The 132,336-nt window shown below is 43.3% G+C and overlaps 3 protein-coding genes across 6 annotated transcripts; all 3 read right to left on the bottom strand.

The window, feature by feature from the left end:
- Window positions 1-24,405: 24,405 nt before the first annotated feature.
- LOC147881519 (ATPase complex subunit) lies at window positions 24,406-93,319 on the bottom strand. Of its 4 annotated transcripts, none has more exons than XM_087370037.1 (7): window positions 93,091-93,319; window positions 79,123-79,163; window positions 63,978-64,041; window positions 63,268-63,456; window positions 37,156-37,227; window positions 25,048-25,226; window positions 24,406-24,882 (listed from the first exon to the last, which is right to left on the bottom strand). In XM_087370037.1, the coding sequence occupies exons 1-7, from the start codon at window positions 93,184-93,186 to the stop codon at window positions 24,753-24,755; spliced, it is 771 nt and encodes a 256-aa protein (XP_087226163.1). In that variant the 5' UTR covers window positions 93,187-93,319; the 3' UTR covers window positions 24,406-24,752. The 4 variants fall into 4 exon arrangements, with proteins under 4 accessions (XP_087226163.1, XP_087226165.1, XP_087226166.1 ...); XM_087370039.1 differs by having other exon boundaries at window positions 63,268-63,372; XM_087370040.1 differs by having other exon boundaries at window positions 63,268-63,369.
- Window positions 93,320-107,388: 14,069 nt separating this feature from the next.
- On the bottom strand, window positions 107,389-110,990 carry LOC147881518 (laccase-4-like). The gene is made up of 6 exons (XM_087402324.1): window positions 110,800-110,990; window positions 109,889-110,043; window positions 109,402-109,646; window positions 109,036-109,164; window positions 107,945-108,901; window positions 107,389-107,682 (listed from the first exon to the last, which is right to left on the bottom strand). The coding sequence occupies exons 1-6, from the start codon at window positions 110,905-110,907 to the stop codon at window positions 107,552-107,554; spliced, it is 1,725 nt and encodes a 574-aa protein (XP_087258450.1). The 5' UTR covers window positions 110,908-110,990; the 3' UTR covers window positions 107,389-107,551.
- Window positions 110,991-128,056: 17,066 nt separating this feature from the next.
- Window positions 128,057-131,587, bottom strand: LOC147881517 (pentatricopeptide repeat-containing protein At3g16610-like). Its single transcript, XM_087402144.1, has 2 exons — window positions 128,713-131,587; window positions 128,057-128,408 (listed from the first exon to the last, which is right to left on the bottom strand). Exons 1-2 carry the CDS (start codon window positions 130,960-130,962, stop codon window positions 128,388-128,390), a joined length of 2,271 nt encoding a protein of 756 aa, XP_087258270.1. The 5' UTR covers window positions 130,963-131,587; the 3' UTR covers window positions 128,057-128,387.
- Window positions 131,588-132,336: the final 749 nt, after the last annotated feature.

Raw genomic sequence — 132,336 nt, 5'->3', positions numbered from 1 at the left:
CCATCATACATGACATAACAATTCAAGGGAAAATGATAGAGGGCTATAGTAGGGAAGTGTCACAGCAATGGTTCTCAAGGGTAGGGGAAATAGCTCCATGAGGTCTAGAGCATCGTATTCTCCCTCTATCGCTTGGTGGATTTGCATAGCATATTTCCCCTCTATTTCCCATGGTCCCTTCTATTCTCACAACATAAGGGAAATAGCTATTTGCCCTCTTTTCCCCCCTCCATGACATAAGGCCCTAAGCCATGCTCCTCTGCTGAGATTGTTTATCCTCTTGGCCATCCAAGGGTGTTGGCTCAGATTCTCTTTCCTCACCCACATGGCTTGCTCATATCCTACCATCTCTCCAGTGGCAATATCCCTCTCCTAAGAATGCTATATGATTTTACATGTTTACAACATCTTCAATTCATAATCTACGTTAGCCTTAAATTGCAAATCTGTATCTACAAGATGGCCATTGCGAGGTCATCCCCTTAGGGAAAGTTAGGCTAAACTCTTAGAAGCAATTCTAAACTTACAAGATGGTCATCCCCTAAGGGAAAGTTAGGCTAAAAGCAAGTTTCCATTTCTTTCGCCAACTTGGTCGACTTGCAATTGTTCTTGGAGGTCAAGCCAAGGAGCAAGCAAGGTAGATCAATAATGATAGTGACATGTAGGTAACTTTTCATCCCCTTAGGGAAAGTTAGGCTAAACTCTTAAAAGCAATTCTGAACTTACAAGGTGGTCATCCCTTAAGGGAAAGTTAGGCTAAAATCAAGTTTCCATTTCTTTGGCCAACTTGGTTTTCTTGCAATTGTTATTGGAGGTCAAGCCAAGGAGCAAGCAAGGTAGAGCAATAATGATAGTGTTATGCAATAGGTAACTTTTTCATTGTTTCCCATAGATGCCACGTGTTTTTCCCTAATTGGTTTGTATCTATCGATTGATGTGGCATTTTGCCTACCTATTGGTTTGGTTTTGCCAATGATTATTAATCTCAATAAATTTATATTGCCTAGTTTTGGCTCTAGTAGTTGATCTTTACATATCATGAGATATATCATGCCTAAGACTATGGTAGGTCAGGCGAGTTTGGTGGTGAGGACATGAAAAATATGTACAATGATCTTCCAAACAATGGTGGCATTGTTGGAAACCTTGGAGTCATCGTCAATGGCATTTCTAATGTTTTTACGGGTTATTCACCCCATGTCACCTTGTCTATTGTTGAGGTTAGATTCCAATGCTTTGTCATTTATCTCAAAGCACTTCACAAAGTAGAGCTAATTAAGAGATAGTCTTGTAGAGTAGACCCTTTTGAAGGTATTGCACATGTAAGCTCCTATGTTTTTCTAAAGATAAGCACCAATGCATCTCTGTAGGCCTTTAAGCATCCACAAAGAGCTAGCAAATGTCTACCAATGGTGGTGATGTCTCCCTTATCCTTTGAGTCTCTGTTCTACCTTTCTGCATTCTCATTGTAAATCCACCCAAAATGGATTCCTACCTTCCAATATTATGGGGTCTTACAAGGAACCTATTCTAGCACTAAGGACAATTATTATGCCTGGTTTGGAGTACTTGAACTTTTTTCATTTGGGGGGGGGGGGGGGAGTAACAAGTTTCCATGAATATCTATCACTTTTGTTTCTTAATTTCTACCACGAGTATTGTTTTTTTGGCTCCTTCTGTATACATTTTACATCATCCCATCCTTTCATCATATGGATTTAGTAATTTCTCTAAATTCCCTTCTACTTATAATTTTCTTTCTATTCCAAACTAAAGTCTTTGTCAAGCCTCCTATTTCTAAAGTTTCACGACCTTCATGTTCTCATGTTGAGAGAGGGGCCAAATGCACGATCGGGTGTAGCAAATTGCAGAACCATTTTTGGGGTGCATTAGGATGTATGTAGGTGGGTAGGATTACAAAATTGGCGCAGGAAGGTCACGATGACATGAAATAGCACACATGCTCACCGGCTTTTTCTCGGCATGAAGGGACGTCCCTAGTTCAAATTTTGTAGTAGTCGCCATCACTGTAGCTCCTTTATTGTACCAACACCACTAGCGTCAGAAGATCTATTACGACTGTTAGACATGCCACTGCAATCTGCGACAACCATGTTGATGCCTCCACGTGTATTATGTGGTGGTATGCCACTACAGTATGTGACCACCATGTTGTTGCCTGCACGTGGCACCGCTCATGTATCTTTGAAGCCATGGACATGATTCTTGGTGGACCATGTCAACCACCATGCTTGGTAGACCACCATGTCAACCCTACTACAACCGCCATGCTAGCTGGTAATGTGAACATGTGGTGTTGCACATGGCTAATGTGATGGCTAGTAGGCCCTATGGCCCACAACAAGCACGGGGCTGGGGTTAAGCCAACCTCCATGATGATTGTAACCAGCCAAATATCAACCAGATCCATGCAAAACATTGTTTGAAGCTCTTAATTTAAGGCCAATCCTAAACATATTAATGGCAATCCTAAAGATTTACCGAGTATCCATGTAAATATCAGGATTTTTTGAATAAGACCAAAATTTAGAATTCATACGACCAAAATTCATAGCAAGTTTGTATATATTAATAAGCTTGTATTCATAAGACCTACTGCAATCGCCATGCTGGCTAATGATGTAGGCACAATGGCCCATGTCAACCACCACGAGGTCAAGCACACCATTGCAGTGGCTGTAACTAGCCAACTATCCATGCAAGTCATTTTCTAAATCTCTTAAATTAAGGCCAATCCTAAAGACATTAAGGGCAATCTTAAAATAAATATAAGGATTTTGTAAATAAGACCAATATTCATAAGACCTAAATTCATAACAAGTTTGTATGTATATTAGCAAGATTGTATTCATAAAACCTGCTGCAATCACCATGCTAGCTAGTACGCGACCACCGCGATGGTTAAAATTAAACTATAAGTGTTGTGGCATCATCAAGCCCACCAATGAGATCCGTGCAAAACATTTTTCGAAGCCCTTAAATTAAGAATCCTGAAGATATTAAGGGCAATCCTAAAGCTTAATCAGGATTCATAAAAGTCCAAAATTCATAACAAGTTTGTACATATTAACAAGCGTATATTACAAAAAGGTGGTGTTCTGTCAATACAAGAGCTCAGCTCAGCAAAAAATGCTTTGCTCATTTCTAAGTATGACCTTCAAGTCGATCCATTGCCTGCAAGATAAATTCTATGGTCTGATTGACTTGTGAATGTGGACCATATACACTTAGAAAAAATCTTCATCCCCATGGGACTCAAACGTTGATCTCACATAGACTAAATCGAGTAGATTGCCCGACCAACTAAGGTCTTTGAAACATATCAGCAGCCACTCGCCGGTCGTGGGAGAGAACTGCCACCATTGCTTTGGAGACAACTAGGAACAAGAATGGAATAAGCCTGGGGTGCCAACTCAATATGTAATATGTTACTACCCTCGTCCAAAATCCAGGGTATGGGGGGACCAGGTCCATATATAATATGCATGGATTTCCTTAAAATATTTCAAATATGCGAGGGAAAAATATGAAAATTCATGTCACCCCTCCCACAAAATATAAGATATATACCTTGAAAAATATGCAAGATTTTAAGATTTGTACATATTTTTCATAATATGTGAGGCCCAAGGGGGAGGGTTCTTTTGGATGGGGGGGGTAAAACAAAAAATACACTAAAATATGAAAACCCATCTCCTTTCAAATTAATGTAACTTTTTCATGTGTTACCCAAATTCCAAGGTGTAAAGACATATTTGAAGCTCTTTAAGTGTAGAACACAACCATGTTAATTTGAATAATTTCTACTCATGGCATATTATTAAATTCATCTCATACTCCAGATTTTGATAGGTTTTCTTACTAAAGGGATTGTAGTCGATGAGCAACTGGCTGCATATCTAAGGGCACTACAAGAATTTTTTTCCAACATGGCACTTTGTTTGAAGAAAAAACCCCTGAGCCCCCTTTGAAGCACGTTGCAAATTTTGTTGGCCATTAGTGGTGGTATCAGATGAGTGTCCTATCATGCAAGCTAGGTGGTTGTAGGAGCCCGATGGTTATTAAATTGCTTGCAAGACGGTGGCTAAAAAATAGTGAAATTAAGTCATCCCACTTAATCCTTATTGAACTTCGATGGTGACAAAATATGAAGAGGGGAGAGGAGAAGAGTGGAGATGAGGAGAGAAGGCACAGCTAGAGAGCACACCACAAATGACTAACTGTACACTAGATTCAGTTGAAAATGTAGAGTATATACAAACCCTTTTAGGGTTAGGGTTAGGGCATCTAACCCTATCCTTTATAGCACTCTATTGAGTTAGTGCTATGCACATATCGAATACATGATGTTGAGCATGGTTTCTCAACACCTTCCCTCAAGATCAACATCATGAAGTAGGCCTTCTCTCAAGATGATGATTCTCGGTAATCGAAGAAGGATTGAGCATTGCATTCCATCACACTCCTTTAATGGAAAGGTACTTTCTCTGAGTCAAACCAAGAACTTGTCGGTGCTTCTCAAAAAGCTCTTTGCCAAGTGGTTTGGTAAAGATGTCTGTAACATTCTCTTTGCTATCACAATGCTGCAGTGTGATGTCACCAAGTAACACTCTTTCTCTGATGAAGTGCTCTTTGACATCAATGTGCTTTGTCTTGGAGTGATATACTAGATTCTTGGCCAATGCTTGAGCCGATTAAGTATCACAGCATATTGTTGTTGGCTTTGATTCATCAAAGTAATCTGTTTTTGACAATAGTCTTCTAAGCCATATAGCCTCACATGCACCTATAGTGAGAGTGCTCTATCTTCAGTTGAAGACAAAGAAACAGTTGGCTGTTTATTTGACAACCATGATATAGCACCTTGACCAAGGAGAACCATGAGCTAAAAGTCTAGATGAATGGGATACTCAAGTGCCTAGTTGCACTAGAGGACTATCAAAAAGTGAGCGACAAAAAGCGAGTGAGCCAAAAAAAGCAAGCGATACAAAACAATAAAAGAGTTATAAATCCCCTATTTGAGTAGCAAGAAAATGTAAAATTTTCAAAATTCCATATCTTTTCTCAATGCTAGAAGGTTAAATATGCATATAACTTTAAAGCCACTACCACTAATTTTACATTTCCCATAAGAGAGTTTGTATGTTTCATTGCCAAGTCATCATTATTATCAAAGGCAAACCCTACTGCAATCAAGTTATCTCTTTCCACCATAGTAATTGAGATCATCAATGCAACCTTCCACAAAAGTGGGGCATTTCCAAGGACTCCTTGAGTGGACCAGTCTACATTCCATGCATATATAAATGCTTAGCTTTTCTAACTTTATTTACTCTTGGAACAAAATCCATGTTTGTTTGTTATTACAAAAACATCCCTCCCCAATGACTCACTCTTACATCCCACTAATCCAACCAATGCAACAAATTGACCACACAAATTCATATTTTGGTGCATGAATTTTCACTAGATGGTGCAAAAAGGCATGATAATCATCTAAATCATGCCTTGCCATTTGATTTGATATGTAAGATAACCCCATTTGGACTTGTAAATCAAAAGATATAGGGATGTGAAAATGTATTCTTTAGGGCCAAAATAGGGAGTGCGTTAAGTTGTGGCCCAAAAGATGACATTTTCACAGCCTTGTATCTGCTTGTCAAATCCAAATGGCATAATGTTATATCTCAAATCAAATGACAAGGCACGATTTAGATGATGCATGCCTTTTTGCACCATTTAAAAAAATTGCATGCATCATAATATTATTTTTATGTATTTTTGGCCGAGTTTTTGCACCAAATTTAAAGCAAGGTTTCCCACAATAGTGAGTGAGAAGACATTGTCTATTTTGGAAAACACAAAAGCCAAATATTAACATCCTCTACCTTTTAATTGCACTCGGGGGGGGGGGGGGGGGAGTGGGAGGGAGAAACTCTTCATAAACCCATAAAGCATGTACGAGCAAGCAAGTATTAAAAATTACACCTATTCTTGCATTTTTACATTTTCTAGATGTAATTTGTTAAACCTCTATACAGGCTTACATTTTCAATACTAAAATGGTGACACCCCTTCATAAATCTACATATATAATTTACATTAAGTTGCTAGTTTATAAATCCCCTCATGCACATAAATGGCATGTAAGTCTCCCCATTAAAAAAATACCCCTCAATGCACTAACGTGCTATGTTACGTGTTTATGAGTAACCCTCTTGGCTAATTGCCAAACCCAAATGGGGTCATGTTAACTTTGGACTTCTCAATTTCAAGAAATGTGACACATAACTCCCCTTTTGAATACGTTCTATTTTAAGAAATTATTTTATGGGACACTTAGATTCTTTCTTTTCTTGCTTGATTTTCCTACTGCTTTAACAAATTCTTGCTCCCTCGCTCGCTTTTTCCTGCTCGCTCTATGAACTACCTCGCCGCACTAGAGGCCCAACTAGAGAAGCAATCTAGCCTGGAACTCATTTAAGAAGCTATACACCAATATGTAAGTGACCCCCATTTGCATGTTATTTCCAAGCTAGATAATTTGATTTTGCATGAGGTCAAATCAAATATTAACAAACATGTAGACTTAGCGCTTAAGGAGAAGAAAGTTAGGAAGAAACTTGCACTTAATGTGTGGATTAGAGGATTATCAAAACATTAGAGAACCAAGGATTTTCAAGTTCTTTTGCCTTTTGAGAAATGCCTTGAAAATATAGCACATGCCATGCCCATGATCACTTGGGATACGACAATAGTTGATGCATTCCAACGCACACCATAAAATCATGCCATCATCACATTCAAGACACGAGAGGATAGATTGGAAATCCTTCATTAAACCAAGGCCTTGAATGGCACTGAGATATGGATAGCAGCAAATCTTACCCCTCAACAACTCAAGATGAAGGCCAATGAACTTCAAAAAGTATGAGAAGCTTGACTTGGGCAGTCTATCATGAAGGCATTACTCTTATTAAAGACTTCAAATCTTTCCCCCGAACAGCTTAAGATGAAGGCCAATGAACTTCAGAATGTATGACAAGCTCGAAAGAATGGTAAGTGGGCAGTTTATTGCGAGATAACATTGCTCTTATTAAAGACTTCCAAGTTGACACCACCATAGAGGTAGAGACACTAAGTCTAGAATTGATGTAATAAAGGTAGAGACACTTTGATGTAATACATAAGTCTTCTAAGACACTAGGATGCACTCTTAGTCCATAATTGACATTTTGTTTTGTATGGACTCTCAGTCCTTAACTGATTCTTGTTTCTTTAGTCTCTTAGACCTTTTGGTCTTTCATAGACTATAATATACTCTCTCTCTCTCTCTCTCCCCCCAAAATTTCGTAGGATAAAATGAAAATGTACTAGCGTAATGATTTGTAAGTCAGAAAGGTAGCCAAAGAGAGCATTGGCATTCCAATTGACCTGCATTGTGTCAAGCATGTATATGATGTGGTCCTCTTGTTGCTTGCGTCTACTGTGTAGCCCATAGACATCCTTCTTTTGGAGAAATTCTCATGTTATTTGTGCATACAATGCCATTGCAGCAGCGACGACGATGACTTCGTCACTTAGGCAGTCTCTTATTTTCTTATGATTAGTTGATGCCCACATGCTTCTCACATTGGGCTGCATAGTTTCCACTTGATGGCCAATTGTTGAAATCACATTGGTCCTTCAAATGAATAGCATCTTTGATGTTGTGCTCTTAAGCCGTTTCATTTTTGTTTTAGATGAAAATAACATAGATAGTGTCGCCCTCTTTGCAAATAGCCTCTGATCTAAGCTATGCACCCCTTTCACATCGTTGAGGCCATTCCTCAAATTAGAGTGTATGATCTCTTGGGCATGCAACTCCTGGGGCATTGGGAGAGTGGACACTCAATGAATCCTTGGCTTTTGAGGATATGATCTTGGTAGTTCCCCAAATGTCCTCATGTTGTTGCCTCAAATGCTCCTAGTAGTTTTGAAATCATAGCTTGTGTTCTTCATTTTGATGGCATTGTTGAAATGGTGCATTTGCTCCCTCTTAGGCTAGTTGCTTAGCAAGGAGGCATTTTTCTTGGCGTTGTCTCTCCCTCCGCATTCATTGCAAATGTGTCAAGTTTTGTTGCTATATAGATATTATATCATCAATTTCCATGGCTTTCAACTTCCTCCTTATACCTTGACCAAGTATGTCAACCTTCCTATTACAGCCTTTGTCTAGTTCTCTTGAAACCCATGACAAACTGCATCACTCCATGTGGTTCCTTAGTTTAAACAAAGAAAGAGAATGAAGAAATGAGAAACAATTTATGTTATTAGACACCTAGCTTGTGAAGAGAAATAAGGAATCACTTGAAAGCTTTGTAAAAGGAATCAAAACTTGTACACAGTTCAACTCCCAAGGGAGCCTGGAGAGCCACAGGGGCAAATGCCCTAAGTGAGAGTGCTCTCAACGGAAGCAAGAACGGAAGAGGGAGAGAGAGCGAGAGAGAGAGACAGAGAGCCACACAAGTTTTGGTGGGTGCAGAACCACCCTAATTTTCTTTTTCATTCATTTATATATGTGTTTGAGTATTGTACATAACTGGGGTTAAGGCACAGTGACCTTTAACCCCCACAACCTCCCACTTAAAGGACAATGTGCCTTTAAGGGAGAACAACCAGTGAGCATACTATCCAATGCCCATCAATACACGACAATACTCAAACCGCTGACTAGGTAGACTCTTCGTCAGCATATCTGCAGGGTTATCATCTGTATGAACCTTGACAAGCTCTATGCGCTTGTCCTCAAGTACCTCCCTGATGAAATGGTACCTGACCTCAATGTGTTTGGTCTTTGCATGAAAGACCGGATTCCGTGCTAGCTGAATAGCACTCATGGAATCACTATGCAATGTCGGTACACCTGTATGAATCCCCAAATCTCCCACTAGCCGATCAAGCCATATAGCCTCCTTGCAACCCTCTATGGCTACAACATACTCAGCCTCTGTGGTAGACAAAGCAACGCACTTTTATGCGCGAGACATCCACGACACTGCACCACCTGCAAAGGTGAACACATAACCAGAAGTGGATCTCCTACTATCCACATGCCCTCTGCATAGTCTGAATCTGTGTACCCAAGTACACGCATGTCTCCTTTACCAAAGCAAATGCACATCTCCTTGGTACCCTTCATGTACCTCATGATGCACTTAACTGCCTCCCAATGCCTCTTTCCTGGATTAGCCATATACCGGCTAACAACTCCCACTGCAAATGCAATGTCTGGTCTAGTAGCTATCATAGCATACATAAGACTCCCAACTGCTGATGCATAAGGAACCTTGGCCATCATGGCCCTCTCCTCATCTGATTTGGGACTATCTGTATGACTCAGTTTCACATATGGAGGCAATGGAGTACTCACTGCCTTCCCCCCCTCCATATTGAAACGCTGCAATACTTTTGTAACATACTCTTTTTGTGAAAGCCAAAGGAGTTTCCTACTCCGATCACGCGTGATGCGCATACCAAGAATATGACCTGCAAGTCCCAAATCCTTCATATCAAAGGCCTCATGCAACTTGGCCTTTAATGCATCTAGCTCATAAGTATTCTTGCTAGCCAATAGCATATCATCCACATATAGTGCCAGGATTATCAGGCTACTATCCTTAGCCCTTTTAGTGTAGAGGCAGTGATCAATTTCACTCCTTCTAAAACCCTGGGACCGAATGAAAGCATCAAACTTCTGATACCATTCTCTAGGTGCTTGCTTAAGACCATAGAGACTCTTTTTCAGCTTGCAAACTAAATGCTCTTTGCCCTTTTCTTCAAAGCCTTCCGGCTGCACCATGTAAATTTCCTCATGCAAATCCCCATGCAAGAAAGCTGTCTTGACATCCATTTGCATAAGCTCCATATCCTCTACTGCCACTAGTCCAAGCATGCATCTAAGTGTGGTCATCTTCACAACCGGAGAGAATATCTCATCAAAGTCCACACCCTTCTCTTGCTTGAACCCTTTAGCAACCAAACGGGCCTTGTACCTAGGCACATCATCACCTGTGACCTTCATTTTGTAGACCCATTTACACGGCAATGCTTTCTTTCCATGTGGCAAAGAAACCAAGTCCCAAGTCTTATTCTTCATAAGTGAACTCATCTCTGATTGCATAATAGCATACTCCCACTTGCGTTGATCCTCACGCATCATAGCCTCTCTATAGCAAGAAGGCTCCCCGCAATCAGTAAGCATCACATAGTCTACCCCTGGAACAAACCTATCAGGCGGTCTAGACACTCTAGATGATCTTCTCAATGGCATTTCAGCTTGCTGTCCCACCTGCATATCAGCCACATTTGGCTCATCATTTCCACCAATAGATGATCCATCATCTACCCTTGATTGTATACCTGTGGGAGTACTTGGTTGTACCATTTCTTGCACATTTGGTGCATGGACAGCTTGCTGTCTATCAACATATGCAGGTGGATTCACATCCTGGAAAGTGATTCTCCTCATTTCCACATCCCTCATGGGTGCCTTATGCATCTTCTTCTCATTGAAGACCACATCATGGCTGCGTATGATCTTCTTTCCTTCTGGATCCCAGAGACGATAGCCCATCTCTCCACTTTCACCATAACCTAGAAAGATGCATTTCCTAGACTTAGGATCTAGCTTCTTTCGAAGCTCTTTTGGCACATGTGCATATGCCTCACATCCAAATATACGCAAATGAGAGTAAGAGGGCTTCTTGCCACTCCATGCCTCTTCAGGAATACCACCATCCAAACTCTTACTAGGTGATCTATTGATCACATGCACTGCAGTCTTCATTGCCTCAGCCCAAAAACCACCAGAAAGACTTGCATTGGAAAGCATGCATTGCAACCTTTCTTGAATGGTACGATTCATCTTTTCTGCAACTGGATTTTGCTCTGGAGTACGAGGGGATGTGAGCTCCCTCTTAATCCCACGTGTATCACAGAAATGCTGAAAGTCATGAGAGAGATACTCTCCACCATTGTCAGTCCGTAGGCATTTAAGCGTTCTACCTGACTGATTCTCAACCAAGGCCAGCCATTTCTGAAATACCTGGAACACATCACTCTTCCGAGCTATAGCATAAGCCCACACTTTCCTAGTTGCATCATCAATGAATGTCACATAGTATTCAGCCCCGCCTAATGACCGTGTAGGCATGGGACCACATACGTCTGAATGCACCAAATCAAGCATTTCAAACTCTCTCTTTCCCCTTCTTTTATGGGCTGATTTAGTCTGCTTCCCATAGAGACAGTGCTCACAAAATTCAAAATCAGAGAAACTCAAATGCGGTACATAACCCAAACGGCATAAGAGTTTCATTCCATTCTGGCTCATGTGCCCCAACCTGCAATGCCACAAAGAAGTGCTTGGCTGCTCGGTTATTGCAACAACATGATCAAATACCCCTGATACATGTAAGGGATATAAAGTCCCACACTTGGCACCCCTAGCCAAAAGCATAGAGCCCTTCTGAATTTTCCAACTCTGAAAGCCAAAAGTGGTGTGAAAACCAGCATCATCTAGCTGACCCACTGAAATAAGACTCTTGGTCAGCTTAGGCACATGTCTCACATGTTTCAAAACAAATGCAGACCCATTTGCAAAAGAAAACTTTATGTCACCTGCTCCCACTATGTCACATGCATAGTCATTTCCAAGATGCACACAACCTGTCTTTCCACTATCATAAGTGGAGAACCATTCCCTATGGGGAGTAACATGGAATGAAGCACCAGAATCCAAAATCCAATCCTGGGAATATGCATCATCTGAAGTGGTAAGCAACTCTGCAAATAAAGTAGACATGAAGAGAACATCATTGTCACTATCATGTGTGACTGCATTGATCTCCTCGATCTTCACTTTTCCTTTGTCCTCCCTTGGACTCTCTTCCTTTTGATTTGCACCCCAATTTGCATTCTTTTTCTTATCCTTTTGCTCTCTTTTCAGCTTGTAGCAATCCTTTTTCATATGGCCCTTCTTGCCACAATGGTAACACTCAATGTTCCGTGCCCTGGATTTGCTACGTGACTTCCCTCTTTCTTGGGACTTCCCCCTAAACTGTGATCTGCCCCTTTGCACATTTAAGGCTGCATCCTGCTTGTTGCCATCCATAGACTTCCGTCTAATCTCCTCGGCCAACAAGCTACCCACAACATCATCAAATTTCAGTACTCCACCAGGTGCAGAGTTACTGACAGCTGTACGGAAGGTATCCCATGAGGATGGCAATGAACATAAGAGAAATATTGCCTTAGTCTCCACATCAAAATTCATTTTCTGAGCCTAAAGCTGGCTGAAAATAATATTGAATTCATTCAAATGAGAAGCAATGGAGACCCCTTCCTTCATCTGTAGCTCAAACAACCTCTTCATGAGGTAAACTTTATTAGAGGCAGTTTCCTTCTCATAAGTGGCACACAGTTTCTTCCACAAATCTTCCGTAGTCTGCTCATTTACTACTGTGAAATAAACTGACTCTGCAAGATGAAGTCTAATAGTAGACTTTGCTAATGCATCCAACTCATTCCAATCATCCTCAGACATATTTGCAGGCTTAGCTTCAATACCTGCCAAGGGTTTAATCTGCTTCTTTTGAATAAGCACATCTCTTATTTGTTCTTTCCACAAAGAAAAGTTTGTCCCATCAAACTTTTTAATGCTGAAAAACTCCTTTTCAGGCATGGAAGAGGATGCCATGATGCAAATAAAGCAAAATCCCAAATGCTAGTGCCTGCAAGAGAGAATCACACCAAATACCAGGTGCACCCAAATGTGTATGCCACAATAGAGTGAAATATCACCAAAACTCAAAACTCAAAGCATCTGACTCATGTGCATATACTATGCATCCATATGAGCAAATCTGGCCCAAAAGAAAATGCCAATAAGTGCCAAATGACTCAAGCATAAACACCGTCCACTGGCATATGCATCAATAATATCTCATCCAAGAGAGCATAGCACTATCAGTGCATTACCTGCAATGTGTCAAAGCTGTCCCTCAGCATAAAATAGCATCCATGTGCAAAGCGTCCATAAAAATAGCATCCCACAAGGCAATTTAGGCCTATCAGCGCATCCCAACAAGGACCGCAATGCATCCAAATGGCCTATAAATCATCCACTGCAACCCAATGCACACCACGAATGAGCGCACACTGCTCAAACTGCAACCAGAGTGATCTGCATAAGGTATGCTCAAGAAATCATAGTCCCACGGTAATGAGCGCTACTGAAAATAGGACCTGAGATGCTTCAAAACATGGGCGCCATCGCATAATTGGACTCAGCAAGAAAATCTGCAAATATCTCTCTTCTGCCAGAACTCCAAAATCCCAACCGATGAGTAAGAAATGGGAGTCAATACTTATCCACTGCCATGTGGCATAAATCTAAGGTTTCAAAACCTTAGTATGAAAAATGCATAACAGAGAGACGAAATCGAATACACAGAGATTTATAACTCTGAAAATCCTCCACCGAATCACGCAAGAACTGATAGGTAGGGGTTTTTGGGCGTCCGGAACGCAATGGGACAGACGGTTTTGGAAACCGTGGCCTCAATCACTGGGTCCAACACACGGACTGAAAAACGTTTTTGGAAACAGAGCTATCTGTAAACTCCACCGGAGTGCGAATGATGAGCAACATAGAAGTTTTAGGACCTCCTGAGTCCACCGGAACTGACAGATCTGCAAATGGTTGCTCCAAACTTGAGTTCTAACACCCGGGCAAAAAACGCAGGAACTGACACAGTGAGTCAGAAATCCACTGAAATGATCCCAGATTCAAGAATGAAGGTGTTTTCCAGGCTCCTGAAGTAATGTGGACACCAAAAGCAAGTAATAGTTACCTCTACAAGTCAATACGGAGTCTCTGTCATCGAACGGAACAGGGAAAAGCTCAAAAAACGACTTTTTCTTTGAAAGCTCTTAACAGGCTCTCAAAACCACTTCGCAAAGCCAAAGTGACTTTTCAAAGGTTCTTCCAAGGTCTCTGCACACTCGGATGCCAGTAAAGTCACCCACAAAGCTTCCCACAAAGCTTCTCCTTCCTCCCACAGAGCTGCTGAGCTTCCAAGCATTCACGCACGCTCAGCTAGATCACCCGGGCTCTGATACCAGTTGAGAGTGCTCTCAACGGAAGCAAGAACGGAAGAGGGAGAGAGAGCGAGAGAGAGAGACAGAGAGCCACACAAGTTTTGGTGGGTGCAGAACCACCCTAATCTTCTTTTTCATTCATTTATATATGTGTTTGAGTATTGTACATAACTGGGGTTAAGGCACAGTGACCTTTAACCCCCACACTAAGGTTCAAGAAGCAAGGAAAAGAATAGTAAAAAAGAAACAGGAAGAGAAATAAGCCAAGGTCATGGATGCAAGCAAATCGATTATTGATTTCTTGGAGAATGTTCAAGTGACAGGCTAACAGGGTAGGACACAAGTGACACACGGTGTGTGCACTGTGTGCTTTATTTGGGATTTGCTAGCACGAAAGAAGTAAATTCAGTGAAAATTTTGAATGTAATAGCGAGAGTTGTCAAATTTTGGGAAAAATCAGCGACTGTGTTTTGTCACTTTCGGCTATACACATCGCCAACTTGTGCCCCCAAGCAAGTGCAAAGAGGGCCAAAATGAATGAAAAAAGCAAATGGTAAAATGGCTCGCTAGCAAGTTTGATGCTGTGGATTAAGAAATGGAACCATCTTTGACATGCTTATGGGCCTCGTTGTTGCAAGGTAGACTCTAAAAAGAACCAATCAAAAATGATAAAAATTGTGGGATTTATTCATAGAGCATTGCACACATGAAATCTAGTTTTTTTTAGTGCATCCATTTATGGGTGAACTAAGCTATAAATTTCACAAAATATCAAAGTTTTAAGACCACCATCATGCACTAGCTCTATACGTCTAGAGTACATTTTCAAAAAGATTGCCTTTTTGACTAAATGAGAAACAGTTATTGAGCTTTCCCTCAAAGGCATGTGGACAATTGTAGCTTAGTATAGGAGACCCCCTAAACCATAGTAAAGGTTCTCAATTGGTTGCCTCCTTTGGTTTGTGGGAAGATCAAGTAGTGCACTTTTAAATAACCAATAGCTTCCATATACGTGTAGAACAATTATTTGATGTTTTTGAATTTTTGTGGATATCCTATACAATCCAAGATGCATGCTTCAAGATGCCAATTGTGTACATTTTATATCTCAAATTCAAGTTTAGAATTTATAGATTAGTATTGACACCAAGTTTGTCAGATTCCATTGAGAACTGCATAAGTCATGAATCAAGCAAGCTAGCCATATGTAATATCTTCCCTAAACTTCACAAAAAATGGCTACACCCAACAATCATGCATTGGTCTAGAGAGAGAGAGAGAGAGAGAGAGAGAGAGAGAGAGAGAGAGAGTTGATACTTGAGCCGTGTGCCTATGATCTAGAAACAAGTGCATCCAAGTATATAATGTAGATGAAAGACTAAAGGCCTTGAACTTGGGCTATATGATGAGTGAGAATATGCAAAGAAAGCACCAGGTATTGTGGGTTATGAAGTATGATAGATTATGAGATCCACACATGATGTGTCCATAATTCTATCTGACCTGGACATGTGCGAAATAAAAGGGCAGCATGTACTCCTTTTGTCCCTATCTCATTATGACCACCATGGAGGCACTGCAAGCTTCACATGGCTACATCCCCCAAGACCCACCCTCCACTCAAGGAGATGGGGCCTAGTACAGATCAATATTATGGCACATCAAGCCTAAGGTGAGATTAGTGTTTGTAAGTGTGGTAGTGCTCACTCCTTTATGAAAGTCCAATCTTGGGGATTGATGTGTGCACAAGAATCTCACAAGAATACTCAAAGTTTGATCATTTAGGAGCCTCTTTCTGTTGCCTATGCGATGGCCAATAATTTTCAGCTTCGTTTTCAAAGGAAGTAAATCCAATATCCAATAGAATGTTCAATTAGAACAAGAAATTTGGTGGCTGGCTACATTTAAGGTAACATAGATTTTGTTTTTATAGTAGTATAGTTGAATAGAATTTGAGAGATGTATTGGAAAGTAATATACCATATCCTTTTTAGTCCCTAAAGATTCATATGAAGTTTTGAAGTGGTTATTTGGGCAAATATATATACCTAACGTGACAAATAGACATAACTATGGTGAGCTATGTGATGTTGAGGCTATGAATCCTACCAAGTAGAATGGCATCTAGCTATTACAATATGAAAACTATTAACTATATGTATGGTTTTGCAAATGCAAAGCACCCTCTTCCATTGTGCATGGGAGAAAGAGTAAAAGAAGGAAAATATAAGGATGCAAAGAGTGCATGGGTTGGTAGACTTGGAGACATTGACCGAACCAAGCCACTAGATTGGGACATTGTAGAAAAGATGAGTCTTAGAAACCAACCTTGGCTATTCCGTTAGGGAAGATACACGTGTGTGCTTCATGCTATTGTAAGTATAATTGAGAAGCTTGTTCATTTGTACATTATTGCTAGACAACTCCAATTACGGCACATGGAAATACCGAGTGGAGACCATTCTTGTACTTCAGGACAAATGGAAGTATGTCGATGGATCTACACCTAGACCATTGGCTGATCCAGCTAGCAGTAGCTCTACTCCACCTATTGTCACAATACCCAATAGCAGCGGGATACAGTGGAATCTCCAGCTACAAAAATAGATTTCGCACTTGTAGCAGATCCTGCCATTGCCCGAGCATAGGCAGAATGGGACAAGAAAGACAGGTATACATATCATCTGATTAAGCAGAATGTGCAAGATGTCATGCTAGGAAGCTCAACACAGTGAACACATCAAAAGAAGCATGGGATATGTTCGAAGCTCTCTATGAGTCCAAGAACACTTCCAGGATTCTCACACTAAGAAACCAAATCAACCAGAGTTTTCGCAACAACAGTGAAACCGGTCATGCTTACGTGCTCAAGATCAAAGATTACAACAATTAACTCACAAGAGAGACTATGAATCCCCAGAAATGGATCAAGTCATCCTGAATGGTCTAGGAGAGGGATACGAGAATCTAGTCCAGAGTATTGCCATCCAACGGCAAATTCTAACGTTGGAAAAACTTTAGTCAGTTTGACTTAGTGAAGAACTCACGACTTAGGCCATTCATGCACACAAAGGTCATTCCAATGATTAAGCATTCACAGCTTCAAATAGAAACAGAAGCAAAGGCAAAGGTAGAGTATCATTCCAGCAAAGTGGTAATCATCAGCAACAAAATCAGCATCAAAGTCAGAATTAGCATTGAAACCAGAAGGTAATTCTTTTCACACAAATTCACCACTTAATCAATTGGAAAAGAGCATAATCACACCATGAAAGCGACAGCAAGCTAGGTACAATCTCCCCCCCTAGATGAGTGGCTCATGCTTCCTCATCTAGAGTATTTATGATACTCCATAAAAGCACCAAGGAGCCAAAATTATCCCTCTCATCCAAAAATGAGGGATTTGATTTACATAGCCATCTTAGGGCCCAAAATGAATTATGTCCACAACAAAATATATTGCTCAAACTTGCAATAATAAAACAAATACAAAATTGGCCCATGGCCATATATAATGCGCTGTGTGACACCTCAATCGGTACCCTCACACTAACTCCAATTCTCGCTATGAGTTCCATCATTTGTACTTAAGCCGCCAATTACATTAGTTATTAACAATCGATTGAACGAATCACCGAATCAACCGATCCCAACATAACCGCGCTCAAAGCACAATAATCAAGCACAACACCAATAACACTAGCGACATCAGTATTAACATGGAATCACCCACAATACCGACCATCTAGCATGGCAAAACACAAGCTAGTTAGGCGTCCCCAACTAACCACACAAAGTATCCACTAGGACCCTCGCCGCGTCTGGTGCGCTCCTATGGAGTACTTTATCATCTCACTCGACTAAAAATAATAATGTCCAAAGCAAGATATATCATAAATATAATTTCTATAACATCCCTCTTGCTTGGATTGCAACTGACCTCAGTTGCATGTTTGATTATAGGAATTAAGGAGGTCTGGAAAAGTTCGAAAGAACCACTTAGGCATCCACTGAGCATCGTCTCTTGGATGGTTCTTAAATTTGAGCAAGTATTTAGTATAGACATTTCCTTTTCGGGTTGAGGTCTATTGATGATCAACAATGCATTCGGGTTCTAGAATTTCTTCTTCATCAACAATCAATTGGGTATCTTCATAGATAGGATGAATAGGTAAAGGTCCTTTGAAGGGCTTTAAGAGGCTGATATGGAAAGCATTATGTATTTTCCAATTATCAGGTAATTCAAGCCTATAAGCTAGATCATTCACCTTGAATGGTCCATTAAAATGTGGTGACATCTTGATTATTAGATCAACACTCTTCAATCTTCTTTTCTCAATCGGAAGAAGTACATAATCGCCTTCTCTAAAAGGCATGTTTTTTCGTTTCTTATTAGCTTGTTTTGTGTACTTCTCTTGAGCGATTGCAATGGCTTCTCGAACCTCTGTGAGAATATTTTGATAGTCATGGGTAAATGCATATGCTGCCTCCACTCTATGGGTCAATCGTGTGATAGGAATAGGTAAAACCTTCCCATAGATAATCTCAAAGGGTGCTCTTCCAGTTGCAGAATGAGGAGTATTATTATAAGCAAACTATAAGAGATGAATGTATTTGTCCCAAGTCTTTGGTTGACTTCCCGCATAAGCTTTTATCATATCCAGAATAGTACTGTTGGTAACTTTAGTTTGCCCATTCGATTCTGGATGAAACGCTGATGAGAAATCTAACTTAGTGTCTAGATTATGAAATAATGCAGTCCAGAAATTACTACAAAACTTCGAATCTCGATCAGACGCTATAATCTTTGGCAAGCCATGATGAACAAAGATATGCTTGATGAATAAATGTGCAGCTTGTTGAGCTGTTAAAGTCTTCTTGCATGGGACGAAATAAGCTTGCTTACCAAAGCGATCTATTATTGTCCAAATCATATCATTTTGATTTGCTGTAGTAGGAAAACATGTTATGAAATCCATAGATATTTGTTTCCAAGGTTGCGTAGGAATAGGCAAAGGCATTAGCAATCTTGGGGTCTTTCCTTTGTAACTCTTGATCTTCTGGCAAGTGATGCATTCGGCTACAAACTTAGCCACATCTTTTTTTATAGTAGGCCAATGAAATTCTCTTGCTATCACTTGTAAAGTGGCAGTCACTCCCCTATGTCCCATATATGGTGGTTGGTGCATTTCCTCCATTACAATTTGTCTAAAGAGTCGAGTGATGCATAATTTCTTTTGATAAAAGAGATATCCATCATTGCATGAATAGTCCAACATAGGTTTCCAATTGTTATTCTCTAATTTGTTCCATATATCGGAAAAGTCTGGATCCCCTTGATAAGAATTCTTCATACCTTCGAAAGGCTAGGTCTCTACACCATTGATGTAATTAATACTTGGCTTTCTGCTAAGAGCATCAGCAACTACATTCTCTTTTCCAGGTTGCTACTAGGGAAAGTAGACATCCAACCAGATTGACATATGCTCAGAAAGGCAAAGCAATTTAGGTTGAAATCACCAACTATGCTCTTATGACTACCATCATGGCTATAGATGAGCCAGTGTACTTTGAAGATGCAGTTAACAAGCCACAATGGCAAGCTGCTATGAATAAAGAAATGGATGCTTTGTACAAGAATAATACTTGGGAATTATACAACCTCCCACTAGGAAAGAAGGCCACAACAAACAAATGGGTATACAAAGTGAAGTACAATCCAAATGGAAGCATTCAAGATACAAAACTAGACTAGTTTCAAAAGGATTTGCACAGCAATATGGTCAGGATTATGATGAGATTTATGCTCCGGTAGCAAAGATGGATTCCATACGATTCTTGATATCACTAGCAACACTCAATAGATGGAATGTGTACCAGTTCGATGTCAAGAATGCATTTCTCAATGGTTATCTAGACGAGGAAGTCTACATGCAACAACTAGTAGGTTATGTTGAACCAGAAAAGGAGAATCAAGTTTGCCATCTCAAGAAAAGTCTCTACGGCTTAAAGCAAGCACCCAGAAGTTGGTATAGAAAAATCGACAAGTATTTTGCTGATCTAGGATACATGAAATCCAATGTAGATCATACTCTCTACTACAAAGTTCAAGGGGAAGACATCACTATTACACTTTTATATGTAGATGATCTGATTGTGACCGAAAGCAAGGATAGCTTCATCAAGAAATTGAAACAAGACTTATTTGCAGAGTTCAACATGAAAGATCTTGGACTTATGCACTATTGTCTTGGAATTAAGTTCTGGAGAGATTCAGATGGCACCTTTATGAGTTAGCTGAAATATTAATAGTCTCTTGAAGAAGTTTCATATGGCAGATTGCAAGATTGCAGCCACTTCCATGGAACAGAGTTTGAGACTTACAAAAGATTCAAAAAATCCTACAATCAATGACAGGTACTACAGGCAACTCATCAGATCTCTTATATATCTAACTATCACATGGCCAGATATTTGTTATATAGTAAGTTTACTTGCACAGTTTATGATGACAAATCCAAAATAATCTCACTGGAATGCTGTCAAAAGAGTCTTGAGATACATCAGAGGTACAAGACAGTTTGGAATAGAATACAGAGGAAATCATCCAAAGTTGCATGGATACTATGACAGTGACTATGCCGGAGATCATGAGACCAGGAGATCGATACAAGGATATGCATTTTTCCTTGGTCAAGGTGCTATATCATGGTTGTCAAACAAACAACCAACTGTTTCTTTATCTTTGATTGAAGCAGAATATAAGACACTCACTTCAGGTGCATGTGAGGCAATATGGCTCAGAAGACTATTATAATAAATAGATTACTTTGATGAATCAAAGCCAACGACAATATACTATGATAATCAACCGGCTCAAGCATTGGCCAAGAATCCAATATATCACTCCATGACAAAGCACATTGATGTTAGAGAGCACTTCATCAGAGAAAGAGTGTTACTTGGTGACATCACACTACAGCATTATTGTGATAGCAAAGAGAATGTTGCAGACATCTTTACCAAACCACTCGGTAAAGAGATTTTTGAGAAACAACAACAAGCTCTTGGTTTGACGCAGAGGAAGGACATTCCCATTAAAGGGGTGTGATGGAATGTAATGTTCAGTACTTTTTCAATTTCCCAGAATCATCATCTTGAGGAAAGGCCTACTTCATGATGTTGATCTTGAGGAAAGGTGTTAAGAGACTATGCTCAACATCATGTGATTACATGTGCATAGCACTAATACATATAGAGTGCTATAAAAAGGAAAGGGTTAGATGTTCTAATCCTAACCCTAACCCTAAATGGATTTGTATAACTAAATCTAGTGTACAGTTAGTCATTTGTGGTGTGATCTCTAGCTGTGCCCTCTTTCCTCACATCTCCAGTCTTCTCCTCTCCCCTCTTCATATTTTGTCAATACTTTCACAAAGCTAGTAATCCTAGATTTTGTTCAATTAGAACAAAACCATAGCAAAGTTACAAAGTAAAATAATGTTGATACATAAAAGCCTTACCATTTGTAAGTGCAACCGAAGGAAAGAGCAAACATAGTTGACAACAAACATCATCTAAGAATTGATGCAGTCCTACAACTTCAAAAGCATTTAATGCTTCAATCTTACCATCTAGGCTAGCAAACACCTCGAGGGCCTAAACTTGTCTAGTCAAATAATCCCATGCATTGCACAAGCACAGTGACCCATGGAACTCATGTCTATCAGTATTATCAATAGAACTATACACTCTTCTAAATTCTTAATCATTATGCTTAACAAATGCAACAAATGGCAGAAATCTTTGATAGTCTAAGCCCAAAATAGCAAGGAATGCAATTAGAGAGGAAAAATGTCCCAACACTTCTAAGAAAAACTTCATGTTTTTTGAAGCAAAAACCCAACACTTGAAGACCACATTGACAAGAGAGAATTGAAAAAAGTGCCTATGCAAACATTACTAGAATAAAGCCAACAAGGTGAAAACACAACCATAACAAGTCTACTAGAAGCACAGCATGATTACAAATAGGGGCAATGGCCAAGGAAATGGCAGAGACATCCAAGCAAGAACTTCAAAATTTGTATGAGATTTAGGAAGAGGAACACAAAAAGAATCATGTCCAACGTAGAGGAAATCATGTACGAGCAAATGGAAAAAATTAAAGAATTGAAAAGTTCTTAAAGAACAAAGACAAGCAGATGATACAACTGCAACAAGAACTCGCTACAAGCTGGTAGGATCCTTGCAGCAAATGCCAGATTGGAACAAAGCCACATGAACATAGTTCTACAAATTTTAGATACAATCGGTCAAGTGTATGTATCAACGGAAAAGCATAGTAAAAATCAAATTAAGACTTTAAAAGAGGCTATAAATAATTATATGACAAATACAAAGAAAAGATACAAGAGTACAAAATGAAATGGACACAAACATTTCAATTGAAATCTTATATGCTTAATTAGAATGTAGGAGAAATAGAAATCCGAGTGCAAAAACATCTAATGCAAGAAGTCACAAGGTTGTAAAGTGATGCTATTGCCATCCTAACCCTAGGGATGATCATTTGGAAGGCAAAGTGCTAGTGTGGTGGAAACTACTACATATTAAAATTCTAAACTCATTTAGTAGGCAAAGTGCTCATTGAATTTCTAAATTCATTGCCAACCATAGATTGGGACAAACCCCTAGGAGAAAATACTCTCAGACAACTCTCAAACACATATGCTAAGAGCTAATTGAACACAAAATGAATATTTCCTATTTTGCAGTGCACCAAGGATTCCTACAAATCTAGCAGAATATCTTTATAGAGTATGCATGCCTCATGGGAAACCCTCCCCTAAGAATAGTCAATAGATTGATACCAGGACTCCCCAAGTCACCATCTACATAAGTAGGGTACACTTATGCATTGAAACTAACCATTCCAACACATCAAGACAAGCAAGTGTTTAAGGAATACACTTATGTTACCTAACCTTCCGCATCTTTTTGAGCACAATCGAAATCTCTGTGTATCCCTTGACACCTTTGCCTCCACTCTTGCAAGCCAGCCATTATTCCCTCTCATGTTTCTTTGTTCATGCCTAGGACTGATTACAACTCATCCACAGCTCCTAGTCATACGGTCCCTTAACCCCCACAATCTTCCATCACCTTGAAAATACTGAATCCACAAAGGATTATGAAGATGCCTTCGTCATTTCCCCCCATTAATCAAAATCCTAGAGCCAATCATTGTCTTCCTCTTCATTGACCCATCCACTTTCACTTTTCCACTCTTTAGTTTTCCCAAATTTTCCCCCTCTTGACATATACCTACCATGAGTGATATTGTTTCTAGAACTAGATCCAATGTACCATCAACAAGTGTAGACTAAGATAGTTCATTGAGACACTAGTTGTAATTCTCGATGTATTGATCTCAATAGCTATGCTTATGCTTTGTAATTCACCAAAATGATCCCATAAGGTTAGCAATAAACCAAGGATTGAAGAGAGGCCTAGTTATAGAACATGTATGATCAAGGATTGCAAGGCCAAGAGATGAGCCAGAGAATGTCAATACACCATTGTCACTAAGTGGGTACACCGTGCCCTTCTTTTGAATTTCATGGGAGTGTGCACTTACACAAGAGAGGTTGGACTCCCACGAGAAGCTCAAGAGACGCTCTGCAGATCTAATTCCTCAATCAACCCAATGGCCCTAGACGAGAGATCCTTTATACGGAGGGATGAAGGCTACCACCCAATTGCAAAAGAATTACTTCCACATGGCAAAGGGCAGATGATTTTGCAAGACTATGAAGAAGAGATAGGCTCCCCTAGGAGAAACAAGGAGATACCACGGTGAGGAGGCATTTAGCTTTGAAAGTTTGTTGAGCAATCAGAAAGGAGTAGGCAACATTATGCGAGAGAGAAGCAAGGTTGACTTACAAGTTCACCGCATTAACATATCATTGTGTACCTCACCTAGAGTAGGTCTTGTCCTATGATTTGTTTATACAAACTCTTACTCGATTCTAAAATTAGTCTTGAATGCATTCTTTTGCTCCTTGTTTTGCACCTCCCATCTAGAATGGCAGCAACATTTCCGCAAGTATTCAACCCAGCCCTCAACACCCATTATTGGGAGATTATAAGCCCATAATACCTATAATACACCAGTATCACAAGGCTTAGGTATTACTAGAATTGAAATACACAACACAAGGAACGTATGCCAAACAAACACAGAAATTAATTAATCCCCCATGACTTTCTCCCTGATTGGCCAAACAAGAACTGCTTGGTGATCCATCACATCACTAAAGTGGATTCCTCTTTCACCTTCATTTAAAGGTTTGACGACTTGATATTGCATATTTTCAGCTAAGAGGAAATGGATTGAATTCAGAGGGAACATCTAACTAACTTAAAACAAAGACCACTCTCCAAATTTGTAAACCCCAAAAGGGATGGACCTAATGTTTGCTGAGGACAGAGCACATGACTTCACTGTTTGGATAGGCTTTCCTTGGTCAAACCCCAGGAATACAAATCAATAAAGGGCAAAATCAATTGAGAAGCAGAACTCAAAATCAAGCATCATCCCTTTGCTCATCTAAAAGGTCCAGTGTGCATGAAATCATTGAAGATATTTCCTCATCAGTGGACTGCCCATAAGCTCGCCACCTGATCCTTCCATGCTTATCCAGTAGAAAGATGTATCTGAGTCGAGACAACCAAGTGTTCATAAATTATTTGTGCCTTAACTAGAACAATCTAGATTTTAGAACAACAGCAATGTCAAAGAACACCTTTATCATTGTTTACCTTCGCTCAGACGTAAGTAAGAAATAATTAAAAGAACCACCTTCTCAGCATTATACATACCCCGTCAAAAGGTTTGTAATGTGGATGGCTCTTCGAAAATCATAGGAATCTCCAAAGGCATAAACAGTTTGCCTCATTCCATCATCATTTTGGCCTTCTGTTTTTGAAGACTCCATGGCTCGAAGGAGCAACCTTTTAACTGGCGAAAGGGAAAGAAACCAAGAGTCTACATATGAAACCTACAATATTGAAAAGTAAATTATTAGTTTGGAAATCCTTTGTAAAAAATCAGGCATGCACCTGTCTTGTCCATTTGAATTCCGGTACTGATGGGCAACTGTGAAATAAAAATTTTCCCTTTTTTCCCATGAAAGCACATTGTACTTCATTAGTTACCAGATGAGTACATGAAATTTGGTTGCATTTTTATGAAAGAAAAACTCAAGTAAGAGTCTATGTTGCAACTCTCCAAAGACTATGCTGTGAATAGTCCTTCACAGTAAGATACTAATTTTCCTGCAAAGAAAAAAAGCTTTATAGCAATGCCCTATACATGAATCTGCAGAAGATTTCTTGAGGGAAGGGAAATTGCTGTAATTTTGGTAGTGAGAATAATTCTAATCCAAAAATATCTTAGCTAGCATCAGACAACAAAATAAAATTTGGCTATACTTCAGTGCACAGGCAGGAATTGCAAGTAAAACCACTAGGAATATTCTCTATGTGATTCAGCACAAAGCAGCAAACCTGGTATCAATTGACATCACCATGTTGAACGCCGCTTCAACAACTTTACAAACCTTGTAGGCCTACTACACATACAGAGCTGTCTACTGATCTTGGTCCTTGTATCAAACAGGTTCTACACACCTGAGACCAACTTCCCACGTGTACTAGGGGTTGGCCCTCTGAAGGGAGCACACAACACATCTCAAGATGCATACACTAGGCAGCATGTGGGCACATGTATGCACTTTGATCTTTATGTTGAGAGGCGAAAAAATGACCTATTCTGTTTCTGTACTTTGTGTCGTTAACAACAGCTCCCAGCTAATACCTCACCTCCCACCTCCCAGCTCCATGCACCTCCAGCCCACCTCCCAGCTCTGCTTACATTCTCCTCTCCACTCATAGCCTTGCTCCACTCACCCACTTACCATCTCCTCTCAACTCACCCTATCTGCTCCTCTCGCTTAGCCTCTCCACTCCATCCCATTCTTCCTTGCTCACCGCCCCCCCCCCCCCAAAAAAAAGAAAAAACTTTAGGTCCCTGCTTCCTAGAGTAAATCTCTGGAGGGGGAGGATCCCCTGCCCACTCAGTCACAGGGTTAGAACAATGGGAGGTCAGGAATGGACAACAGCAGCAAGAACAAGGATCTACGAGGAAGAGCTCTGCATCATCAGCTCTATCACTCCTGCTCTCTTTCCAAAGACATATGCTAGGCCGAACTCCTTTCCATAACCAAAGACATGATAGATGTAAGATCTCCCTTGCTAAACATAATCAAAGGCAAATAGAACTGCCATCAAAATGGATTAAACAATACAGAGTCTGACATGCAATGGCCAAGTAGCTAATTTCGAGTATTCTAGCTTTTTCTTCAGCTTAGTCAGTACCCAATCAGACTGTTGGCCATGAGTAATTGTCCAACCTAAGGGATAACCCAGATGATGAACAAACTGAATAGGTTGAACAATTTCCCCCGGCCATAATATGTAATGCCACGCTTTGGAGTGCAAAGGCAGCAACTTAAATTTCTGAAAGTTTACATGAAGACCAGCAGCCAGACCATATAAAGATAAGGCATGCATCAATGAAGATAAATCATGCTAAGTATTCTGTGGAGTAAAAAACGAATCATCAGCATAAGCCTGAGCAATCATAATACTGCTTTCAAGGATCTGTAATCCATGCAACATGTCAGAGGCCACCAGATGATCCATATCTTGAAGCATGGGATGTGTGACAATGGCATATAGAAGCGCACTCAGTAGACAGCCCTGACGGACTGAACAACGAAGAGTCTAGGCTTCAGAAATATCCCCAAATAATATGCAGGCAGCTTTACTATCACTGTAGAGCCAGTAAATAAATGCTGCAATTTGTGACCAAAAACCCAATGCATGCATAATCTGTAAAACAAAATCCCATTGAATTGTGTCAAAAGCCTTGGCAATATCAACCTGCAATAATAAAACATCTCGCTTTGTGTATTTAGCATATTCTATGCCAATATAAGCATTTGCAATGTTATCTGTGATATGGCATCGAGGAACAAAAACATATTGTGCAGGATGAAGGCCATCATGTAGATACCCTTTAATATGGTCAACCAACATTTTGGTGATGATCTTGTAAATGGCAAGCATGAGTGTGATAGGGCTCCAATCAGCCAGGGATTCACATATTTGTTTCTTTGGAAGAAGTTTTACAATCCCTTTTTCCATGAGGCCGGCATTTAATGATTTTCCCAAGAAAAATTAATCATACACAACAAATTTGACTTTAGAGTATCCCAGTATGCAAGAAAGAACTCAACAATGAGACCATCCCATCTTGCAGATTTCCATCTGCCATAGGATTTTATTGCATCAAATAATTCTCTCACAGTGAAAGGGTCTTCTAGCTCCAAAGCCTATGCAGGAGTAACAATGGGAGAAACATACTGTAAGACATGGTTGACACGTACGATCAAGTTCGATGCATACCGTTCGATATTAGTGCGGTACTAAATGAACTAAAAAATCTTAGGCGTATGTCCGATGGTATGTTTGATACCCCAAAAAAAAGACAAAGATTTTAGAGTTTTGGAATAGGTACTTGTACAAGCTTTAAAACTTGTACAAACATGTAATATAGGTGCTTGATGGAGATAAAGAGGGCGAGAGATGAAGATGCTTGATGCAGCTTGAGCCTCGTCACTTGTTGGAGATGAAGAAGGGAGAGTCGAGACTCAAAGTCGGAGGTAGATGCTTAGTGTGAGATCATAGTGAGGAGAGAGGGGGTTTATATGGAACCTTGCCATTTGGGAGGCCCAAAATCAGTTTGGCAGAACCACCACCAATAACAAAACCAATCATCCAAACCAAACGAGCGCCCTGGACGGGAGGGGGAAAAAAAAAAGAGGAAAAAAGTACGGATCGTACAGTACCGTACAGAACAGAACAGAACGTTCCGTACGTTGAACGAGGGCAACCATGCCAGTGTAAGAGTTGTTTCCTTGCTGCAATAACTGCTTATGAAGGGAAATCCGCAATCCCAAACTGTCTAGAAAAATGATCAACACATGCTGTAGCAAGTTGTGTTCTAGAAGAAGTCTAGACCCCATCAGGCATAAGAGCACGACAAATACTTGTAGATTGCCGCTTGGAATGCAGGCTTTTAAAGAATTCTTTAGATGAGCAACCTTTGTTTAGGAAAGCTCTCTGTCTTGCTCTCGTCTCCCATTTAATTATTTTTCTATGATCATTGCTTTGTAGACAGTATCTAGCATGACATAGAGATGTGCTTTCTTCCCTAGACAAAGATAAAAAATGACTTAGCTCAATCAAAGATAGACAAGTATCTCTTCCTGAGCAACAATGTCTCTCAAAGTTTTCATGTAGTTTTTGCCTATTTTGGAAGGACGAATTGCATTCTAGCAACAAAAGCATCCCAAGCATAATCCATATTAATAAGACTATGATGCGAAAGAGGCTGACGAGCATCATAAACCATTGCCTTGTAAGCATCATGCTTAAGTAGTTGTTGTTTACAATCAGCAGCCTTCTTTGAGATAGTCTATCATCCGGCGTTTCACGCAAAGAAATCCTCAGCCATAAAGGAGCATTATCAGAATGCGTGAAAGCATAATCTACCCACATTTTTGTAGTAAGATCGTCATAATGTTGCGGGTTGACCCTATACCAATGAGCCAAGCATGCCTGATAAGAAGAATGTGCATTATGTTGGAATGCATAGCCTGGCAAACATCGTTTGCAACTCCTTCCAGAGATCAGCCAAACTAAGCTGATATAATAGCTGAGACCAATGATCTCTTTCAAAAGCCGGCATATAAGTTTGACCAGATATGTTATCTCCCTGTTGAGGGGCATTATTAAAGTCACCCCTTATAAAAGCATGATGTCACCAGGGATACCGCTGCATATCAGCCAAAATAATACATCTACCACGAGATGATCGTTGAGTATAATCTGAAGCAAATTCAAAAATCTATCCCTGAACAAGACACTGCATAACAATCCATCGACCTTGAATGTCATTGAAGGAGACATTTGGCTGCAGATCATGCTTCACCAAGAACACACTCCCGAAAAAGAATGTTGTCCAGCATAGAAAATGTCATAGCCATGAAAGTGACCATGTTGTCCTGCATACATATGCTGATTGTGCTCTTGCAGAGCCACTATATCAGGCTGTAAATCATTGAGATACACCCAAACTAACTTTCATCTCCTAGCATCACACAAACCATGTACATTAAGCATCAAACATTTGATTTGTGACAGCATATTTACAATATATGTACAGCTGGACAATGAGTAAGTCAAGTCTGCATTTCCACCTCAAGATCAGGATCTCTACCCTGAGGTGACAATAGCTTCTGTTGAAAGGACAGCAAACCCACAATGTCCTCTTCAGGGAAAAGAGAGAGAGAGAGAGAGAGAGACACACACACACACATAGAGAGAGAGAGAGAGAGAGAGAGAGAGAGAGAAAGAAAGAAAGTTGTATTAACGTCTTCATGAGACCTCGCGGGTCTATGAGACAAGATACAAGATATATGTAACCCATACAAGCCACTGTGGGCTGAAGCAAAGGGCACACTAAGGCCCTTGCTGAATGCTAAATGATATGCAAAAAAACCTAGTACCACTGGTACAAAGCATAGTAGGGAAAAGAGGGCAATCAACTACTCAGAACCAGAGAGAGATAAAGAAAGAAAGAAAGATGCACTAACGTCTTCGAGAGGCCTCGCGGGCCTATGAAACAAAGTACAGAATCAAATGTGACACATACTCCTCATACAAGCCAGGGCTGGGGCAAAGGGCACACTAAGACCCTTTGCTGAAAACTATACCAGACTAAAAATCAGAAAACAAACCAGGTAAACTTCTAGAACTCGTGGCAATAGCTAGACTCAGTCTCAGATAAGGACGCTGAAGATATATCCAGGTGCCATGGTGTCTCTCCTGCGGGCTGCAAAGGTGTCTCGTATCTCTGTCTATCTGGCCCTCTCGTGCTGTGGTGGAGAGAGAGAGAGAGAGAGAGAGAGAGAGAGATGAATCCACAAACATGCCCAAACTGATCCTCTAAAACACAACACCTAGTGCAGTTTCAATCTCATGACAGCATAAGCTAGCATAAGCTGACAGTAATTCAGTAGAAAATCGACAAGATTGAGAAAGAAGGAAAGGAGGTAGAAGTGACAGAGAAGATGCTTGAAACTATGGAAGCTAGAATTGGGGATCTGGAGAAAGGGAGGCAATGGACCACCACTCAATTCCAATACACCTCCTACTTTACAGTTGGTTTTTACTGTTAAACATATCATTACTATATAAAGAAACAAAGAAAGAAAGTTATTAAAGTCTTCGGAAGACCGACAGGTCTATAAGGCTATGAGAAACCTGATACCAGCCAGCTGAAAGGATGGAGCTACTAATTGAGCATTTACACCCATACAAAAGAAAAAACTATATCCTACATAATCATATCAAAATAGTAGTCATCTACAACATGATCATCATCAACATGACCATCAGAGCGATTGTCATCAAGATACAAAGTAAAGGTAAAATGTGCTCCAAGGTCACTGTGGTCCCCTCCTCGTCAGGAGCAAGGGAGCGATAGCATGAAATCAAACATAGAGTGCTGCTGGACTCCTATGGATGCAACCCTACGCTGTCTCCTGGTCACGGCTCTATGTCTAACAAGGGCAACAGTCACCCTTGTCGGTCGCACTCCAACTCTGAACATGGATGGAATGTCCCCAAGTGTAATATGTGCATCAATCCTTTGCCTGATCCATGTCACAAGCTCTGGGTCCTGATCATGCCTATGTAGTCCGGCTGGAAGAACTTCGTAATCATGCTCTAAGAAGTGTCCGCCAGGGTATGCTCCTCCTGTCTCCGAGACCGGAGTAGGTGTTGAGTGTAGGAAGCAATGGAAGCCCAAAAATGGAAGCAAGAAGGAGAAAAACGAGATGTTGTAATAGATTGTTGCAAAACTCAAGTGTGGAGGCTCAAGGGAGAGCCAACATAACAAAACCCTAGGGCTAACTAACCTAACTGGACTAAGTGTCCTAACTGACCTAGATGGTACATAAACTAACTGTACCAATAGTCCTAACTAACTATAACTAGGCCTACGAGACACATACCAAGGTATAAGTGGCATCTATGGATAGCCCATGAGATAGCCTACAAACCCCCCTCCATGGTATGGACTGAAGTATCCTGGACATGACTCAGGATACCTAAATATCTAGTGTCATGGTTGCACATGTTCGTCCCATAGAGATATAGCAACCTATGACTATACAGAGTACAACAGATCAAGTTACAAAAGGTACTTGTTTAAAGCTTGCCGAAAAGCCTCAACCTTAGGTCGAGGTAGAGGCTTCGTAAAAAGAGGCTTCGCAAAAACATTTGCCAAGTTGTCTTCAGTGGAAACACAAGACAACTCAATATCACCTGCTGATAATCGCTCTATTACATAGTGATAGTGAACCTCAATGTGCTTTGTGCGAGCATGGAAAACTAGATTTTGTGCAACAGCCAAAGCACTCTGACTATCAATGAAGATGACGATAGGAGCAACCTGACATGCACAAAGATCCGCAAGTAGCTTCCGAAGCCAAACACACTCCACTGTAGCTGTAAAAGCTGCTATGTACTCAGCTTCACAGAGCTAGAAGTAGCAATTGTACTCTGCTTCTTGCTGAACCAAGAGACACATGAAGTACCAAGCATAAAACAGTTGCCACTATGTGACACACGAGTGTGTGAACCACCGGCCAAATCACTATCAATGAATCCATGCATAACAAGTTAAGTATCAGCCCCATAAAGAAGGCCTAAATGCTGAGTGTCTTTGAGATATCTGAAAACACGCTTCACGGCATGCCAATGGTGCATATATCTGCTCAACTGTGAGACAGCATATTGTAGATCACGTCTCGTATGGCATAGGTAAATCAAACAACCAACTACCTGTTGATAGAGAGTGACATCACATGTACCGCTGCCATCCTCAGAAGAGAAGTGAAAACCAGTCTCTAATGGTGTGGATACTGGTTTGCAATCCTCAAACTGAAAACGCTGCAAAAGCTGTCCAATGTACTTGGATTGTGACATCAAAATGCCCCCCTCACTGCTAGCAAATTGGATGCCCAGATAGTAAGTGCAGAAGACCAAGATCAGACATAGCAAATCTCTGCTACAAATCAAGATTCAAATCTGGAATTTGCTGAGCATGTGTCCCAGTCACAAGCATGTCATCCATATACAGGACTAAAATCAACAAATCTGTCCCACGCTTGCGGATGTAAAGGGTAGCCTCTGTAGGGCTATTCTGAAAGCCAAGTGTGAGCAAATGAGTATGAATTCTCGAATACCAAGCCCGAGGTGCCTACTTCAATGCATAGAGGGCCTTTTTCAAGCGGCATACCTTGCTTTCAGAACCTTCAACCTCAAAGCCAGGAGGTTGGGAAACATAGACCTCTTCCTGCAAATGCCCATGAAGGAAAGCTATCTTAATATCAAGCTGATGTACCTGCCAATGAAAGTGGGCAACAAAGGCAATAACAATGCAAATAGTAGTGATCCTAGAAGTGGGAGCAAAAGTCTCCTCAAAGCATAGTTACCGCGGAACGGGAACATTTCGGGAACGTCGGATGCTAGAACGGGAGCGGGAACGGGAACGGGAGCGGATCGGGAACGTCGGGGAACGCCACGTCATATGACATGTCAGCATATGACATAAAATGACAAAACATTTAAAACATCCAAAGTCTTAAACATTAAAAATTTAAACACTCCAGAGTCTAGACTCCAGATTGAAACTGAAAAGAAAGTACATTGCATGAGGATATATAATAGCTGAAAATACAAAACCCGGAAAATACAAATTGAAACTGAAAAGAAAGTACATTGCAGGAGCACACAGGCCAGAACGCCCGGAACGGGTGTTCCGCCCTACGTTCCGGCACGTTTCACCCGTTTCGGGCACGCCTGCAGCTCCGAACCGACGTTCCGGCGTTCTAGGAAGGCGGAACGCCATTCCGCCGTAACTATGCCTCAAAGTCAATGCCATGCTGCTGAGCATAGCCCTTAGTAACAAGACGGGCTTTGTAACGGTCCACTGAACCATCAGCTTTCCGTTTGATTTTGTAAACCCACTTAGTTCCAATGGCATTCTTGCCATGAGGCAAATCACACAACTCCCAAGTGTTATTATGACGGATAGAATCCAATTCAGCTTGCATGGCCTTCATCCAACAATCATTCTAAAAGGCATCTTGATGACATAAGGGCTCTTCATTGCATGCTGTAGCAACCAAAGCATAAGCAACAAAACTAGCATGCTCTTTTTGGACAGCTGCTCTTGTATGGGCTGGCAGCGGAGTGTCTTGTTTGCTGTCTTTTAATGTGTCAAGGAGTCAACGGAGTACCTTTTTGGGCTCCTGAATTTCTGCTCTTTCCTAGTCAAGAGCCCTGTGCAAATGATCCTTGATCAATGAGAGGCATATCAGGCCGAATTTCTGGTTGCACATGTGGCTGCAAATGACTAACAGATGGAGGAGGTACAACCTCAGATGGAACATAATTTCGAGCATCGGATGGAAACAAAGGCATCAAGCTCTCAAATATGTCAAGGGCATCAACAACGGCTGTTTTGGACAGTGATAGTCTTCAATGCCTTTGTAGGACATCTATTCAAGATGTAATTTGCACACATGATCGCATCCAACCACAACTTATTAGGCAAATGTTTGCCTTTCAACATGCATCTGGCCATTTCCATCACTGATCTATTCTTCTGCTCAGCCACAGGATTCTGTTGGGGAGTATAAGGCACAATGCATCGATGATTGATGGCACGGGAAGCCAAAAAAACAGCAAACTCCTTCGACATGCATTCACCCCCCCTGTCTGTATTAAGGAGAGCAATGTGTAGCCCACTCTCATTCTCAGCCAAGGCAATAAAGTGCTTGAAGCATGAAGAAACTTCAGCTTTGGATTTTAGTGCAAAAATCCAAGTGTACCTAGTGAAATCATCAATAAAAGTGAAAAAATAGTAGAACCCCCTAAGAGCTGCAACCCTCATGGGTCCACAAACATCACTATGAACCAAATAAAGCTTGCGTGAAGCACCAACTCTCGCATCCTTGGGAAATGCAGCACGGTGCATCTTACCAAGCAAGCACGGTTCACAAACTTGTTTGGTAGGCATATGCATTTTGGAAAGATCCACAACCATCTCTTCCTTATATAACTTCACCAAGGCTCCAAATTTGAGGTGTCCAAACCGTCTCATCTTTTTAAGAAAATGCAAGTTTGCATTAACCAAGACAAGACCGTTGGCCCTTTGTACTTTGAGATGGTCCCTCTTCATTGTATGGATGTGGGCAAAGCTACTCCACAAGCACTCACAGGAAGAGGAGCTACGTCCCAAGCTAAGAATTTGAATTGCAAGCAATTGCAATTTAGGGGAATCAACTCCATAATCCTCCCACCATGTAACACCCCCAACTCGAAATCCAAAATTGCATGTATTCATAGTATGCACATTGCACTTAGAAGTTAGAAGTTATTACTATGTGTAATGTTAAAAACTGAAAATCGAAATGAGTTAAGATTACCTGTCATCTTGTGCATCTGGCCATCCTTATTGTGACAATTAGCGAGTTGGTCCTTCACTGTCCACCGAGCATCCAGAGCTGACAAATCCTTTGAAGAGTGAGGTTCAAACCACGGACCACCTTTGTATCACTTTGCTCTGCACTTGCCTTGTGTTGGCACTCCGGGTCCAACACAAACGAAGCCGCATGAATGGGAGAGCAATATTAGTTCCACCTACTCACGGCCAACTCTCTCAACCTTTGGGGATGTTCCTCTAACTCTCTGATATTCTCAATCATGCGATCCATCCCCTCGTATACCTTGCCAATAAAAGGCATATCTCCATCAACCATTTGAGCAACTTCGCAATCAGCTTACACAGATCAGCAAGCTGTGATGCATCACCCCAAAAAATCATCACTACCTATACACAAGTCCTAGCAATATATTCCAAGGGCCTACTTAAAAGTGGGCCATTCATCCCACACTCTAGGCTTGCCACAACCTATTTAAGGGCAGGTCTCATTCTTTGAAGCATCAAAAAATCATTGTATGCAAACCCTATCTTTGCATATTTCAAAAGCTACTTCCTTGCAAACTTGCAGTACAAAGAAAGAGAAAAATGTTGGCGTGTGATAAACCCAACCACCTCTCTTTCACTTCCAATAGTATTCTTCACCCAATCCAATTTGCCAATGTCTTGCAATTTTTAGACTGTGCCACACAACTCCACTGATATGAGGATACCTTTGCTCCGATAAGGCCTCTATTGCCTTGTTGATATTTTCACCATCTGCAACAAGCTACACACATTGGATGGACCCACATATTCCACTGCATTTGCGCACTTTCGCACTAAAACATTGGCTGTGTTTTGCTGCATCCACACTCGAAGGGGTGTATGTAGAGTGAAGATCCTCTACAATATGCCAGAATGCCCTCAAGTAAATGACTTCGCAAATCACTCCAACCATCTGCAACTAAAGCCACCCACTTCACACCATTTCTCTTTCAAAGGTTGAATGTCTTCATTAACTACCATCGCCTCATCATCTAGAAGTGTTCCCCTCAATGCATCAAATGCAGGACAGGTATATGTGGACCCAATGCTATAACTTTATATACGATCTCCTTGAAATAAGTAGATCGTGCAACATTGAAACTAATCCCATTTGAGGAAAAAACGGCCAAAGTTGTATCTACCTGTGCCTTCCTTTGCGGGCGCCATGCTGTGTAAAGGCTGCTTTGCCTACGTACAGGTTGGAGAGGTGGATGAGGTGCAGCAAGAACTATAGCTCCAAGAACATGTGCACTCCAAGAAGAAGAAACTGTACTAGTACTAGTAGAGGGAGGACTCCAAAATGCAATAGCCACATGAATAAAGTAGCTCCTCCACGAGTGCATGCCACAGTTTGAGTCTTTGCCCTCTTCGAGCCAAATTCGACCTCTCATTGCATCCTTCCTTTCTCTTCTGCAGAATTTGTGAGCATATCGTAATCCCCTCTCCCTTAATGCCAAGAGGATGGCATGTCACCCTATCAAGGCTCCCAACTCTTTTCAATCCACACCACCTGCGCATCCAATTGTAAGCACCTCCCTTCTCGGTATCATACTTGCCCTGAAAATTGACTTGCCTTCACCAATAATCTAATTGGGTAAGCTCCCTCTCGTGCTCAAAGATCCCAATTCCTGAAGCCATGGTCACACGTAGATGTTTGGACAAAGAGGGAGCAGCGGGTTGTACCTTGCAGCAAAAAGATATGAACCTTGAAGGAGGTTTAGCTGTTTGCTCATCTGTGACTTCATCTAGAGCTAAGCCTCTTCCCTTCTACATGACTGTATCTAGAGCTTCCTAGAGCCTGTTTCTGATATGGACTTCTTCTAGAGCTATTTTGAGCTGATTTCTGCTACACAACATGGTGCATTCCAGGCGTTTTAGCTGCTCCTATGAATTTCAAAGCTATTTAGTTGCCTTTGGATGCATTTCTGTGCATTTTTGTGGAGCAGCTACTGATGTGTAAATCCATAGCAAAGGGATCATGTGAGAACACACGCACAAACCAACTGCTCCATTGCTTTTCTATCAAAGTTAAATTTCTATGGGAAATGCAGACAAATTATCTTATTTGTATGTTTAAAATTAATAACCAAAAAGAGCACAATATTTTTTTTACGTAAGTTTCTACTGCACCATAGCTCATACCTAAGTTTTGATTTTCGATTTTGAGTACTATAAACTCTTTTGCTAAATCTTTTACATAAGGATTTTCCATGTTAAACAAGCTACCTCATAAATTAACATTTCCATTTCAAACCGTTTACCTCATAAATCCGGACACTACTTGAAGCTTTGAAAGAGTTGATAAATGGAGAGATCCAAGACTTGACAAGGCCCTGCATATCCATATTCAATTTCATATGTAAGGAGTCGTTAACAAATTGCATGCATGGATGCACCCTTAATGAAGGCTGTGTGTGTGTGTGTGCATGCGTGCATAAGTGTGTGTGTGTGTGTGTGGGAAATAAAGAAAGAAAGATGTATTAACCTCTTCAAGAGACCTCGCGGGTCTATGAGACAAGGTACAAAATATATGTAACCCATACAAGCCACTGTGGGCTGAAGCAAAGGGTTCACTAAGGCCCTTGCTGAGTGCTAAGTGCTAAAATGCAAAAAGCTAGTACAAAATAGTAGGAAAAGAGCAATAAAGTACCGCTCAGGACCAAAGCTCCAAGTACATGTGCAGGCTCTATATAACCCGGCTCCCTGATGGCCCTCTAATGTGATGCAAAGAGCTCACGTATTTGTGTCTGCCGGGTTGTTTCCCCAGGTGGCGGGCGGCATGCTCTCTTGGATCTCTGTATCCAATGGGCTACATCGAGAGTAATGCCTCGTCTCTGGCGGTCCCCTCTGAGGAGGGCTAAGATAGGTTGGACCTCAATCGTGAGAGAGAGAGTTTATTAAAGTCTACTAAAGACTGATGGGTCTATGAGATTGATAGAAAACCTGAGAGAAATAAAGATGTATTATGTCTTTTGGAGGCCTCACAGGCACAATTACTGAGTAACTTATACTTTCACTTTGTGCACCATTTGGGAGCACGAGCTCTAGGCTCGAGAGCGACTGCCGAAAGGCGGGAGCACTTCTGCTAGGCTTGGACTGCAAGAAGCTTCTACACCCTTTCCGCAAGGGGTATTTGCTGGATGTAATGTTCGAAATAGAGGATAGAATCACTCACACCTCACTTCCGATCTAGCTCATACAACACATAGAGAGATGGAGAGAGAGAGAGCAAAAACTCAGATATATTCCTCCACAATCGTGGGTAGACAAAAGCTCAAAAGCTGAGCGTGTACAATAGCCAATAGAAGCTGCCAAGATGCTGAGCCTACACCTCTCCCTGCGCGCTTGCCTGTGCAAGGCTTTCTGTGTAGGTGATGAGAAATGAGGGGGGATGAGGGCTTTTTATAGGCCCTTGCTTGGGCTGAAGAAAACCGACCAGCAGGGGGTCAGCCCACTGCTTGCAGCACCGACCTCAAGGGTGCCTCCACCGACCAGGTTGGATGGCTTGGGCCAGCCCTATAAATAGGCCCATGTGCCCAACAGATGGGCTGCTGATGCAGACTGTAGGTCTCGCCACTTCCTGCTCCATGAGAAGCGTAGAAGGGCCGCGCCATTCTTCCATTGCTGCGCGGGTTCCAACCAGGTAGGATCTCTCCTCCCCTACCCCCCCATAGTCTCCTGCCCCCTTGTCCCCTCAATACGGGGGCTCACAAGTGGGGCAGTGACTTTTCTAACACCCCCTCTCAATGACACAACTGTGGGCCGATCCCCAAGCATCGAATGAGGTGTTTCATCTGCTCCCTGGAAAGCGCATTCGTGAAGACATCTGAGATGTTGTCGTTGGTTGGGCAATATATCAACTCTATGACTTCTTTGTTGATGACTTCTCGAACAAAGTGGTAGTGGACCTCAATGTGCTTCGTCCGTGCGTGAAACACGGGGTTGTTGGCGATCGCTATGCAACTCTGGTTGTCGCACATAACCACAGTCGCATCTTTTGGGCCACATTCATGTCCTCCAAAGCCACAATGCTTCACATGCCACTGTACAGGCAGCCCTGTACTCCGTCTCTGTAGATGAAAGGGCGACAGTAGGTTGTTTCTTAGTCAGCCATGACACAGCTCCTGATGAGAGTAAGAAACAATATCCAAAGGTCGATCTCCGGGTATCAATGTCACCTACCCAATCACTATCACAGAAACCTCCCAACTCAATGCCTCTCGTATAAGTGATGCCGTAAGGGCAGGTACCCTTCAAGTATCTTAGCACCCTCATACCTGCGTCCCAATGAGCCTTCTTGGGTGTGGCAGAGAACTGATAGAGCAATCCAATTGCGTAGGAAATATCTGGTCGGGTATTGGTGAGGTAAAGCAAACTCCCCACCAAGCGTCAATACAGTGATGATTCAATCGGGTGAGATGGATCACGCACATTCAGCTTCAGAACAGTTTCCATGGGAGTCACTGCTACTTTGCAATTTTCCATCTGAAAGCGTTTGAGCAGTTCCTTGCAATATTTCTCCTGTGAAATAAAGATATTGCTCTTTTCCTGTTTCACCTCAATCCCAAGAAAGTAGTGAAGTATGCCTAAGTCAGTCATCTTGAACTCCTCCATGAGAAGTCTCTTGACCTGAGCAATCTTCTTCGTATGATCCCCAGTAATGATGAGGTCATCCACATATAGAATCAATACCAGCCGCAAATCCCCCTCTGTGTCGAGATGAAGATTTGCCTCTGATGGACTCCGCTGAAGCACGATCTTCTGAAAGAAGACATCTATCCGCTGGTACCAAGCTCTGGGGGCCTATTTCAACGCGTATAAGGCCTTCTTCAGTTTGCAGACTTTTGATGGGGATCCTGGAATCTGAAATCCTAGTGGCTGTGCAACATATACCTCCTCCTCCAGGGTACCATTCAAAAATGCAAACTTGACGTTCATCTGAAAAATAGGCTAACTGTGATGAGCAACCAAGGCAATGACTGTCCGAATAGTCACCATCCTAGCTGTGGGGATGAAGGTCTCGTCAATGTAAACTACTCGGTGCTTTCTATCAATTCAGACAATGGATTTTGCAGAGGCATTTGAATGAGATGATTGCGAGTTGCCAAACACATATACTTGAACTTAAGAGTTTGCAATTAAGCTGGAATTAAGACTTATACAGCTTAAACACAAAGTGACATCATTGGAAAATGCAATATGATTGAGGGGCCAAGACGGGGCCCCCCCCTTATCTAGGCTCACTTTATTCTTGAAAATGGAGATACAAGACCAAGGTGCAATGCACCTTCCAAACTGATGAACTCAGTGAGAACCTAGGACCTAGAAACTACAATGCTTGGAAAAGAAATCGTCAGCAAAGACAGAGGACCTGCTTGTGGGTACGAGGACATTCAGGGGAGCTTACCCTTCATATTGGTAGGGCAGGAGTCGACCTTCATCCATACTCCGGACTTCAGGGAGACAGTGTGGACACCTAGCCATTGTCATACATGGGACCTGTTAACGAGCATCATTCCCTAGAGCTAGGTCTAGGCAGGCCATACAGCAGCAGACCACATCAGCCTTGGCAAGCATTTGGCTAGATATCATTCATACTCTCAAAGGGAAATGAGCTAGACTCCAGGGAGATTCAGATCGTGCTAGGCATAGGAGGGAGGCTTTAATCAGTATACGGGAGGAAGGCCCTTTCCTTCATTTCATAGATGGTGGCATAATATGGCATTATAAACCACCGGAGTGGCTACTTGTTCAGCCCTTTGTATGAGGTAAACCCTCCCTAGAGCAGCCAGCTAGGGGGATATATTGTACACTTCATTGGGGAGTTCTCTTTTCCTTGGTGTCCATGTCACTAAGGAGTTTATTAATAGAATGTTCTTTTCTCTGGGAACGAAAAAACCAATAGTCATAATATCATTCTTGTAGCCTTGTATCACATGTCCTCAAAGATTTTGAGTCAATGTTCCTTAAGATTAAAGATTTCCACGTTCCAATTTCATATATTGAAACATAGGACTGGAGAGTTAAGTGTTTTTCCCCCCCATAAAAGAAACTTGTATTAAGTATGAAAAAAACTCCAAGAGCCCAAAAGTACATCATGCATACATGAGGAAACCGGGTAAGGGTCAAGACCTACTTGACAAAAACGCCTCATAAAAATCTAGGGCTGAGGCTGAAATTGCCACCTCAAACTTGTAGTGACCTCCGAGAAGAAGGGGCAACCTATGAAACGGGCTGTAACATGGAACGGACAGCGTGTAATGCACAGCAAGGCCTTCTTTAAACCTTTGTGCAAGGCATACGCATATGCACCATGAGAGAGAGAGAGAGAGAGAGAGAGAGAGAGAGAAGAAAGAAAGAAAGAAAGAAATTTTATTAAAGGTCCACGGAAGGCCATACATGGCCTATGGGACACAAAATCATCCGAAAGGAAAATACATCATCAACGATGCGCCAACTAGGTGGCCTCATCGTAATACCGCTAAGATGCCAAAAATGGCTACAAAAATCCTAGATACAAAATGAAATGAAATAGAGTACCAAAAATGCCTAGATACAAAATGTAAAATATGAAATATGAGGAACATCGTCTTCCCTAAGGGGTCTGTGATCCAAAGAAATGATGGAAGTCATGGCCATTGACCATGCCTCCTGCCATGAGTGTGAAGATCTGAGCAAGTGTCAAATGAGAGAGAGAGAGAGAGAGAGAGAATGTAGACGACACCAGATTGGGTCCCTGTACCCACTAAGGGCCCCCCTCCCCAACTGGGAAGAAATTTGCTTTATATCTTGGAGAACTGCAAAAGACTACAACTAACACTCCTTCAGAGAGATGGAGAGACAACTCTGAGGATGACCCTTTGATACGGAGAGCTGACACACAAACGCTCGAGAAGCAACCCAAATCTCGACCCAAACCACGCTGCCCACACAAAAGATGTGGACCACTGTGCAAGGCTATTGAAGAGGCTTGTGCTGTCCCCGGGCATGCAGCGGAGCTGCGTGAGTGTGAGAGATGAAGGGAAGACGGAAAGCTGAGAGTACTAGAAGCTAAAAGAGAGCTGAGATGTGAACTGAGAGCTGAGTGATAAGAGCTGAGAAAACTGTAAAAGAACCAGTAGAAAGAACTGCTGAAACAGGAACCCCAAACCTCACCTCCGAGCCGAGCTATGGTGCTGTGTAAACTCCTTCCTGGATCACACTTAGGGACTGCTGAATGTTTGCTGTCTTGCAGGGGACTGTGGAAGGCTGAGGGCTGCACCGGGATGGAGGAAAAGGAGGCTTTTTGCTGGGGGATGGTGGCAGCATAGGGGGCTGTAGGGCTGGTAGGGAGTGAGCCAACCAGCCTTAAACAGGCCGACCAGCCAGTCAGCTGGTTGGCGAGCTGGTTGGGGCTCACTTCTCTAGCCCTAGCTGCCTAGGGAGGGGCACAGGGCAGCCTATAAAGGCAGCCCTTCCCCCAGCCCATCCTCCCTTGATGAGAGGTCATTGTCTCAGCCCTGAACCTACCTAGAACCCTAAGACGGGAACACTAACCTACTGTTCTCTAGTGGGTACTAGTGAACAAGGACTGACTTTCTGACTTGACCTAAGGCTGAGAGACTGACCTACATAGCTCATGCCTGACTATCCCTGGACAAGGGCTCACAATGGGGTCACGGCATACGACCAAAAAATCCTATCATAGGACCTATTTGCACTTTGTCGATGAAACCACTTGTCACCTTGCACCCAAGTGCACGGGTGTATGTGACATTCCCTCCTCAACTTGGAGGTAGGTGCATGGCCTCCCAGTAGTCCGCCAATATCTGCAGGAATTCTTGGAAGAAACTTTCGTCTAACCACACCGCTTCATGGGTTCCTCAATCTCGAAACTTCGTGTAGAATTTGCGGATCCGGCATCCTAACCCATGCTTCCATTTGTGGAGAAGAATCTGCTCCGGCTAAATGACTTCGAGCCTCGTCGATCACCTTGGGCTGCTGCTCATCAGAGATATTGCTAAGTGCTGGCCCATTCTATGGCTTCAACCATGCCACGTGAAAGACATTATGCATCGTCCAACTTTTAGGTAACCGCAACTTCATAGAGACATCGTTAATCTTCTTAATGATGGGGAATGGTCCAAAACTTCTAAAGGACAACTTTGGGCATCAATTGCCCACTTGTTTTAGCCTTTGCTTTATAATCCTCAAATAAACCCAATCACCCTCTTTATAGTACCAAGAGCATATGTACAAGGTAGACAACAAAAAGGAGGACTCCAAGCTCAGGTTTTTCAACTCTTGGCTTGCCCAATCCACAAGGAAGAAGCCTGCAACAATCACCACTTACATCCAACATTAGAGACAAGCACTAGTGCTGTAAATAGTGCTGTAACAACATGAAATAGTGCTGTAAATGAGATTAACTTGACAATACAGGCTCCCTTCGTGACTTGACCCTTTTGTAGATGAAGTCCTTGATGCCTCTGAAGCTACCTTGGGTGAGGAGAGTGTGGAAAAGGGGCTGGAATGAGAACAGCTTAGAAAAACAGCCTGTAGGCTAGAGAGAGAAAGCTTTTATGGAGTGATAGCTGTAGAGAGAGAGTGCCAATGCTGATCCCAAGGGAGGAGATGTAAGAGAGGAGCTGCTGCTGTTCCAGAAGTGCACAGAAAGGCAGATTTCTGCAAGGGAAATGGGCTGGAACAGTAGAGAGAGAAATTCTGCAGTAGAGAGAGAAAGACTGCAGCAGGAGAGAGAAAGGGGCTGTGGCTGCTCCAGGCTAGGTGAAGGAGAGAGGATGCTGCTGCTGTTCCAGAAGAGCTGAGGGGGGGCAGATTTCTGGAGAGGAGCAGCTGGAACTGTAGAGAGAGAATGTGCTGTTGTAGAGAGAGAAAGTGCTGCTGAGGTGAGAGAATGGCCTGGGGAGAAGCTGGCTGCACCCAAGGAGCTGGAGAGGTTCTGCTGCATCATCCAAAAGGAGGGAGAAGAAAAGTGACGAAATTTTCATGTGTGCAATGAAGGCGAGAGGCCTTCTTTTATAGGCTCAGCCCCCCTCCTAGGCCTAGAGTGGAAGGTGGACACTTGTCCCAGATTTTTGGTGGGCTGCAGTCCCAAAGAGGACAGCCCACAACCTGCCCCAAATCTACCAGATTTGGGGCCAAACACTTGGCTTGCATGCCCTGCCACTTGCCATGCATGCTGCCACATGTGTGGGACAGGTGGACTGACCTGCCAGCTCAGATTCCATGTGGCAGTCTGCCACGTGTCAGGTGCCACGTCACTCCCAAAAACCCTAAAATTTCAAAGTTGTCAGAATTTAATTCTGATCGCACCCACGGGTTCCTAACAGCTTAGACTATCTATTGACGTACTCTAAGGTCATAATTGAGCCATACTGAGCTCATTTGTTTGTCGTCTTATCTTGTATCTCCATTACTCTTGGCATGCTGCCAGGCCCACACCCAAAGCTCAGGGAACATTCTCTTGAATGCTTCCTAGGTCGGTATGCAATCTGTGCATTTGATTGGTCCCATGTTTAGGTACTCAGGTGGGGTGTGGTTTCCAGATGTCCCTCTCAAAGAGAGGCCATCACTCTTGTGGGTCACTAATGCCCATAACCCCAAGCAAGGGGGTCCACCCTCAAATGCTAGACCTAGTCCCCATTGTCCGTAACTGAACAGTAGGAAAACATTTCATTTCTTAATAAGCATACTATTGAAAAACAAAAAGAAATAGTACCAAGCAAGTGGATACATGTTGAAGCAGGATGACATTCCCTTCGTCTTTCATTCGGTTGTCCGCAACTGAAATGCTTCCTCATAAGCATCCAGGATTTCAGGACACTCCCGAAATGTAGCTCTGTCCACCCATTGGGCATCGGTGGATGGGAGCCCTCTGAACTTCAAAAGGTACATTTTGCGAGTCGTGCCTCGACGTCCCGTAGTGAAGTTATGCAAAATAATTTGCTCTGGGATCAACAAGATTTCAGTGTCTTCTACTTCAGGTGCATCGTCCAGTGTGGGCTCTTGAGGTGGTTCCCCAATGAAGGGTTTCACCAAGCTTACGTGGAAGACATTGTGGATCTTCCAATGCTCTGGAAGTCTCAATCGGACTGAGACATCATTTATTACCTGCAACACCTGAAAAGGACCATAATATCAAAAGGATAGCTTGAAGTAGATGCGCTTTTTGCCCACTTTGGTTTTTAACCGGGCTTTCTCAAATTTCAATAAGACCCATTGGCCTTCTTTCACTGCAAACGCCCTCCGTCTTTTTATTTGCAGCTGCTCTTTGTTTCTCCTGTGCCTTTTGAATGGCTGCTCGAACTGTGGCATAAGCAGAGTCATAATCCTCCACAAATTGATCAGCGGCAAAGATTTTCTCTTTTGTTTGCATGAGTGGAGTTGGTAAAGATCTACCATATACAATTTCGAAAGGAGCTTTTCCAGTGGAGGAATAAATTGTGTTGTTATAAGCAAACTCCACAAGAGGAAGGAATTTCTCCCAAAAGGTTTGCTGGTCATGCACATAAAATTTCAGCAAATCCAAGAGTGTGCTATTCGTAACTTCAGTTTGGCCATCCGTTTGAGGATGAAAAGCTGAGGAGAAACTTAGAAGAGTTCCAAGGTTCTCAAACAAAGCCTGCCAGAAGTTACTAGTGAACTTTGAGTCTCTATCTGATACTATAGACTTGGGCATGCCGTGGTGTCTAAAGATGTGTCTAATAAATAAATGGGCAGCTTCAGGTGCCTTGAGATTCTTTCTGCAAGGAATGAAGTGGGCTTGCTTGCTGAATCGATCTACTATCACCCAAATCATGTCATGATTTTGATTGGTCCTGGGAATTCCTGTAATGAAGTCCATGGTGATGTGTTCCCATGATCTCTCAGGAATGGGTAGGGGCTGAAGTAAACCCTTGGGTTTTGGTCTCTCATACTTAGCTTTTTGACATGTGAGACAAGCTGAAATGTAGGCAGCAGTGTCCTTTTTCATATTAGGCCAGTAGAAAAATTTATCCATGGCTGAAAAAGTGGCCACAATACCCCTATGACCAGCATAGGGTGGGTTATGGCTTTCCTCCATCACTTTAGATCTAAGCTGCTTTGTGATACATAGTTTGTTCCCCATGAATAAATAGCCATCCCATGATGTGGTAGGCATGATGGATGCCTCCATCGTTCAAATGTGCCCATGGCTGAGCAAAATCAGCATCTCCCTCATAGAATTCTTTGAGGGCTGTTAGCTCATCATGATAGGGAACGGAAATATGGTGAAGCCGTGGTCTACGAGAAAGGGCATCAGCCACTACATTCTCTTGTCCAGGAGTATATTGTATCTGGAAATGAAATGATTGCAGAAAGGTGGACCATTTCATATGTCTCTCTCTGATCAGAGGTTGAGTTAGAAAATATTTAAGACTTTCATGATCAGTTTTTACAAGAAAATCTATCCCTAAAAGATAATGTTTCCAAAGTTTGAGAGCATGAATTACAGCTAAGAGTTCTTTTTCATAAATATCATAATGAAGTTCAGCATCTCTTAGCCGTCGGCTTTCAAAGGCCACAGCATGACCATCCTGGGTAAGAGAAGCCCCAAGGCAATCACCACTGGCATCAGCTGCTACTAGGAATGGTTTCCTTAAGTCAGGAATGATAAGTACAGGAGCTGTAGTCAGGGCATGCTTTAGAGCATTAAAAGAGTCCTTTTCTTTTTGAGTCCATCTGAACTTCAGATTTTTCTTGGTGAGATCATGTAGAGGGGCTGCAAGTTCAGCAAAATGCCAAATAAACCTTCGGTAATATGAGCATAGGCCTAGAAAAGACCTTACCTCATGGGCATTCTTCAAGTCAGGCCACTCTACAATTGTCTCTATCTTGGCTGGGTCCATACGGACACCTTCTCGTGAGATAATGTGACCAAGATAGTGAATCTCAGGAAGAAAGAACTCACTTTTCTTCTCATTGATGTGAAGAGCATTTTCAGCTAAGATTTGAAATACAATCTTTAGATGTTCCTTATGCTCTTCCTCATGCTTGCTGAAAATGAGGATGTCATCAAAGAAGACGGCAGTGAACTGTCTATAGTTCCTGAACAACCGTTCCATCAGTTGATTGAACGTGGCGAGGGCATTAGTAAGGCCAAATGGCATTACCATATAGTCATACAGCCCAAATGTGGTTCGGAAGGCTGTTTTATGAATGTCCTCAGGTACAACTCGTACCTGATGGTAGCCACTCTTAAGATCTATGCGGCTGAAAATTTCAAATCCTCCTAAACGATCAAAGATATCGTCTATACGAGGAATTGGGAAACGATTCTTAACCGTCTGTTTGTTTAAGGCTCTATAGTCTATGCACATCCTGAAGGTTTTATCCTTCTTTTGGACTAGTAAGACAGGAGAGCAAAAAGAAGAACTACTGGGTTGGATCAATCCCTTGTCCAAGAGTTCTTGGACTTGCTTGAAGATTTCATCTTGTTGAGATTGACTAACTCTATATGGGGGTCTATTTGGAGGTGAAGACCCTGGAACTATGTCAATTTTGTGATCCTCTGGTCTCTCAGGAGGGAGGTGACTAGGAAGTTCCTGAGAGAAGCAACTAGAGAATTCCTGAAGGAAATCTAATCTTTCTTTTGTGAGAGGATCTGACTTTTCTTCACTTGGTTGCTTATCGCATACAAACACTAGAAAAGAACATACTCCTTTCTTAAGCAAATTGGGAGATCGTGCATGACCTACCATAGGAATGGTGTTTCCTGAAACTCCCGCTGTAATGCTCACATCTCTACCCTTATGTTGGAGGGTTAGAATATTCTTCACATAATCGATTGGGGGGTTGATCCAAGTACCCCTGGATGTGTACCCGAAGCTTGCCGATGATGGGGTACACCTTCTCTTCTTGGTTCTTGAAGGCTGCAGTTGCCTCCAAGGCTTCTCCTTTATCCTCTGGGGCTATCCCGAGGTTCTGTGCCATCTCATGAGAAATAAAGTTGTGAGTAGCTCCACTATCGAACAAAAACAAAGCGGATTCATCCTTTACCTGACCCCATGTTTTCAACAAACTATGGGTGTCGTTTACAGCTCCCTTTTCTGGAGGTGCTTTCACCTCCACCAGAGTGAAGCACGGTCTTGCATGTGCAGGACGGCAAACCGGATCTTCGCCTTGTCTTCGTACTCGTCCCCCTCAAAGAAATACTCGAGGTCTTGGATCCAGGCCAGCAAGACCTCGGGCTTGTCCTCTCCCTTGTACTTGGTAAACTTGAAGAGCTTATCTCCAAGAGGTACCTTATGCTTTGCATACCCTCGTCTCCGTGGACGTCTCGAAGGAGATGGACTCCGATGACCCCGTCTACCTCGAGGACGGGAAGAAGAGGATGATCTTCCCTCCTTGTTGGAGTTGGTGTTGTCTGCACGGCCTCTTCCTTGGGATTGGGGCCCTATGTCATTAGTTTCTGCTTGGCTGCCAAGAGAGCACTCAACTCATGCAGGTTAGGAGGAGGGTCAGGTCCATTGGTTGCCATGATGACAAGATGACTCAATGAAGGAGAGACTCAACAAGAGAAAGCACAGAGTACAGGACCACTGCCTAAGCTCTGATACCAATGTAAACTACTTGGTGCTTTCTATCAATTCAGACAACGGATTTTGCAGAGGCATTTGAATGAGATGATTGCGAGTTGCCAAACACATATACTTGAACTTAAGAGTTTGCAATTAAGCTGGAATTAAGACTTATACAGCTTAAACACAAAGTGACATCATTGGAAAATGCAATATGATTGAGGGGCCAAGACGGCCCCCCCCCCTTATCCAGGCTCACTTTATTCTTGAACATGGAGATACAAGACCAAGGTGCAATGCACCTTCCAAACTGATGAACTCAGTGAGAACCTAGGACCTAGATACAAGACCAAGAGCATATGTACAAGGTAGACAACAAAATGGAGGACTCCAAGCTCAGGTTTCAACTCTTGGCTTGCCCAATCCACAAGGAAGAAGCCTGCAACAATCACCACTTACATCCAACATTAGAGACAAGCACTAGTGCTGTAACAACATGAAATAGTGCTGTAAATGAGATTAACTTGACAATACAGGCTCCCTTTGTGACTTGACCCTTTTGTAGATGAATTCCTTGATGCCTCTGAAGCTACCTTGGGTGAGGAGAGTGTGGAAAAGGGGCTGGAATGAGAACAGCTTAGAAAAACAGCCTGTAGGCTAGAGAGAGAAAGCTTTTATGGAGTGATAGCTGTAGAGAGAGAGTGCCAATGCTGATCCCAAGGGAGGAGATGTAAGAGAGGAGCTGCTGCTGTTCCAGAAGTGCACAGAAAGGCAGATTTCTGCAAGGGAAATGGGCTGGAACAGTAGAGAGAGAAATTCTGCAGTAGAGAGAGAAAGGGGCTGTGGCTGCTCCAGGCTAGGTGAAGGAGAGAGGATGCTGCTGCTGTTCCAGAAGAGCTGAGAGGGGGCAGATTTCTGGAGAGGAGGGGCTGGAACTGTAGAGAGAGAATGTGCTGTTGTAGAGAGAGAAAGTGCTGCTGAGGTGAGAGAATGGCCTGGGGAGAAGCTGGCTGCACCCAAGGAACTAGAGAGGTTCTGCTGCATCATCCAAAAGGAGGGAGAAGAAAAGTGACGAAATTTTCATGTGTGGAATGAAGGGGAGAGGCCTTCTTTTATAGGCTCAGCCCCCCCCCTAGGCCTAGAGTGGAAGGTGGACACTTGTCACAGATTTTTGGTGGGCTGCAGTCCCAAAGAGGACAGCCCACAACCTGCCCCAAATCTACCAGATTTGGGGCCAAACACTTGGCCTGCATGCCCTGCCACTTGCCATGCATGCTGCCACATGTGTGGGACAGGTGGACTGACCTGCCAGCTCAGATTCCATGTGGCAGTCTGCCACGTGTCAGCTGCCACGTCACTCCCAAAAACCCTAAAATTTCAAAGTTGTCAGAATTTAATTTTGATCGCACCCACGGGTTCCTAACAGCTTAGACTATCTATTGACGTACTCTAAGGTCATAATTGAGCCATACTGAGCTCATTTGTTTATCGTCTTATCTTGTATCTCCATTACTCTTGGCATGCTGCCAGGCCCACACCCAAAGCTCAGGGAACATTCTCTTGAATGCTTCCTAGGTCGGTATGCAATCTGTGCATTTGATTGGTCCCATGTTTGGGTACTCAGGTGGGGTGTGGTTTCCAGATGTCTCTCTCAAAGAGAGGCCATCACTCTTGTGGGTCACTAATGCCCATAACCCCAAGCAAGGGGGTCCACCCTCAAATGCTAGACCTAGTCCCCATTGTCCGTAACTGAACAGTAGGAAAACATTTCATTTCTTAATAAGCATACTATTGAAAAACAAAAAGAAATAGTACCAAGCAAGTGGATACATGTTGAAGCAGGATGACATTCCCTCCATCTTTCATTCGGTTGTCTGCAACTGAAATGCTTCCTCATAAGCATCCAGGACTTCAGGACACTCCTGAAATGTAGCTCTGTCCACCCATTAGGCTTTATGCCCACCAAGTTAGAAAACTTCTCCTACTTGATTGTTTAGGATATTAGCCACGTCATATTTGTTAGGTAGTAGTGATCAACAAGATCTCAGTGTCTTCTACTTCAGGTGCATCGTCCAGTGTGGGCTCTTGAGGTGGTTTCCCAATGAAGGGTTTCACCAAGCTTACGTGGAAGACATTGTGGATCTTCCAATGCTCTGGAAGTCTCAATCGGACAGAGACATCATTTATTACCTGCAACACCTGAAAAGGACCATAATATCGAAAGGATAGCTTGAAGTAGATGCGCTTTTTGCCCACTTTGGTTTTTAACCGGGACCGGGCTGTCTCAAATTTCAATAAGACCCATTGGCCTTCTTTCACCGCAAACGCCCTCCGTCTTTTTATTTGCAGCTGCTCTTTGTTTCTCCTGTGCCTTTTGAATGGCTGCTCGAACTGTGGCATAAGCAGAGTCATAATCCTCCACGAATTGATCAGCGGCAAAGATTTTCTCTTTTGTTTGCATGAGTGGAGTTGGTAAAGATCTACCATATACAATTTCGAAAGGAGCTTTTCCAGTGGAGGAATGAATTGTGTTGTTATAAGCAAACTCCACAAGAGGAAGGAATTTCTCCCAAAAGGTTTGCTGGTCATGCACATAAAATTTCAGCAAATCCAAGAGTGTGCTATTCGTAACTTCACTTTGGCCATCCGTTTGAGGATGAAAAGCTGAGGAGAAACTTAGAAGAGTTCCAAGGTTCTCAAACAAAGCCTGCCAGAAGTTACTAGTGAACTTTGAGTCTCTATCTGATACTATAGACTTGGGCATGCCGTGGTGTCTAAAGATGTGTCTAATAAATAAATGGGCAGCTTCAGGTGCCTTGAGATTCTTTCTGCAAGGAATGAAGTGGGCTTGCTTGCTGAATCGATCTACTATCACCCAAATCATGTCATGATTTTGATTGGTCCTGGGAATTCCTGTAATGAAGTCCATGGTGATGTGTTCCCATGGTCTCTCAGGAATGGGTAGGGGCTGAAGTAAACCCTTGGGTTTTGCTCTCTCATACTTAGCTTTTTGACATGCGAGACAAGCTGAAATGTAGGCAGCAGTGTCCTTTTTCATATTAGGCCAGTAGAAAAATTTATCCATGGCTGAAAAAGTGGCCACAATACCCCTATGACCAGGGGGGGTTATGGCTTTCCTCCATCACTTTAGATCTAAGCTGCTTTGTGATACATAGTTTGTTCTCCATGAATAAATAGCCATCCCATGATGTGGTAGGCATGATGGGTGCCTCCATCGTTCAAATGTGCCCATGGCTGAGCAAAATCAGCATCTCCCTCATAGAATTCTTTGAGGGCTGTTAGCTCATCATGATAGGGAACGGAAATATGGTGAAGCCGTGGTCTACGAGAAAGGGCATCAGCCACTACATTCTCTTGTCCAGGAGTATATTGTATCTGAAAATGAAATGATTGCAGAAAGGTGGACCATTTCATATGTCTCTCTCTGATCAGAGGTTGAGTTAGAAAATATTTAAGACTTTCATGATCAGTTTTTACAAGAAAATCTATCCCTAAAAGATAATGTTTCCAAAGTTTGAGAGCATGAATTACAGCTAAGAGTTCTTTTTCATAGATATCATAATGAAGTTCAGCATCTCTTAGCCGTCGGCTTTCAAAGGCCACAGCATGACCATCCTGGGTAAGAGAAGCCCCCAGGCAATCACCACTGGCATCAGCTGCTACTAGGAATGGTTTCCTTAAGTCAGGAATGATAAGTACAGGAGCTGTAGTCAGGGCATGCTTTAGAGCATTAAAAGAGTCCTTTTCTTTTTGAGTCCATCTGAACTTCAGATTTTTCTTGGTGAGATCATGTAGAGGGGCTGCAAGTTCAGCAAAATGCCAAATAAACCTTCGGTAATATGAGCATAGGCCTAGAAAAGACCTTACCTCATGGGCATTCTTCAAGTCAGGCCACTCTACAATTGTCTCTATCTTGGCTGGGTCCATACGGACACCTTCTCGTGAGATAATGTGACCAAGATAGTGAATCTCAGGAAGAAAGAACTCACTTTTCTTCTCATTGATGTGAAGAGCATTTTCAGCTAAGATTTGAAATACAATCTTTAGATGTTCCTTATGCTCTTCCTCATTCTTGCTGAAAATGAGGATGTCATCAAAGAAGACGGCAGTGAACTGTCTATAGTTCCTGAACAACCGTTCCATCAGTCGATTGAACGTGGCGGGGGCATTAGTAAGGCCAAATGGCATTACCATATATTCATACAGCCCAAATGTGGTTCGGAAGGCTGTTTTATGAATGTCCTCAGGTACAACTCGTACCTGATGGTAGCCACTCTTAAGATCCATGCGGCTGAAAATTTCAAACCTCCTAAATGATCAAAGATATCGTCTATACGAGGAATTGGGAAACGATTCTTAACCGTCTGTTTATTTAAGGCTCTATAGTCTATGCACATCCTGAAGGTTTTATCCTTCTTTTGGACTAGTAAGACAGGAGAGCAAAAAGCAGAACTATTGGGTTGGATCAATCCCTTGTCCAAGAGTTCTTGGACTTGCTTGAAGATTTCATCTTGTTGAGATTGACTAACTCTATATGGGGGTCTATTTGGAGGTGAAGACCCTGGAACTATGTCAATTTTGTGATCCTCTGGTCTCTCAGGAGGGAGGTGACTAGGAAGTTCCTGAGAGAAGCAACTAGAGAATTCCTGAAGGAAATCTAATCTTTCTTTTGTGAGAGGATCTGACTTTTCTTCACTTGGTTGCTTATCGCGTACAAACACTAGAAAAGAACATACTCCTTTCTTAAGCAAATTGTGAGATCGTGCATGACCTACCATAGGAATGGTGTTTCCTGAAACTCCCGCTGTAATGCTCACATCTCTACCCTTATGTTGGAGGGCTAGAATATTCTTCACATAATCGATTGGGGGGTTGACTTGCTTATGCCAGGGCATGCCGAGAATTACATCTGATCCTTGAAGTGGTGCCACCATGAAGGGTAGATGATCCAAGTACCCCTGGATGTGTACCCGAAGCTTGCCGATGATGGGGTACACCTTCTCTTCTTGGTTCTTGAAGGCTGCAGTTGCCTCCAAGGCTTCTCCTTGGCTATCCCGAGGTTCTGTGCCATCTCATGAGAAATAAAGTTGTGAGTAGCTCCACTATCGAACAAAAACAAAGCGGATTCATCCTTTACCTGACCCCATGTTTTCAACAAACTATGGGTGTCGTTTACAGCTTCCTTTTCTGGAGGTGCTTCCACCTCCACCAGAGTGAAGCACGGTCTTGCATGTGCAAGACGGCAAACCGGATCTTCGCCTTGTCTTCGTACTCGTCCCCCTCAAAGAAATACTCGAGGTCTCGGATCCAGGCCAGCAAGACCTCGGGCTTGTCCTCTCCCTTGTACTTGGTAAACTTGAAGAGCTTATCTCCAAGAGGTACCTTATGCTTTGCATACCTTCGTCTCCGTGGACGTCTCGAAGGAGATGGACTCCGATGACGCCGTCTACCTCGAGGAGGGGAAGAAGAGGATGATCTTCCCTCCTTGTTGGAGTTGGTGTTGTCCGCACGGCCTCTTCCTTGGGATTGGGACCCTATGTCATGAGTTTCTGCTTGGCTGCTTTCCAGCACTTGAACCTGTTGAGCAATGTTTGCCAAGAGAGCACTCAACTCATGCAGGTTAGGAGGAGGGTCAGGTCCATTGGTTGCCATGATGACAAGATGACTCAATGAAGGAGAGACTCAACAAGAGAAAGCACAGAGTACAGGACCACTGCCTAAGCTCTGATACCAATGTAAACTACTCGGTGCTTTCTATCAATTCAGACAACGGATTTTGCAGAGGCATTTGAATGAGATGATTGCGAGTTGCCAAACACATATACTTGAACTTAAGAGTTTGCAATTAAGCTGGAATTAAGACTTATACAGCTTAAACACAAAGTGACATCATTGGAAAATGCAATATGATTGAGGGGCCAAGACGGCCCCCCCCCCTTATCCAGGCTCACTTTATTCTTGAAAATGGAGATACAAGACCAAGGTGCAATGCACCTTCCAAACTGATGAACTCAGTGAGAACCTAGGACCTAGATACAAGACCAAGAGCATATGTACAAGGTAGACAACAAAAAGGAGGACTCCAAGCTCAGGTTTCAACTCTTGGCTTGCCCAATCCACAAGGAAGAAGCCTGCAACAATCACCACTTACATCCAACATTAAAGACAAGCACTAGTGCTGTAACAACATGAAATAGTGCTGTAAATGAGATAAACTTGACAATACAGGCTCCCTTCGTGACTTGACCCTTTTGTGGATGAAGTCCTTGATGCCTCTGAAGCTATCTTGGGTGAGGAGAGTGTGGAAAAGGGGCTGGAATGAGAACAGCTTAGAAAAACAGCCTGTAGGCTAGAGAGAGAAAGCTTTTATGGAGTGATAGCTGTAGAGAGAGAGTGCCAATGCTGATCCCAAGGGAGGAGATGTAAGAGAGGAGCTGCTGCTGTTCCAGAAGTGCACAGAAAGGCAGATTTCTGCAAGGGAAATGGGCTGGAACAGTAGAGAGAGAAATTCTGCAGTAGAGAGAGAAAGACTGCAGCAGGAGAGAGAAAGGGGCTGTGGCTGCTCCAGGCTAGGTGAAGGAGAGAGGATGCTGCTGCTGTTCCAGAAGAGCTGAGAGGGGGCAGATTTCTAGAGAGGAGGGGCTGGAACTGTAGAGAGAGAATGTGCTGTTGTAGAGAGAGAAAGTGCTGCTGAGGTGAGAGAATGGCCTGGGGAGAAGCTGGCTGCACCCAAGGAGTTGGAGAGGTTCTGCTGCATCATCCAAAAGGAGGGAGAAGAAAAGTGACGAAATTTTCATGTGTGGAATGAAGGGGAGAGGCCTTCTTTTATAAGCTCAGCCCCCCCCCTAGGCCTAGAGTGGAAGGTGGACACTTGTCCCAGATTTTTGGTGGGCTGCAGTCCCAAAGAGGACAGCCCACAACCTGCCCCAAATCTACCAGATTTGGGGCCAAACACTTGGCCTGCATGCCCTGCCACTTGCCATGCATGCTGCCACATGTGTGGGACAGGTGGACTGACCTGCCAGCTCAGATTCCATGTGGCAGTCTGCCACGTGTCAGCTGCCACGTCACTCCCAAAAACCCTAAAATTTCAAAGTTGTCAGAATTTAATTCTGATCGCACCCACGGGTTCCTAACAGCTTAGACTATCTATTGACGTACTCTAAGGTCATAATTGAGCCATACTGAGCTCATTTGTTTGTCGTCTTATCTTGTATCTCCATTACTCTTAGCATGCTGCCAGGCCCACGCCCAAAGCTCAGGGAACATTCTCTTGAATGGTTCCTAGGTCGGTATGCAATCTGTGCATTTGATTGGTCCCATGTTTGGGTACTCAGGTGGGGTGTGGTTTCCAGATGTCCCTCTCAAAGAGAGGCCATCACTCTTGTGGGTCACTAATGCCCATAACCCCAATCAAGGGGGTCCACCCTCAAATGCTAGACCTAGTCCCCATTGTCCGTAACTGAACACAGTAGGAAAACATTTCATTTCTTAATAAGCATACTATTGAAAAACAAAAAGAAATAGTACCAAGCAAGTGGATACATGTTGAAGCAGGATGACAGTCAAAGTCAAGTCCATCTGACTGTGCATAGCCTTTCACTACCAATCTTGCTTTGTACTTATTCCAAGCTCCCATCTGACTTGAACTTAAGCTTGTACACCCATTGAGTCCCAATGACCTTCCGTTTGGTTGGTTTGGGCACTATATCCCAGGTGTCATTTTTCAAAATGGCGTCAATCTCTACTTGCATGGCTTCCTGCCATTCTGGAATATCCTTCGCTTTCTAGAAGGAACGGGGCTCCGCAAGCTGAGCCACCAAAGCGTAGTTCACGGAGGGAGTCTTCATGTTTCATTGAGACTGCCAAGCTCCGGAATTGCTCTCGGGAATGTCCGTGACCCGTGAGTCTGCTAAAGTCTTTCAAATACCATTGAGGTGGCATCTTCTCTGTTGGTGGTCTTTTGTTGGAGTTGACTTGGGAGCTAGCTCTGGAATGGCATGCTCCTCCTCCTCCTCCTCCTCCTCGTCGAGGTCTTCAGTCAGCTCCACCTCTCGGATGGTGACCTTGGGTGGGGGCAATGCCCGAAGTTCTGAAACCTCTTCTGCAGGCTGTGGCTCGGACTCCTCAAAGATCACATCCTTGTTGATAAGGATCTTTTTCTTTTTCAGGTCAAAAAGGCGATAGGCCTTGGACTCTTCACTATATCTCACAAAGATACAGCTTCGGCTATGGGGATAAGGCTTTGTCCGCTCATCTTCATGCACATGCACAAATGCTTTAGAATCGAAAACCCTTAAATGAGATATTGTGGTCTTGGCTCTGTTGAGAATGTGAATGGCAGTGTTCACGGCTTCACCCCAGTAGGCTTTCGAGAGATTCCTCCCTCGCAACATGGTCAACTTGTCTCTGTGACAGTCCTGTGCTTCCTCTCAGCAACTCCATTCTGCTGAGATGTGGGAGCTGTAGTGAGCTGTCTCTTGATCCCGTGCTTCTTGCAAAATCCATTGAACTCGGTAGAAGTGAACTCTCCCCCTTTGTCGGTGCGGAAAGCTTTAATTATCTCCCTGCTCTCCTTCTCTACCTACGCCTTCCAGTCTTTGAATTTCTCAAAAGCCTAAGATTTCTTGGCAAGGTAGAATACCCACGTCATGCGACTGAAATCATCCACTAATAAAAGAGAATACCACGAACTTGCGAATGAATTTTTCAACATTGGGTCGTAGATGTCGGAGTGAACAAGCTCGAGCGGCTTTTTGTCCCATGATGAGGCCTCCTGTGGGAACTTGTCCCTGTGTTGCTTGCCTTCCATGCAAGCCCTACAAACACGATCATTGCCTGCAATCCAACCACCATCTTTCTCTTCTGCATCTCGGCGAGAGTGCCATAGTGGATGTGACCGAACTGCTCATGCCACAATTTGGATCTACCATGATCCCCGTGCACCAACAAAGCGTCGAGCCGATATAGCCCATGCTCCTCAACACCTTGAGCCACCACCTGTCTGTTTGCCTTGGATGTGACAGTGACTTTGCCGTTGTCAAATAAGACCAACATATTGTGTTTGTCCATCTGACAGACAATTAAAAGGTTCTTGCACAAATTCGGTACATACAGTACTCCGGAAATCAACTTCCCGTTTCTTACAGTCGTCATGAATGGAACACTATCAACACCCTTCACAGGGCATGACCGGTTATCCCCCACAGTGACCTTGGAATCAGGATGTGTACCTTCCATGGTTTTTACCACTCCTTGTTGGACATGTGCTTTGAAGTTCCACTATCCACATACCAACCTTCCTCTCCTTCACTGACTGCATAAGCGGAGCAATAGTCAGTGATGATGAAGAGAGCGCCGACCGTGACGTTTGCCAATTCGGTCTTTGGCTCCTCCTTGGACTTGGACGACTCCTTCAGATCCACCTTCTTCTTGCGGCACTCTTTAGCAGAATGACCAAGCTTCTCACAGTAGAAGCACTTCATCTGCCTCTTTTTCTCTACATTCTCAGTCTTGCTTTTGTTCTTGGAGTCTTTGAACTTACCCTTGCCGGGCTTGTCCCTTGCCACGACAGCCTTCTCGTCCGATTGAGTAAATAGTTTTTCCCGAGCCTCTTCCTGCAATAGTAAAGGGCCAAGCTCCTCGAAGGTGAGAGGCTTGGTCCTCTATCCTGTAGTGACAATAGTCACGAAACTCTTAAAACTGCAAGGTAGCTTGTGTAAAGTCAACAATGCCAGATGACTTGAGTCTACCTTCTGACCAACTACCGCAAGCTGGTCCCTTACCACCTTGACTTTTGTTAGATGGTCATGAATATTGTCAGCCTCAGTCATGTCCAGATTGTACAATTGATGTTGGAGCATCAGAATTCAATATGTGTTGTCTATTTCATACAGATCCTTCAGGATAGCCCACGCCTCTACAGATGTCTCGGCCATCTGGATGTGCGGAAGAACAGAGTCCGCCGTGGTTCCAATAATTAATGCTAGGGAGTGGGCATCTCTCTCTTCCCAATCCTCAAGCTCTTCACCATCTACTAGAATGACAATCTTCCCCTTGCTGTCCAGCAAATCTTCCGGCTTTACCTCCAACCCCCTTGTCAACATCCACAACTTCCGAGCCACTAAATGGCTCCGTATTTTCACCTTCCAGATCGGGTAGTTTGACCTCTCTAGTTTCCCTGACACTCCGAAGTTTGGGATGGTGAATGAGAGGAATTTGGAGGAGGAAGGAAGAGAAGGGGCTGAAGAGGCAACAGTAGAATCTCCATCCTTTCAGTAATAAAGAATAGCAAGCTGTAAACTAAATTTGCAGTGGAGAACTTGACCACACAGCAAACCTGAGTGTTGATTGGAGTTGCCTACTTGCTGAGGTACTCCGATCTAGAGCTGTAAACCTTTCTCTCATACCATGTTGGAAATAGAGGATAGAATCACTCACACCTCACTCCCGATCTAGCTCATACAACACTCAGAGAGACGGAGGAGACATAGCAAAAACTCAGATATATTCCTCCACAATCATGGGCAGACAAAAGCTCAAAAGCTGAGCGTGTACAACAGCCAATAGAAGCTGCCAAAATGCTGAGCTTACTCCTCGCCCTGTGCGTGTGCCTGTGCAAGGCTTTCTGTGCAGGTGATGAGAAATGAGGGGGGGAGGGGGATTTTTATAGGCCCTTGCTTGGGCTGAAGAAAACTGACCAGCAAGGGGTCGGCCCCCTGCTTGCAGCACCGACCTCAAGAGCACCTCCACCGACCAGGTTGGCTAGCTTGGGCCAGCCCTATAAATAGGCCCATGTGCCCAGCACATGGGCTGCTGATGCAGACCGTAGGTCCCGCCACTTCTTGCTCCATGAGTCACGTAGAAGGGCAACGCCATTCTTCCTTTGTTGTGCGGGTGCCAACCAAGTAGGATCTCTGCTCCCCTACCCCCTAATAGTCTCCTGCCCCCTTGTCCCCTCAAAACGGGGACTCACAGGTGGGGCAGTGACTTTTCTAACAGTATAGACCACCATCTTAGTTGTTAGTTTCTAGGCAATGAGCCGTGCGATACGTAAACAGGTGGACTATAGTTGGCAACCTGTTTCAAAAAAAAAAGATCTTGACTAGTCGTGCGTCGTAATCAGATCCAAAGGAATCTAGAGTGCGGGTCCCTCCTCTCAACTGAAATCACCCAATGAGGGATGATCTATATAATACTACCACTCCTCTGGAACCACGTACACCCTCTCCCTCGGCTCCTCTCTATAAGCTGACTCCCAAGTGTATCAGCTGACTATCGACAAGGGATTCTATGGACTCTGATGTGTCTATACAGAAAAAAACTATGTCTCGTCCGGTGTAGAACTCCAAGAAATTCCCAGGCTTTGATCATAAGGTACCATTACAGTTCCAGATGGTGCAAGCAAGGGTCTCGGTATCCTGCGTCTCATAGACCCCACCCCCCTATGTGCAAGGGCGGTCAGATGTCTGATGGGGTGAGAAGTCCATCCCGTACTTCTGCCCAATTCCCCTCCTTGCGGGCTGCATCCCACTGCTGCAAGAGAGCACGTCTGTCCTCTATCTGTAGAGGTGTCAGGTCCTCATCCATGGATATGGAGGGGTGATCTTGTAAGGACGACCTGCAACGCAAAGCTGCCGAGTGTGCCTGAGTGTCTTTGAACCGTATAATGAGAGGCTGCTCTCTGTTGGAATCCCTCCCCACTCGCCATGCTCCCACAATGGCATGATCAGGAATCTTTAGAGTGGTCGCAACAAATGTAGTTGTGTCGTCTATCCGTGTGACCTCTGTCCGTGGGATCCCGCGGACTCTGATGTTGAGAGCCTTAGTGGCCCTCTGGTATTGGTCCACAAGGGTAGCCGAAACGGTTGCTTTTGTAGGTTCCTGCTTCACCACATCTACCCGCAAAGGCCGACTGCATGGTGGCTATCTCGACCTCCACTACTGCTACTGCCCTCATAGGCCTACGAGACAAAGTAAAGCGAAAATAGCATCCCATACAAGCCACCATGGGTTGAAGCAGGCTCGCTAAGTCGCTTGCTAAGTGCTATACTAAGAAACTCAAAAAAGCTAGTAGGAACTCAAAACTCAAAACAAATCCTGAGAGAAAGTAGGAGATGTGATCAACTATAATCCTGGTGCCTCAGTTGTCCTTCGATGGGATATGTGGATATCGTGTATCTGCCTTTGTCAGATCATCTTTTATTGTTGTGGGGAGTGCAACCTCCATGATCTCTGTATCCAATGGGTCATCCCACGACTTTGACAGCCCCCTCTGAGTAGAGCCAAGATGGGCTGGACCTCCATTGTGCAAGCTCTCGTCTGTCTCTGCCTAGTGCATGGTCTATGGCTCTGGCTCCATAGCTCCTTGTCGCCTCTTTCCGCCGCTAATCCACTTAGCCCTTGTATCAACTAGCTCTTCCTCCACTCCACTGTGTCCTGGTGCCAACTAGAATGTGTAGAAGTAGGTGACATGTCGCTCCGGCACCTGTAAGTACGGGCATACCAACAACTCTGATCCCAAAGTGTATAGAGCATCAAGTCTTTACGGTGTTGAGAAGCTGCAATATCATGCACTATCTCAATCTGAAACTAAGGATGAGGTCTTGAGCTGGCCCATGGTGATCCATATTCATGAGAAAGGTGAGTCCATAGGCACCTGAGTGTATGGATGAACCTGTCCTCGCTCAGACGAAGGAAATGCTCTCAGTAGAAGGCCATCTTTGTCATGAGTAGTTGCAAGGGAGATATGCATGTCTAATGGATGCACACCTGCCATAGATCATCCCGGATGATCTCATTAATCTCTTGCTGTGTCAACCACAAGAAAGGGCAATGAGCGATAATTGATATGGCTGTAGATTGTTTAACCCGGAAAACTTCTGGTATGGCACTCTGCTTCAGTTTGCTGTTGACTGTAGCATCAAGCTCCTGGTTCAGGTCTGCTGTAACAATGAAGGGACTGCTAAAAAATCTGCAGGCTGTCATCAAGAGAGGGGTGTAGGGTCTTAACTTGATAGGCCCATCCCTTTGTCTCTAAAATCCAGTCCCTAAAAGCAATCCAAAGCAGAGTAAAGCTCTGCTTTTGGAAAGCTTTCCCAAAAGCTACAAAAGCAAACTTCCTGACTTTTCAAAAAACCTTCAGCCTAGTATGGGCCTGCACTCATCTGAACAGGGAGCAGCTGCAATCAGGCACATCTTCCTGTCAGATGTGCTGTCAATACCCCTTTGGTTCAGATTCTCCAGCCTCTACCAGTGCCTGTCGATTCTCAGTAACCACAATGGATTTTCTTGCAGATCGCACAGCCTAGTTCAGGCCCTCAGCATGCAATTGCACCCTACAATAGCCCCTGACAGTCAACACTGCAGCAAGGTTCTCACCTTGACTTCCTACTGGCCAGCCACAGCAATAATTGTGTGGTTCTTGCATACCTTCTCAGCCATGGCCCGGCCATGAACAGGGTCAGTTCTCACAATAGATTTGACTGCAATTGATTGTCCTTACAGTCCACCCTATGCTGCAATCAACTTAGATCGAGATAGCCTTCAACAATCAATGAACCTACGACCTGTTTAACAAACACCTAATGCATCTGCAAATTTACTACAGCATGTTATCTCCCTGTTTCCTGACAATCAGCACTTCAAACTTGCCCTATTTCATTCACAGACAGTTCAACACCCCCTTGGGTTTTCTCACATAATTTACTGCAAATAGTTCTCTCCATTATGCTTCATGGATCCCAACGATTTCTACCTCATGACACTTCAGCAATCAGCAGACACACATCGCACTACAATTGATTGCATACCTTGCAACAATTCCTCTGTGTTGAGGGATGCTCTGATAACCACTGTAATCTTACTAGGATCTAACCCTAAACACAGTCTGAACATTATCAGCAAAACACCATGGAAATCAGTAGGCGACTCACCTCCCAGCCACCCCCAAGGATGTTGGCTATAGATCAGAATCCCACAAGCCTTTACCCATACCTCTAGCGTCCCATACCACCAGAACTCATTCCCAAGGAACCATCGGGACAATATCTCGTGATCCGCCATAATACCAACACAATAACCTTGGCCACTCTTATAGAGAAGAACATCCTGCTTTATGGAAAGTATATTGGCAAAATATAGCCAACTGGCCCTTTGCTAGTGTTCAAGTTTCTAGTCCCACATTAACCTGCTTCCCTTAATCCCAAGGCCCCCTACCCCTGCTGGATTAAGTCCACTAATCCGAGGATTCGCATCTTGGTACACAACAAGGATCCTATCCCCCCTTGGGAGATGAAATGGACGAGCCCTTCTGAGAGAGAGGGGGGGCTGGTAACGATGAGACGGATGAGCCTCTCGGTACATAACAAGGATCCTATCCCCCCCTTGGGGGATGAGATCGATGATCCCCTCTGAGAGAGAGGGGTGAATGCTATTGATGGCCCATGAAAGGCCAAAGTGATGAACTGCCCTATGGTATCTCAATTTAGGCAAGCATGATGCCATCATCGCCTTGACACTTGTCTGATGGGGCGAAGTGCAATCTCAAACTCACGTGTAGTAAAAGAGGCATCTAATTGGGCCCTCATCTAGGCATATGCTCCCAAACTCTACAATGAGCTCTGTGTCTGGCTGGAGTGGAGGCCTCGACCAAGAAAAGCGAGTAAAAATCACTAGCGACCTGTCTGACTATCAGTGTATCCAGCTGAAGGTGAAATTCTTTAGCACTACCCACAATCAAATCAATATGAGAAGAAGAGAAAGGACCTTTGCCAATTGGGAGAAGGGAAAGCAATCAAACAACATATATACCTGTCCATTGGCCCGGAAAGCCACGCACACCAGTGTGGCATGTATGTGTGTCAAACTTTCAACCTTTTCTTCTGAAGGCTTTTGTCCTGATGGAAGGATAAGCTGCTGTCCATTAACCACCTCGACCATGAGAGTTGGAAACTCAACAGAAGACACAGCAGGAAGCAAACCCTGCCTGGCCACCTCTAGCTGCGTATACAACTAGCATAACCGTGAGATTCCCAGGAAAGTAAAGCATTCAAGAAAACAGCATGTCTTCCTTGTGAGACAATAATTTAGTTTACCTACTTTCTTCCTGTTTTAAACTTATACTGAAAAAACCAAGTGAGATCCCTTTTCTTTCATGCCAAACTACTAATGGTGAAAGACAATGAAAAGGAATCATCAAAGATAAGGCATCACAAGCAATACCAGCTATCATACACATGCTGCAGGCACATAGTTCCATCTGTACACTACTGCATGCAACTTATATAAACAACTTTAATAGAAGAAACAGCCAAGTTTCCCTCCAACATTGATAAGAGCAAACTTGCGTTCATACGACACCACACAAAGGGCTTCACAGGCGACTCTATTGTCAAGTTCAGACTTATGGTATGATACCCCTACCTACATTGTCAGGCCCATAAACCTCGAAATAAATGCTAATAAAGAAGATTGCCAAGAAGAGCCGGTATTCCAAGGTGCTGTGATATTTGCAAGCTAACCTTGCCACCATGCTTTTTCAGGTCACGATAATCATCAAAATAGCCCCGATTAAGCTCATCCTTCCTGCACTAAAAAAACACCAAAGAACCTGTGTTATGAATAGTCTTCAAAAACTCATTTTGTCCTTAAAGCAACAAAAGGCGAGTTTAGCAAGCTAGACAAAGAACGAGTTTCCATTTGTAGGTCACAAAACTCGTAGTCAAAAATTGGATTCAAACTACAATATAAGACAGTAGTTCAGTTAAAGGTTCAGTATAACGCAGGGATCCCTATCATATGAAACCGCAGATCAGCCTCGTTTTTGTGCTTTTTCTCTTTCTTAAGCTTGGTCACTAAGTATGTCCATAAACCAAGGGCACTTCATGTATGCCACTGGCATGTTGAACTCAAGCCAACGTAAGTAAAGACAAATTACTCTGTCAGGAAAAAGCTCTTACATTAGCTGGAGCAGCAATTCCTTTTTGCAAACAAAGTAATATTAACTAGGCCTGTAACCTAAAATTCTAAAAGATATATAGATTATCACTCCACTATACCTTATGAGAACAAGCATACTACAACTTTTTTATAATTTACAACTCTCCAACCTTGGGACATGCTCCATTTAGCATGCCCTCACCCAAGTCCTTTTGCCTACCCATATGAGACAACCACAACCCACAGCTCACATGAATGAACCTAAATGACCTCCATGATAATAAAGACAATATAAAGAAAGATGACACTCACTCTAGCCATAGAGATCCATCAAGTTAGGAAAACTGTACCACACCTAAGATCTGATCCTGGGTACCGAAGTGTATAAAAGAATCCAAAAAAACTGGAGGTGTAAATTGATGGCAAGATGCACTCCCATGCCAAGTATGCTAAATCATGGTCTCACTGTTGGGGATTAGATGTCACCTCTCCACCTATAAGCCCCCATATGAGGAGAACATGGGGGACGATGACATGCAGCAGGGTATGGGCTCAGAGGAAGGACACATGGGGCAGGAGAGAATGCTGCCAAAAGAGCAGATCTGAGAGGATACAAAAGGATTCCATGTGGGGAGACTATTGGTTGTCACATGGGAAACTATCGTAACTGCCTTAGCAGCAAGAACAGCAGCCAGAAGTGCTGCAGAAGATGGCCTGTAGGGCTGCTGAATAGAGCAGCATGTGGGATTGTAATAAGCCATAGTCGGGGGCAGATGCGTGGGGCAGATTGTCGGCCAGCAATAGGCACCTACATAGGGCCTACATTAATATCCTTGTGTCATGCTGGGTTGGCACTGTGTTTTCTCAGGTCCATTGATGCATCCAATGAGTCTCATATAGGTGATTCTATCTATTCTCAAGTTTCATATTAAGAAAGCTTTGGAGGATGTGGGACCTCAAACCGTAGTGCAGGTCATCAATGACAATGCTAGTAAAATTCAACACATGGGTGCACTAATATAGAGCGAGTATAGTCCTGCTTTTTGGCACCCTGCGGTGCAAATAGTTTGGATCTCCTTATTTGAGACATAGGCAAGCTTTCATGGGTAGGCACACTGGTCGATAAGTCATGGGTAGCCACACTGGTCGATAAGGCCCAAACTTAGAGTACGACACCACAGACCCACTAGTGTGTGTCAACACACATGAAGACTAGAGATATGCCCTCTCTACTCTCTGACTTAGGGAGACAGACGACGGGAGTGATAGTGGGGCTTGCCAAGCAGCAAGCTATTTCTTGGTGCCCTTGAGGAGAGCATGGCACGTACCTATTCTCTCTCCTTTTATTTATGGTCTCAAATATCAGTCTTGGATGTGGGTGCCCACCTTAGTAGCTCCACCCCTTAGTTTATCTTATTGCATCCAGTTTTCTTCAGCCTCAGAGACTGTTCTAGGTTGACCCCTTACTTAATCTCATTGCATCTGGTTTTCTTCAGCCTCAGAGACCCTTCAATCTTTCAAAGACTATAATAAACTTTCTTTCTTTCTTTCTTTGTGCATGCATGCGTGTATGTGTGTGGGTCTCTTACAAAAGCAAACAAGACACAAGCTTGGTGAGCTGCCGCCCCATCTGACACACCATCGTTGCCACCTCATAGTGTTAGCCTTACACATGATGTAGAATAGGAGACAAGTTACAACAGCACATCTCCAACATGCTAACAAGCACCAGGGTTCCCAATGGGCAGTAGTTGAGCCTCATCGTAAGCGGCAGGCCTTCCTCACCCACAGAATGGATGAGGTGATCAGTTCATTTCGAGGGGGGGATCCCGCCATTGGTTGGGGGCTTCTATCGGAGAGGAAGCCACCTATACCCACCATAGACCCAGGTGTTTGGCACACTTATGCATGCTCTCTTTATGATCTCCCGATGCAGTCACCACCTGATATGTCCACTATGCCCAAACCCACCACTTGCCACTTGTTCACTGCACAAAATGTGCGGGCTGCACTCAGCCGGCTTCATAACTGGAGAGCACAGGACCATGAGGGGCTACGGGCTGAGCATTTCGATCATGGACAAGAGGTTTTGGCTCCAGTTCTAGCACAGATGTTCAACCATGCCATATGTCACGGCTTCCCACCCTCATGGAGTACCACCACCATAGTACCGATACACAAGGCAGGTGACCCCATGGATACTGGGAACTATCGCACTCTCATGATTGGCCACACCTTGGCCAAGATCTATGGATCAATACTGGAGAGGGAGATCAACAGCCATACATAGGCACCTGGGCAGCGTGCTCTAGGGTAGGCAGGTTTCCGAAGACAACACTCCACTCTAGACCACATCTTCACCTTGAGGACTATCATTGAGGAGGCGAGGTCGAGACGCCAGAAAGTCTATGTTTGTTTTGTAGACTTTCAGAAGGCCTTCGACACTGTCCCACATGATTAGGAGACTACATAATATGCAGATTCCAGAGGTTCTAATCTGGGGAGTGGTGAGCCTATACGAGTCCGTCAGAGGGAGAGTTCGTGTCCCAAGAGGCCTATCAGACAGGGTTGAGAGCATGATCGGAGTAAAGCAGGGATGCCCTCTCTCACCAACTCTCTTCGGGCTCCATATTGATGAGATTACATCTTTCATAGACCGTCTAGGAGGCGAGGGAGCACCACTAGCAGACTTGATGATACAGATTCTACTATACGCGGATGACATAGTCCTCCTGTCATCTTCGGCAGAGGGATTACAGAGACATCTAGATGCCCTAGAGGTGTTCTGTAGAGAGAGAGACCTGATGGTTAACCTTGGGAAGACCAAGGTCATGATCTTCAACACCTCTTGCACAGTGCTTCATTGACATAGCTTTACATACCAGATCAGCCAGTGGAGATTGTGCAGTCCTACACATATTTGGGTGCAGTTTTCACAGGGCCAATTTTCACGATGACCCACGCAGCCAGAGCATGACTCACGCGAGGGCATGGTGCTTTGTCCCGACTAGAGTGACAGTGCTTCCAGGCACACTTCCAGGATCCACCAATGAAGTGTTGGCTTTTCGACACTCGAGTAAGGCCGACTGCCATGTATGCGGCACCTTTTAGGAGGTGTGATATTTCAGCAGCAGAATGGAAGAGATTTGAGCGGCTACAGGTGATTATGGGCTCTAGGATGATTCGGAGTAAGCCCTCGGTCCCCCATCAGATAGTACAGGCATAGTTTGCCATGACCCCTCTCCAAGTTGATGCCATTTTTCAGATAGTGACTTTCCTCCACAGAGTTTGGAACCTACCTCGCGAGAGACTTCCGAGGCTGGCACTAGAGTCCTCCATATGACTAGCAGAGAGTGGGGTAGGTACAGCATGGTTTGCACGCATCACCGCATGGTTTGCCAGTCACGGCATTCAGATGGATCGGCTTCCGCCGTTTCAGTATAGCATGGATGCACCGCTCGAGTAGATCCCACTCGATGAGATTAACCGCATCATACAGTTAGATCTCCTCCAGCTCCACACATCTCGTACTTGGGAGAGGACCAGGAGTTCCTCACCAAGACCCAACTCTATTATGACCAGGAGTTCCCCACCAAGACCCAACTCTACTATGACCAGTTTCTGTATCGAAGGATGGGGTCATCATCAGACCTTAGTATCTCAAGGACAGAGGAGTCTCACACGCATTGAGGATTGCCATCTGATAGATGCGGGTCTTGTCCCATCAGCTGAGGATCGAGGCAGGGAGTGATGCACGCATACCCAGAGAGCAGCGGACTTGCAAGTTGTGCACCATAGGGGCGGTTGAGACAGAGGAGCACTTTCTATGTGTTTGCCCAGCCTACTATGAGATCCGAGGGCGCTACCACTGTCTTTTTCAAGAGGGGCACGGCTTTGGCCCACTCTCACGACTAATCCACTTCCACGACCAGGTCTGTATTGGGCTCTACTTGATGGAGATGCGACGACACAGGAAGACACTACTACGACATATCAGAGAGCAGCAGGATGGGACCACCGCACCACAAGGTACTAAGGTAGACCGAGCACAGAGACAAGTCACAGATTTCTATGCATTTAACTTGGCTCCAGGGGGCACTCTAGGATAGAGGAGAAGCTAGCCGACATGAGAGATATATGGATCGGTGGAGAGAGCCGACATAGCACTGCTAGGCGAGGGACATAGAGATCATACACGGCGCGATAGGCGACCAGAGCACACACGATCGAGGTTCGACCTTTTTCAGCTCTCCTTAGAGGAGATCGACTGAGGCGAGGCGTCACCCTTGACATAGCCCATCAGATCCAGAGATCGAGGAGACCACGCCCTCCACCACCATGGGAGACATCCCAACAGATGCAGATACGTGAGCTCTTTGCATCTCATTAGAGAGCCACCATGGAGCCTGGATACGTGGAGCCGGTTCATGCACTTGGGACTCTAGCTCTGAGCACTTGATATTTTCATGCCACCCTCATCCTATTTTTCTTCTTTTTTGCTATTTTGTACTAGTATAGCATTTTAGTACTCAGCAAGGGCCTTAGTGAGCCCTTTGCCCCGGCCCACAATGGTCTATATGAGTTACATGATTCCGTACATTGTCCCTAATTCCGTACATTGTCCCAGATTCCGTACGGCCTCCTGTAGACATTAATCTCTCTCTCTCTCTCTCTCTCTCTCTCTCTCTCTCTCTCTCCGCCATGCTGTGCTCTCCTCCCCGCCATGTTGCTTCTCCACGCCGCTCTGCTCCCTGCCATACACATCACTCTGCTCCCCGCCATGCTCCCCGTCATGCTGCCTCTGCCTCCGCCTAGCTCCGCCACACTTGTTGGGCTGCTTGCTGCTCGCTGCGCCCACCTCCCCGCCATGCTGCTGCTTGCCTTCACTCTTGCTGTGCCCACCTCCCCGCTCTTGCTGCGTTTGCCCCCCCTTCCCCCACGCTGCTGTCGCAGACGTCATCCAGGCTGCACCTCTCCATAGGAGCCCTCCACCACCGAAGGAGCTTCCAGGCTGCTGCTGCGGGAGCCCCCCCGCTCCCATCTGTTGTAAGACTGACCTGTTGTCGAGATACAAGGGGCAGCTTAGCCCCGGAGCTTCAAGGCAGCCCCGCCATAAGGGGGCCCCGAAAGCAGCTGTGTGCTGCTTATGAAGCAGCCTTGAGCTGCTAGGCATCAAGACTGACTTGGGTGGCCAGCCCCCTCAATACCTCAAGGCCCGCTTACCACCTCTCAAGCCTTCACAATCTGCACTGTCCCTGTACCTGCAAGAAGATTAGCAGCCAGGACCAAGAAAGGCTGGAATATGGGTACAAAGGAGAGCTCACCCGACCAAAAAACAAGAGGAGATAAGGACCGGAAGTATAGCCTCATCTGGACGAAAGCGGAGAAAATAGAAGACCCGAGCGCCAAGGCTTGCATATCAAGACTCAAGGAAATATGTAAGATGCAAGACACAGAAATTGAAGGCCTACGCAAAAAGTTGAGGGATGCTAGAGAAGAGGAACTCTCAAACCTCCGAGACCTTTCTTAACAGCATCCCTCAACTTGTATCTCTGAGACCTTAGGAGCTCTCCCATGCAAACAAGTTTTCACCATGGGGGGTATTCCACACCCATACTGGCAAATTGATATATTTGAAGAAAGTGTGAGCTTTTAATCAAATAAAGCAATTAAATCAAATAAAGATATTGAGAAACAATTAATCATAAATTAAACATAAAACTACTTTGAGAAAAGTACGAGCTGTGGCACTTTCAGCCTCAGCCTTGGTTGTTTTCCACCTCACTTTGAGGGGGTTTTATTTTATCCTCATGATTTCATGATGTTGTATTTCCGCTCAGAGCTTGCTCTAGCGAGTTTCTTTCTTACTTAATAGAAGTCTCTTTTTTGCAAAAAAAAAAGAAAAGAAAAGCAGGAGCTTTGTGGTTAGCATATACTTCAAAACTTAGGAGGACTAGGAAGTTTTCAACTAGTTGTGAACATCACCTAGATGATGAAAAAAACAGTTATTTGATCTCAAAATTTGAGACACTGGGAACCCATGTTGCTGCCCTCCAAAGTGAGAATGACAAACTGAAGGCAAGTGCACATTGGAAAGAAGGGGGAGTTTCAGCCACCTCTTAACGAGGATCTGAACACCATTAAAGAACAACTGCAGCAGCTCGCAAATGCAAAGGGGACGTCAGAGAATGAAAAATTCAAAAAGGAAATGGCAGCTTTGCAAACAACGGTACAAGGGAAACATGCCAAGTTCACACAACAAATCACGAAGGGGAAGGCAGATATGCTTGCATGGAGAGATGTACTAAAGAAAGACACAACACTAAAGAAAAGGGAGATCATTTCTGAAACAATTGAGGTAGAAAAACGATGGGACAGCAAGAGTTTAAATGTACTGGTCAGAGGCCTAACAATAGGTGATAGCCCCATGGTACACTAGCTGAGCATGGTAGCGTTTTTAGCTTTTGCTTTCAGTTTTCAGCTTGTAGTTCTCAGCAAGGGTCTTAGTAAACCCTTTGCTTCATCCCCCAGTGGCTTGCATGAGGTACTTCTTGGATTCGCACTTTGTCTCATAGGCCCGTGAGGCCTCTTGCAGACGTTAATATATCTTTGTTTCTTTCCTCTCTCTCTCTCTCTCTCTCTCTCTCTCTCTCTCTCTCTCTCTCTTCACGGGCCTCTTGCAGACGTTAATATATCTTTCTTTCTTTCCTCTCTCTCTCTCTCTCTCTCTCTCTCTCATACTTGGCCTTCCATATCTCTACCACTATCCCAGCCATAGGGAGATCCCCCCCCCACACCTGCACGCATCCAGATCCACTTTGATCGTGCCCTTGACCCAGTGCACATGAGTCACTTAGCCAAGGGGCTCCCGGCTCTACTTGGACCTCGCCAACACCTCCGACACCCTTGTCACTGTGGTACAGGACGCTGCTACCAGATCATTTCCCATGACCCGCCGACCCATGCAGGTCCGAGATGGGAAGATGCCGCAAAACCCTTGGTTCGATGACAAGTGCAGAGAGGCGAGAGCCCACTTGATATAGGAGTGGGCTCTGGGTCTGACACCACCCAAGATATAGAGGATCTTTCGACGATTGACACATAAGAGGCGGGCCTTCCTCACACATAGAATGGACGAGATTGTCAAATCTTTTCGAGGAGGAGACCCGGCCACTAGTTGGGGGTTTCTATCGGAGGGGAAGCCACCTATTCCCATCACCGACCCAGATGTGTAGCACACGTATGCATGTTCTCTCTATGATGCCCAGATGCAAACACCACCGGATATGTCGTCCATGCCCACGCCCACTACTTGATAGTTGTTCACCACACAGAATGTATGCAGCACTTTGCAGATTACACAATCGGGGAGTGCAGGACCATGAGGGCCTACGGACCAAGCAGTTTGCTCATGGACAGGAGGCCCTAGCTCCGGTCCTAGCACAAATGTTCAACCCAACTGTGTGCCACGGTTTCCCAACTACTTGGAGCACCACCACTAATGTACCGATATACAACGCCGGAGACCCTATGGAGACTCGGAACTACCGTACCCTCATGATCGGTCATACTCTAGCCAAGATTTATGGATCAGTTTTAGAGAGGGAGCTTAGCAGCCATACAGAGGCTCGGGAATAGCAGGAATAGGGCAATCAGGATTTTGGAGACAACACTCTACCCTTGACCACATTTTCACTCTGAGGGCTATCATTGAGGAGGCAAGGTCCAAACACTAGAAGGTCTACACATGCTTTGTAGACTTTCGGAGGCTTTTGACATTGTCCCACGGTCCCGCATGATCAAGAGACTACAGGACTACACATTGCAGACACACTTATATGGGGGGAGATGACCTTGTATGAGTCAGTCAGAGGTAGAGTTCACGCCCCAGATGGTCTATCGGATTGGGTCGGGAGCATGATCGGAGTGAAGCAGGGTTGCCCCCTCTCACCAACCCTCTTTGGGCTTTACATTGATGAGATCACTTCCTTCATAGACCACCTCGGAGGCGAAGGATCACTACTGGCCAATCTCATGATACAGATATTGCTATACACCAATGACATAGTCCTTATCTCATCCTCAGCAGAGGGGTTGCAAAGGCACTTGGAGGCCCTAGAGGTGTTCTACAGAGAGAGAGACCTGATGCTCAACCTTGGGAAGACCAAGGTTATGGTGTTCAACACCTTACATGCAGTGCTCTGGCGACTCAACTTCACTTATCAAGACGAGCCACTGGAGATAGTGCAAGTCCTACACCTATTTAGGAGCAGTCTTCACAGGACCTCTTTTCACTATGACGACGGGGCGAGGTGCTCTAGCCCGATTGGAGAGAGAGTGCTTCCAGGCACACTTTCAAGCTCCATCGACGAATTGTTGGCTCTTCGATACGCTAGTGCGGTCGGCTATCATGTACACAACACCCTTCTTGGGATGTGACCTACCGATAGCAGAGTGGAGGAGATTTGAGCGGCTACACGTGACTATGGGATCTGGGATGATTTGGAGCAAGCCCTCAGTCCCACATGAGATAGTACAGGTAGAGTTCGCCATGACACCACTACAAACTAATGCCATCTTCCAGATAGTGGCATTCATTCACAGAGTCTGAAACTTACCCCAGTGGAGACTACCGAGGCTGGCTTTGGAGTCATCCAGATGACTAGCTGAGAGTGGGGTGGACACATGGTATGCACGTATATCCACATGGTTTGCCAGGAACACGATTCAGATGGACAGGCTCCCTCCCTTTCAGTACAGTATGAATGCACCCCTTGAGTTGATATGAGATTAAGCGTATCATACTGTTAGACCTTTTCTAGCTCCATGCATCTCAGGCTTTGGGGGGAGATCAGGAGCTCCCCACCAAGACCCAGTTCTACCGCGACCATTTCCTGAGAGTCTCGAAGGAGGGATTCATCATTGAGGATAGGGGAGTCTCACACGCACTGAGGATCGCCATTGGGCAGATCCGGGTTTCATCCCATCAGCTGAGGATTGGGACAAGGAGAGCAGCACGTATACCCAGAGAGCAACTGATCTATATGTTATGCACACTAGGAAAGATTGAGACAGGGGAGCACTTTCTTTGGGCCTACCCAGCCTACTATGAGATTCGGGGGCGATACCTGTTTCTTTATCAGGATGGGAGTGGGTTCGGCAGGTCTACATTGGGCTCCATCTACTTGAGATGCGCCGCCATGAGGAGACCTTGCTACGACAGATCATGTTTTGTATTTAATTTTGCTTGAGCTATTGAGCTCTTTATTTCAGCATAGTATAGTACTCAGCAAGGGGCCTTAGCGTGCCCTTTACTCCAACCCTTTGTGGCTTGTATAAAATTTTCCCCTTTTTGTTGCCGCACAGTCCCATAGGCCCGCGAGGCCTCCCGCGGACATTTATCTCTCTCTCATGGTTTCATAGCCACGGTATCCAAATGGATAGGCTCCCCCCCTTTCATTACAGCATGGATGCACAATCCGAGCTCATTCCACATGATAAGATTAACCGTATCATGCATGGGTGTCCACATGGTTTGATAGCCATGGTATCCAGATGGATAGACTCCCCCCCTTTTAGTACAACTTGGATGCACCACCAGAGCTCATTCCACATGATGAGATTAACCATATCATACGGTTAGACCGTCTTCAGCTCCACACATCTCGGGTGGTGGGGGGGGGGGATCAAGAGTTCCCCACCAAGACCCAGGTCTATCATGACCACTTTCTGAGGATATCTGAGCATTGTCTCATCATTAGGCCCTAGTACCTTGAGGATAGGAGAGCCTCACACGCCTTGCGGATTGCTATCGAACAGATATGAGTCTCGTCCCACCGGTTGAGGATTGAGGCAAGGGGAGCGGCAGACATACCTAGAGAGCAGTGGGTCTGTAGACTATGCATGATGGGGGAGGTCAAGACAGACGAGCATTTTCCTAGACTTCCCCATCCCTCCAGATCCCACGAGATGAGATCAACCGCATCATACAGTTGGATTTACTTCAGCTAAAACATCACGGACTTGGAGAGGGGATCCGGAGTTTCCTACCAAGGTCCGATTTTACCGGGACCACTTCCTGAGGGTATTAGATGATGGAATGATCATCAGGCCCCATTATCTGTAGGACAGGCGAGTTACCCATGCACTGAGGATTGCCAGAGGACAAATGCGAGTCTCGTCTCACCAATTGAGGATCGAGGCAGGGAGGGCCGCAAGCACACCTAGAGAGTAGCGGATTTGTAGGTTATGCATATTGGCATTAGTGAAGACAGAGGAGCACTTCTTATGCATTTGCCCTGCTTATTATGAGATCAAAGGACGCTACCACTGCTTGTACTAGGAGGGGCACGGATTCGGACCACTCTCCCTTCTCCCGATTGATCCACTTCAATGATCATGTGTGTGTTGGCCTCTTCCTGATGGAGATGCGGCAGCTCAAGAAGACTCTGCTACGCCAAATCAAACAAAAGAAGGAGACAGACCACGGGACACGGATCGAGCATAGAGACAAGTCACTGATTTTTATGCCTTTGAGTCAGCTCCGAGACACATCAAAGTAGAGGATCGATGTGTAGAGGATGAGGAGATTGCCGACATGACGGCACCTTGGATCAGTGGGAAGAGACGATACAGAGCAGAGGATAGGGCGCCATAGAGGAGGACCAGAGCACGCACGATAGAGGTTCAGCCCATCACCGCTTTATTCAGAGGAGACCGACCGACCGAAGGTGTCACCCTTGATGCTGCCCATCGGATACAAAGATCCGGCGACCACGACCCCCACCATGACAAGAGACAGCTCGACAGCTACAGATACGTGACATCTTTGCTTCCTATCAGAGAGACACCATGACTCTTGGATATGTCCTCGGAGCTTTTGCACTGCCTACTGGAGTCTCATGAGAGCTCCGAGAGTATGCTTTTGAGTTTTTAAAATAATTATTTAGCTTAGCGATCGGCAAGGGCCTTTGCGAGCCCTTTGCTTCAGCCCATTGCGGCTTGTATGAGCTATTCTGTGGATTGTACTTTGTCTCATAGGCCCATGAGGCCTCCGGAAGACGTTTATATAACTCTCTCTCTCTCTCTCTCTCTCTCTCTTTTCTGTGTTTCTCTCTCTCTCTCTCCATTTTACTGCTAGACATTGATCTTGAAAATGCCGGTATGGTGTGGGTTTTAGCTAATGGATGAGCTCCAGTCACATCTTATGGGCCTGCTCTATTAGATCTAGGCAGGATGCATGATCTTATTATTTATAATGGTCTTGATAGATGGCCCTCCTCAGGTGGTTTTCCCTGCTTCCCACATAAAGGAGGCTCTAGAGTTGTTGATAACATCATGGGAGAGGCCTTTGCCTCTCGTATCACTGATTTTACGCGGTCGCACCTTGTCCTCCCGGGGCTGATCACACATACCTCTTCTTTAGTATCTCTACACCCCATCTCATAGTACCTCCCACTCACAGATCACTCACACTCCTTATCATGACATACATTTCGACCGCAGCCTCTCGCCTATATATTCAGCTCGCCTTTACATACTTCTCACATATATTGACTTTATACCCTTACTAGAGGACCGTGCTGCTCTGGTGACCCACTCAATACACGAGGCTGCCCTTCACGCTTTCCCTCACTACTCGCTCCACTCGTCCACCACCACCTAGGACCGTCCCTTGTAAAACGGCTGGTACAATGATGTGTGCAAGGCTTTACGCCGTCAACTTAGATTGGAAACCAAAAACCACCTCCCGAATGAACCAGAGATGCTACCTGAGTACCATCGATTGGTATGTAGGACGAAGCGGGATTTCGTCCGCCGAAATGAGGAGGAACTATTGAATATTATGTTTAGTAACTCTAAGGACTTTTGGTAGAGATTTCTAGAGGGGCGATCCCCTTCACCACTTATTGACACTCAAGTCTGGCATAATTATGCATGCACGCTTTATGATATCCCAAATCAGCCAGCTCCTGACCTCTCACACATACCCCGCCCCACATCCTGCACACGCTTCACTAGGGAGGGTGTGAAGGATGCCGTGATGAAACGTCACAATGGCCAAGCGGAAGATCATGAGGGGCTATGCACTGAATTCATTGCATATGGGATTAATCGCCTAGCCCCGATCTTAGCAAAGCTCTTTAATGAAGCTGTTTGTCTGGGGTTCCCATGCACCTGGACTGTTAACACTATTTTACCCATCTATAAGGTAGGGGATCCCATGAGCACGGAGAACTACAGGACCATTATGATAAGACATGTCATGTCCAAGATTTATTCATCAGTGCTTGATTTTGAGGTCAGTCAATTCGAAGGATGCAAGGACTTAGAGCAGATGGATTTCGACGTGATCATGGGACTATGGATGACATCCTCACACTAAGGTGTATCATTAAGGAGGTGAGAGCATGAAAACAGAGGGTGTTTTGCTGCTTTGTGGATTTCCGCAAAGCCTTTGATACGGTTCCGAGAGCCCACCTCATCAGGCGTACGCAGGACTTGAGTTATGACCAAGAGATCATTTGGGCTGTCATGGCATTTTACGAGAGGGTTTCAAGTAGAGTTCAGATAGGGTCTGGATGGACATATGAGATTTTGAGTACTATTGGGGTCACACAAGGGTATTCTTTATCACCAACTATGTTTGGCCTCCACATTGATGAGCTTGAGACAATTATGCACAGACGGGGGGAGAAGGGATGCTCTCTTGTTGGCACCCTGATTCAGATCTTGTTATACGCAGATGACGTGGCACTATTATCTTCCTCAACAGAGGGTCTCCGGAGACACCTAGATGCACTATAGTCCTTTTGTGATTCCCATGATTTGAAGATCAACCTTGGTAAAACCAAGGTCATGATCTTCAGCACATCCCAAGCCCCTGTGCACTAGGAGCAATTCACTTTTGACAGGTCGCCGGTTGAGACTGTTTCGTATATACATACCTAGGGATTCTCTTCTCTGGACCTATCTTTACTATGAGACTAGCGATGCAGGCCCGACTAAGCAGAGGATACGCTTCGTTGGCCAGACTAGAGAGGCAATGCTTATGTTCACATTTCCAGGACCCGCGGACCAAGGGCTTGCTTTTTGACTCCTTGGTCCGCCTAGTGGGGATGTATGGCAACCGTAGTTGGGGGCTAGATCTGTCAGATATAGAGTGGGTCCGAGTGGAACGCCTACAGATTCTTATGCTATCACGGATGATTCATTGTAAGCCGTTAGTTCCTCCCCCGACCATTCAAGCTGAGTTTGGGTCATCTCCACTACATCTTGATGCAGCATTTCAGGTTATCACCTACCTATATTGGGTTAGGGGAAACGGAGATTGCACTTCTAGATGCAGCAGATTCAGCAACAGATTACTGTGGCTAGCATTGTCCTCCTCTATGGCACTATTAGCAAAGCAGTAGGTGATCAGAGATGCTGGTTTGCACGCATAGTAGAGATGGTTTGAGCGACTGATAGACTTTCCCGCTTCTAGTATAGCATTGACGTGCCTTTTTCCCCTCTCCTGTTCATGAGGTCAATCAGGTCATTCGTGAGGATCTTTTGCAGCTACACACTTCCAGGACCTGGTTGGGACCGAGCGAGCTTCCGGTGAAGCTCAGCTTCTATAGGGATCATTGTTTACATATCATAGCAGAGGGTTTTATCGACCTAGCAGGATATACACAGATCCACCTACCCCACTCACTGAGGATCTCGATTGGGCAGTTTCGAGTCTCTTCACATAGACTTCGCATTGAGAGTGGCAGGGCTAAGGGCTTTCCCAGGGAGAGGCACATATGCACATTATGTGACACACAGAAGATTGAGTCAGAGGAGCATTTCATTTTCAGATGCCCAGTATACAATGAGATTCGAGGGCACTTTTATTGCCTCTTCAGAGACAAATCTAGGATATTGTCCCGCCTTCTCTCTTAATTCATGAGGCAATCAGACACCATGAGCATCTACTTCAATCACGGAGATAGGAGCAGACCTCCTTGATAGACTCTTCTAAGAGCTCGATCACTGATTTCTTCCAACCAGACCATGCGGACTCCCACACCACCAAGCCCCATCATGATCGTGACACAAAGCCAGTGACATGACAACTCAGACAGAGGGTTGATGCACATATTACACTTAAGGATATTCCTTCCCTGTTCAAATTTGGGGCTCCACCGACAGGGGTCACTATAGCCCTTATCAGACGTAGAGCTACGACTAGGAGACGATACAGGACCACGTCTGCGGGCAGCTGCCAGTGGTCTATCTCTGACTTTATGCCCTCACTACCTCATCCCCCTTGATGCTCTGATGATAAGGATGCTAGTGTTGTGTAGATGATCATCATTTTGACAAGACTATATAGCACTCAGCACTTATCATTTTGCATTCTACATTGGAGTGGATGCTCGTTTAGTAGCTCCACCCACACAGCTTGTTTGTATCAGGATTTTTCTCAGTCTCGTAGACTCATCGGTCTTTCGAAGACTTTAATAATCTCTCTCTCTCTCTCTCTCTCTCTCTCCAAGCCCCTTCTAAGGGTTGTGGATTCAACCCTTTTGGGTCTCATAGATAACATTTTACCTTCATTACCCTTAAATGTAATCAATACGATTCTTTCATTAGACTAGAACTTTCAACAAGAAATTGCACACTCCTCTTAGAAACATCATGCAGTCATGAGCATATGTCTCTAAATATTAGCTAGAAAACAAGGGTCACGCATCTTACAGCCTTGAGCGTTCCTTTTCAACAGAATCCTTGCTGAAGATCTGCATCATGATTGAGAATAACAATATCAGAGTCATGATTCAATATTTAGGCATATATTTCAGAAAAATGCTGAACACAATGTGACGACACCTATGAAACACTAGCCTCTGATGTTGATAATGGCCTTCCTTGTCTCATCATTAAAGTCTAATTTTTTTAAGACAGCACAACCCTCACACACAAAATCAACTTGATATTATGAATCCTAAAACCGTAATTGAGAGAAACTTAAGCTTGGTAATAAACAGAAGGCATCCCTATGATCTATAGCTGAATACAAGCAATTTATATCGCAAAATATAGTAATATTTCTTGAGATTTAGCATAATAACTTTGGAATTGTTATACACACTTCCAAGAGACTCTCAGTCTATAATTGATGTTTGGTGTTTACCTTTTTGGTGTATGCTTTGTCCCATAGACCCGTGAGACCACCCTTTCATGGGATCACTCAGCTATCATCACCCGCCATTCAGCTCCATCCCCCTACCTTCGTACCAACCCCTTTCCAAGTTCAGATCCCACAAGGTCCCGGTTTTCCCGGAGCTGATCCACCTGATGCATGGGAATCCCTCTTGATGGAGGTTCATAGTATACATACCCGCGAGGTGGAGTTGGCACGCTTCGCACAGGAGCAGGCCCACTTCACCTAGGAGCAAGCACGTGTCATACAAGAGCAAGCCACTCTCATTCAGGAACTCCGGCAAGACATCACACACCTCAGAGGAGAGGTAGCCACCCTAACACTCGCTTAGGATTGCCATTGGGCAGTTTCATGTTTCATCACACCGACTCCGTATTGAGAGTGGACGAGCGGAGGGGGTACCTAGAGAGAGTCGTACCCGCACACTATGTGACCGACATGAGATTGAGTCAGAGGAGCACTTCGCCTTCCGTTGCCCAGTCTACTACAAGATCCATGGACGATACCACTGCCTCTTCAGAGACGGCTTCGGGCCCCTTTCCATACTTCCATCATACCCAGACCAAACCAAAGGTGCCTTGCCACTTTCATACATGAGGTGCTTCACCATAGAGAGCGTCTTGTCAGATCACAGACAGTGAACACGCAGTGCAATCGAAGCGGACTTGGGATTGATAGCAAAGCAAAGGCAGGATCCACCTTAGCCTCAGCTCAGCCTCAGTCTCTGCTTCTACTTCTACTCCAGCCCCCGCTTCAGCTTCAGTTTCAGTTTCAGCCCCGCTGCATCCTCATCTTCAGCTTCAGCCTTAGTTTCAGCTGCATCCTGTACATCCCCAGCTACAGTTACTGCCAGCTACATACCCATGACATCGGCCTCTTCCCTCTCCCTTGGGATAGGGGGGTTGTCACAGATTTCATCCCTCCCTCTCCCATTACAGCTCTCTCATAGCTTATGACACCTACCTCGGAGGTGTCATACACTGCTCCGCATTACACCTCGACCTTTCTCTCCCCTCTCCCTCTCAATCAGCCTGCACTCCCACACCCAGTTGGGATTGCCTCATCCATGCCACTATCATCTCCATATCTTACCCAGCTCACCCAGTCACCACCCAATATTTGGCCTCATCCTCATACTTTTGTGCCACAACCCTTCCAGTTTCAGCTAGGACACGGACGAGCTGACCCACCAGAGGCCTGGGAGACCTTGCTTATCGAGGTACACAATATCCGTGTGCGCGAGATGGAGCTGACACGCTTCGCACAAGAGCAGGTCCTCTTCACCCAAGAGCAGGTCCGCTTCACCCAGGAGTAGGACTGCATCATACAAGAGCAGGCTTGCACTATTCAGGAGGAGCAAGCTGATCTCATTCAAGGACTCAGACAAGATATCTCGCAGCTCCAGCAAGACATCATAGCCATAAGCACACTCCCAGGGAGCACTCCAATTGTTGAGGCACAAATTGCAAGCATGCAATCATAATTGAGGAGACTTCTAGATGGGTCGACATGGCCAAACGGGGACCTGCAAGGGCAACCGTTTCGGCTACCCTCATGGAGCAATAGTAGAGAGCCAGTAAGGCACTCAACATCAGAGTCTGTGGGATCCTACGCACTGAGGCCACAACGATGATAAATGCAACGGCTTTTGTAGCCACTACTCTGGGTGTAGCTGAGCACAGGATTGAGAGGGCGTGGCCGGTGGGGAGAGACCACAACCGAGAGCAGTCCCTGATCATAGGGTTCCATAAATTCTTCGGATTTATGGCGCAGGTCGATCCTACGAGATCAGCCAGCGATTTCCATGGATGGGGACCTCAACCCCCTACAGGTTGAGAGGCACTCCTTGTTGCAACAGCGGGATCAAGCCCGCAACGATGGGAAGTGGTGTCAGAAATGACCCAACAGAGGGTACACGCACCGGAAGACTTATAGTAATGCCCAGGAGCTCACACAATGTGGTGTGGGTGTGGAATCACAAACTTCTTTACTTATGTGCATACAATAGGTGTGCAGACTCATCAATAGACAATGAACCATCCAGAGAGAGAAACCACCAAAAAATATATATTTCCGTCCACAAATATGGACACAATACAAAATAGACAGATCCAGAGTCCCACCAATGGTGTGGTCCTCTGATCTAAGCACAAGGTCCTTCTCCAATCTGCTGGCTATCTCTAGACTCGAGCCCGCGTGCTCCACCTCGAGCGTAAGTGGACTTTCCGTCTAGATCCCTTCCACCTTGCTGTCTTTGCACCAGCCTAGGTGGGCAGCACCCTCAGCTAAGTCTGCAGCTACTGTATGCCCTCTTCTCCTCCAGTGATGAGGCCCAAGACAAGATCCCTGCTGCTCCTTTCTGATGGGGTTTTTCTGCTGCTCCAAGTGATGTGAAATGAGGCTCAAATGGCCTCTTTATATAGGCCCCAAGGGGGCTGGTAAAAAAACCGACCAGCCTGTTACAGACTGGCCGACCAGACTGGCCGACCAGTCTGTGGCTGGTCCAGCCCGAAAAGGGCACACCCCCCCAGGGCTTTTGGCCCACACTTTCAGGGTCCTCTGGCCCTACTTTCAAGGCAGGTCTCCAGCCTATAAAAGGCCTGCCTCCTGCCCACTGACAGCCACAGTTCCTGCTGCAGATCTGGGCCTGCACATCCTGCCATATCTGCGCCTCTGCCAGGCCCTCTTCCCAGCCACGTGTCCTGCACCGTACACTGCTGATGTCATCGCGCCCTGCCAGGTCAGATCTAGGGCTTGCTGTCCCCGCCTTCTGCTCCTTCCACAGGTTCCGTCCTTTGCAGCCTTCTTCTCTTGTGAGGTGCTGCCCATGTGGCAGCCCCCTCTCTCTTTCTTCTCTGGGCATCTTCTGCCCTAGGTCTCCCTCCCCCACGCTCTCCTCATTTGGGGGCTTACAGATGGGGAGGTGACCTTTCCAACACCCCCTCTCACTGACACATCTCAGCCCAATACCAACACATCGATGAAGATGCTCCAGTAACTTCCTGGTTGTAGTCCTCTGGAACCTTTCGGTGTCGAAATCTTTTCCTGGCTTTTCATCCAGTGGCTCCTGCTCCACCAGGTCCGGTTCCGCGTCCGCACACCATCCTGGTACACAGGTCCATCTTTGGTAGCACCTCCTGGTACCACCTCCTTCAGTCACGTTCCCGCCTTTGAACTCGAGCAATCCAGCCGTCACGATCTTCCAGTTGTCCCCCTCATAATGAGTGAACAACCTGGAGTCTTCCAGGCACCATGCTTTGAGGGTCTGTTTCAACCCGTCCTTCCTTTGGCAAGGTCTGCAACCAATAAATATTTCCAGATAACCTGGACCATGAACTCTCGCTGAGTTCTCAAGCAGGTACTCTTCTCTGGCTTCAGTACTCTTTGTCCATCACCTTCTAGCAATCTGCGTCCGAGATTTGAAGAAGCACCAATACTTCCCCTTCTGCCTTCGAAGAAGGCCAATTCCTTCCAATCTCTTATCACCTGAGACAAATGAAGAGCAGAGTCTCTCCATAGCATGCTATAAAGGCTCAAATGCAGAATATCAAATACATACCAGACTGTTGTACTACCTGAATGTTCGCTCTAAAAGCAAACTCTCATTGAGGCACCCACCAAGCGCTTGTGTAAACCTGTACTGTCCCCTTCTGAACTCCAGCATCCATCTGACCATGAGACCCCAGGGCCTTCCATGGAATCCACCCTCGTGTCAGTGTCAACAGCCACACACCTGGAAGGTACCAAGCGCTCCATGCTGTCCTTCACTTTCACAAAGGCATCTGACTCCTCGTCGACCCACATCTCTATGTCAGACATCTTTACTGTGATTTCTTGATCAACATATCTGACCTCGGTAACACTTGGTGATGTCACCAGGAACAACTCTTCGATTACCACATTGGTTTTGGCCTTTCCCTCTGAATCTGAGTTAGACTCCTGTTTGGTTTTCATATCCGCCTTTTTCTTTCTGCAGTCCTTTGCAAAATGTCCGGGCTTATCACAATAGAAACACTTTTTCTTGTGCTTCCTCTTTGAAGTCCCCTCGTCATCAAAGTTGTCTTTATTGGACTTGCCACCGTTAGGCTTGCCCTTTCCTTTGCTAGCAGAATCCTTTGCCAGCATCGCCTGGTCGTCTTTGTCCTCGTTGTAGAGCTTCTCCCGAGCTTCCTCCTGTAGCAGTAATGGACACAATTCCTCAAACGTCAGAGGTTTGGTCCTCTGTCCAGCTGTCACAGCCGTAACAAAGCTCTTGAAACTCCGAGGCAGTCTCCTCAGTACCATCAAGGCCAGATGGCATGAGTCTGTCTTCTGACCAATTGCCGCCAGCTGATCCCGCACAACTTTCACCTTTGTCAGATGATCATGCACCGTATCTCCATGATGAAGAAGCACAATCCGGGAGGTATTGTCTGTCTCGTACAGATCCTTCAGGGTGGCCCACACCTCTACTGACGTCTCGGCCAGCTCGATATGCGGAAGAACGGGGTCCGCCGTAGTCCCTATGATTATTGCCAGGGCATGGGCATCTCTTTCTTCCCAAGCTTCAAGCTCCTCTCTGTCTACTGCCATGAGTACCTCCCCTTTACTGTCCACCATGTCCTCCGGCTTCGACTCCTCTCCCGTGGTCAGCTTCCACAACTTCCGAGTCACTAAATGACTCCGGATCTTCACTTTCCAGATCGGGTAATTAGTCCCGTCCAGGTTCCCAAACTCTCCAAAATTAGGGATAGTGAAAGAGAGAAAACTGGAGGAGGAGGAAGGGAAAGCAGGGGCTGAAGAGGCCGTAGAGGTCGACATCTCTACTGTTTATACCACACAGCAAAGTCAACCAAACTCGATTTCAGTAAACCAGAACCCTGAACGCACTTGACTGAACCTGAGTCACCCTCCTTCTCGCAAGGGCACAATCCTCCAATCATAGAAGTCAATTCCCTAGAGCTTCTGCCCAACAGAGGGTACACGTAGCGGAAGACTTATAGTAATGCCCAGGAGCTCACACAATGTGGTGTGGGTGTGGAATCACAAACTTCTTTACTTATGTGCATACAATAGGTGTGCAGACTCATCAATAGACAATGAACCATCCAGAGAGAGAAACCACCAAAAAATATATATTTCCGTCCACAAATATGGACACAATACAAAATAGACAGATCCAGAGTCCCACCAATGGTGTGGTCCTCTGATCTAAGCACAAGGCCCTTCTCCAATCTACTGGCTATCTCTAGACTCGAGCCCGCGTGCTCCACCTCGAGCGTAAGTAGACTTTCCGTCTAGATCCCTTCCACCTTGCTGTCTTTGCACCAGCCTAGGTGGGCAGCACCCTCAGCTAAGTCTGCAGCTACTGTATGCCCTCTTCTCCTCCAGTGATGAGGCCCAAGACAAGATCCCTGCTGCTCCTTTCTGATGGGGTTTTTCTGCTGCTCCAAGTGATGTGAAATGAGGCTCAAATGACCTCTTCATATAGGCCCCAAGGGGGCTGGTAAAAAAACCGACCAGCCTGTTACAGACTGGCCGACCAGTCTGGTCCAGCCCTAAAAGGGCACACCCCCCCAGGGCTTTTGGCCCACACTTTCAGGGTCCTCTGGCCCTACTTTCAAGGCAGGTCTCCAGCCTATAAAAGGCCTGCCTCCTGCCCACTGACAGCCACAGTTCCTGCTGAAGATCTGGGCCTGCACATCCTGCCATATCTGCGCCTCTGCCAGACCCTCTTCCCAGCCACGTGTCCTGTGCCATACACTGCTGATGTCATCGCGCCCTGCCAGGTCAGATCTAGGGCTTGCTGTCCCCGCCTTCTGCTCCTTCCACAGGTTCCGTCCTTTGCAGCCTTCTTCTCTTGTGAGGTGCTGCCCATGTGGCAGCCCCCTCTCTCTTTCTTCTCTGGGCATCTTCTGCCCTAGGACTCCCTCCCCCACGCTCTCCTCATTTGGGGGCTTACAAATGGGGAGGTGACCTTTCCAACAAGTGGGCAGTGGTGCGAGATGGACAACTTCTTACAGGCCCTTGTCGGGCATCAGCCCCCCCTCCCACATAGGGAGGCAAGGTCTATGAGACTAAGATCTCCGAAACCCTATCCTGCACCATTTGGAACTGTAATATTACCTTATGGTCGGAACCAAGGAACTTCTCGGAATCTTATATAGGTCACCACATAGTCTTTTACACAGAGACACATCAAAGTCTCCTTCCATTGGTATGCTGAACTGCTAGGGCATCGTCTGGAGCAATGTATCGGTCTTGCAAACTAATACAACAGCGTCCTTGCTGTCCATATTCGTTTCCATCATGTGGGCTACTGCTTTTATTTGAGCAGCTATCCCAACATAACCCTTTTGTAATTGCAGCTGTAATAGCCTAGAAACAACCAGATTTTTGTCCTGGATATTGAGGCATCTTCCACGGCCTTGAAGCATGATTTCGCTGCGTACTGTAGCAAGGAGTGCAAAATCAAGAAAGTGACCATGCATCTGTCTATTCCCTGATCTTGTCTGGGCAGCGAGAGGTTGATCTTGTTTGCTGTCCCTCAATGTGTAAAGAAGCCATATGGCAACTTGCTTTTGTTGTCTATTGACAGCTCTTTCTTCAATCATTGCATCATGAATATTGGAATCATTTTGTGCTGGAAGAGGAACCTGCAAATCAGCATGGGTTGCTGGCTGATCATTGCTTGTTGGAGGGCCTGCAGGAGGCTCATGTTGCTGGTCAAAGTCCCCCCCGAGGTAAGAAGAGGTAACCAAGAGTCAAAGGCATCAAACATGTCAGCTTCTGGCTTAGCTTTGCAGTCCACAAGAGGAGAAGCTGAATGTTCAGCAAAGATTACATCTCTACTGACAATAATCTTCCCAGTATTTGGTATGGTACAACCGATACCCTCTGCTCTCTTGGCTGTAACCAATAAATATGCATTTGATTGCCTTATCATCAAGCTTATGTCTCAGCTGAGATGGTACATGTACACATGCAAGAGACCCAAAAACCCTCATGTGTGAAAGTGAAGGCTTCCTGCCTTTCCATGCTTCATAAGGTGTAACAATCCTCAATGCCCTTGTAGGTGATCTATTCAGCACATAGTTGCCACACATCACTGCATCAAGCCAAAATTTATTGGGCAAGGACTTGGCCTTAAGCATGCATCTAGCCATCTCCATACTGGACCTGTTCTTTCTTTCAGGAATAGGATTATGCTGAGGAGTGTAAGGAGTAGCGCATGAGTGAACAATGCCCTGTGAAGACAAAAATGCATCAAACTCCTTTGACATATACTCTCCCCCCCTATCTGTGTTGAGGGTGACAAGCTTGCTTCCTGATTCATTCTCAACCATATTCAGCCACCTCTGAAAGCATGAGAACACTTCAGATTTGGCTTTTAAGGCATATACCCAGCAATATCTTGTGAAGTCATCAATTAGAGTCATGAAATATTCGTACCCTCCAATGGCATTTGTCCTCATTGGGCCATAGACATCACTGTGCACTAGCTGCAATTTCCTTTGTGAGAATTTTGGACAATCTTTTTGAAAAGGAAACCGATGCATCTTACCCAAAAGACAACCCTCACACACATGTTTGGAAACTGTGTGAATTTGAGGTACATCATTTGCCATGCCCTGTGAATGTAACTTGGGCAAGAGCTCTATAATTTAGATGACCCATTCTCTGATGCCAAAGATGAGTTTCAGCAAGCTGTGAATCTGAAATAGCAAATGCTTCAATAGAAAGTGCAGCTGAGTGACAATCAAGGTGATAAAGCCCCTTTTGCAAAGTGCCAGTGAGAACTATGGCATTGTCATCACAAAGATCATATACTAGGCATCTGTATCCATCAAATATCACTCTAAAACCTGACATGGCAATTGCTGAAATTGAAATCAAGTTGACTTCAATTCCAGGCACAAAAAGAGCATTTGTCAAAGTGACAGGATGGCTTGAAATGGATGTGTGCTGCATATCTCCAATTCCTTTTACAGCATAGGAAGCATTATTAGCACATGTGACAGTCCCCCCTCGAGGTGCATTAGCCAAGGAATGAAACAACTGTTTGCAAGAGGTTATGTGCTTGGAAGCACCACTATCAAAATACCAAGACTGAGCATCATTAGTAGAAAAGAATGCATCAACTTTGGAGGGATCAAAAGAGCAATGGACAGCCCATGCCCAATCATCCTGGAGGGCATGTGCATGTGAGGCATTTGCTGGCTCATGGGATTCAATTGCATGTGAGGCATTTACTGTCAATCCTGCTTTCTTCTTCTCCAAAGCAATGCGCTTCCTGCATTCTGAAATTTCATGCCCTGGCTTGCGACAATAGTTGCATCTTTTCTTCTTGGACTTATCTACTGTATTTTGAGACACATTGGAGGAATTGCCACTGTTAGGCACATATTTAGGCTTGCCCATAGGCTTGGAAACCTTGCCTTTATCTTTCTGCTGTGATGCAAATGCATGATCAGGAATAGTAGCTTGCCTATTAGCACGACTTTGCTCTTCCTGCAAAAGCAAAGTGACTAACTAATCAAATGAGTAGTGATCAGGATTTCCATCGGCTACAAGTCTAAGGGTTGTAACAAAGCCTTGATATGTGTCTGGCATGTTGTGCTAACAAGCTGAGAATTAGGCACCACTTCATCCTGCATGCTGAGTTCCCGCAATTGTCTTCTCAAATATGCAACCCGTGCCTCATTGCGAACCTGATAAAGAGAAGCTAGCTTATCCCAAGCATCCTTAGCTGTCTTGCATGACCAGATGTGTGGAATAATGATTCTCTTGCATGATAAGGCAATACATGAGTGTGCATTTGCATCTCTGGAGTCCCATCTAATCTGATCCTGAGTAGGAGTAGTAGTGACAGGAGTACTAGAGGAAGAAGAGTCAGGAAGATTCCCCCCTGGAGGAGTGCCAACAGTAGGGGCAGCCACTTGAGCATTGCCTGGCCTCAAATCAATACCTGAAACAATATTCCAAAAGTTTCTTGCAACTAGAATATGCTTCGTAAGGTAGGACCACATAGGATAGTTGGTGCCATCCAACTTATCATCTTCACGGAGAACGCCAAACAAATCATTGTTGTTGCCAGCCATTGTAAATAGCACAAGTAAAAGTGCACTGACCAAGTGATGCAAAAATAGCCTCAAGGCTTTCAACTGCAAATGGGACCAAATGAGAGCTGAATCAAAGGAAGATCACTGCAAATAGAAGCTAAGGCAAAAGCCCCTCGATCTGAAAGGGCAAAATGGCTAAAAAGAGGGCAAATGTGGAAAAGCCCAAATTAAGCTGCAACTCTACAAATGTGACCAAATGTCCTGCAATGTCCTGCAATTTCTTGTCATTTTTACTGAAAACCACCAATTTCAGATCAAAGCAGGTAAATGTCACTGCTATTTGAGCAAATGTGGCAAAATAACCTGCAAATCTGAGAATATCCTGCAATCTGAATCAAACTGAGTGGAAAAGCACCTGCAAATGTACCAAAGTCCTAATTGAAGCCCAATGTGAAAAGCCCCAATTTCTAAAGGGCGAATTGCAACAAAAAAGGGCAGATTGAGAAAAAGCCCCAAAAAGTGTTGCAAATTGGCAATCTGACGTCAAAGCACTCCAAAGCCCAAATTTTGGAGATGAAATTGAGCCAACAAAGGGCAAACACTTCAAAAGCCCCAAATTGAGACCAGAGGAGCAAATGTCACTGCAAAAACCTGTAAATGTGACACAAAAGCCTCCAAAGAGAATTTGCAGATGAGAAAGTATGTCATTAACGTGACTATTGCACCAGGATCGCATGGTCTTGAACGGGATGTCCGGCAAATATATGGACGACGTGCAGTTGACTGTACGGCATATGAACAAGTGATTTGTTCACTGCGCAAAACGATGGAGGTACGTACGTGCGTCGATGGTACATAAAGACGCCTCAAAGTAGAGTGCAGCGTACGGATGGCTACCTGCACAGTTGATTATAAAAGTAGCGATGCTGAGGCCTGTGTAAATCGAAGCTGGTAGCAGGATGGCGCACACTTTGGGAAGCAAGTGCAATGCCAATGCTTGCGCCCCCTTTCTCCCTACTTCTGCCCCCTTGTCCCCTCAAAACGGGGGCTCACAGGTGGGGGAAGTGACTTTTCTAATATAGAGTTCACCATGACACCAGGTTGATGCCATCTTTCAAACAGTGACTTTCATCCACAAAGTCTGGGACTTACCACACTGGAGACTTCCGAGGTTGGCCCTAGAGTCATCCAGACGACTAGCAAACGACTAACGACTAGCAAAGAGCGGGGCAGACACATGGTATGCACGCATATCCACATGGCTTGCCAGGCACGATATCCAGATGGACAGGCTTCCCCCCTATGGATGTGCCTCTTGAGTCGATTCCACGAGATGAGATTAACTGTATCATACAGTTAGACCTCCTCCAGCTTCATGCATCCCAGACTTGGGGGGAGGACCATGAGCTCCCCACCAAGACCCAGTTTTATCGCGACCACTTCCTGAGAGTATCAGAGGGATTCATCATCAGACCCCAGTATTCTAGGACAGAGGAGTCTTCCATGCACTAAGGATTGCCATTGGTCAGATGTGGGTTTCGTCCCATCAGCTGAGCATCAAGGCAGGGAGAGTAGCGGGTATACCCAGAGAGCAGCAGATCTGCACGCTATGTACATTGGTAGCGGTTGAGACAAAGGAGCATTTTCTTTGTGTTTGCCCAGCCTACTACGAGATCCGAGGACGCTACCACTGTCTCTACCTAGGAGGGGAGTGGCTTCGGCCCTTTATCACGACTGATCCATTTCCATGACCAGGTCTGTATCGGGCCTTATTTGATGGAGATGCGTCGACACAGGGAGATGCCTCTGCGACAAATCAGAGAGCAGTAAGGGATGGCCAAACCACCATAGGACATAAAGGATGACCGGATACAGAGACGCGTCACATTTGAGTCAGCCCTTGGACACAATGGAGTGGAGGAGGAGGAGGAGCTAGCCGACATGAGAGCAGTCTGGATGAGCAGCTGGCACAATACCACCGAGAGAGGGGCGTTGAGACCACATGCGCAACAAAGAGTCCCTAGAGTACACTCTATTGAGGTCTGACCTGTCACAGCTTTCCTCAGGGGAGACCGACAGAGACAAGGGGCCACTCTGGATATAGCCAGCAGAGTCTAGAGAGCGAGGAGACCGCGACCCCCACTGCAGCGCGAGATAGCTCGACAGAAACAGATACGAGACATCTTTGCAGCCCACCAGAGAGCCATCACTGTACCAGGCTTCGATTTCTAATCCTGTTTCTGAGTCCCAGCGCCTAGATAGATTGATTGATCTGGCCCACTATGCGGTTATAGTTGATTATTTCTATGATTATGATTTTGATAGCATAGATTAGTACTCACCAAGGGTCCTAGCATACCCTTTGCTTCAGCCCACTGAGGCTTGTATAAGTTCGCTTTTTGTGTACTTTGTCCCATTAGCCTGCGAGCTTCCCGTGGACGTCTCTCTCTCTCGTTTTGGGTCTCTTCACATGGACTACGCATTGAGAATGGCAGGGCAAAGGATCTACCCCAAGAGAGGTGTTGTAGTGGGAGAGAGACTATCCTCGCTCTCTCTCCTGCTCAATACTAACTGCAAAATGATGCACTCAATACACAAAGTGATGCTATGGATGTGAGTGAGAGAATCAGAGGGAGAGAATGTAGCGGACCTCCGAAGAGGAAATAGATACAACTGAATAATGAATGCCCTCTGGAATACAATTGTATGAAGGGGCTGAAACCCTCACTGCAAAACTACCTAGAGGAGGTGAATCCTCACTAGATCCCTAAAGAGACTGAGGCTACCCTACTCGTCTATTGTGGGGAGGCCTAGGTGCTGCTTCACTGAAGGCTGGAAGGCCTGAGGTGGGATGAAGAATGAGGGCCAAAGGCTGCCCTTTTATAGCTGTCAGGTCAGTCTGGCCAACTTGGTCAACGCCGATTGGTGGCCTTGGTTAGCTGGTCAACGCCGACCATTGACCTCTTTGACAACAGGTCTTTTTATGGCGCATTTTGTTGGGGGTTTGTCCATTTGGACAGCTTCTATTACACCCACACATTGCTCCAGCTATTTGTCGTCGTTGTTTGGCTCCGAGGGAGTCTGTCTCCTATTTTTTGGCATCCTTCTTGGGCATCCTTCAACAGAGATTGCAATTGAGATTTCCTCATGCTACTTTCGGCAGGTTTTTCTGGCTTTTTGGGATTTATCCTCACCGACTGGAGTTTGAGTTTTCTTCTCTTGGGTTCACTACTGGGCATTTTGGACTCTTTGGAAAGATAGAAACCACGGGGTCTATGATGATCCTATGTTTTCTACTTTCGTCGCTCTTTGCAGCAATCTCTCTTTGATTGTTTGCAACCTCACTACATAGACTATGAAGTATACTTGTCCTACAGTGAGATTTTCTCTTGATGTATTTTCCAGCTTCCTAGTCTCGGACATATGTGTTGATGTATTTTGGCATATCCCATTTTGAGATAGCTATTTGTGATATAAAGCAAAAGTTCACACACACAAAATGTGTGTCTGTGTGTGTGATCCTAACCCCCAATCACCCCAAAGGTGAATTAATGAGCTAAAACCATAGTTCATCACTGACTTTTCCAACATTGCAAAGAACAACCAATTATCACTCTCAACAGCTATACGTGCAGTCTGATTAGCCCATACAACAGACTCCAACACGGAGCAGCTTAATGAGCTAACCTATCAAACGTGTGTATTCTACGATGTGACATGCTTGGTGAGTGAAGTGATCTGACTACATGTGAGGATGAACGCTGACCTGAAGAGGCACAAAGGCTCTTAGGGCTCCTACACCCACCATCACAATTATTGATAGCTCTTTAGTCTTGGAGGCAGACTGCAGGCTTCAAGCCAACGAGTATTATGGATACCCAATTGCATTTAATCATCAGCTAGTCGATGAAGTTGCTTAGGCAGGGATTGTGCATAGTCATCAATGGATTTAGCATCTTGGCTACATCAACCATAATCCCTTGTATATGGCTGTGCACGCTGCTCCTATCTGAATTTTCTTTTTCACCTAATTATGTATGAATTTAGCTTTCGTATTCCCGTGGCCTGGATATCAGGCTGTTCTGTACCAACAGGATTTAAGGCTGCTCCAACAGAGCCATACGATGGCTCTTTTGTTCTCCCTGCTAATCGACACCTTTAAGAATTTCAACATTATCATCGTCAGACATCTCTAGGACTGCATGATTTCTTGGAATGTTATGTTAGGTGAATCTATGAGGAACTGGTAATACATTGCCTAGTGAATCATGGCCATGGTACAAAACTTTAGCCGAAGTAAAACGTCAAAAAAAGTGATTTCCAAGCTGTTTCACGACAGCCAAATGATGAATGTGTAGACTTGCGCTATGTTTTAGACTGCGACAACACTCTAAGACCATGTTATGAACATGTCATTCCAGGAGCCGAATATTTTAGCTGCAAAAAGCAAGGGCCACTCACAGAGAAAATGTTTAGAGATCGCCAGTCCTGCCGCTTGTGAGGAAATCCAGAGGATGTTAATCTCCGAATCCGTTGAGCAGAGAACCCGATCTTCATGTTGATAAGCTAAAGCCAAATGTCAGGTAAACAGCTCTGCTGCTTGTGTATCATTAGAATCCACTGGGATCCTCGTATGGTGCCTACATTTGTAGGCTCAACATACCCAAAAGTAAATCCACTTTTTTTGGCCTGACCTTGTGGCCACCGGCCGTGACCACCGGCCGTGAGGCTGGGAGCCGGTTTCTTCGGTTTCCAACCCCGTGAACACCGACTGCCGCCGATTTCTGGCCGTCGAAGGCGGGGAGAGGCAATGCCACGTGGCAGAAATCTGATGGTGCATGCGATGGTGGCGCGCCATGTCTTTGACGTCGGCGATTACATGGCAGCGCGTAGGTGTGGGAAGGTTGCCAGCATCATTGAGCGGTTAGATCTCTGTAAGATCTAACCGGCTACAAATGGCGATGTTCGCGAGCCGTTAGATCTCTTTAAAATCTAACGGCAACGGTTCATGCATTTGATGTGAGGTGTTCCATCATAATGTAGGGTCAAATCAAGGGCTGAGATTAGGCGCATCGCGATGGATTCACCGGCTCCTTCGAATTTACCCGGTCAAAGCATGAAGTGACTTGATACATTGTCTGACACAAGAACAAGTCGCGCACATCTTCATCGAGCCACTTTCCCTTGATATCGACGTCCATAGAGAGAGAGAGAGAGAGAGAGAGAGAGAGAGAGAGAGGGAGGGAGGGAGGGAGGGAGGGAGGGAGAGAGAGAGAGAGAGAGAGAGAGAGAGAGAGAGAGAGATGGGAGGATTCCAAGGGATACAATTAGTAAGTGCAACTTAGCCTAGACTTAGAAAGAGAGAGAGAGAGAGAGAGGGGGAAGGGGAGGGGAGGGGGAGAAAAAGATGGAGGGTTTCAAGGGAGTTGGGATATTACAAAGAATTTTTGTAGGATGATCTCCTTGAAATGGCAATTTGAAACACACAGCTTGATTTTTATTATTTTGTCATTACATGAGAAAGGAGTTTCAATCCTCCACTATAGCACTGCCTCTAATGATGCAATGCTAACAAGATGGCAAAACCATAGATCAAAAAATAGATAGGATAAAGCCATCCAATAATTAGCAAAAGGGGAACAGGGATTCCAATGGGTTTCATTTTGATGTGATCCACAAGTCTTATATTGAATAAGGCATCCTCATACGCCATAATCCCCATTCATCATAGAGTGAATACATATAGGATAGGAGAGGAGTGGAAAAGGAGAATAGAAGAGAGGTAAAAGAGGGAGGGGCCAATTAATCCCTTATCATAAGTTAGAATATTTATGTCATATATTTGAAGGCCCATTTAGAAGCATCTTAACAATAGTAATGAAAGTCAACATTGACAATGTAGTCTTTTTGGAACACTTTGCAAAGCTAACCAAGATCCCATAATTTCCTTAATGGGAACAAGGTGGCAAGACCACCATATTCCCTCCTAGGAGGTGAGATAAAGTAACTCAAACAAAAAGTAAATTAAATCCTTCATTATAGAGTTATACGAAAAGAGAAGAGGGGTGAAAGTAAGGAGGGGAGAGTGAGGATAAATGCACATGGGGCTCATGAAATGGGCACCAATTAAGGGGTAGACACCTTGCTGCATTGTCTTGGTTTTCCTTTTCTTGAGGTTATATAACCAAATTCGCACATTTCCATCAATTTCTTTCTTGTACATTCCAAGCTGGTTGCAATTATATGAGAAAACTTTTAAAACATTATTTGTAATCTCACACATGAAAGCATGTATTGCCAATTCCGACACAATTTATTTTGTATTTCATATATGCCATATGCAATACGTAAGCATCTGTAATGTATGCCCTTTGCTCTTGCCCTTGCTCACGTTCCTGCGATCATGTGTGCATGTACAATTGTGTCTTGTTTAGGTAATCAGCTAGGACGTGTGCACTTATTTATGTGTCTTTTATCGGCTGCTTGGTCATTATATGTTGTATGGTAGGGGATGAAGTCTACAACTCATGCTTGAAATTCCCCACTGCACAGAGATGTAGTTGATGCTTGCTTGTTGAAGAGTTTTCCTAGCGACGGCATCTAAATTTTTTGCTTTAGAAATTTGACAAAAGACACCAAGCTAGTTGTAAATCTTAATATTTTACTCGTCATCTTTAGGTGGTTGCTTTTTCACAGTTCATAAAAGTAGCTTTTGACAGTCTTTCATGAAGCCAAGCTTTGTTTGTAGGGATTCAATATTAGATTGCTTTATTATTAATCACCAAAACACCCCTCGTGATTCTACTCTTAGTTCGTGGTTCGTACCGGAAGTAGAGGGGATAACACATTGATTTGGTATCTACTCATAAAACTAGGATCCACTGACATGATTTCTACTACAAATCTTTTTCAGGTGACGATTTGCATTCCCTCTTCCACTGGACCTTGAAATTTCAAGTTTTCTTGAGAGAGAGTCGAGACAAAGACAAATTCATGAACAATGAAATTGGCATCGTTGTTAAGGTAGATGAATAGAAGCAACCCATATTTGTGTGCATGCGTGCGTGTGCATGCGTTCATGCATGCGTGCGTGGAGCGTGCGTGCGTGTGTGTGTGTGTGTGTGTGTGAGTAGAAGACATTTACAACACCCCTTTCCATAGTGAAGAGTAGACAATTTAGAGTAGAAATGAGAAATGTTTAATACATAAACTTTGAAATAAACATCCACTAAAGATGAAGTAGCTTCACTAGAGAGCAAACAATTTTTTTTATTTAAGAAAGAGGAAATGTGAGCAGTAGAGCTTTGATAAGTCATTGACAGCATCACTTTTATTGAAGAGGGGAGTCTGCCTACCTGCCACCATCCAACAAGCAAAATAGTGAGAACCAGTTTTAACTTTGGTTGGGAAGACAAGTGTCATCAACACCCCTCCCTTGTTATCGGAGTCACAATAAAAATCGATGCTTTGGCCATACACTTATCAAGCTTAAGCAACGAAGATAATGAAACTTTGTAGAAAAAAGGGGGTGGTTTAATACAGATTAATAGAAGTTATGTTAGCACGATCAATCTAAAGGTTAAGGAGTAAAAATAATGAACCTTTGTAGTGAAAAAAAGGGGGGGGGGGTAAATAAAATTGATAGAAGTAATGGGGGGAGAAAGGGTAAGGAATTTAATGAATAGGGGTGGTTTGAAGAGGTTAAGAAAGGAGGTAAAAATCTTAAATAAATGTATGCAAAGAGGGAGAAAAAATAGAGAGAGATAGAAGGTTAAAAAAAGGGGGGGGGGGGGTGTTTACGAGAGAGAGAGAGAGGGGGGGGGAGGGGATTAATGCAAGGGATCTTGTAAAGGACCATAGATTTAAAAATCAAAGAAATTAATGAGAATTAAGGTGCCATAGATTAACAACAAGTAGAGAATACTAGGGTAAGGAGTTTTTAATTCTAATGTGAGGGGAAATAATGCAAAGCAGAGAGGGGGAAATTTATATAAAAAGAAGGGGGAATTGTATGGGGAATAAAATATAAAGAGAGGGGGGAATTAGTGTACAAAGAGAAGGGGGAAGGTAAGAAAAAAGGAAAAGAATCGGGGGGGTTTGATTTAAAAATTAAGGAATAGAAAGCGTAAAAAAAGGGGGAAGAGAGAGTGAACAATAAAGTGTGCAGGGACCTATGAGTCCATTGAGAGATAGGCAAAGTCCACGCATGGATCAACATGCAGGATGCAAATGTGTGATCATCACTCGGACTCCAGAGTGTCCTCCTAGTTAATCGGGTACGGGCCACCATGGAGACACGCTGCAGCACTGCTGTAATAAAGGCTTACAAAGGGAGGATCCGTAGGAGGAGTGAAGACAATGAGCACATGGGCGAAGAAGGGTGTTGCAGTCGAGGCTATTCTTCGAGGATTTGCACATGGATAGCTAGAGGACCAATAGAGGATTAGCAAATAGGAATGGCGCGCGCAGGGTTTCAGACTGCACGGGTGTAGGGTCACCTTGGGGAGCGGGTGCAGATGTAGCATAGGGAGCAAATTCAACAAGGGCACGGTAGTAAGGGAGCTTGGAGATTAAGGTGGGAGTAGCTAGGTGAGAGGAGGGGGTTATTTATAGGAAGAGGAATTTCATAGGTCAGTTGGGAAGTGGGGAGTTGGGATTCGAGGAGATGAAGGGCTAGAAGTTGGTTCGATGTGCGGAAAGTCATGGCTTGCCAGATTTAGGTAGAACTCAAAAGGCGAGGGCAAGCTTTTGAAGCATGACGACAAGAAAGTATCAAGCAACATGGATGACATCTATTACCATCTTGATGGTAAGGGATGTTTGGTGAGTTTTTCAATGGAACTCGAGGGTGGAAAGTCAGGCGGAAGCAGTGATGGTGGGCAAGGGCACCTTTGCAACATAGGACTCGGCCATGCTATTCATGCTCCTTGAGCTTGATGACCTATAAAAACATGACCTTTTCTCCGCCTCCAAGATGCAAGAAATCGCCAAAAGACAATGATAATTTGAATTTCTCCTGACACACCGCTCGTGGTGATTTTACCAGTGTGATCGATTACGATTACGACTCTTGACATTCATCGACACCCAAGGAAGGGCTCGTTCCCTCAGATTATAACTCTTTGGGGAAGGAAGCGTGCCGCCTCCCTGGCCACACTATGTGTGGTTATAATAATTATATGTTATATATTATCATACAAATATTTTCAATTGCTCATCCATCCAAAATTACTTGTTTTCAACCTGAATTCTTACAACATTCCTCTCTTTTTATGCATGTTATTGATGCAATGGAGCAAGGAAATAGAAGCTGGATGTAAGATGGAAAGTTATCGACACCTTTATTCATATGATTGTAGTCCATGTGACAATATTATATAGACTGCAAGGAAGATATTGTGTTTATTCATGTATTTGTTGGATTTCAGCTTCCAAAATATGGACATCATGACAAAATCAATAATCAATCACCACCCTTGACATTTGCAGAGAGGATAGGGTCCTAACGGACCATGTTTTGCCTCTCATGTCCACATTTTTTATCATTAAATTTTTTGCTTTAAAATTTTGGTAAAGTACTGGGATTCAGGTTCAATTTTGAGTTTGTAGTTGTAATGTGCTCAACAATGTAAAGGCTACCTGCCACAACCTAGTTTATCTTTATACATTAGTAGAATGCTAGGACTTTCATATTTTTGTCCTAGCATGAGCCTACACTTTGTCACTATAAAATATAATCAAGCAATTAAGCATTGTCACATTTATGTATTGCTAGCTTTTGACAATCTTATGTAAATCCTGACACTAAGACTATATTTTTTTAATGGGTGGTATGAATGATGGAATTTTGATATCCCTTGCAAAAATTGGCTAATGTGTCGACATTTCTCTTCTAAATTATTATCTTTGGATGAATGCATGTAAATCACTTTGTTATATGAATGATGGAGTTTTGATGTCTTTGGTGAATGTGTCGACATTGGTCTTCTAAATTATTTTGTTTGTATGAATGCATGCAAATTACCTCGTTATATATGCATTTTTTTATTGGTGGGAGTGTGTATTGTTAAATAAAAAATTATTGGATAGGCCTTGGGAAGATTAGTTAGACTTGCCATTAGAAATCTGAAGAAACACACACACACACATCCCCTTGGGAACCTTGTATTTATTTGGGATATCAATATGTTGAGTACCCCTGCAAACATATTGGAATTTTCCCTATGATGTCTAGTGGCTCATAACACACTTCTTCTTGGGAATCTGTGCAATCTTCACACATTGCAGTGGGATTTGCTCCCACCATATGTTACAAGTATGGATAGTGGACTCCATATTCCTATTTACTTGATTTTATCAATTTCTTATGTGGTTTTGGATCCCCATTCTTTATTGTTTCCATATATGCATTTGAATTTCTTTAGTATTGAAGCCCTATTATTAAAAATGAAGATATAAGGGGTTTTTTAAACCAACTTTTAGGATGATTTAATAGTGTAAGAGAGAGAAAGGAAAAGAGGATCTAATGCCCTCCATTTTGCACACATTGATGCCCCCTTTTAGTCCACACATGACACATTTTAATGGATGGTAAGGGAGAATATTAGAGGGACATACCAAGCATTGAATTTGATACAAAGGAAGAAGCCACTCACCGTTGGAGATGGTAGAGGGTTTTGTAGCAAAGAGAAGGATATGCCATTGTAATCCTTTGTGATACATGATTACAATGGTAGGAAAGGACGTAATACATCAACTCCATTGTTAATAATGAAATTTAAGGGAGGAATTGAGAGTTTAAACAACTCTCTTTTACTATCCACCTTCCAAATTGATGTTGTTTGTGGAGGAGTCTGGATATTTCCCATGGATGTATGCTAATATGAGGAGCCACTTGTACCCACACTAATGGGAAACCTTACTATTGGACACATTACATTGATATTATTATGGACATTTTTGGGAAAGGATCTTGGTGGGAGAATCCTTGCACTACACTAGGCCAAGAATTTTCTTTGGATGAGGGAGAACTGACACTTTGTTTGAGAGACTTGCGATGAGTCTCGAGGAAGGAAGCTTTTTTGGCATAATCTCTTGGAATGCCTTAGTCTCACAAGAAAACATACTAGTCTCAGCCCTTGAGATTTGCAAGCTATATGTCCCCCTAGAGAACTTTTAATCAAAATTCAATATATTAGTTCCCTCCCCAGATCAAACGAATGAGATTAAACTAAGTTATCGCATCCCCAAATCATTCAAGTCCAATTAGCCTAAGCTCAATGTGAAAATTTAATCCTTGCCACTTTCGGTGGTTCTAGCTCCTTCTGGCACATGAATATGATGATGAATGGCTACCAGGGGTCCCAACAAATCTCGCTGTGCACTTGCTCCCTAATTTCACCCCCCAAAAAAGCTAGTTGTGCACCTGTGCACCTCCTGCCCAATTTTGTCATATAGCATTTGTGCTCCTTTCACCTCTAAATTGAGTTCCACTTGTGTGCAAGGTTTGACCCACGCCCTAATAATAGACTTTTCTCTCGGTCCGTGGAAATGACAAGATTCCTTGCCATAGATTCTGTTGTCTGCCTCATTTTTGCATTGAATTCAAAAATCCAAAGGCCCTCTACTAGGGATAGTTCGGGTAACAAAAAGAACTCAAAGTTGGAGGGGTATGGTGCAAATCCATGGTCGAGACTCAAGATTCATTCTTAAATCATTTAATAGATCACTAAATTGCTTTTATACAAGTGGGTTAAGTGGACAGGGTGGTTTAAGTGAGCTACGTGGTTTAAGTGGTTCAAGTGGACTTGCGTACTCCAGCTTTTTCAAAGTCCGGTTGGCTTCTACAAACTGCTCTCGATATACCAATCTAGTGATGATAATAAAACATATTATAACAAAGCATGTTATAATGAGTGCCATGGTTTATACTTCTATGCAATTTCTACATATGCTCTTTTTTGTTATATGACTCTTTGACATTGTTGTGGCAAAGGGCTCCAAGAACTCCTATGACCAAGATATCGAGAGGATACTACAAACCTTTAGAAGGGACTGATCGTTATTTTTCATATGGAGAATGCATTTGTAGATTCTTTAAGCATATGAAAAGCACTAGTAACCTTATATGTTTGATATGTTTGGTCTCTTCTCATGTTTTCCTTTAACACATAATGCAAAATTCCTTTAAGGCAAGAGGAAATAATGGTTTTGTTATTAGTTTTTTTAATTGTTATCATTGGTTTTCTTTTATTGTCTTAGTTTCATTACGTGGCCTTTGCATGGAAGGACCTTTAATGGTAATAGAGAAGAAATTTTAACATGTATAAATTTGAGCATTTTAAAGGATTCTTTATTAATTCATCATTTCCGAGCTCTAGTTTACTTATTGAAAAAGTGTGTCCGATTTCTTTGAATTGTAATGGACAATGGCCCAGGCTCATCCTAAGGCCAGATTCACACACTTCCGCAGACATGTACAGAAACATGTCATCCTCCAATAAGATTAGAGAGCGAGGGGCTTCACACACACATCCACGAACAACTAAAATATGTGATTTGTATGTCTGCTGATCCAGGCCTGATTCACACACATCTTGCGAACAACTAAAATACGTGATTTGTATGTCCAATTGTTTTCCAGACTCTTGTTTGCCCTTTGATTCACACATGTCGGGGACAAGAATCCATTATAGATTTAAGGTAGTGGAACTATGGCACTAATAAAAGAGTGGCATTGTGGTAGGGTCTCCTCCTCTCATAAATAAGATTGTGGGTTTAAATCTTGTTGTGACCAATGTTGCTTTCTTTAAAAGTAGACATGCTTTTGGGTGGCCTTTGGAGGCCACAAAATAAAACTTTTAATTTTGTCCGTGACTCAAACTCCACGTTGGATTGACGCGCACCCATGTCCACCCATGTGTGAATCCCCTCTCCATCAGCTTTGGATCTTATTTGTAGGATGGCCCTTTTTTGTACAGGTCCATGGATGTGTGTGAGTCCAGCCTTAGGATCAGCTTGGTCCATTGGCCATTACATTTTTATTACATGGTCTTACACTTAACATATCCTTTGGCAATCCCCTTTATTTATCGAACTACCCTGTATCTATGAGCTCACTAATTTTGAGCTTATTATTGTAGTTGCGGATGACTAATAGGTTCATTTTCTTGAAGTATTATGACCATTAAGAGTTTCATCGTATCCTTTTTTACTTCTTTAGTTTGACACTTGTCCTTGTACCTTGAATGGTGGGTTATATTTTAATTTAATTGATTATATTGAGAGCTATTGTGATGACATAGTTGTCAGTAAATCCCTGCAATCCTCCCTTTAATGGAGTATGCTTATTAAACCTTTTACAAGGAAAACTTTGTACACTTTGTTCTTTGAATGCCAACAGTAATTGAGAAGTTAGGAATGTCAAAGTTTGGATATTGACACCCCCCCCCATAGAATGGGTATAAATATGCCTAGGTCCAAAGCATGGCCCATAAAAAAGATCCGGCTCCACGTACAATAGTGGGGGGGGTATACTCAACAAACCCTAATTTAAAAGGGGGAATTTTCCAAAGACATCCTAAAAATAATTTTTCAAAGGATATATGTCATGTCTAAATGTGTAAAGGCTATATGTCATGTCTAATGTGTATATATATAGGCTTTTTATCAGTACTAAATAGTATTGTTTAAGAGTCATAAATACTTATTCTCTTCACTACCAACACCTCATCATCATTGTCCTCCTCACCCCCTCTTGCAATAACCAAGGTAACACCCGAAATATTTACATCCTCCATGGGGTTCATCCTCCATAGGGTTCTCACTATGGGGTTACAAGCCCACTTGAAAATATAAACTTCGATTGCGCATGCATATATGATTGTTCTTTCCCTTTTCTTGATGTTGCTTTGAAAGTATTTGCAAGTCACAAGGTTGGCTCTAGCTATTATGTATATCAAATCATCCACAAACTGAATAATTACAACATAACAACATAACTAGTAGCCCATAAGCCATTATATTTCAAGTACAAAATGAGACGAGCGTATGCGCTCTTTCATCGCTTGACATATTCTCCTATCCATCCCCTCACATACAATATACCAACCTACATATTTAGAGCTTCATCCCTTCGCTTCCAAGTACAAAATGAGATGAGATGGATATGAACATATGGCTCTTCTATCACCTAACATATTCTCATATCCATACCCTTATGTGTAACATACAACACTCCATATTGCATTTAACATAGGTATGATATAGTCTATTTCTTTGACTTCACTGTTGTCATTGAGTAGCTCAAGGTCGTCTTCTTCTTCACCTCATCAACTATTTCTATAGTCAATCGTTGCCAAGCAATTCTCATTATAGTGGCTTCGCTTGTTGCCCTAGCCGCAACATTGAACCCTTTCAACAATCGTAGATTCCCAAAGTAAAAAACTAAATTTGTAGCTCTTGATGGCTTTAAACAACTGCGTCTCTTGGAATGAATAAAATCATATGCACTCCAATTTCGCTCACATGCACCTAATGATGCAGCAATAGAGAGCACATGTGTTGCAACTCCAATGTCTCTCCCCCATATTCCTTCCACCAAGTAGGTGCAATCATTGTCTTAATAGCATCAAGATTCCAAGGATCTCTAAAAGAGCCTTCACAGTTCGTATACCTTACTCGTTATTGGTAGGCCAATTTGCCTTGATTTCCCAGAAGCAAGTTCTTACAAACCTCTCAAAAGTTACTTATGACTTCTAGACTTTGTGATTGAGCATGCATTTGATATTGTGGATGTATTGCAAATGCGGCTCCATGCAAAGGGGTGTGCATTTGCTTCCATCTCTTATTGGCCAAATATACCACTTGTTGCTTTTCCTTAGGTGCAAAGCGCATGAAATCTTTAACCTATCGTATTGCTTCGGACATCTTCCAATACACTTTGCCCATAACAAAGGCATCAGTGTCAACCATCCTCAACACTGTCACAAATGGCTCTACACCTTCTTTTATTCTTTCTACATTTTTCCAGAATGCTGATGATTACACAAGATGTACACATTTACTACCTAGTATTGCATACTGCATCTTTTTCTCAAGCCAATTTGCCCATTTTCTATCAGCAACCGTCTCGAATAAATTTTGATGCACTTCCAAAAATCTAGCAAGAATCAGAAAAGAAGTGGCAAATCTAATTTGACAAAACTACCTTAGTTGCTTCATAGAGTGCTCTCTGAATACTACATGTAAGTATTGATGGCTTAGCATCTTGTAGCAATGGTTGCACAAATGGCAATTGTCCAATATCTTCCAAAAATAAGTTGAGAGTATGAGCACCACACGGCACCCATGTCAGAGTGGGATACTTTGCCATGATCACTGTCACCTGGGTCTTATAATTCTATGAATTGCTCTTTCGTATATTTTTACAATATATGCTAAAGTTTTTTCTTTTAGAGACGTATCAATACTCTCCAAAAACATTGTTCCCTTGGAAGTAATGCACATTACATTTATCAAGGGTCTGGCCTGCCTGCTAGTCCATCCATCAAAAGCACGAGTGCACCCATATGTAGGAATAAAATCCAATATCTTTTTCTTTAAGCAGTCCGCCATACTCTATTTAACTCTATCAAGATGATCCATATGCATTTTATTATAATTCGGCAAAACAAATCCTGGTCTAGCACATGACTTCAAGGCATTGCGAAACGTCTCATCTCTCATGACATTGAATGGTATACCATTTTTTACAAATGTTTATTTCCATCTTAAGTGCTCTTCATGCACTTATTGTCGAAGAAAACCATCCTCCATAGACTCGTCCATAGATGATTGTCCTTCCCTTTTTCTCTTCATTACTTGACTAACATTAGTCATGTCAAAAATCACCTTGCAACCTGCTTGCTAGCAAATCTACATCTCCTTCATGTATTGATGCATCTCTCACATTTATCGGTGTTTCTTCTTTTAAAATGGTCTCATCAACCTCAGCACTCACATCAAGACTTAGATAAATCCCTATCAACGTCGGATTAGCCACTTTTTTCACTTTCTCTAAATATGATTTGCATAACAGCAGAACATCAGATGGAGTACGTAAGCAAGCTTCAATATCACTGCTAATTCTGAGAAAATGTTGCTTGATGCAAGTATAACTGCTCATCGCGAACTTATGTCCACAATATTTACACTGTCTGAAGGAGACCGAGGCATGCACTTTTTGTATCTCCATCACATATGACCGAATCTTGCTGCGCACCATGCTTTTGAAGTTGCAAAAAAAAACATAATTTTAAAATAATTAATTTGCGTATGTAAAAGAAAGATACTGCAATACATATTAGTCTTATTTTAGTGGGTCATCTAGATGATGCTGGTTTTCACACCACTTTTGGCTTTTAGAGTTGGAAAATTCAGAAGGGCTCTATGCTTTTGGCCAGGGGTGCCAAGTGTGGGACTTTGTATCCCTTACATGTATCAGGGGTATTTGATCATGTTGTTGCAATAACCGAGCAGCCAGGCACTTCTTTGTGGCATTGCAGGTTGAGGCACATGAGCTAGAATGGAATGAAACTCTTATGTCATTTGGGTTATGTACCACATTTGAGTTTCTCTGATTTTGAATTTTGTGAGCACTGTCTCTATGGGAAGCAGACTAAATCAGCCCATAAAAGAAGGGGAAAGAAAGAGTTTGAAAAGCTTGATTTGGTGCATTCAGACGTATGTGGTCCCATGCCTACACGGTCATTAAAAAACACTTTCAAGAATGCAATATATTAATTGTCATTCATTCAAAGACCATTATTAAAAAATAAGATTATTTTCATGCATCAATAATTATGTTTCATTCACACAAGATTATATCCTTACTGGATAATGATATTTTATTTTTTAATATTCTTTTAAAATAATGTAAAATATTCTTTCAAAAAGAAGTGCAAAATGAGTAAATGCAAGTTGTATTTCATTCATTCACATTATTTTGAAAGAATATAAAGTATTGATTTAAAAGAAAGTGTAAGAATGAGTAATGAAAATTGAGAGACATGGATTCATATTCTATTAAAAGAATATACTCAAATTGTGAATCATTCATTCATATTCCATTGAAAGAATATTAAATATTCATTTAAAAGAAAGCTCAAAGAAAGTGTAAGAATGAGACAAGTGTTCTAATAACATTTAAAACTCTAAAATCATAGACACAAAAAAAAACTCTTTGTATTCTTTTACATTCTATTGAAAAAATTTTAAATATTCATTCAAAAGAAAGTGTGAGAATGACACTATAGGTGTTCTAATAAACTAAGACACAAAGCAATAAATTTACTCTAACATCATGGACAAACGCAAAATAAAATTACATTTCTCACAAGAGATCTAAGGAACTCAACCAGGAGAACCTAGAACTCCTACAAACAAATTCCATAGACACAAACAAAGACCAAAAGCACATTTCTCACATGAGATCAAAGGCACGCAACAAAGAGCACCTAGAACTCCCACAAACAAAGACCAAAACCACATTTCTCACAAGACATCTAAGGAACTCAACAAAGAGAACCTACAGCTCCCACAAACAAATTCCATCTTAGTTCAAACCTTCTAGATTGCGTTTGCAACCTTGGAGGGTCTTCCTTCTTTCTTTTATTTGTTTGATCTCTTATGCTCGGCTACGGAACCAAGTGTGAGATAAGATAAACTGGTAAATTGTGAGCTTAAGTACAGAAAAAGAGTCACATAATCCTCCTAATATAATTTTATTCGTACGAATACTTATTTGTACAAGTAAAAGTTATTCGTATGAATATTAATGGATGACGTGTCAATTTATGGAAAAAATGTGACATGTCAGTACTTTTTTGCACGATTTTTTTCTCCCTTCGAATCATTCATTCGAACTTCCCGCATTTTTTGAATCAGGAGTTTGAATTTTTTTTATTTGGCTCTTGAAGGGATCAAGAACATCATATGTGTATGTAAAAGCAACAATGCTAGTTTAATTCAAATTGCAAGAAAGTTTGAGACATTTAATGTATATGTAGAAGCACTAGAACCAATTCAATAATAGAATTTAAAAAATTCAAGAACGTTTCGTTTGCTCATATGTTCTTATTTCTTTAAACTTCATACTTTTTCATTATATTTTCCTTGCATCCTAGAATGATAAATTTGAGTGTCTAGTTTTACTTAATGTTCATATGCTATGTAATTCTTGTTTTCCAACACCTAAAATAATGGAAAATTTAGTGTTTTACTAACATAGAATTGTAAAATTTATGCACATTTTTGAAAAACAACCAAATTCCCAATCACACAAACAAACAATATGAAGTAGTGTTAATTCTTCTTTATTAAACCCTACATATCACATGCGTTGAAGGGGTATTATTAAGAGCCGTTACTTGCAAGTATTAGCTCTTTTAAAGACCCCTTTGTTGAGCTCACGTGCTATATTTACATGATCTTGAATGTACAATAGTATTCCATTCTTATATATTTCACAAAACTAATAATAAGAATGATGAAAAATGTACGTTTCTTTATTTGGTGGAGTAAACCTTAAGAGACGATTTTTAAACTTGGAGACAAAAGCTTCACAAATTAGAGTCCTATATCGGCAGGTTTCGAAGAACAAATGAATTCACAATGAAGAAGAGTCTATTTTATCCATCGAGAGTTCTGATCGTGGTCACTTCAAATCAAGTAGTGATCACTAGATTCGATCAAGTAACAATACTTTAGCTTCGCTAAATGGCGCGTGAATGATGTAACCAAGGGCAATATTGCCCTCTAAATCCAAAATCAAAATCGTGATCGAGTAAGTGAAGCTCATGACATCAGATCTGTCTTTCAAGTAACAAATCAAAATTGAGGAGGAAGCACTCGTAGCATTGTTACCACGCCCGAATAGAATTAGTTAGCACCGAGGAAGGTCCGGAGGAGGATCGGGCAAAGACTCGTCTGGACCAATGCCGTTCTCGACCAGAAATGCCATGTCTAAGCCCCAGCTGGTGTGGACATCTAAATGGCAATGCAGAAGCCATACTCCTGCAAAATCCGAACCACCGTTTCTTATGACGGGTGTATGTAGAACGAACAAGCTCGGTGAACAAGCTGTTATCGATCATATGCTTTCGTTATTCTGTACTGAATTGCTGCAATTCCGTTTTGCGTTAGTGGAAGTAAAAGCGGCATACTTCATGATCAGCGCGCTACTGAGCTCGATGATGGCTGGCGTGCCGATTGATCTACATTCGTTTCGAATTATACTGAAAGCTAGCTGATAGAATGATGAGCTTTGAGTACTCACCAGGATTGTCGGCCTTGAATCGTAAAGCTGCCCAGCCTGCCGCAGGCACGCCGAAGGTGTTTCGCTCTTGCGGATCCGCCAGATTGAAGGATGCGGGATCCGTCTCAGCGTTGTAGTTACCAAAACCCTGTCCTACGACGTGAAAGTTGAATCCATGCAGGTGGATGGGATGGGTCTCTGTGCCGACAATGCTGGTATCCTGGAGGATGAGCTGCACTTGCGAGCCAAAGGGAACACGGTTTAATCTAGTGCCAAGTTGGGGGTGTATGTTGGCAGGTTGAGGACCAGTGTAGTTAAATGGCGAGAGTGGATTATTGGGAAAGTCGGGAGTAAAGACGCCAGGTATGTCAAAGTAGTAAGCTTCAAGCAGCGCAACAGCGGGGAGTACGAATGAGATATTATTCACGGAAGCAGCCAGATTTCCTCCTCCCTGGCAAAGTTTCCCGGGAGGGCAAGCTTTCCTGGCCAAGCCAATGGTGAAGAACAGCTCGATGTCCACAATGGTGGGCACGTTCGATGGGTAAATCAACGAGTTTAGATTTCTGAGGCTGGAGCTGAAGTTGGTCGCGAAGGTTGAATCGTTGAACGGAGGCAAGTGAATTGAAGATGCAGTAAAGGCCGGAGGTGTGGCGGATTTGTTAGACGCTCCACCATACTGCAGGATGGCAGTGGTGGTGGTGTTGTCGAATGTGACATTGGCCGCAGTGATGTGAGGGCCGGCTGCGATGAGATAAGTCCCTTGTTGTGCCGGGTCGTTTGCGGTGACGAGAACGGTGGTCGTTTGGCCGGGGGAAATCACGATCAGTTCGGATGGGAGAGGTTTTGTGTACACAGCATCGATCTCTACTACCGTCAGTGTGTGATTGAGTATCTTGAAGAAGAGCTCGGTGTTGAGTCCAACATTGATGATTCGAAGAAGGTAAGTTTTACCCTCGGTGACCGGAAGCACGAAGGCATCTGTTAGGGCAACCCAATGCAAATACTTCCGTGAGGGCTTACTGAGAATTTGAGAAACTGAAAAAGAGAAGAACGGTTATTGTTGTGAGCATGAATGGTAGATGAGGAGGGTGATTTGTGGCCGTAAGCAAGACCTTGAGCGGAGCAAGGGTACAGAAGTCCTGGCTGCCCATTGATGGTGTAGGCATCGGAGACAGCGGGAGGCGTTCCAGATTGAAGAGCTTGCTGGATGACGCTCTCGACATCCGCAGTCCACCACTCGCCTGCACAAAACAGAAATATGGTCAGCGGGTTGCAGCTAGCTCATTGTATATTCGCAAAGTGGTAAAACTCTGTGAGCAAGCGTTGCAAGGAGCGACTAGCTCATCGTAGAATCGAACTTAAGGAACAAGGGTAGTCGCGGTCATCGACACTCTCACCAAAAGCTAATCAGGCCAATTCAACAACCTGTAAATTAGCTTGCAATCGTCTCTTTAATTTTTCAAGTGGAGGCCACGTACCGAGAAGGAGGGTGGCGTTTCCATCAGGTCGCGGAAAGGGAAAGGGGACACCAGGTTTGGGGAGGATGAGGAAGGCTCCATGGACAGTGGCACGGAGCCAGGAGAGGTGAGCGTGCCAGAGCAAGGTTCCTCGTTGTGCGACGATGGTGAAATTGTAGGTGTAGGTGCCTCCTGGTTGGATGGGGCATTGAGTGACAAACGCAGGGCCGTCGGACCATGCAGAGAGAAGCTGGCGAACGCCATGCCTGCAAGGAAGGCAACAAGAAAGAGCAAGAAGAATGCATCGATGAATCAATCAATTAATCGATAGGATGAAGCAAAGATCCGGTTCTTGTTTCTAGTGTGTCTTCCACCACCTCACGGATGACTGATTTGTATACTTAGTTTTTTTTATAAGTCACAGAGAGGAAGCATCAAGCTTCAAGATTCAAGAGCTTTCGCAATTAAATCGAATAGCAAGGTGGAGAGAAGAAGGGTGGAAATCTACCAGTGGATGGTGATATTCTTGTCAGGAAGACGATTGGAGACCTCCACCAGCACGCGGTCTCCCTCGCGGACACAAACAGAGGGGCCTGGGAACTGGCCATTCACGGCCACCACTGGCTTGCTATGACAAAGTCGCTCGACCGTCAGATACGCAACCTACATTGCAATACCACACACATCACAATATTTGTAACACCATTCAATCATCCTGTCTTCAAATGGCTCTAGCAAATCGTGCTGTATACCATGGCTCTATATATTGCAAAACACACACACACACACTCACACACACTCACAAACACACAGCATCTTTTAACCAATTGTATAGACTGACATTGCACGAGATCTCGCTATGTACAAGTGTCTAGACTGCATTTAGTATATCTGTGAGATACAGTATTTGCAACAAATTCATTCATCCTGTATTTGCAAAATACACAAATACATATAGCATCTTTAACCACGTAGGCCTCATGTATATTCAATTGTATACACTGACATTGCACAAGATCTCTTGTGTATACAACTGTATACACTGCATTGCAGCAGAAATACACTTAGTATATATGTGAGATACAGTCTCTCTCTCTCTCTCTCTCTCCTTGCAAAGCCTTTCTCCCACTGATCTCTTCTTCAAACTGCCTTTCTTAGTTCACTATTCATAGTCTCTCAAGCTCGAGAAATACATGTGAACTGCGAAGCATTTTATCCTCACCTTCTGCTTAATGCAACTGAACTTGAACCTCCCTACTTTGACTCCCACATTTCACGCTCCAATGCTCACTGCAGAAGCTTGTGTGTCTAGACAGGTAGACAGGCACCAACCTTCTCTCTCTCTCTCTCTCTCTCTCTCTCTCTCAGAGTCTCTGCGGATTAACACATCCACATCTTCTCTTTCAGGCTCGCCCTTACCTCAAACTTAAAATGCCTCCCTGCGGCCTCATCCGTTGCTGATCCCACTTCCCAACCCATTGTCACCACCGCCATCAAGCCCAACAACAGCAAGCTCAACATTTCCATCAGAAATCCACAATGCAGTACAAGCACGATGGTACTCCAAGCTTTGCAATGGGAGAGATAGGAATCGCCTGCAGCAGCTCAGAAGCCAGCTGCAACTGAGCGCTGATGGCGCATGAACAAAGATTTATATACCTTAAGAGAGAGGTTGATCGATAGATCGATTGGTGGAGAGATTGAGGCGATGAGCCAGTGCAGACTTAACGCACAAGAGTGGCAGGCAAGTTGGAATGGGTTGGTGCAGAAGAAGCATGCCTTATCACTCCCTCGACGACAGTCTACCATTGCCTTTTCAATGATCTAATACAGTGTACATTGCCGCTTTAATAGAACTTTGTTTGTTCCCCACAACTTAGACACGCCTCTCTGATTATAGCCTACAAAGTGGATATACACCTGGCCAGCTCCCAAGTAACTATGATGCATAGCATTGAAACTCTCTCTCTCTCTCTCTCTCTCTCTCACACACACACACACACACATTTTGTAGCCCCAAGTCCTCACTTAAAACCACAAACTTAAAGCCCATGGCCTTTCCTTTGAAATTATAATACTCATCTACATAAAAAATCATCCCCTAAGAGTAGACACCCATGAGCTTTTTTGCACTAAAAGGCATCCTTGCAACACACTCCATAGGATAGTGGGACTAATTATGGTGTAAGTGAAACTCATTTGTCTAATACCACTATCATAACCTATCAATATAGCATACCATGGTAGGTCCCATCATTAAGGTCTCTTTAGTGCACTTTAGTCCTCCATCTCCTAGAACTTCTAATCGATTGAATATGAGATCCAAAAGTCTATCTAACTCCTCATTCTTACACAAATAGTCAACAACCATGTTGTCAATCCCATTCACAAATACAATTGATCTATTCATTAAGGTATATAAATTTAACCAAAGTTTTAGATATCCAATGCCTTTTTAGATTTTCTATTTACATAGATGTTCCCATTATTATTGCTACTTTTAACAAAAAAGAAGAGGTGTATATATTGTTAGGGTGGTGCATTTTTGCTCTCAAGCAAGCCAATACTTAAGATTTCTATCTAGTATATGGCCAGATATCTCTATGATGATCTTTCATTCTTAGCTACAAAGGTGTAAATCATGAGCCTTTTTTCTTTAGGATGACCCTTTAAGAGGTGCTTAATGAGTCACATTACTTTGCATGCTAAGAAATTAAAAGTGTGAAGTAAAATGGATGGATGTTTGTGCTAAAATTGTGGAATGTAAAAGCACAGAGAAGATAAGGAGAAGAGATAAGAACAATAAGAGGGACAAAGCCAAGATAGCCGATGCATGTACATCCCCCACCTCCCCGACATAAATGCACGCATGTCTGCACACACACACACACACATGTATACTTCCCCAATTATGAATTATTCTTTTATGTATACCCCATGACATCTCTCCTTTACACTCCCTTTTTAGCCACCCCACACACCAAGCACACTAATCCTCCCGTACCTCCACTAATCCCTTCTCAACCTGGCATGCACTCATTTGCTCTTTACTCCACTTGTGATTTAAGCTTCACTTGTGACTTAAGCTTTTTTTTAATTATCTAAGAATCCATATGGTTGTCTATATTTCTAGATAAGAAGCCGAGGAAAACATGCATTACCTATCTACCCAAATGTAACTATAACGTTCTAACACCTAGATTGTTTGGATGGTGGCAGATAAGTGGACCATGACCTCAAAACCTAGACTACCTGAGGATTCAACATATTTCTTCAATATTGTGATTGTCAAACTCAATAGTATTAAAAATTCATAGATTGGTGGAAATTTATACAAACTCTAGTTTTTGTATTTTTCAACTTAGATGTCTCAAACATTTTTTCCTTATATGTTTGCCTTTTTTAAAACTTTTTATCGAATTGATGGAATTAATTGTATGGCTCAATTATTGATGGGACTTTTGAATCTACACACACACATACACACGCGCACGCACGCACACACACATAATAATTTCGATTAGTAAATGTATCTCTCACACACAGTTGCTCATTTCTTTACACACACACACATGTATACGTCCCATTATTTTTTTATATACCTCCCTAGTGAAATCTCCCCTTTACACTCTCTTTTTAACCACCCCATACATTAAGCATACTAATCCTCCCATACCTCTTCTAATCCCTTCTCATCCTATGCACTCATTTGCTCCTTACTCCACTTATGACTTAAACTTCACTTGTGACTTAAATTCGTTTTAAATAATCTAAGAATCCATATGGTTGTTTATATTCCTAGGTAAAGCGATAACAAGCCAAGGAAAATAGGCATTACCTATCTACCCAAATGTAACTATGATGTTCTAACACCTAGTTTGTTTGGATGGTGGTAGGTAAGTGGACCTTGACCTCGGAATCTAAACTACCTAAGGATTTGACATATTTTTCCAATTTTATAAAAAAGTAGTAATTTTGGTGCAAATTTTTGGAAACTCTAGTTGTTGCATTTTTCAAAATTAGATGTCTCAAACATTTTTTCCTTATATGTTTTCCTTTTTTTACTTTTTATCCAATTGATGGAATTAATTATATGGCTCAATTATTAATGGGACTTTTTAATCTAAACACACACTTTGATTCCCAACTAGCCTTTAGTCGAGGCTAGTGCCATACAATTAATTCACATCCATTGGATAATTCTTTAGCATGGATAATCCCTAGTCATTTTGTGATCCACCTTATTTTTTACTAAATTTTATATCCATTTTACAGAAGTGGTTTACACATTTACTATTGGCATCATTTTTTCATTTCGACACTTATCATACATATCCACTTTTATTCACTTATTATCAGTAGGTGGCAAGTAAGTTCCACATGGTGGGCTTACTCCCCACCATGTGCTCTTACCCTCTAGGTTAGGGGTGAAACACACACACACACACACACACATGTATACTTACCCAACTATGAATTATGCTTTTACCCCTCGGTGAAATCTCCCCTTTACAATCTCTTTTTAAGCACACTAATCCTCCCATACCTCTTCTAATCACTTCTCAACCCATGCACTCATTTGCTCCTTACTCCACTTATGACTTAAACTTCACTTGTGATGTAAATTTTTTAAAAATTATCTAAGAATCCATATGGTTGTCTATATTCCTAGGTAAAGTAATAACAAGCCAGGGAAAACATGCATTATCTATCTACCAAAATGTAAGTATGATGTTCTAACACCTAGTTTTTTGTTTGGATGGCAACAAGTAAGTGGACCCTATTTTTTGGAACTTGGACTATTTATCTTTTTCCAATATTGTGTTTGTCAAACTCAATATTATTAAAAATTCTTAATTTTGGTGGAAAATTTTGGAAACTCTAGTTGTTGCATTTTTAACTTAGATGTCTCAAACATTTTTTGCTTATATGTTCCCTTTTTTTTTACTTTTTATCTAATCGATAGAATTAATTGTATGGCTCAATTATTGATGGGACTTTTTAATCTAAGCACACACTTGCCCTATATTGTTAAGTACATGTCTTGTTTCATGTAATTTAAATTTTTTACTTTGTTAGATGAGTGCTTTGACTTAATTGACTTATACATTTCTATTCTAGTAACAAAGGCATATTGCTTGGATTTCTATTCAATGTATCTTTAGGATTTTGAAATTACTAGTTGTTTACTTGCAATATATTTCTTTTTCAATGTTAATTTCTTGACTAAGTAGTATGGCCATTTGGTAATCCTTGTGGAGAGTAACATTTTTCATAATACATATGGATTTGGTGGGGTGAAAGGGATACTATTCATTTATGAAGAATGGCATGTAGGTGTGAGCTTGCATATGTTGGGGATGAATGAGGTAGTCGATGCATACTATTAGTCCTCTCTAAAACTAGCACTTAACACAACCCATTCATCAATCAACCAAACCCAATCCAATCCCACCAACCCCCCCACCCCCTCCCACTAGGACATTGCATGGACTTATGCACTAGCTCTCTTCTTTATGTAATGCTAGTGTTCCTCGACTCCATGTAAGACATCTTCAAGACTATCTTCTTTTCTCTTCCTCTGGTGGACCTTGTCACTCTACTAAATCTTGGAGCTCATCTCCTCGTCCTTGCTTCCTTTAGTCTATGCCTTATCAACTTTACTCGCATCGCTAGTATGTATACCTTATCAACTCATCCCGTGACTTGATGCTATGTTGATAGTATTTCAATGGGATTATGAGTTCACAAGAATACGTACTGGGAACTCCACCTTCATAGGATCCGCTATGGAAGCTTTAGCTTGTTCGTTCCATTGTTGCTAGTCTATTTACTCATGTGATGTAGTTTCAATTCTCTCCATGTTGTTTGCCTCGGGGTCGTAGGAAGCACTACCATTGCTAAGCTATGCCACAACCACTACTCTATGGAGCTTCTGATCTCCTTCTGATACTTTGACTATGCACCATGCTTTATATTGCAAAGCTTATTTGTCATGGCTACTGCAACTTCATCGTTGTGCTCTTTGGGATATATACTGCCTCATGGTTATGGAGCACCCAATGCTATGTTTTCTCCGGGCCATGAAGGAGCTTGCCGAGGAGCTAGCATCTTTAAAGCCATGCTCTTGCATGTGTTTATGTACTCGTCCATGGTGTCCCTAGATCCATATGCAACCTCTTTTAGGTGCCTTCCTACCTCGACTCTTTTTGCTTGAATTCAGTGTCATTTCTCCTAAAGCTTGTGTCCTTTTTGTCATGACCCAATGGCTTGGTTCTATATCCTAATACCATTTGCTAACCTTATGCTTTTCTAAGTTACGTAGCTTTTTGGCGTAGCTCTCTAGCCACGCATATCCCTTCAGGCTCATAGTCACCATTCAAGAGCAACCACTTGTCATAAGTTGTAGCTATCCTAGCTTAAGTACTCACTCAAAGAGCCTCTACTCTTGCACTCTTCACTTATCTCGGTGCACCTCTCATGGGTGTTGAGTCATTTTATTCAATGAGAGAACTAGTAGTTTGTGTATTTACTAGTTTGCACCCTCTTTGATGGAGCTACTCCTTAGCTTTCAATGTGCTAGTTCTCATTGGTTGCCAACTCATGACTACCCCGCTTTGTTGTTGGCTCCTGTTAGTCTATGTTGCTAGCTCTTAGCTACTCTTGGTGACCACTAGTGGTCGGGACTTTTCATCCCTGGTCATGCCATGGCACTTCTTCTCTAGCACTTCCTAATTTACGTGCATTTCCCCTCGTCTTGTATATATATATATATATATATATACATACATACATACATATACATACATACTTAATTTTTCATGTACTTTACTCATTTTTTCTTTTTCATTTTATATATAAAATGCTCTAATTCCTTACATTAATCCCTTTGTCACTATAAATAACTCTATGTATAGATAGTGATATACAAATAGGCTTTTATGTATTTATTTTTCTTTAATTCTTTTGTGCCCCACTAAATTTCTCTATCTTTTAAATTTTCTCCTTTAACTAATCACATCGTAATTTGTTTAGTTATCCATTTAACCTTTTCCACTTAGTAATGGTTCAACATTGGAAATAGTTAGCTACTTGGGAAAGCATAAAATTTGCATTTTCTTTTAGCAAGCCCACAAACACAAAAAAGAAGCCATGCAAATAAATAAATATATATATGCATTTAAAGCAAACTATCAATATCTAACAAAAAATGGTGTCCACCAGTGATGGTGGATGAGATAGGGTTTCTACTAGTTTAGCTGCTATTGGTGATGGAACTAGCCATGAATATCAAGGAGCACAAGGACTTGTGGTCAATCATGGTGAGATCATGGTGTACATAGTGGTTCGTCACATTGATGTTGACATGTAGGGGACTGAAGAAGAATAAACAGATCTAGACCAAATCTTGCCTCCCCACTCCATGGATTCACTGTCCAGAGGAAAGCAACATTTGAGAACTCCAGAGAAGTACTTGTAATCAAAGCTGACATGCTCAAAAAATTGTTGATGAATTCAAAACCACACTCAAAATGTTGGGCTATAATTATTCTTCATCTGTGATCCATGCTAACCATACCATTAGATAGCAATACATACTGTTTGTACAATCTCACTTTCATTTGCATCAATTTTGCATGCTATTTGATGAAAGAAGATTGCCATATGTGCACACACATCCCATTTTTTATCCCTCTTTTTTAATAGCATAAAAAGATAGTTCCAACCAAAGAGAAGCATGATCTGAATGAAAGAAAGCATAATTTTCCCACATATAACAAGCGAATGCACCATATTAATGTGCACTAAGCCTATACCAACAATCTAAATGGGCTCAATAGGCAAACTATGCATATAGTTGACTCCCATGTGCCCATGTGGAATTTTGATCTCTTTCTTGAATAGTAGTCTGTTGTTGTAGGGTGTCACTAGAGACATTTTGGCATTGTGACCCTAGAGCCGTGGAGTCATCAACATTGGTGACTTGTGATTCTTGAAGAGTCATACTACTTGGCTCACTTTTAAAGTCATTGGGTGGGATGGTCTCCTCTTGGATTTCTTTCCTCAAGCCCTTGTGTTGCGGTAGCAATACTGAACTGCATTGCAAGATTCTTTGGTAGAGTTCCACATTGTCATTCTTTGGAATCTATTTGGATTGTCATCCATCCATGTCATCCACATTGAGAGTAGATGGAGGCTCTAGTTCCCATTCCGACGATAATATCAAACTTTCAAAGTCTTTTATATCTTGTGTTGAGAGGGGTGTAGAGGCTTCCTCTTATTGTATTGTAAACCCAATTATAATGTCCAATAGATGGGCAATGTAGCTTTTGCCATTATGTGTAGTGGATACATAATTGGTTAGCAGCAAGGATATGTGTTGAGACCAGTCTTGTAGTTTTCCCCCACTAAGGAGTGTAAGAGTTTTTACCTGACATGTAATTTTCTCACTCATTTATGATTGAAAATGTCTACCAAAACTTGGATGCCTCTTTACGGGTCTAAAATCATATCATGGCATATTCCCCCACATTGATACACATTTTACACCTAATTTAACCCTTGATAACTCGCCCGTTTGGCAGCCAAACTGGACCCCGATTGAGCCAATATTTCACACACAAAAATAGCATGCTATGGGAATATTTTGAGCCCATTTCACACCATTTCAGCATCCCTAGCACTCACTAATTTGTACCCCCGTGTGGGCCCCTTTTTGCACTAATTCGCTCATAAATTTTCGCTGTGATGTCTGATTTACGATCCGTCTACATTGGCACATTTTCTACTTACATGGGATAATACTAGACACATTATTAACATGATAGTACCTACAACACGAACACATCTCTAACACCCCTAACATAACTACATCAGCACCCACACTTGCAACAACAGAGGCACCCATTCCACCTCTCACCAAATCTGCATGCAACTATGCTCTGGCCAACACCTCTGCCCCCAATTCCCTCCTTGAAATTCAACAAATCCCTTTTGAATCCTCCACAAAATGACATGACCGAGCGTTATCGCGATGATGGGGACCTTGAACTTGAAGCAAAGGGGAAAATTTTCTATAACCCTTTGCAAAAATTTTGGCAACAATAATAATAATCAAGGCAGGTGACCCCTGGGCAAACTCAAACTTCCCAAATATAATGGTAGGGGCGATCCAACCCAATTCCTCTAGCAATTTGATGCCCATGCCAAGCTAGTGGAGATCAATCCAATGAAACCAAGGTTGTATGGTTCCCTATGGCATTAACCGATGAAGTCTCAGAATGGTACTTGGACCTCCTAGTGGAAGAAAGAGCCACATGGGACCTACTACAAACATAATTCAAGAGGTGCTCTCAAATAAAGAGACTACAAGATGATCCCGCTCTCCAACTAAGCAAGCTCGAACAAGGTTGTCGAGAAGATGTATGCACATACCTAGGCATCTAACAACAATTGTTGCCCAAAACCCATTTGAAAAATAGGGGATTGATTATGTGAGTTGCATCCATCAAGCAGCGAAGGGAACACATGCACGCTACATCATTATGGCCACTGATTACTTTACCAAATGGGCTACAGTCCAAAAGGTAGATGCCAAAAGCACAACAAGATTCTTATATGAGAATGTCATCACCCGATTCAGATGCCCCATTGAAATTGGGTTGGGTAGAGGCACGGATTTTGTCAATGAGGTTATCCAATAACTCTTGTCTGGCTTTATGGTAATCCATAGAAAAAGCACATCCTACTACCCCCAAGGGAATGGACAGGCCAAATCCACCAACAAAATATTATGCATTATCCTCACCAAGGTAGGAGAACCACAACGTTCTGATTGGCCCAGTAGGCCCAACCAAACCCAAGTGATGATGTGAATGCCTAGCGGGTCAGGTTCTTCAAACCCTACAGTTGTTAGCCACCTTATTCTTGGAGCCCTCCTATTGGTCGCACCAATGTATTAGTACTTACAAATGAAGCTATGAGGATCCTAGTGCAAAAGCTAGGAAGGAGGGCCATGCCTCCATTTGTGGATAGGGAGCAAAACTCGTCAACAAGTAGCCAATGATGATGTCCAAACTAATCATTGAGTTCCTAGGTGAAGGAGACCTAGTCTCACATGTGGAGCATTTTGAACAAATCTATGAGACATTTAGTGACATTGAAGACATGGACATGGTTAACGACCTTGGTTTGAGGCTTGAAAATAAGGAAAAGATTAATTGGACCACCTTATGTAAGTCGTTCATAGTGGGTGCCCCGTGGACCAAAATGGAGCTGTATTGATTAGTTATAAAAGGTAAAGCCAAAAGAGACCAAGTCTCTTTGCAATTATATTGCTTGAACTCATATTGTGAGCCTCATGAGAGAATGAGTGATGCACAAATATTAACATGCTTCCTTATAAAACTTTGGGATTCTAGGCTTCATGATCATTTGTTTGCAATGAATCCAAATTGTTTGAGTTATGTAGCAAAATGGTGATACTTCTAAATGGAGAAGGCCCCACGAGAATAATATTCTTCAACATCATCTAATGTGTCTCAAACCTAGAGGGCAACTACGTCAAGAGACAGTAAAGAAGTGAATGCAACCTCCAAAGTAATGTGTATGAAGGAGCTAGCTACCAATTTGTTACATTAGCTTAGTTAGCAGTGGAAAGGGGGAGCTCCCATTAACCCCCACTTGTACATGTGATGTGATAATGTGTGGTGTTGAGTATGCACCGAAAATCACCCTACCAATGAGTGCCCTTGTCTTAGTGCAAGAACAATGCTTTATTGTGCTCATTATGCATCCTAGAGAAATCATGACACTGCATAATGCTATTCTCCTAAGGTGATTCCCTGCCCATGTACCAACCAAGGCCATAATTGATCTGATCAGCACCATATACCACGGCCAATTGAGGATAGTCAGAAATATAAGGAGCTTTTCCTACCAATCCACCAAGGCAATATAGGACCCAAAATATCCCATTATCCCTGCTAGTATTAAGACCTCAACCACCTCCATCGCAAATCACTCCCATGAATCAAGTGTTGGTGGAAGAACTACCCAAAGAGATTGGGGAGAACTCGAATGTGATCTCAGTGGAAATGGTTATTCACCTTATGATGAGAATGCAAATTGGTCTAGCTTTTTGAGCTAGTATGTTATGCAGGATGAGCAATATATTTTGGTCTATCAAATGGCTCCTATCTCTCAAAAAGTTAACCGCCATGGTTAACAGTCATGCAAGTGTGAGGTGTTTGTAAAGATTAAGTGGAGAAGTAGAAGAGGATGTGAGGTAGGCAATATTATATGCCTTGCTATCTCTAAACCTAGGTCGAACACCACTCTGAAGCCTAGGTGTGGCTGATTGCATGTTGGCCATATGGGACCAAGTGCTTGTAAAAAGAGAGTGAGGGAGGTGAAAGAGAGTAAAGAGTTAGCCGTCCCTTCAAAAGATGGAGTGTATAAATGGCCAAAAGCTAGTCTTTGGTCTTCATTGTGTACGTGCAGCTTTTGGAATACAAGCTCTCTCATTCTATCTTCTTGCTGAGTGAGACTTCTTTCTTTCCATTGTGTGTGGCCTTGTGATTTCCACTCCCCTCCCTTCACTCTCTCCTTCTCTTCTACACTCCCTTCCCTCTCTCCTCTTCCTTATTCTCTTCCCCTTCCCTCTTCACTCTCGTGGAATCACATTGACACAATCGGTAGACACTTGCGTGATACAAGTGATTGTCTTGTGCTTGCAAAGCTCTCACAAGGAGTTTTTTAGTCGTGGAATCTCCATCAGCATTCCTCCAAGATCCCTACGACACGTGGAGTCACCACCGGGCTACACGTGTTTGGCATTGTTGTCGGCGAGTTCGAGGTATGCCTTTGCAAAACATACACTTTCTTCCATCAACCACCCATTGTGTAATGCTTTCTAGCTTAACTAGAAGTGTTGTTGCTGGAGAATAGGATTGGTTTGAGTGGAAAAAGAGTGTGTTTGGAGTTTAAAAAAGCTAAAACTATCATTTTTATCCATAGAGTGTTTTTGATTCATTAAAGCTTATTTTGGATTGTTTCTTGCTGTCAAATTATAGTAGTAGTTAGCTTGAATTATTTCTAAGGTTTTTGCATTGTAAAATCTCACTAAAAACACTAAGAAATGGACTTTGAATCAGATTTGGAAATGGTGTGAGTTCCCAACCACCCCTTGGAATATCTCTCATTTGTCGCTTTTAAGAAGTTGTTTTTTGTGGTTTTTTAATTTGAGTAGGTAGAACAGGTAGGAAATCACCCCCCACCACTCACAAACCTTGCATTAAAACTCACAAATTTTCAAGGAGCACCAGTCGATGTGATAGGGCTAGACTATGTGTCGCTACGTCAAGCTTAACACGCAGCGACTCGACTGCCTACGTTATCTTATAGGTCAGCCACCACAAACCTCATATATTCATAGATATCACATCACATGTCAACCTATTGCCTTATGGTTAATGTAGGGACCACAGAGTTGCTGTTGCTATATTCAATTGTTGCCGTTAAGGACCTACCACGTTAAGAAGTCACTGAGATAGGAATCGCTACCATAAGCAGCCATTGCATTAAGACTCACTACATTATGACACAACTTAGAGACTCACAAGTCTTTGTGTTATAACGCAATGGAGTGACTTAAGAAGTCACTTCTTTAAGGCTATTGCAGTGACTATTGCTTTAAGGCCAGGGAGACACAGTGACTGATTTTGATTGGAGCAACCAAGCTAAGTGTTCAACACATGCACCTGAGGTCTAGTAGAGTGATAAAGTTTGACCCAGATCAAGAAGATAATGCCTCAAATAACATTCTAACCAGCGCATCAAACACCGCAGTGTTCGTTCCATCCAAGATCTCAACCTTGAGCTCATATTCAGTGCATGGTCTCGTAACACAGATTGCTCAAGCTCCAAGGATGTAATGAGCTTTGACGAAGATACAGGTGAAAACCCAAATCCTGGAGCCTCCATGGCTCCTTACTCTAGCACTCGATTAGGTCCCAATCTTTAACCATAGCCTTGCAATTGAGGGAATCATTCTCTATTTTCATGGGGCATTTTGGCTTGCCGATCCTGATTTGGTCAACCCTTTTGCCAAGTAAACCAGAGTGCCTGAGGAGAACTAGGACCCTCCTCCAACATTTGCATCAAGAAGTGCTCAAAGTAGCCCAATGCCCGTCTCAAATGGAGATCCTACGAGGCCTCATGTTCAATTTTAAGGATGTGAGCCATCCTTTACTAGAACCTTTGAGCCTTGGTTACCCAGTTTCTGGCCACCACGTCCTAAAGGGTAGGGAAATGAATAGATGGACTTTCGGGAACCCCATCCTTTTGGAGAGACCTCTTCAAATGGATGAATGGACAGATGTTCCTAAGGAGGTGGCCACCGAGGTAGTTGAAGCTTGTGAGCACATGTGTATTTCTCACATTAATACCTTTGCAAAGTGTCATACTCATTGGACACATACACATATGGTAGAAGCACACTGATGCATACATTCATGGGGCAAAATACGAAACAAGAACCACAAAAGTATGGCATGTATGTTGCAACTCTCAATGGAGATCATCCAATCAGAAATGTTCTATATAGTACTACCTCTCCTTTTGATCCATATACTCTACTTCTCTTCCAAGTCTCATCTTGATATGTTGCCTCCCATGTGTACCCATTGCCAACAATGAAAATGGTGCTCTGGACTCTAATGGATCTCTGTATTAAAAGCTATATCTGATCCTATGTGAAACTCCGAGAAATTCCTTAGATCTAATCACCATAAGGTACCATTATAATTGCAAGTGCTCTGAATCTTGTAGAACCTCACCCCCCCTATGCAGGGGGTGCCACTAATGCCTATCAAGAGCCTAACAGGAGCCGCACATCTCAAACCACTACCCACTTTCCCTCCTTCTAGGAAATGTCCTACTACCATAGAAGGGTGTGCCTCTTCTCTACTGATAGAGATGTGAGGTATTGATCTAGGTATATCTCATTATGATCCTGCAGGATTGATCATCTGTGTAGTGCTATATGGCAAGCCTAAGTGTCTCTAAATCAAATGATGAGAGGCTAATCTTGTGTGAAGTCTTGTCCTACGTGCCAAGCTCCCTCAATCCCATGCCTTCAAGGCACTAAGGATGGAAGTTGTGTGAGGGATCCCTCGAACTTGATGTTGAGAGCCTTACTGGCCCCCTACTACTACTGCTCCAGGATGGTGGCCAAAATGGTGGCCTTCATAGGTTCTTGTTTTATGATGTCCACCCATGTGGAAGTCTCTATAATAGTTTGGCTATTCGTGCCTCTATTGTTGGTCCTTGGCTTGGGGTTATTGCTACAATTGCCACCTCCTTATAGAGCTATAATATCTCTTGACCAAGGGTGTCTATCAGGTGATCTTGCTCCATCTTGAAGTCTCATGCATGAAGCCCATGAACCGCCATGACCACCTGCTCCCAAGTCTCGGGTGAAATCAAGTGTGCCTAAGGTAATAAGGATGGGTCATGAATGGTGGTTGATTGATGGGAGGTAGGGACATATGGGAAGAGGGCTGAGAGTGGTGAGGAGAATCTTAAATGTAGCTGAGGCTAGTCTAATTATAGAGGGGAAAGATGGCTAACTAGGAGGTAGGTGAAGAGGCATAGAGGGGTGGAATGGTGGTTGGGCTAAGAGGGCAAGTCGAAGCCATCACTAATGTTGACATCGATATAGATATCAATGTTGATATTGATGTTAATATTGGTGTCAAGTGTCAATGATGGTGTTGTCATCCCCAAAGTTGGTGACAATGATGATGATGGTGAAGCCGATTCCAATGTTGAGAACGCCTCCCCACATTGCTGCTAGTGGCAAGGTTGAGCCAATCATAGCTTTTTTGTGTCTTTACATTGAAATGCCAAGGTTGAGGCCTTTAAATGCATTGCTTTAAGTCAAGATGAATCATTGCTAAAGCTCCTCTACTCTATCTTCATTTGGAAACACTCTGATAGCACATTCCAGTGGCTCAGTGCTAGGCTAGAATTGTGAACTCTGGGATCTCTAGGCTAGCACTGCAATGCTAGACTAGTAGCACTAGCATTTCACAGGGACATGGAAGATGCTTGTTCCTAGTGCTTGTTTTTTAGAGCTACTAGCCTACACAGGGAAGCACTCTAAAACCACTGAGGTTGGAGCTGAAATTGATAAGCTACTTTTTGAACAGTCATGCTATTCATTTGCAGTACACTATGGTTGCTCCATTTATCCATGTCCTCATGCTCGACGAGCTGCTTTTACAATTTGCATTTGTTCTTTGTCATGGCTCTTATGGTCTTTTTTCAAGGTCGCATTCTTGATTTCACCCCCTTCAATCATGGAGGGGAGAAGGGATCATTGCCCTTCCTTCCCATTGGCCATACCACCTTGAGCTCAAAGTTGAAGTAATTTGAATTAATTTGATATGTGATTTCGAATCTGCAATCTTTGCAATCTAGCTTCAAAATCTGCAATCCCAAATGGAGGCACGCTAGAGGTAGGAAATATAGAATTTGAATATGAAATGAGTAGATAATGGTAGCTACTTTGAGCATGGAATGATGCAGCTCTGAGAGGAATAGGGCATAGACTTAGTGCAGGCTTGGAGCGAGGTCAATTGTGGGATACTTAGAGTAGGCAAAGGTGAGAAAGGCAATCGTAAACCTAGAGTAAGTTATGGAAGAGACAATGGTGGGGCTATGAACTGGAGCTGGAACTCGATTGCAATAAAGCTAGGTAGGGCAGCAATGCAAAGCGAAGGAGCAAGTCTAGCTAGACAACAGATCAGCCAGCTAGAGGTGGCGACTAGGTGGGGCAAACAATGCTAGGCAAACTAGCACGTTTGGTGCTTGAATGCAAAGGGCTAGGGCCTTTAAAGACCCCCAAAAGCTACCCAAAGAATTGTTGGGGCACTTGAAAAATGGGACAGCCGAGTTGTCATGGGCAGAGCCTTTATAGATGCCTGAACATGGCATTAAAATTGTGAACAACCCAATTATTAGTGTTATTAAGCGGGAAAGCAAGCTGCAAGAATAGGTGCCCATCCATGGGTAGCCAAAGTTGGTTGCCCAGAGATTTTGGGCATGACATGGCAGCCAAGTAGGACACAAGGAGAAGGGTCTGGCGGGTGGTGTGTAAAGCCCTTAGCCCACCATTGGTTTTCTTTTTTCCCATTGGCTATGAGGACTCAGTGTGGCGGGCGAAGCCTCATTGTGTAAAGACCCTTAAGCGCTGGAGTTGGGAAAGTGAGGGAGGACTCCTTCCCCATTGAGAATATGGTGAACAGATGGGAGCCGTGAGCCGCCATTTCTTAAGTGGAAAAGGAGGACTCCCTCACCTTTCTTAGATGTCAAAGGCTTGGGGAGATGCAACGTGTGAAATTCGGGCAGTTCGGGTAGGAAAATTGGGTGGAGGTGTATTATGACTATGGAAGACTTTCAATCCAATGCCTAGATTTATACTCTCGTGACCCAAGCCTTTGACGGGGACTAAGCGACAACTAGGTGGGTTACCAATGCAAGGAGTGGTGGCAAGGACCAGTAGAGTGGAGGTAAGGAATTGTATAGTAGTGATAAGGATATTGTAGGGGGGATAAGTTATTATAAAGATTGGGGGTGGAAGACATGGGTGTAATAATATTATTTGGTGTAATATTATGGTGTTACAAGGAATCTAGCGACTCTTTACGCTTGCATCCCATAAAGTTTGGCAATAATTGGAAGCATTTTTGCACTCTTTACCCTTCGATGATTTATTTATGATAGTTTTCATAAGGGTTTCTTCCTCGCATATGCTTATGCATGACCCAATTTCATTTAAGATGCTAGTCTCTCCACAAAGCAAAAATGCTCTCTCTATTTCTCATTTCTAAGTTCTAAGATGTGATCACCAAACGAATATGTTTGGTTCCTTGTAGCAAAGTGATCACAATTTAGGGCCTTGAGTCATATTTCCATTAGAGAAGTAGGCTAAAGTGTGGAGAGCAATTCTAACATTAACTTTGGAAGAAGAATTGTTGTTCATGCATGAAGCTCAAACTAAGCCTAAAGAAGCTGTGAAAAGCTAAGAAACACACAAACCTCAAAATGAAAAATTGTAGAAAAGCTCCATTTACTAAGCTTTCTAAAGCGAAATAAAGGGCAAATCTTACTCTAGAGGATTGCCTAAGCATAACAATTGTATGCTAAAAGGAGAACCATTGACTATAATATCATGTTCATGGAGTAGAGAGAGTATGGGAAGAGATGTGAGTGTTCAAAAGTAGGTGAGAGAACACCAACACTTGCAAAATAAGTTTCATACACAAACATTTCCAATTAGATCTCCATTAGCTCCTTTCAAGTCCTTTGAGGTACTACATGCATTTAGTGCACTCAACATTGCGATTGGGTTGATTCTTGAGGTTGACTTGTATTGCTCAATCAAATCATAAAGCTATTGGCATCATATTGAGTTGCAAAAGTTCAAAAAACTATTATGTTCTTGGGATTATCAATTGCCTTTAACATGCATTGCATATATAATCAACCACGTGGTACTTGATGTTATGTAGTGGATTGGCTTATAGTTACCTCATCTCATGGTTCCCCCATAGTAGAGTCTCATCCATAGCCACACTAAATCAAGCTAGTCAAAGGTTTGAACCCATTTCAAGAGAGTTCAAGTAGAACGTAGGCCAAGTGATTTGAAGAAGCACCAAGTGGCACATGAGAATAGGTTATGGCATGAATCTCAAATTTAAAAGAGGCCGAGGTTCAAGCACATGCTCTAATACCACTACTAGAGACTAAAGCCCATGCTCTGATACCATTCTTAAGAGATCAATAATTTCGCAATCTCATGTTCAACCATGAGTAAATATATATCTAGATGAATCCAGGAACACGCTTAAACTCATCCTCTCAAAATACATCCACTTATATATAACGGTCTTTGTACTGAGTTTTTGTCGGCACTCCGGAGACTCAGCCATGACAAATAGCACTAAAGGAAAAGGCTAATTAAAAAAAAAGTCCACATTCCCTTCATTCAAGCTACAACTGTTTGTGAAGACTATGCTTTCATTTTATTCTCTCCCAAATGAGCATCTATGCAAAAAAATGCCTAGAAAATCCAAGTTGATAGGGCAACACACCACTTAAGATGAAAGAATTTATTGCAATATCAGCAAGCCGCAACATGGATGAAAACTTCACAAGGTGAAATTTGCATGTCCGCTAATACAAGGTGAAATCTGCAAACCTATGGGTGAATAATGAGATTGTCGAAATTGTTTGGGTGGAAAATCTTGCTATGAAATCCAGCAAAGCTTACTATCTGAAAAAACAGCAAAATTGCCATGACCACAATTAAGAGCAAAAAATTTGCTTCACTGATTCAGTTCACTCCATGCAAGGAAGTATCAGCTCCTTTCTGCTCGGCAACAGAGGAAAACGCATGAAGTCAACACACAATACGAATTTTCATTTTTTACTATTTGAATCGAAATATGTGGCATACAATTGGACTGATTATAAATTTGGAAAGCCTCGATGATAAAAATAATAATTGCCTCTAATGACCCAATGTAGCTATAAAATATTACCTCAAACCTTTTAATGAAAGACTGTAAAGAGAATTATAAACAATCACACCCATTGGCAGGTAAAGGCCCCTAGCCTGCTGTCAGTCTTTTCACATTTTTCCCATCACAGTTAATCTGGTAAATAAACAGTTCTCCAGTTAGCTGCAAAATTGCATTGATTTAGCTTTTCCTGCTAAGCCACACACGTCAGGAGACCCCTCAACCTCTTTACAGTAAGTATAAATTCGAAACGTGACTCGTAAAAGGAAGAACAGGGATAGCTTTCAATCAGAGCACCTTTTTGCCCGGAACCTTAGGACATGCAATCTTTGCATTATTTAGTGATCCATGTGTGAAAGTGGGATTGGGCACCCATTTTTTGTCCCCAATGTAGATTTGTCTACATTCGCTCCCCATCAATCACTCCAGCATGGTTTCAGGCTGCAAATATCAGGTTGGCACATTAAGAGAGAAAATCCTGTAAATGTGCTGGACAAGGAATAAGACAAGGCAACATACAATATAAATGCTATTTTATTTCAGATTTGCTTCTGTTCATGCTTTTGCTCTTTTAAAAGTTCCTCTTACATCTCAATTTGTCACGTGAGCTGCTACAACAAAGGTTGAGTTGCAGCACCACATGTGATGAGAAAAACATTGCCAGTTAAGTTCGTCATAAAGAGGGTTCCTGATCTACATGCTACAATGGCTCCAGCACAGACTCCAATCTCGGCACATGTCCTACCTCCTTCATAGGCCTGCTTAATGTCTTTAGTTTGCCAATAACTTCAGTACTTTGTTGGATATTCTCGCCTCCCACGATGAACTCATGCACCATGTTGCTGACCTCAATCCATGCCATCCCAGGCTTCTTCCATGCACCTACACATTGTCTTTGCTCGTGAATCTTGTCAACATCATTCCACATTTCAGCACCAGCATATATGCTTGACATGAGAACATACCCAGAAGCCTCGTTCAGGTCCAACTCAGTAACTTGATCAAAACATTGCTTTCCCAGTTTCACATTGCCATATGTCCTGCATGCAGTTAGCAAAGCCATCCACCCCACAACATCTGGCAACGTAGGCATGGTTCGAAGTAAGTCTTCAGCTTCACAGAAACAACCCAAACGGCTAAGGAGGTCCAACATACAGTTGTAGTGCTCAATGCTTGGTATAACATCATAGTCCCTTTGCATAGCTTTAAAGTAGGCCCAACCTTCCTCCAGTTGGCCTCCATGACTGCAAGCAGTCAGAATACTGCTGAATATCATAATACCAGGCTTCAAGCCATCTTGTTGCATGTCCTCTAGACATTGCTGCACCTGCCTAAGGTTGCCACACCGTGCAAATCCTGCAACCACTGCACCCCATGATGCAACATCTCGATGTGGCAATTTCATAAACACGCTCCAAGACTCCTCTAAACTGCCACATTTTCCATACATGTCGACAAGAGTATTTCCAATGAGTATGTCCAGTTCAAATCCACTTTTGATTGTCTGTTCATGAATGCATCTGCCCTGCACTAGGGCTCCTACATTGCTACATGCTTTCAAAATGCCCAACAACATGACCTTGTCTGGTTTTATACCTTCCAGTTGCATTTTCTTGAAGAGTTCAAGAGCAGAAAGACCCTGATCATAATGCGCACAAATTGCAATCATTGCAGCCCAAGTCACCACATCACGATTAGGCAGTTTATCAAACACGTTATGAGCATCCTCTATGCTCCCACACTTGGCATACATATCAACAATGGCACTCCCGATCACAACATTCAACTCGAGTCCACATCTAATTGTCTCCTCATGCATTAACCTTCCTGCACCTACCAATCCTAAGATGCCACAAGCTTTCAAGACGCATGAAAATATGACCTTATCTGGCTTTATGCCCTCCTCTTTCATTTCCTCGTACAGCTCCAAAGCATGAAATATGTGCCCGTGCTGTACATATCCTGCAATCATTGCACCCCATGACACTACATTACGATTTGGTAGTCGATCAAAGACTGTGTGCGCTTCATCTAAGTGCTTGCATTTCACATACATATGAACAAGAGAGCTCCCTATGACAACATCGGACTCAAATCCACGTGTAAGAATCTGAACATGCATTAACCTGCCCTGCCTTATAGCTGCCGTGCTGCCACATGTTTTCAAAATGCACAAAAATGTGACTCTTTCTGGCTTTAGGCCTTCGTCTTGCATTTTTCCAAGCAGCTCAAGAGCAGGAACTGCATCTGTGTGTTGGGCATATGCTGCAATTATTGTACCCCATGAAACTACATCTCGAATTGGCAATCCATCAAACACTTTGCGTGCCTCATCTAAGCTCCCACATTTGGCATACATGTTAATAAGAGCGTTTTGCACAACCAAATGTGCGTCAATGGAGTTTCTGATGACTTCATGATGTATCCATCTGCCCTCCCCTAAGGCTCCTATTCGGCTACATACTTTCAAAATGTATAAAAACGTGACGACATTGGGCTTTATGCCCTCCTGCTGCATCTCGTGATACAATGCAAGGGCCCTGGCGCCTTCACTAAGATTATCATGTGCATAAATAATTGCATTCCACGTATATACACTTCGGCTTGAAACCATGGAAAATACCTTGTTTGCATCATCCCAGCTCCCAGATGAGGCAAAAAGGCGGATAAGATGATCCCCCAAGACAGATATAGACTCAAGTCCACCTTTTAGCATAAGGGAATATATTCGCCTGCCAGCTTCTAAGCCTCTTTTTTCAGTGCATCCCTGGAGAAGATCATAGATGATATCTCTTGTTATAGAAATTCCTTGCCGGTCCATAGAGTCCACGACCTGAATGGCCTCCTCCAGGTGTTCTTCCTTAGACAGTTTGTGCAAAACCTCCGAGGGATACACATTCTCCATCACAAAAGGCAATCTTTGGACTGTTGCTGCTTTAATTTTCGCATTGTATAAAAGTATTAGAGGAGTTTTCACGGTGACTATGTGTTCCATGTTATATCACAGCTTATGAGCCCAAGAACGAAAGCTTGTCCCTAGCGGCAGCAATAAGGACTCCAAAAAATTTGCCCAATTAGCCAAAACCCAAATTGATTCGAAAGGCCATCTCCAAGAAGACACATAGCTCTCTGATAGAGCGTACTGTAATCATCTGCATCGACACGCAACCCTGTACGAAAGGGACGCGTGATTGTCCTCGCTTGAAAACGCTTTGCCAGCATCTCTATCACGAGGGATCTAGCTTGACATCTCCGGGGCTTCCATATATTTGGAAGCAAATGCCCCTGCGCAAGGGTCCTGCTGATGAGAGCAAAGCAATATGGTGGTGGGTGCTCCACAGGAATTGTAGACAAGAGAAGGATCGGCGTTGAGGAAGCCACATTGGTGGAGGAAGCGTGATTCTGCAGCTCATGAGGCATGGTGACCTGCTAAATTCTAATAGACCTTGAAACGTTGTGTTTTGCGCTCTTGCACCATTCAACTTTAACAAGATGATGTCCCGTACTCCAACAACAAGGTGAATGATATTTAATCATTCATAAGGCCTGCCCAAGATAAAAAAAGCAAACAAAAAGAAAATGGTTTGGAGCAAGACTCCAAGATAAAGGAGAGAGAGAGAGAGAGAGAGAAGAGGGGGCACTGTTTTGGGGGGGCGGGAGGGAGAAAAGGTGGAGAGGGTGTGCAATGTGTGTAAGAAGACTTGAGGAGATAATAAAGGGGAGGGAGAGAGAGAGAGAGAGAGAGAGAGAGAGAGAGAGACAACCACTTTAAAGTCTACATTCAAGTCCAAAGAAGAAGAGTCAACATATTGTTCAATAAGAAAAATGCACTTCCAAAATTTCTAAAAATGTCTAATTTTTGCTTTGACAAATTTGAAGCGTTGCTAAGGCTACCCAAAGGGCAGGCCAACAAACTATCTCCTCACATCAACCTGCAAATGCATTGCTCTAGCACTATGTATGGGAGGCCTCTCCTTAAGAGTCTATGGAAAGACTCTTTTTTCCCCTCTAATGAGGCCAGATGTTGGAAAAGTAGTTCAAAATTCAAGTAGTCATGCTTGACTTTCTTTATGTTAGTGTTAGTTTAAATTTAAGTTACTAGCAACTTAGTTGATACTAATGATGTTTAGGATTAAAGTTTTTGGCCTTATATCAAGGGTAATGAACTATTTTGTCTTTTAGCTTGTGCGAGTACCATGACCCGTCAACGAGATAGGGACCTCAAATAGGTAAAGGTTTCTTATCACCATTGCTTTTTTCAGACCTTGAAGCTATGGCCCATACGTATTCTTTCCTTCCTTGTGAGCTAAAGACTTCACTTTCATCAAAGATGGTGCAAGTGTACTCTTGATATCTGTCCCTGGTGATC

The sequence above is a fragment of the Dipteris shenzhenensis genome, chromosome 31 (assembly GCF_047967505.1).
Source record: "Dipteris shenzhenensis isolate YYH24624 ecotype China chromosome 31, Dip_SZ_1.0, whole genome shotgun sequence".
In the NCBI taxonomy this organism is placed as follows: Eukaryota; Viridiplantae; Streptophyta; class Polypodiopsida; order Gleicheniales; family Dipteridaceae; genus Dipteris; species Dipteris shenzhenensis.
The sequence above is the reverse complement of the archived record's forward strand: the minus strand, read 5'-3'. Positions and strand labels throughout refer to the sequence as shown.

Coding starts and splice junctions, on each gene's coding strand:
- LOC147881519 (XM_087370037.1), bottom strand. CDS start 93,186: ATGAAGATCGGGTTCTCTGCTCAACGGATTCGGAGATTAACATCCTCT. Junction 64,042..79,122: donor GAAAAGGAACGCTCAAGGCT/GTAAGATGCGTG, acceptor TTTTTAGTGCAG/GAAGGATGAGCTTAATCGGG. Junction 63,457..63,977: donor TGAAAAAGCATGGTGGCAAG/GTTAGCTTGCAA, acceptor TTGTATACGCAG/CTAGAGGTGGCCAGGCAGGG.
- LOC147881518 (XM_087402324.1), bottom strand. CDS start 110,907: ATGGAAATGTTGAGCTTGCTGTTGTTGGGCTTGATGGCGGTGGTGACA. Junction 110,044..110,799: donor GGAGGCATTTTAAGTTTGAG/GTAAGGGCGAGC, acceptor ATTGCAATGTAG/GTTGCGTATCTGACGGTCGA. Junction 109,165..109,401: donor AAACGCCACCCTCCTTCTCG/GTACGTGGCCTC, acceptor TGTTTTGTGCAG/GCGAGTGGTGGACTGCGGAT.
- LOC147881517 (XM_087402144.1), bottom strand. CDS start 130,962: ATGGAACACATAGTCACCGTGAAAACTCCTCTAATACTTTTATACAAT. Junction 128,409..128,712: donor TAAGCAGGCCTATGAAGGAG/GTAGGACATGTG, acceptor TGATATTTGCAG/CCTGAAACCATGCTGGAGTG.